Source organism: Oryza sativa, chromosome 2 (assembly GCF_034140825.1).
Source record: "Oryza sativa Japonica Group chromosome 2, ASM3414082v1".
Lineage (NCBI taxonomy): Eukaryota > Viridiplantae > Streptophyta > Magnoliopsida > Poales > Poaceae > Oryza > Oryza sativa.
The window spans coordinates 7184720-7328395 of record NC_089036.1 but is presented as its reverse complement, the minus strand read 5'-3'; the positions used below and the strand labels follow the sequence as shown (position 1 = coordinate 7328395).

At 42.2% G+C, this 143676-nt stretch overlaps 11 protein-coding genes and 1 long non-coding RNA gene across 17 annotated transcripts; 9 read left to right on the top strand and 3 right to left on the bottom strand.

The window, feature by feature from the left end:
- Positions 1-1979: 1979 nt before the first annotated feature.
- LOC4328801 (uncharacterized) lies at positions 1980-3179 on the bottom strand. Its single transcript, XM_015768757.3, has one exon. The coding sequence runs from the start codon at positions 3068-3070 to the stop codon at positions 2183-2185; it is 888 nt and encodes a 295-aa protein (XP_015624243.1). The 5' UTR covers positions 3071-3179; the 3' UTR covers positions 1980-2182.
- A 14581-nt stretch (positions 3180-17760) lies between these two features.
- On the top strand, positions 17761-25246 carry LOC4328800 (kinesin-like protein KIN-14D). 2 transcript variants are annotated; one of them, NM_001416354.1, is given in 19 exon segments: positions 17761-18007; positions 18107-18357; positions 18467-18638; positions 18746-18873; positions 18967-19050; positions 19160-19237; positions 19308-19382; positions 19721-21205; positions 21299-21380; positions 21481-21576; positions 21661-21840; positions 21996-22102; positions 22217-22395; positions 22610-22774; positions 22854-23107; positions 23183-23355; positions 23547-23950; positions 24120-24223; positions 24886-25246. In NM_001416354.1, coding segments are annotated over 19 exon segments (4146 nt in total). In that variant the 5' UTR covers positions 17761-17958; the 3' UTR covers positions 24966-25246.
- Positions 25247-25385: 139 nt separating this feature from the next.
- Positions 25386-30622, bottom strand: LOC4328798 (monosaccharide-sensing protein 2). 2 transcript variants are annotated; one of them, XM_015770476.3, is made up of 7 exons: positions 30355-30622; positions 29931-30127; positions 29727-29824; positions 28701-29267; positions 26673-27637; positions 26370-26557; positions 25481-26261 (listed from the first exon to the last, which is right to left on the bottom strand). In XM_015770476.3, exons 3-7 carry the CDS (start codon positions 29803-29805, stop codon positions 25820-25822), a joined length of 2241 nt encoding a protein of 746 aa, XP_015625962.1. In that variant the 5' UTR covers positions 29806-29824; positions 29931-30127; positions 30355-30622; the 3' UTR covers positions 25481-25819. The 2 variants fall into 2 exon arrangements, with proteins under 2 accessions (NP_001396801.1, XP_015625962.1); NM_001409872.1 differs by lacking the exon at positions 29931-30127 and having other exon boundaries at positions 25386-26261.
- A 12661-nt stretch (positions 30623-43283) lies between these two features.
- Positions 43284-44961, top strand: LOC4328797 (small ribosomal subunit protein eS24z). The gene is made up of 4 exons (XM_015767535.3): positions 43284-43497; positions 43597-43767; positions 44535-44621; positions 44724-44961. The coding sequence occupies exons 1-4, from the start codon at positions 43372-43374 to the stop codon at positions 44754-44756; spliced, it is 417 nt and encodes a 138-aa protein (XP_015623021.1). The 5' UTR covers positions 43284-43371; the 3' UTR covers positions 44757-44961.
- A 10034-nt stretch (positions 44962-54995) lies between these two features.
- LOC4328796 (auxin-responsive protein IAA7-like) lies at positions 54996-58643 on the top strand. Its single transcript, NM_001409871.1, has 6 exons — positions 54996-55616; positions 56283-56391; positions 57284-57537; positions 57789-57936; positions 58161-58221; positions 58314-58643. Exons 1-6 carry the CDS (start codon positions 55328-55330, stop codon positions 58353-58355), a joined length of 903 nt encoding a protein of 300 aa, NP_001396800.1. The 5' UTR covers positions 54996-55327; the 3' UTR covers positions 58356-58643.
- Positions 58644-65417: 6774 nt separating this feature from the next.
- On the top strand, positions 65418-66759 carry LOC9267661 (uncharacterized). The gene is made up of 2 exons (XR_001542914.3): positions 65418-65711; positions 66418-66759. It is a non-coding gene; the product is annotated as an uncharacterized lncRNA (long non-coding RNA).
- A 12211-nt stretch (positions 66760-78970) lies between these two features.
- On the top strand, positions 78971-83027 carry LOC4328793 (receptor-like protein kinase 5). Its single transcript, XM_015770642.3, has 2 exons — positions 78971-81823; positions 81937-83027. Exons 1-2 carry the CDS (start codon positions 79249-79251, stop codon positions 82419-82421), a joined length of 3060 nt encoding a protein of 1019 aa, XP_015626128.1. The 5' UTR covers positions 78971-79248; the 3' UTR covers positions 82422-83027.
- An 18145-nt stretch (positions 83028-101172) lies between these two features.
- Positions 101173-107090, top strand: LOC136355438 (uncharacterized). 2 transcript variants are annotated; one of them, XM_066308001.1, is made up of 4 exons: positions 101173-101322; positions 102181-102246; positions 104315-104380; positions 106095-107090. In XM_066308001.1, exons 1-4 carry the CDS (start codon positions 101260-101262, stop codon positions 106902-106904), a joined length of 1005 nt encoding a protein of 334 aa, XP_066164098.1. In that variant the 5' UTR covers positions 101173-101259; the 3' UTR covers positions 106905-107090. The 2 variants fall into 2 exon arrangements, 1 of the variants encoding a protein (XP_066164098.1); XR_010739690.1 differs by lacking the exons at positions 101173-101322; positions 102181-102246; positions 106095-107090 and adding an exon at positions 103187-103754 and having other exon boundaries at positions 104315-104445.
- Positions 107091-116346: 9256 nt separating this feature from the next.
- LOC107277368 (leucine-rich repeat receptor-like protein kinase TDR) lies at positions 116347-118954 on the top strand. Its single transcript, XM_066307230.1, has 5 exons — positions 116347-116475; positions 116607-117048; positions 117413-117465; positions 117543-117722; positions 118889-118954. Exons 1-5 carry the CDS (start codon positions 116347-116349, stop codon positions 118952-118954), a joined length of 870 nt encoding a protein of 289 aa, XP_066163327.1.
- Positions 118955-119145: 191 nt separating this feature from the next.
- Positions 119146-120864, top strand: LOC107278718 (receptor-like protein 52). Its single transcript, XM_026023025.2, is given in 3 exon segments — positions 119146-119356; positions 119359-119975; positions 119977-120864. Coding segments are annotated over 3 exon segments (1410 nt in total). The 5' UTR covers positions 119146-119211; the 3' UTR covers positions 120625-120864.
- A 7049-nt stretch (positions 120865-127913) lies between these two features.
- LOC4328792 (receptor-like protein kinase HSL1) lies at positions 127914-131412 on the top strand. 3 transcript variants are annotated; one of them, XM_066307105.1, is made up of 3 exons: positions 127989-128114; positions 128302-130593; positions 130932-131412. In XM_066307105.1, the coding sequence occupies exons 1-3, from the start codon at positions 128108-128110 to the stop codon at positions 131318-131320; spliced, it is 2688 nt and encodes an 895-aa protein (XP_066163202.1). In that variant the 5' UTR covers positions 127989-128107; the 3' UTR covers positions 131321-131412. The 3 variants fall into 3 exon arrangements, with proteins under 3 accessions (XP_015623345.1, XP_015623346.1, XP_066163202.1); XM_015767859.3 differs by having other exon boundaries at positions 127914-130593; XM_015767860.3 differs by having other exon boundaries at positions 127920-130593; positions 130945-131412.
- A 5917-nt stretch (positions 131413-137329) lies between these two features.
- LOC9271199 (receptor-like protein 52) lies at positions 137330-139065 on the bottom strand. Its single transcript, XM_015767861.3, has one exon. The coding sequence runs from the start codon at positions 139052-139054 to the stop codon at positions 137372-137374; it is 1683 nt and encodes a 560-aa protein (XP_015623347.1). The 5' UTR covers positions 139055-139065; the 3' UTR covers positions 137330-137371.
- Positions 139066-143676: the final 4611 nt, after the last annotated feature.

The following is a 143676-nucleotide window of genomic DNA, read 5'->3' as shown; positions in this document are numbered from 1 at the left end:
GAGCTACAAAGTATCAGCCAGCCTCTCCCTTGTTCTGGGCTCCTAATCTGGAAAGGTCCAGTCCAAGAAAAAGCTCTCTCTAAAATCTATCCCCCTCTCTCCGTGGGCAAGGTCCTCCTTTTATATCTTAAGGGGATACCACATGCACCATCCCCCCTTTTTTATGGGGACTTACCCTACCTTTTCATAAATGGACGGAGATCTGCATGGTTGCCGTTCGAGTCACCTTCTGATGGGACGGCCCGCACCTACCTCCACTTTCGCCGGGAGCAGGCGCGACGTAGAATCATGGCTGTCTGCTGGCGACATGACCGGTGTCAGAATGGTCACAAATCGGTCATTCTTGTCCACCACGCGTCAGCTTAACAATCTGCACGTTGGCCCTCCTTCACACTACATTTTGCCTGTAATGGTTAGGATGAAGCCTGGCATATATCTGATCAGGACTAACGTGCCATCTCTGGGAGGTAACACGCTAGCTCCAGCTGGGGACGAGCGCCTAGAAGCCCTCGTCCTGACGGGATGGGGCGAGGCGTGCGTCAGACCGCCTGTCGCCACCTAATCCCGCGATCTGACCGGTCTGTGACTGGTCACAGACCGGATAAATGAGTGCAATGCACTACGTTACATGCGTCGTGACACGCTCAGCCAAACCGCAATAAATGTGGTTAGGTGAGCCCCACTGTGCTCACCTACCCCATACACGCGGAGCGAAAACCCACGAGGGGTCGGGGCGCCTCGGCCCTCGGGGCCGAGGGGGGTGCAGCCCGACCCCCTCGGGGGGACTAAGATGAGGGCGAACACACCACCTTCGGGCCCGACGTCCCCCGAGGGTGCCAGGCCACGTGGGCGATTGTGTCTGCCTCAAACCTCTAGTCATGATACTCCCGATCCCATGTCACCGACACCATAGGTGTCCCCTTGTCCAAATAGAACTAGGGAAACCAATATGAATACAATCCGAGTAGTCCTTGTCGTTTCCATATAGAACTCTGGTTGTCTTTCCTTATCCGGAACTCCCTCCATATCTGAGGTCAGTTTCCATATAAGACATGGTATGTGATGGGTCCTGCCGAGATTTAGTCAATTACTATTAGGTATGTGGTATCCATAACCCGAACAATAATAATTAATACACAATTAATTCTACATTATTGACTTGTTTTGTTTTACATGCCACTAAGAAATCTAAGCCAGAATTTACTTTCAAATTTAGCCTTAATTAGCTCTACAAGATACTACCAAACAGTGAGCTAAACCATCATCCAAGACAGTACTATACTCCACTAGTACTATAGTAAAAGAGAAACTGAATTGAAGATCAAATCAGTCAAACTACAATTAATTATAAGCAAGGTTCATGTAGTAGCTATAGATATTTATTAACACACTTTAGAGGAACTGAGCTTCTGGCATGGCAACATTAAAGCTGAAACGTACCGAAATTCTTGGTTGCAACTACAGGTTGTCCTAGTGTCCTTTGTGGTCAAGAAAGGTTGCAACCATAAAATTAAGAGGATATGACCAAGTCCGCCAATACTGTTGTACCTTCCGACACACCCAACCAACATGCTAAAGGCTGCTCCTGTACCCTCATCTCCACAAGAACCAAATCATGCATATCCCAACTCTTTTCAGCCCCCCTATACTACTATCTCTCACATCACTCTCCTTTACAATACCACTAGCTATAGTTCTACGTAAGCACGTATAGATTGATGAAGAATTATTCATCGGATTATTGAAACGGATTATATATATTTACTTATATACACGCTTTGAAAATTGTGTTTTCTCAAAATTACTTTCTTCTACTTGTGTTAAGCTATTTGTTAAGTATATTTTTAATAAAAAATATGTTATTTATTATCTCTATAATCAAGTAGATAATCTGATTAATAATCCACCCAACAATCTAAATCAACTGATTTTCTAGTGATTATTATGTAAGGAGCATTAGAATAACTGAATAAGAACAATTAAACACAGCAAAAATTAATCTCTTTTGATAGATGCTACTGGTTTTTAGGGTTTAGGACATGACAAGTAATTAGTACGCAGTAGTAGCAATGGTAGCAACATGGAGTTTGGTGTACAAAGCACAGCCGTACAACGTCGTACAAAGAAAGGCTTGTCTCTCGATCGATCGATCGTGTGCGTGGCTATGGCGATCGACCGCGATCTAGGCGATGCCGGCGGCGACCGGCCGTGGCGCGCGGCGGCCGGCGTACGGGCTGGCGCCGTAGTAGTCCGGCGTGGCGGCGACGCTGCGCTGCGCGCGCAGCTGCTCGTAGAAGCGCCTGATGAACTCGTCGGCCTTCCTGTCCACCTGCTGCTGCGCGCCGCCGCCGGCCTCGTCGCCGTTGCTCGCGGCGAACGGCGAGTCGGTGGTGCGGCCGCGATGCCGGCTCGGCGCCGCCGGGGCGGGGCTGTGGGAGTGGTGGGAGCGGGCCGGCGTCCACAGCGGCGTCGTCTCGGCGGTGGCCGGCGCCACGGCCACGGCGGCGTCGTCGTCGTTGAAGAGGTGCTCGCTGTCGTTGAGCATCTCGAACACCCTGGCGACGTAGGCCGCGTCGTAGCCGTGGTCGTAGTAACCGCTTCCGCCGGCGCCGGCGTCGTTGGAGAACCCGTAGTCGTCGCGGCGGTGGTGGCGGTTTCGGCGGCGGCGTCCGAGGAGGCCGCCGCCGCCGCCGCCACCGGTGGTGGAGGAGGGCGTGTTGCTGCAGCTGAACTCGACCTCGCGGCGTCGCCCGCGCGAGGGCTCGTACACCGCGAGCGCCGGGTCGATGCCGCGGCACGACAGCGACGACGACCCCGCCGCCGCCGCCGAGGCGGAGAAGCCGTGCCCATGGTTGTGGTGGTGGTGGTGGAACGTGACGAGGTGGCCGAGCGCCTTGCCGGCGATCTTGCCGCGGCGGAGGAGGAGGTGGAGGTCCATGGCGAGCTTGCGCCCGGACGGCGCCTGCAGCCCGCGCCGCAGCATGTACAGCACGGCGCGCACCACGCGCCACAGCCGCCGCGCCACGCCAGGCTCCGCCGCCACCACCTTGCCGCCGCCGACGAGCGCCATGGGAGAGAGGAGTGTGTGTGTGTGTCAGTGGGTTGGGTTGAAGGACTTGAAGTGGCTGGTTGGGGTTGGGGGAGGGGCAGGTATATAAAGGCCCAGAAAAGGAGAGGCCAATGGGCACTTTGGGTCCAAAAGAAACGAGGAGGAGGAGGAGGAGAAGAAGGGCAGGTAGGATAGGATGGTATGGAATGGATTCATGGAATTGATGGAGACCTCTAGCTCCATTATTGGTTGGAAGTAGTGGAGGTGGAGCTTAGTTACCATGTTAGATACAATTTTATTTTTTTTAAAACAACCGGTATATATAAAAGACAGTACGACTATAACCTGATAGTCGTACGACGTTTTGTATTGATATAGCATAACAAAAATTATAAGACCATAGCCCTAGGAGATCATGGTCAAGAATAAGAAAAAACAACCATACCACACGCATATGACAGAAACCATGTTGCTGAGAAACAAATAGGAACACGGCGCTCGACGCACCCAACTCTATCCACGACTTTGTGTTGGAGAAGGACAAGGAGAGGGAGAGGGTGAGGAGAAGATTGAACCGCTCAACCACGCACCACCCTATGCCACTGCTGCCCATCCACCTCCCGGGTCAGGGACGAAATCTCCTGGCTCTCGTGCCGTGATAACTTGTCAACCGGTCTCACCATATGGCCACACTGTGCTAGGAAGGCCCAACCAAACGGAGCCATTGCCACCTCCCCGCTAAAACTCTCGCTTGCCATCGTTAGGCCGCCAGCCTCGTTGCCAATAAATCCGACACCTCTGACCCGCATCGCCACTTCCGGTAGCACCACCTCCATCCCTCCACCTCGTGGAACACCGGCCATATGGCGTCACGACGGATCTGGCCGTCTTCATATCACTAGCTAGGTCCGCGCCGTCGAGGCCTCCACTAGCACATAGCCGCCTTCCCCACCACCCTAGCTTCCTCATCGTGGTAGCTTTGTCTGCCAATCACAAGCCTTGTGCCACCTTCTTGCACGCGTTATCGGGTGCCACCATCGAGGGTTCCCCCCCCACACCGTGGCCTTCCTAGCTCATCGTGTGGCTTATCAGCGGCATCGTGGCCAGTGGTGAGGGGGGGGGGGAGGGATGGGCACCGGGTAGGGTTTCGCCACCGAGTGGCCAGTGATGGATCAATACAAAATTTTTCAAATTACGCTAGAATGGCTCTAGGCTTGAGTAAACTGTATCCCCGCTACTAGGCCTAGGTCTATCTTTAACACCAAGCGTGCGTGCCATATGCACCTAGCAGATCTAACACTGACATTCAAACAATTAAAGTGAATTTACACCCACTAGTTAAATTGTGTGTGACTGGTTTGTTCAATTTTATAATAATGTGACTAAATTACGTTCATCTTACGAGTTGTGGCACCACCATCCATATATTTCACTCAACATTATTTCTGCACCATGATAGAGAGAGAAACACAATAGGATGTTTACGATTGTGACCCTGATTGATATGAACAGTAACGTGGACCTAGTTAATTAGCAGCTAGATGCTAGCACGGATCTAAAAACCATCTGACGTCTAAAAAAACGAATGATGGAAGGCTCATAAATCTGACAAACGATAGTTAGCAATTCCGTATTATATATGGTTAGTTAGTCAGAAAGAAAGGTGCAGTTTTTCTGCGTATCCTCAATCAAGATCATTCTAGCTAGTCGTCATAAGAACCACAAGATCTGTATGTCTCTCCTCATGTTTGATTGCTACCAAAGCCGCTTTAAGTAATGTCACATAGTTTTAAATGAGCTAAGGGAACTCTTCTATATAAAAAAAAAACAGCAGGTGTCCCTATAACTCGTTAACTGTTAAATATTTGGCCCTATGAATAATCAAATTTATCCAAAAATCCACCATGGCTCTAGAAATTTAGACATATATACGCTTTGTCATTTGGTAACATATATAAAGGTTGTTTTTTTTAAGAACACGCAGGAATAGGTGTACGGTGTTAGAGAAAGACTCCGACACCCGCCCACCAAGGATACAACAGAATACTACACACCCAAAGAAAAAAAAAACACAAACTAATTAATACATTAGCAGCACAGTCCTAGTAAAGAGATCACTGAGCCTAGCAGCTCCTGCTAGGTACCAAAGAGCGCCCTCATTAGTGATGGTTCGGAGGACATTGACCAAGCATGGGGTAGCGCCATTAAACACACAATTGTTCATGTGCTTCTAAATTTCTCTAGCGATCAAGATGATTAAAGAGTTTAGCCCTTTCTTCTTATTAGTAGGTAAACTCCTTACCGTTCTTGACCACCAATTGACAAGAGCATGCTGGATTTATATATGTGATTTCTTTCGTTGAACCTTTGGATGTCTCGAGATCCAAGTTTTTAGATGGTTCGGCTCTAAACTCAGTTTTAAAAAAGGACGCCACTACACAGCTTATCACTTGAATGTGTTGGTAAAACCAAGATTATGATTGCTCGAACAAAGCAACAAAGTGTTTCACCTGTTAATTGATTGGGTGCCTTCTTCTCTGCGTTCACTTTGGGAAAGTAGTACGTGGCAAAAGCCTAGCTAGATCACACAAAAAGTTTAATCCGTCTTACAGAAACCCATTGATTGGCTGTAAGTTATCCATTTGGTTTGGATGTGATTAGCTAGCTGGGACGACACTTGTTGCCAAATCAAGAGGCACACTTGGCATTGGTCCATCTGTCCATGGCACCATGTGGCATGCCAAGTGCACATTCTTGCCTTCTGGCTTTTTTATATATATGTTATAAATTAATTATTCTATATACTTATTAAGGGGGAAATTTGGGAATTAATTTTATTGAATATATTTTCATATGTAAATATTTATATTATTTTCTCACCAAGAAAGAGAAACTGACAAAAAAGTTTATGATTGCGACTTGAGTGATATATATGGTTTGTCAAAGAGAAAGGGAGGTGCAAGTTTTTTTGTGTACCCTTCAACCATATGTTGTTCTAGTCATGAAAGCCATAAGATCTCTCTTTCTTTCCTCATGCTTGATTGCTACGAAAGCCTCTTTAAGCATTGTCATAGTTTTAACTGTCTAAGTTACTCAATACAAAAATCAGGCCATAAAGGATGGACTCTTTCTATTTTGGTTGAGTTCGTTTCTTGAGGTTCCTAACCTCCACTCCCACATTTCCCGCGCACATGCTTCTCAAACTGCTGAATGATATTTTTTTTAAAAAAAGAAAACTATAGAACATTTACATTAAAAATATATTAATCCATGTTTAAAGTTTTTTAAGTTAATATTTAATTAATCATATGTTAATCTGTCGCTTTGTTTATTGTACGTGGGGATTAATTCCCAACACACACTAAAGAGCACATTGAACTATTGGAATGTATATGCATGCCCATAACTACTAAGCACGGTTTGCTATAAAAGTTCCGTTTGCACAAAGCTTCTTATCAGTTATTGAAATATAAAGTTTATCAGGACACTACTACACTTCTTATTAACTAATTATTGAAACATACTACAAGTTTCTTAGGGCTTAAGGATGACAAATTGCACAAGTGTGAAAAATATGATGGACCTAGAGAAGACACGTACACGCTTGTGGCAAGCAGTCAAAAGCTCAAAAGGATGTGAGAAAGTCATGGACCATTGATTTAAATCGTGTGTTAGAACACTACACGCATGTATTTTTTTTATAAAAAATATGGTGTAGGAAAAGACAGTGTCACTTCTTTGGATAGGGACCTTCTTAATAAAGAGATGATATAAAGCTATGTCGTTTTATTCATGCCTGCAAATTGCATTATTGACACTTTTTCAGCCCACAAGAAGAAAACATAATCACAATCAGTCGGTTCTCAAGATGGGGAACATAGATTTCTTCACACATGTAATTTTTTTTAGGAAGGTAAAAAAAAGAGTTTGATATGTGATGTCTCATAGATCAATTGAACATTTCTGTAAATTCTTGTGCAATGAGATGTTTTTATAATGCTTTCTACTGATAATATAATCAATCTAAACTTGGACCATATCTATTCATGCTATCACATCAACTATTGACGGCAGAATACTTTTTTTTTTACTGATAGTGGAACTCAGAAATCATAAATCAACGGTTGAAATTACTTCTATCTATCTATCTATCTATCTATCTATCTATCTATCTATCTATTATATACTAAAAGTCCATTAAAATTCCTAGAAACGCTATCAAACCGCCACATAGCACCCCTACAAACGCTCTCAGGTCGCCACATTGCGCTATAGAAAATCAAAACATCTAGCCATCGGTTTTCATTAAATCTGGTGGGCCCATTATTTTTCACCATTAGATCCATATTGAAAATTTACCATTTATTTTTTCCACAATATAGAATGTACATCGCTGCACGGATGTACGTCCGTACATAGAAGCCCCTCCCAAAAATAGGTACGTACTTTTTTTTCTTTTTTTCTTTCCCAAACTAATAATCCAATTCCATATTATCTATGTTTTTATGCTTTGAGCCATAAAAATATATCTGATTAGTATTATTAAAAGTTACTCGCTCCGTACGGTAGAAAAAAAGCATGTGACATTACTAAATTATGGTTTTATTTATTTATATATTATTTGAAAATTAACGATCAAATATATTATTTTGACACCAATGTCCTATATCTCCTACTTCGACTACATTTGATCTAGCTCATTGGCTAAGCTAAAAGTCTATTAAACTTCCTATAAATACTTTCAAACCGCCATATGGTACTCCTACAAACGCTACTGAGCTGCCACCCATCGGTTTTCATTAAATCTGGTGGGCCTATTATTTTCCACCATTAGATCCATATTGAAAATTTACCATTTATTTTTTCCACAATATAGAATGTACATCGCTGCACGTATGTACGTCCGTACATAGCAGCCCCTCCCAAAAATAGGTACGTACTTTTTTTTCTTTTATTCTTTCCCAAACTAATAATCCAATTCCATATTATCTATGCTTTTATGCTTTGAGCCATAAAAATATATCTGATTAGTATTATTAAAAGTTACTCGCTCCGTACGGTAGAAAAAAGCATGTGACATTACTAAATTATGGTTTTATTTATTTATATATTATTTGAAAATTAACGATCAAATATATTATTTTGACACCAATGTCCTATATCTCCTACTTCAACTACATTTGATCTAGCTCATTGGCTAAGCTAAAAGTCTATTAAACTTTCTACAAACACTCTCAAACCACCATGTGGTACTCCTACAAATGCTTCTAAGCTGCCACGTGGCGCTCTAATAAATAAGAGAAAATCTTACAAATTATGAGAAAAAAGAAAAACATCCAACCATCGATTTTTATTTAATTCAGTGGACCCACTATTTTTAAACCATTAGATTAGATTTATTTAAAAATACATCCCACGTATATATATACATGTATGTATACGTACTTCCATGTATTGCTACTCGCGAAAAAAAGGAACAAAATACGTAATTATGATTGAAAAAAAGAAGAAGGATTAGCCATGCCACGGTCCCACCTAATTGCTACGAGAGAAACGTACATACGTGCTGCTCAACAAAAAAAAACTGAAAAAATTATCATATGTATAAACGTGCTACTATCCATGATTGAGAAAAAAATAAAATCTCCCGGGTATGTACATACTGCACACAGTTCTTCCCTACTCGAATCTTTATACATACGAGAAACATCCACCCATCCCTAATAAACTTATCTAAATTAGATGTGTACAGGGAAAATACTACGACTACATTTGATATTAACTATATTTTCATTTAAAAACTATCACATGGAAGCATTTTTAGCTCTTTGCCCATTAAACATTCTGTAAACCCGCCATGTAGTACTTCTACACACAATTCTACGCCGCCACGTGACATTTTAATAAATTAGAAAAATCATAAAAATTATGAGAATAAACAAAATATCTGGTTGTCGATTTTCACTGATATATGGTAGACCCATTGTGCGTATGTACCTCCTCACCTATATCTTTTCTCTCCTATTTTCCTCATTTAGTTAGATGAAAAAAATATTTTATGTTAACAAATTTTAAACAACTATACTATCTAAATCATATAGCTAACTTTTTATTGGTGTCACTACAACAAATATACCTTGTAGAGACATTTTCCTAACACTATAGAGACATTTTTAAAATGTCTTTACAATGTTATAGAGACATTTTGAAGAGTGTCTCATAAGTGTCTTTTGGTGAATTGTCTCTATGAACTAAGAGGCATTTTATAAGATGTCTCTATGCAAATAAAGGCACTTTGTAGAGGCATTAATATGTTGCGGCAACTAGCAAATCAATATGAAAAAAAAAAGAAAAATATTATCCCTTATCAATCTTTGAACTCATGACCTCTTGAGTTGAACATTTTTATCTTCAATGCACTAACCATCTCAACCTCATATAATTACATGCAAATATGTTATTTTTGTTACTTATATCTAGTTACTTTATATATGTTAATATTTGGAAAAATGCCTTTACATCATTTTAAATGCCTTAAGAAAATGCCATTACATATGAGGCAAATTTTAAAGTGCCGAAAAGATGTCTCTATAAGATAAATTTAACAAAGTATGCTAAAAATATTTTAGGCGATTTTAAAAGTGACTCTAAAAAGTGTCTTTAGACTATAGAGCTTCAAAACTTAGAGGCGTTTTGAAAATTGTCTCTACAAAAGAGCCTCTACATAAGGTTTTTGTTGTAGTGTGTACACCATTAGATTATTTAGTATAAAACTTAAAATTAAAGAACCAAGTTAACTATATTTTTTTAAAAAAAATCATTACTTTGGTCATACATATTCTATGCATTAGCTATTGTTCACTAATCCATACATTTTTAAGAAAAACATCAAATAGATTTTAAGACCTTTTGATTAATAATAAACACTTAAATTAGAACAATTTAAGTAGTTTAATTAAAAATACAATACCTAAAGTATTTTCTAATAATCAACTCAAAACTAGGACCCATTCTATTTATCTTGAGAACAATAATCTCCTCCCATTCTATTTATCTTGAGAACAATAATCTCCTCCCATCCTGCTTTACGTACACCTTTACCCTCCCCTATAACTCTCTCATCCTCTCTTCTCCAATTCAATTATCTCCTCTTCTATTTTTTTAACTAACATAAAATAAAAATAATCATAGCTATTGTTTTATTTATAATAAAATAAATAAATAAAAATCACATTAGCTATATTTTACTATATAAAATTTAAAATACATCATTTAAAGGTTGACCCTATCGTGGCCTGACAACTAAACAACAACGAAAAATTAATTGAACATATGTATTATATTATACTAGATCACTGTATGTAACAAAAATCAATTAAACGCCCTCCACAATTAAACGCCCTCCAGAGCACTCATAAATGACCATATATCATCTCCTAAAATTCTAAGAAAAACCAATTAAATTGATGCATCCATTATATTTGACTATTAGATCTATTTTATTAAAAGAAAATCTTAAGTTGCCATGTGTCACGTCCTATAACAGAAAGAACCTTAGAAATTCTTAAAAAATGAAATACCCCATCATCGGCTTTCACTTAATTCATATAGAAAAAATTAGAAAAAAAAATCTCCTCCACCTCCTCCTTGCCATCACATGCACACAACACTGTTCGTCACCTCCCTATTTTTTATCTATTAAACTAAAAAAGAAACAACAAATACTGTTGGATATTTTTTTTAGAAACAAAGACATCTTTTTTATCTATTAAACTTATTAAACTAAAAGAGAAACAACAAATAATGTTGGATATTTTTTTCGAGAAACAAAGTACATATGCCCCTATGAACGCATACCCTACTCCTATCAGGACCTCTGAGAGATTAGGCCGACATATTTTGAGATTGACGAAGTCACCACGAGCGCCTCACTGTTGATGGATACGTCGTCTACCACTGAAAAAAATTTCAAGTTTGGGACTTGAACCCGAGTGGGAAAGTTCCACCACAAGGAAACTAACTAGTTGAGCTACGTTCACTTCGCAATAATGTTGGATATTAAAACAACCATAATTTTTAAGCTACATCTCTGGAATATTCCTATGCCTTTTAAACCGGTGGAACCATTATTTCTAATCGTTAGATATATATATATCGTTATATGTATTCATGGTACATCACATTTCAAAAATATTATTGTACAATTATATTTCGTCGTTATCGTATTTATGTTAGGTTGTGTAGTACCTCTTACCCACTCTACATAATATGTTCATAGATAGACTGCCTCTCAAATTATGTCAATCATACTAGGCTATATACAATTTAGTGGAGCTTCATGTCCCACCCAAATCATCCTCTAATAAACCATGATAATAGGTATGCAATTAAACAAAAAAAATCTTACTTTTATTTTACACTTACTTTTACTTTCGTTGACATGTTTTCTAAAGAAAATAAGTTTACCTTCTTTTCAAAAGATGAAGAAGATTATAAATAATTGTTTATAGATATTACTTAAATATGATATAATAGAAAGCTAATAGGTTAGAAAATTGTAAAAGCAATTAATGCCGACGAAAACAATTTGGGAGAAATTATGGCAGATGTTCTCCGGTTAATACTTCGCTCTTATAAGTATCTCAAATCTATTATCATACGACCCGTCGCGCGGGCTACTTCCTAGTTGACGATAATAATAGTAGTAGAATACCAATAGAGAGCATATGGTGCTGTTGTGAAATTGCTACAAATTTAGCACACACTCTCCGAATTAGAGTGCCAACATAGCAGTATAGCACAAATTTGCATGCTTGATTGACCCCATATTCTATTTTTCTTCGATCTGCATAATGTATAGTACTAGAATATAAGAAATATATGAAGGTCTGCATATGTTCTGATAGTCGACTATACGATATTGTGCAGCTGAAAATAATAAAGCACAATGTAATAAGTTTTGGATATCCCTTTATCCCTTTGTCTAGCTCTAAGACACAGTAGTGCTTAATGAAAGTAAGAGCACTTTGATTTTAATCACTAACTAGAGTCTTTTTTTTTTCTTTTTTTTTCTCTCTACAGATAATGCTCTGCCAAATCATCTCAGATAAGTTATAGCTAGTACGGTCCATCCGTCAGTTGGCTTTTGAATTATTGTTGCAATATATTTTCATTTAAAAATCACCATTCATCATTGCAGTTCATTGGTACAATTATTATTAGGGGATGGAAATGAAGCTGCTTTTTGTCTCTTTTTCTTTTTCCCAAGTAATGCATTATTGGTGCTCTGCTTCACAAGTACATTGCAGTAATCGTCTGGTTCAAATAAGTTTTACACAATGCTGAAAATAGTGATCATTCTGAATTTCTGATCAGCATGGCAAACACATGCTGATGAGTCAACTGTCACTGAAACAAGATCTAATCAGGGCAGATAATTAAGTATAGCTAACTAACTAAAGCCATGGTAATTTCATGGCTACTCCTGCCTGAAACCTCTGCATGTCTCACATTGCAGAGCAGGAGTTAGTTAGAAGTGCCATCTCCACTGCCTAACTCCCCAGCTTTAATTCCACCTTTGCAGTATTTATAATCGCTGAAAAATTCCACTAGTTGCAGCTACTGACCAACAAATTGCTCCATCACTAGGAGTTTAGGGAGATATGCTAATTTAATCAGCTGTTGGGTCACAAGGTGGTATAGAATATGCAGACCTGCAATGCTTTCAGGCAGCCGGTTCAGCAACAAGTAGGCAGGAAACCAAAGCTAATTGATTATTTTCTTTAAAAAAAAGGCAGTACTTGATTAGTAATTAAGAAAAGACTGCTTTTGAATTCTTAATTAGGGCTATGAATTATCCATATGCTTTGGCTTCTTCAGGGACAGGAGATAAGATAAGCTTTTGCATGATCAGATGGTCTCTCAATCTCTCTCATACTTGTACTACTAGTCTACTACTACTCTTCTCTCTTGTCATCTCTTTACTTTCCCTACAGCCCTAGTGTAGGACCAAAGCTAAGGATAGAGCATCAAAGCAATGCAACCTTTGCTGCTCTTCAGTAAGCTTGCAAAGCTATTCACTGGCTGCATTATGAGATGGTCCCTGAACTGTACCTTGGAGGGCAAAAGGGCAGACGTTGTATACAGTCCAAGATCACCTGACACACACCACTGTGAGTACCGGCTTATCGACGCGGCAGCCGTTGACGCTTTCAGATATGAGATTTTTTTTTTTTTTTTGCTTCCCTTCTGTCCCGGTCGATCTTGAATCGATAGAGCAATGTAGCCTTCAGCTAGCTAGCTAGGGTTCGGAGTTCTCCAGAGTGTTTCCTCTTCAGACTTGAATTGGGTCTCTTTCTCCCTTTGGTCTCAATCTCAGTAGCCTTGGTACTAGCTATATGTCTGAGGAGTCTTCGAGGTTTACAAAACCGACAAAAACAGATTGGTTTTCGCAAAAACCTCAAGACTTCTCGGGCCGGTTTGAGACACAAATCACTCAGTTTTCTAGTCAAATTAAAAAAAAACTAGATTATACAGTTTTCACAAAATTTGGTCGGATTTTACCATGAGTCAATGGTTTTCGTGGAAACCGATTAACCGAAAACCGCCTTGGTCCAATTTTTGTGAGCGGGTTCATTTTTGTGAACCCTGGAGGAATCAGCCTGTGTTGGCATTGTTCACAAGCTAACTAGTGGCGGAGCCAGGATCTTGACACGTCTAGGGCTCAAATTGAAGGCTAACAACTATCAATGTCAATTCGTACGAGGAAGTACAGTACAAGCACGAAAAAAAATGCAAGACTGGAATACAATTTCTAAATATGCACCGAAGTACAATAAAAGTATAGAATAAGTACAAGAGTAGACTAAAATTTTGTTAGAGTACCTAACACGACATATCTTCATAATTTTCACTCTTCATCAACAGAAGGTAGAGAACCTGAAGCTGAATCTGGAAAATGATATTATATAATGTAAGTGATTATGAGAACTTAATTATTTGTAGATTACAAAGCAATGCATGACATACCTCTAGGTAATTTGTACTTGCGCGTCCTCAAAGCATGATAATGTTCTATAATCTGACGATCTTCAATGCTAGTAAAAACATCCCGCTCAATATAGCATATCATGCAGTGATTCATCCATTCATCATTCATCTTGTTCGGTGATGCGGTGTGATGTGCGATAGAGAGGAGGTGGGATTAGGGTTGGCTTCTATTGGGCTGTGATGGGCTAGTTATTGGGCTGAGAGATGTGGGGGCTGAAACAAGCCATGTGTGAGGCTAGGCCAGACGAGTAGGGCTGGGCTATAGAATTTGGGAAAATCTAAAAAAATAAGTAGGTACTAGTCCACTAAATTTTTGTCACGAGTAGGGCTTGGGCCCAAGCTGCCCTAGGCCCAGTTCCGCCCCTGGTGCTAACGATGTCTTGGGAAGATTCTTTATATTTTGGATTAATGCGAGAATAAGACTTTACATCAATGATGCACATGGCTAACATGAAACATGTGCAACATCGTAAGAACAGAGGAAGGGGACAAGACAAACCTCTCACCCCCTTTGACCGGTTATAAAATAAAATCATCTAGCTCTCGTAAATTCTACTTATAGGTGTCCACTCGTAATGGAAAGAGAAACCCTACTAACCAACTCAAAGAGTGGCTTTGCTTTAGCTATACTTATATACTAGTTGATTTCCCACGCATTGCTGCGGGCTTAGAAGAATAACCAAAATATGAGCCATAACACCAGGAATTGTCTATTTATTACTTCCTCCGTTTCACAATGTAAGTCATTCTAGCATTTCCCACATTCATATTGATGGAGTGTCTAGATTTATTAGCATCAATATGAATGTGGGAAATGCTAGAATGACTTACATTGTGAAACGGAGGAAGAAGCAACAATTTATTTAAAATACATTGCAATATGGGTAGCCTGTATATGATTCGCTTAGTGGCCGTACACATGACTGCGTTGATGAAAAATTGATACTCTTTCAACCACCTAAAATCCTACAAATAAAAGGTATACTTACAAAATTATATGTGAAACATGAAGTGGACAAAATAATTAGAGAAGCCTTCTCGGGGCTATGGCGTTTTGCTGAAACCAAACCTAGCAGTTGCTCTATTGGAGGAGAAATGTATAGTTGATAAACTATTGGCATGGATGAGCGAAAAAAGGTTGAGGCAGTAGAGACTCGAGCCTATAGCAAAGATGTATGTGTGCATACATGGTCAACCGGTGCTAATGGGTTGATATGGAGGAACAGGGTAAGTGAAGGAAAGTGCGAGCATGCATAGAAAGATGAGTGTGTTCAGCAGGAGAAACAAATTTATAAGTACATTGTGGACCGTTTGCGTTCTCGATGGGCCGGTTCCAGGTGCATCATGCATGTTGATATAACAACAATTAATTGCCATTGATGTGCATGTTTAGAGGATGAATTAGAGGTGCTAGGGTACTTTGATGAGTCTTGTCTTTTCAGATGCTCATCCTGTAATGGGGATAAACCACTCATTAAACATGGTTTAGAACGATTCACGATGGAGATGAATCGGCCATGCCAGGTCGATGGGAGATGGTGGTCATTCGCGGTGAGCAGAAGATGATCGCTGGTTAGATATTTGGAATCGGACCAATTAAGAGCAAGTCGAGGCCGAGGAGACGATGAGTCAAGGTCGTTCGCAGACACGCGCCGTGGTTCTTCGTGTAGGGATGATGGGCCGCGCGGACCGCTACTCTGGAGATGGGCTCCGCAGTCTTACTGGGCCGATTGGAGGATGTGCGGGACTGAAGATGAGTCTAGCTGGGCCGACCCAGCAATTTGGACCTTTTTTCTCGTAGATAAATGAAGATCCAATAGTGTATATCTGATGTACATATTGATCGAACGGCTGATATATTATTGATAACGTGACGAACTGAGAATGCAGCTTTGGGTCTTAATTTTATAGAAAGAAGGGATTGGTCCTCCATCGCTACATATTGAGCGTGAAGTCCAATGATAAACATTTTTACTAGGAAATTAATTGAGTAGATCAAAATAAGTGGATTTAGGCCGGTTCTTTTTCGATTATTCATGGGGGGGGGGGGGTCTCTCGGGCCGAAATGTAGCCCGTCTATCCTAACATTGAGAATTAATTGGCATGTTTATATTTATGGCTTGTTTATTTTGTTGCCCAAATCAACCACACCAAATTTTGGCACATTTTTACATTACCAAAATTTGTTAGCATTGACTTTGGGCTCGTTTGGTAGGATTCCAACTCCTAAATTTAACTTCAAGAGTTGGGTCGAGAGTGGGTTGTGAGTGCGCTTTTTTTATTTTGAAGAAAAGGCAAAAGCTTTGCCTTCTATATTGATAGAGCAGGAGAAAAGTAAACAAACGGTATACAAAGTTATTTACAGTGCCAGATTGAAGACTACTAGCCCGCAAAAGGAGGGTCCCTAAGTGATATCTCCCAAAATACCTAGCTCTTGCAGGGTTGTGTCCCTAGTGTTAACCCATGCCCTTCCCTCCTCTTTGATTTTTTGCTAGAATTGAGTGATCCTTGTGTTGCGCTCGCACTAGATTTCCCAGGAAATTAGCATCACTAGGGTCCGGATTGGCTTTCGAGGTGTATTGGGAGACCCCACAACCATAGACCGCCAGTGTTCGACCGAATGGCAGTCCATCCTCTTATCCATCTATAGATCGGTAACTATGAGTGCACTTCAGCCAGCTCCACTTGATTTTAAGTGGAGCTGAAACTGTTTGATTGGACTCCAACTCTAAGAGAGATGGAGGTGGAGCTAGAGTTGTGTCAGATGAAACATTTGTTTGGGTTTACTTACCAAAACGAAGTTATGATAGTAGAGTTTTAAGAGAGGGAGCTTCTAGAATTATCAAAAATTGGTAAGTTTGTAATGGTTGAAGTGCTTTTAGTTTGTGGCCCAATCAAAAATTGGTAATGTCAAAATTTGGTAAGACTGAAAGTGCAACAAACTAAACATGCTTTAAGTTCACTACCCTAAAATTTGATTATTATTTTCCCCCGCACTTGAGCACATTGGAGGATTTGGCTCCCTTGCTCAGCCAAAAACACAGTGTATGACGTGTTGGTTTGCTGCCCGAACTTGCCATGCAAAATAAATGGTCAGATATTCTGGACAGAGAACCAGCAAACATTAGGTCAAACACATACCAAAAATTGACAATAATCCAAACAACCGTACTGTACCAAAACATTTGGCTTGTCAAATCTTCCCATTAACAATATTGGTTTGGATTGAAACTAATGTTGGCCCATACTGACGCAACCCTAAAAGTGAAAAAAATCGAATTACAAAAGGTTAATTACCCGACTATGCAAATGAACAAGTACCTGCGGCCTCTCCATTTACTTGCTGTATAGTCTAGAAACAAGAAACCAAAGCTTGTAGCAAAAAAAAGGAACCCGTTTGATTTATATTATCTCCTTGATTATGGGAATAAAATAAAAATAAATAAATCTAACAGATATAGCTTAAAATAAGTGGTCTAAGTAATACGGTATAAAAAAGTTCTTTTATGAAAAAATATTTTTCAAAGCATAGAGCAAACAATTCTTTCCAATAATCCGATGAATGGCTCTGTTGGGCTAGGCCCAAGGTTTACCAAACGGGCCGGGCCGGGCCCGTCTCGTCTCACCTCGTCTTCTTCCTCCAGCCGCCGCGCCCGCGCGCGTCTCGCCGGCGTCGTCTCCTCCCGCGCGCCACCCAAAAATAGCGCGAGAGAGCGAGAGAGAGAGAGAGAGAGAGAGTCCACGCATCCCGCGCGCCTCCTTTCCCTCCCGACCTCACCTCTCCGCGCTCCGATACGAATGCGCCGCGGCTTAAATCCCCCACATGGCCGTCTCCATCGCTTCGTTTCACCTCGCTTTCCATGTCCAGCAGCAACAATGCCGCCGCCGCCGCCGCCTCGCCTGACCCATGTACGTCTTCTTTCTCTCTCCCTTTGGTTTCTTGATTCGATTCAACGCTTTCTTTCTTGATTTCTTGGGTTTCTTGGTTTGATTTGGTTGGCGGTGCAGCGAGGCGGCGGGAGGACGTCGTCGGGTGGTTGCTGGCGCTGTTCCCGGACCTGCCGCTGCCGCCTCCGCCGGAGGCCACCGACGAGGACCTCCGCGCCGCGCTCGCCACGGGGAGGCTGCTCTGCGCGCTGCTCCGGAGGCTCTGCCCGGGGGCCCTCCTCGACGACGCCTCCACCGACAACGTCGGCAGGTTCCGCGCCGCCGTCGAGCGGATGGGCGTCGCCAAGTTCAGCGCCTCCGACCTCGAGCGGGTTCTTGCCCTAATCGCGCTGCCCCCCCCCCCCCCCCCCCCCCCTTTTGCCGCCATGCCAAATTGACAAATTCCCCACCCATTTCTGATTGAGACACTGTTCCATCTAGGGCCAAATGACGGCTGTTGTGAACTGCATCCTTGCCCTCAAGGATCGGTTCGGATCGCGCGGCGGCGATGACCACCGGAACCCTGGTTTCCTGACCAGATGCGACAGCGAAGGGGGCCGGAAGCGCGTCGAATCCAAGCTGCAAAGGATGCTCACTAGCCCAATTATGTCAGGTATACCTGGAGTGGACAAACTGACAATTGCAACTGATTTTGTGATGGTGAATCATCCAATTGCTGGCTGAGAGAGAGACATCTTCTTGTCTTTTGCTTGTATTCAGAGCCATCCAGCCCTGTGTTAGGATCCGATCCGTATTCGCCGTTGCAGGTATTTCAGCTCAAGCAAGGAGGATATGCTGATCAGCTCGGTGGCAAATATTCAGACTTGCTGAAATCCACTAGCTTGGATGTAAGTGCATCTAATTATCCCTACTAGTAATGAGATACCATGTTTTACTTTAGAAAAGTTTTTACATTGTCACCCAATGCTGGCTTGTTGCAGAATGCACCTACGCAGTCACTTCTGGGTGTTTTCAACAGCATCCTTGATGAGAGCATTGAGAGGAAGAATGGACAAATACCTTATGTAGGCTTCTCAGAAAAGAAATGCAGTTAGTTTGTTCTTTCCAAATTTAAGTGATTTCATGTTTTTAACACCTTCCCTTGTACAAATGAATGTAAATGTTTCATTGTAGCGCATTGCTTGCTTGCTGAGGAAGGTCATACTAGAGATTGAGAGGCGCATTTCCACCCAGGCTGGGCATATACGGAACGTAAGATAAATATTTTCTATATGTGTTCTTATACCAGATTAGTCCTTTGTGATTTCTTACTTGTCTGCAGCAAAATAACCTGATTAAAGCTCGCGAAGAGAAGTATCAGTCAAGGATAAGAGTGCTAGAGGTGTTAGCTGGTGGGGTAAGTGGGCAAACACATGTAAACTCCAGCAACTTCTCTGAGCCATCTATCTTGACTTTGGGTTGTTGCAAGAATTTTGTGTACTTCAAGTGAAGTATTCACCTGGCCTAAATGAGGTTTTGAAGATCCTCCTGTCACCATTAATTAATAAATATTAAAAAGATAAAATGGCAGACAAATGGCAATGCTGATACAATTCCCTTTGTCTTATTTTTCTCTGAGATTGATATGTCAACAGAATGACTGGGATTCTTGTTCACTCTGTAAAAGATGACAGGTCTTTAAATCATTAGTTCTTGAGAAGCAATAGATAATTTTGATTTACTCTTATTATGCAGATGGAGAAAGACAAGTTTGGAGATAAAGGGCAACTAGCAGTGGAAGATATGGAAAGGTTAATGAAGTACCAGGATGATGTTGTTAGATTGATGAAAGAAAATGAGGATTTGGTGAGGTTGCTGAGAGAGAAGGAAGATATGGTTAGGTTGCTAAAGGAGAAAGAAGATATGGTTAGATTGCTGAAGGAGAAAGAAGGCATGATTAACTTGAAAACAGTCAAAGCTGAAGAAACACAACGAATAGAAGATGAAGATAAATATAGGATAATTAAGGAGAAGGATGATGCTTTAGATAGATTGGTGAAGGAAAAGGAAGAAATGATTCGGTTGTTGAAGGAGAAGGATGATGTAGTTAGACTAATGAAGGAGAAGGAAGATTTGCTTAACTTGGAAAAAGGTGAAGTTGAGGGTACAACTAAAATGACAGATGACAATAAAGACAGGTTGATTAAGGAGAAGAATGATGTTGTGCTTAGGTTGACAGAGGAGAAGGAAGAGATGGTTAGGTTACTAAAGGAGAAGGAAGATATAATTAGACTTATGAAGGAGAAGGAAGATATGGTTTACTTGGAAAAAGGGGAGGTTGAGGATAGAAAGCAAATGACAGATGACATTAAAGACAAATTGATTAAGGAGAAAGATGATATAGTGTTTAGGTTGACAAAGGAGAAGGAAGAGATAATTAAGTTGCTTGAAGAAAAGGAAGATATAATTATACTTATGAAGGAGAAGGAAGATATGGTTAACTTGGGAAAAGGTGAGGATGAGGACAGAAAGCAAATGGCAGATGACAATAAAGACAGGCTGATTAAGGAGAAAGATGATATAGTAGTTAGGTTAACAAAGGAGAAGGAAGAGATAATTAAGGAGAAAGATGATATAGTAGTTAGGTTAACAAAGGAGAAGGAAGAGATAATTAAGTTGCTTGAAGAAAAGGAAGATATAATTAGTTTGATGAAGCAGAAGGAAGACATGTTCATGTCTATCAAGGAGAAGGAAAATAAGGCTGAATTGAAGAAAATCGCGGATGAAGATGCAGCAAGGTCAATTAAGGATAAGGCTGAGATAATGAGGTTGATGAAGGAGAAAGAAGATGGTAACAATACCATTTTGAAACTTAAGAAGGAATCGGAAACATTAAGATCATCATACGAGGAGAGCTGCAGGTTGTTAGAATCTAAGAAGGAAGATGTGGCCAGGCTTCTCACAGACAAGGAAAACAATGACAGTATAATTTCAGAACTCAAGAAAGAGCTTGAAGAAACAAAGAGATTGCATGAGGCACACAGTCAGCAATTAGAGACTAAGGCTGCACAAGTAAGTAAGGAGTTGGAACAGAGGATAGAAGAAGTAAAGCTTATGTTAGACGATTCTACCAAGAGAAGAATAGAACTTGAGGAATTATCCGAAACTAGAATCCAATTCTGGAAAAAGAAAGAAGTGGTGATCGATCAATTTGTAAGTTTGCAAGTACAGAATGTTCAGGTATTAGAAAAATAACTTCCTTTTGTTCTTCCTTTTCAAATTTTACGGAGTTCTTAAATTCTGCAGTTAGTCAAAAGTGTTGTGTTTCATCAGGATTTGAAGCTATCTTCTGTTTCCGTTAGGCATGAAATCTTAAATTGTCAAAACAAGTGGTCTGAAGAACTAGCTGGCCTTGGTAAGAATTAACCTTGTGATTACTTGTGGGTTTCATATACAAATACTTCTTTTCTCATCGATGGATTGCAACTAACATTACCAGTTGCAATCTTCAACAGGAAAAAGCCTTAAGGTGGTAACAAATACTGCAGAAAAGTATCATGGAGCTCTTGCAGAAAACAGAAAATTGTTCAATGAGATCCAGGAACTAAAAGGTACATGTGAACTACAATCATCAGTCCATTTTGTCTGGTTATCTAGGTCAAAAGATATCACCTTGGCATAGTATTTCTGAGCAGGAAACATCAGAGTATATTGTCGGATAAGACCTTTTCGACCTGGGGAGGATGACAAGTCCAGTTCAGTTGAATATATTGGGGACAATGGTGAACTAGTTCTATCAAACCCTACAAAACAAGGGAAGGAAGGGGGCAAAAATTTCACATTTAACAAAGTTTTTGGCCCTATCACTACACAAGGTACATGATAAGTGGTCAGTACAACTTAATCTTCTGTTGGGTTTCCATTGAAGCTATTGCATCAAATTAGTTCAACAAATCCTTCAAAAAATTATATCCCATAATAGTGTATGTCATATACATCAATTCTCTTATCCCTCTTATTTTGTTAATAGATGCTGTCTTCAAGGACATACAGCCACTAATTAGATCAGTTCTTGATGGCTACAATGTCTGCATTTTCGCATATGGGCAAACTGGATCAGGAAAAACATACACTATGGTACGCTGAAGCTCAGGGCAAAAACATTTGGTCTGTTTATTTCAGTTTGCGTGCCAGAAGATTTCTCTACAGTCACTATGTGTTTACAACGATCTGTTTCTATCAATTTCTCAGATGGGACCTGAAAAGGCAACTGAGAAGGAATGGGGAGTCAATTATAGGGCATTAAATGACCTTTTCAATATTTCTCATGACCGTAGAGACACAATCACTTACGAACTTGGTGTTCAGATGATTGAGATCTACAATGAGCAAATCCGTGATCTCCTTGGCAGTGGTGGCGTGCAGAAGAAATATCCTTTTCCCCCAGACTTGCATTAGTGTAGCCTTTCACCAAATAGAATTTAAATCTGCAATAAAATTTGCAGTTTTTTATTGTGTACACACACGATGGCCATCCTTCATCAGATTCTAGTGCGATCATCTTGCTTGAGAAGTTCCATACATTGATTTTTGCAGACTGAATTGATGTGAAGAAATATCCTCCTTTTTCTTAACTTCCAACACACTAGGGATCCAGAACACCATCCAACCCAATGGACTTGCTGTTCCTGATGCAACAATGTGTCCTGTCACCTCAACTTCTCATGTAATCGAGCTAATGCAAACAGGGCATGACAATAGAGCCATGAGTGCAACAGCTTTGAATGAGAGGAGTAGCAGGTCTCACAGGTAATTTACTTGCCTTTTCTCTTTTCTTTTTTTGTCGTAGGACTAACCCTTCTTACTAGAGATCATATTTTTTTTGCAGCGTTGTGACCATTCATGTCCGAGGCCAAGATCTGAAGACTGGAAACACTTTGCGTGGCGCTCTACATCTTGTGGACCTTGCTGGAAGTGAGAGGGTGGACCGCTCTGCAGTTACAGGGGACAGGCTCAAAGAAGCACAGCACATCAACAAGTCTTTGGCTGCTCTTGGGGATGTTATATTTTCTTTATCACAAAAGAATGCTCATGTACCATACAGAAATAGCAAGCTCACACAAGTCCTGCAGACTTCACTGGGTATTCTGCTTCACTTGAGAACTATTTTACATGCCATACACGGAGTTGTATTGACATGCATAGTTTGATATGCAGGTGGGCATGCAAAAACCCTAATGTTTGTGCAGGTCAACCCAGATGTTTCATCTTACACAGAGACTTTAAGTACTCTGAAATTTGCGGAACGAGTGTCTGGGGTGGAACTTGGTGTTGCTAGGAGCAATAAGGAGGGGAAGGAGGGAAAAGATGTCAAAGAATTAATGGATCAGGTAACCAAATTTCTCAATAATCATCAAGTCACTTCTGACTTCTCTTGACATAATGGTCTCAGTATTGAAATGGCAAAAGGTTAAGAATATTGTTCGGGAATGTCAAAACATTATGTGATGTAAGCAATGGAATAGTAATTCACCATGAAAAATACTGTTACATCTATTGTTTTGTAATGTTCTCCTTGCAGCTTTCACTTCTGAAAGATACCATTTCAAAGAAGGATGAGGAAATCGACAGGCTTCAATTACTCAATAGTAGCACCAGATTGAAGCCAACGAGACAAGCTGATTCCGTATTGAAGCATTCGTCCTCTTCCCCGGGCATTACATCCCTAGGGAAGGGCACAAGTGTTGGCAGTGGGGCAGCTTCTGATCTTGATAACTTCTCCGACACCAGTGACAGGCAATCTGAAGCTGGGTCCATGCTCTCCGTTGATCCTGAGATTTCTGGCCTTGCGGATGTCGACTCGGATGGAAGGTTAAGCGATGCTTCGGATGGTATTTCCATGGGTGCAGAAGCTGATAGTTCAGTAAGCAATGTAGCAGATCAAGAGCAAGAGAAAACATCCAACACTGCTGCGAAAGAGCGGTTGTGAGTAATTCCAATCTTGTTCTTATACTAGCTAACTCTTTTTTTTTTCTGAATTTGACATCTTTATTGCATACTTGTTTCGTATAATGTCATTATCTAAAAAAACTTGTTTTGTATAATGTGAAATTTATTTCCACTGGTTATCTGTAACTTGCTATTTCTCATGCAGGACTAGGGCGGTGAACCGTGTCCAGAAGCTTACATTGCCGAAAGCTGGCCAGTCATCAAGCTTGCGACCTAAACCAAGAGATCCTGCCCCAGCTAGATCTTCAGGTGAAGTATGGTTTAAGGCAATGATGTATGGTAGAATGGATCTTAATCTGTCAGCAGTAGTTATACAGATAGCTTGCCTCCTGAACTGAATAAGTGGACATGAATCAAACAGGGATACCATATACTGAACTTTTCTTTTGCCGGGTCGGCCGAAAGATACAGTCAACCAATTTCATTAAGAAAGAAGAGGGGGTTCATTACATTTTGAAGCTTACAACGACAGTATGCTGTCGAGATGGATTGGGGGAAAGCCCCAAACCAGTAAGCTATTGACGCTTACAACGACAGTATGCTATCGACAGTATACTGAACTTTTCTGTCAAAGTTGGCTGTAGATGGGTAAAACCTTTTTAAAAATTTTATTTTGCTTTGACAATCAGCTAAATCCTGAGACAACATGGTAAGGCAGTTTATCAATTTATTACACCACCGATATAGTCTGACACGAATTCACTTGAATTCCTATAGTTGCATACAGTATATGTGACTCAAATTGCTCAGCGAACCAAGAACCATCAGTTTTGAATAGTGGTTACTGAACTTACAGTATTAACCCCCAAATCCCAAAGCTATTTAAACCCTAGTTTTTATATGTGCCTTTTTTTAATTCCATGTTTTATAAATGCTATTTCTATTTCTTTAATGTTATTTTTCTGCAGCAGCAACAGGTGTACGAAAAAGTTCAACTTCCCAGGCAACTCCCCTTGCAAGAAATAATAGTACTTTGAAGAGAGGACCATAGATCAAGTTCATAAACATTTAGCCAACTTATACTCAGCTTTATTTTTTGTATAGTTTTTCAATATATACTTTTTTAAGATGGACAGAAAGGCTATGCTTTAGACATGGAGACATGGATTTTGAAAGTCAAGCTGCCATCTGATTTTCTTGTGCAAATAGTAAGCTTACACTGGCTAGATGTTGTGCCCTATATTGATATCAAAGAATGAGAAAACCTTGTGGATATTTTTAGTATGAAGAATGAAATGGTTTTTCACAATGAAATGGAGTACAAGTCCAATCCTTTTTTGTAATTTGTTGATGCACTGCAAAAATATCAGTGTTTTAAAATATTTACTGTTTCTTCATAGTCCAACAGTCATTTTTACTCCTTGTAACTGTGATGACATAAAATCTGAACAAAAGAATCACCATCGGTTGTACACCAGAGAGCCTTCTGTAGTTGCTTTTAGAGCGGCACCATTAATAAATAAACTTCCCCATACAATTTACAACAAAGTGCAAAAGCTTGCAAGGTGACACAGAAAATTTACTTTATTATGAACCCCAACATAGTAGCTCAAAATCAGATTAGCAAGCTTATTTTTGAACATCCCTAGCAGCAACTACTGATGAATAACAACATTACCTAACACAGTACTAAATAAACAAGAAGTGGACATGAATAACATGAAAATTTCCTACTTTACAGCTGCCCTGTGCCAGTAATGAACTCTTTTCCCTTGCATAAGGAGCATGAATAGCAATCCTCTTCTCTCATTTACAACTCAAAAAGCTCCTCCAGCCTCATGGTGTGATCTTGCAGATTCCAATTTACAGTGTTATATAAAGATTGAAAGCAGAGTTGCTGAAGAATTAGGCCTTTGTAGCCTGCATTTGCTTTGCACCAACAGCGAAGAACTCGGTGATGACTTCGAGCGGCATGCCCTTCGTCTCGGGGACCTTGAGGAAGACGAACACGAAGGCAATCGAGCAAACAACTGCGTATATACCAAAGACACCTGCTAGGCCGATGGCATTCAGCATCACAGGGAGGCTGTAGGTGACTATGATATCACCAATCCAGAATGTCAGGGCGCAGATGGCAATGCAGATGCCGCGGACCCTAGTGGGGAAGATCTCCGCACACAGAATGTTGGGGATCGGACCGAATCCCATGACGAAGCAGCAGAAGTAGATGATGACGCTGATTGTGGAGAGTGCGGCGTGGGCCACTGTACCCAGGTCGATAACATTGGACACAACCAAGACAACTAGAGATGCTATCAAGACTGGAATTGTGCCCAGAAGCAGAAACCTAAAAAGGAAACAATGTATGATGTAATTAATACTAACTTGGGTGCATTTCTTGTTTGGTATATTTGGTAGTACTAAGATGATGCAAACCAAGGAAACAAGTTAGTACCTTCTTCCAGAGATGTCCATAAGTCTCATGGCTAAACCAATGCTAGGAAGCATCAGTAGGGTGGTCAGAGAACTGATCAAGATGGAAGCTGATGCTGAACTGAGGCCAAGATTGGAAAGGAGAACTGCCACCCCCGCTTGCTCAAGTATTTGTGGAGTGTAATAGAGAACCCCATTTATTCCAGCAAACTGCACAAGGAAAGAACATAAAAGGAATTAGTGAATTCTTAATAGTACACAAATCTTAAACACCGTCAATGTTGGACAGTACAAAAAAGAATTATGAAATTGGTATCATCTCTACCTGTTGAAGGATTTGAATTCCAACACCGACTAACAACGCACGCCTCACTCCAGGTTCAAACAAATCTTTCCAGCTTGAACCTTTGGCAGCTGCCTCTGATGGATGAATCATGGCTGGACCGGACATACGCTGTTCAATGATATCCTTGGAGTAAAGTGCTGGTTGGCTTACCAAAGCGGCAGCATGTATGAATTCGCTGCCTTCAGGAGCGTCCCCTCCACCAGGAAGTGAAATAACTGAGCCCCTTCTTGATCCTGGCACTTCCTCTTGGTGCAAGTAGATCCTTTTAAATCCTCCTTCCTTCTTACCATCCTCGCCTTCTCGCTCTGACCATTTCCATGCAAGCTGCCATCCCCCACCAATGCCAGTGCTGCTCACCGCCTCGCCACCCTCTTCCAAGAGGCTTCTTCTTCTCATACTCAGAGCACTTCCACGATGAGCATGGTGTGCAATGTCCTTCCCTTCTGCGCTCGTGGTCTGTCGGGACAGCAACGGGCTGTGGACATTGTCTTCATAGTCACCTCCAGCACCATCAGACGCGTATTCCTCATCATCCCTATGAAGGTTCTCCTCATCCCATTGATCAACCTTGGGGTGCTGATCTGTCACACTAAACATACTACCAAAGTTGGGAAACAATGTACTCCGCATGCTTCCTCCAGCATGAGGCATGTTCTCATGGACACTGCCGAAAAGCGTGACTATAGGATCCATAAGTGGCACGCTCTGGTTCACCATGCTGCCATGACGAGATGTAAGAGAAAGCACACTTCCAAGAATGCTGGGTCCCTTGGAAGGTCGAGCAATCCATGATTGGCCCTCTTCAGGCCCGTACAGTGTTATTTGGTCCTTATCGCCATCAACAACATGCTCATCAGCTGGCTCTATAGCCGGTCCGATGATGTACTCTTCAATGGAAGTGTCAGCTCCAACCTCCAAACCTTCAACAAGAAGAGCCATTTCTCCTGCGCAATTTGATAATTTGAATGATTATGCAACTTTATTTTTTCACGTAGATTACATGATTTTATTTGGACATTGGTATAAACATTGGCATAAATAAGTAGTAACTATGAATAAAGCAGCAATATAAATATGAATGGTGTGCCAGAAACAAATAACAGAAATATAAGGGCCCAGCTTTAATAGAAAGCTAGCATAGTGCAGCTGGGGACAACCAGCTTACAGCGAAGTTCGATGAACTTAAAATAACAGCAATATTATGCTCTCAGCCAACCGAATACTGTCCATTTAGTCTGTTGTAGAGGAGAAAATAGAGAAACCACTTGCTAACAGCATATGCCTATTTTGATGTTGACACATGTATTATGTAATTAGTTTGAGGAAAGCATGAACTTAAGGATAAATCATTACTAACGTTTCTGAACAATCACTGTTGTTAGGCATGGCCGCTGTGGGGCTCCTTGACCCACTCTAGGTCAACTAGATGGACTTAATTTCACTTTTAAAATCTCAAAAGCAAAATATAGTTCATTTAGTTAAACTAGAGTAGATAAGGACCCGTGGGTCGGCCCACATCCACATTATACCAGCAGGTCCCACCCCCCAAATTCTAGAGTTACCCTTACCAAAAAAAAAAAAAAGAGGGCGATGTCTATCTAGATCACCTGATTATTTTTCTCCAGATTAGGACTCAGCAAAAAGTTGGGACACCTCATTTGGGCTCTACCTGGTGAGATAACGATTGTACATTCCATGTTCTGCCTTCTATGGAAAATGAATTAGTGTAGTTATGTGTACTTAGTAATTTTTACTTGAAGATTCATAAGCTTTTTCAAAAGAGCACCGATAGAAGGCGCTTAATAGATTTTGATTTCTTTTACCCTTTTTTTTCAAAAATACACTATTTCTGCATATGTTAAGTTCGTGTCAAGAAATTAACAGTTACCAATGCCACACATGTTTTCTAGTATTAACCATGAGTTTAGAATCTGGGAGAAATTGTTTTTAAACTGGTCAGCTGGAAATATGGGTGAAATGAACATCAAAATTTTCAGCAAAACATACCTGAGACATCCTCTCTCCCACGTAATTTTTGTAATACCTTCTTTGCCTCAGCCATCCGCCCTTTGCTGACAAGCCATCTTGGTGATTCTGGCAGATAGAATATTGTCAATCCGAAGAAAAACAACGAAGGGATTGCGAGAACACCAAGCATAATTCTCCAGTCAGGTGACGGCAACAGTGACATCCCAAACACCATGCAGTAGGACAAGAACATCCCTCCTGACCCACTGAACTGTGGCAGTGTATTCAGCAAACCCCTGATCTCTGAAGGAGCTGTCTCTGAGATGTACAAAGGTACAAGTGTGACAGCCAAGCCGATGCCGAATCCATCTATAAGGCGTGCGAGCAGTAACACATAGACATTCGGGGACCATAGCATGATGAGGCTGCTGAGGAAGTAGAGAATTGAAGAGAGAATGAGCATAGGGCGCCGGCCGATCCAGTCTGATACCGGCCCTGAGAATGTTGTGATGATGGTTGCACCAATCAGTGACATGGCCACGATTAGCCCCTCCACAGTGGGCTCACTTTCTAGCTTGAATTCCTTCTTTATGTATAGTACAGCACCTGAAGAAGTTTAATAATTGTGCCTTGTTAACATTTACACTTTCTTGTTGGATAGAACAATCTTTACAGGTGTTCAGAACAAAGAATGGCAAACAGTAATGATTCAACAGACAACACAATAGCTAACAATTATGATTAGAACATCTCTTTCTTCAATAAGATTAGTACAGATCTAGAAAAATTAAGAGACTATTAATATCATGCGATCCAGTTTGCTGATAAACAATTGTGCCAATTGCTCTTAGGACTCAAACAACAACACCAGACATGTTACTAGAAGACCATAATTAGCACTCAACAAACATCTGATCTAAAGCAGTCTATTAATCTGAAAAATTTAGAAGGTACACCAACACTGATAATTAAGAAAAAATTGACAGCTGTTCATATTTCCTAGTACTCACAAACTCTCAACCAAATAACCAATCTAGCACGACACGGGAAGTAAAACCTTTTTACCTGCAATGGTGGCATTGTCCCATCCCTGCAGCAGGTTGCCGATGGAGGCCGCGATTGCGACGAGAGCAGCACCCGACATCTTCACCCCTCTCCGATCCCTGCATCCAAGAAATCAGCAGCAAGAAATGAACACACCCGAACCAGCAATCACAATAACAACAAACACAGGACTCCCAAAATTCTTGCAGAACTCCATCACCGCACCTCCCAAAGAAGACCAAAGAAACGGCCAAGAACCGAGGAAGGAAGGAAGCGGGGTGCTCCTCGGTCCCAGATCAGAATCGAAGGCGGCTCAAATGGAAAGCCAGGAGGCAGCCACTCCCTGGATGCTGGAAGTATGCAGCAGCAGCAGCAGCAGCAGCAGAGAAGAAGAAGAAGAAGAGAGAAAGGGCAAGGGCCACCTGCGAGTGAGGACAAAAGGGCTCAGTGGGGAGGAGAAGCTGCAGCTGCCGCTGCCCAGATGCCACATGGATGCGAGCCTCACACGCGCACATACGGACAGACAGACGCAGCGGCGGCAGTAAACTAAACACCCGGTGATTACTACACTAATCTTTGGTTAATTAGTGCCCACCCGCTACGCCCAGAGCCACCCACGAAGATAAAAGAAAAAAGAGTAAAATCCCACCTCTTCTTCCACCTCTTGGGCGACGAGACGAGCGAGGCGCGGCCGCGGCGAGCGAGATCCCCTGGAGGAAGGCGCCGCAAGATCCCGCCTTGTCCGGCCCAGGCGGAGGAGGAAGAGCAGGAACACGCGCGGCGCGGGCGATCGGATCTCCTCTCGTGGGCGGTGACGACAGCGCACGCGCACGGCGCACGGTGCGCGGGGCGCGGCGTCGCGCCAAGAGCCACCCACGACTGATCTGTCAGCTCAGCTCAGGCAAGCTGCTGCTGCTGCCGCGGCCTCGACGACGCGCCGCTAATTTTCTAGCTAGCGACGCCGCGGATTGGACGGTCAGGATTGGCTCTCGTGGGGCGGGCAACAGCGCATGTGAGCTGATGGAATCCACTCGAACTCGGCCAAATCTTTCCCTTTGTTTTTTTTTCTGGGTTTATTTTTGCCTTCTCATCAAGTTTCTGGTCTTGTTTTCCCCCAAAAAAAAAAAGTTTTTGGTCTTGTTGGTTGTCTCGTGGAGCCGGATGATACGGGGAAGAGAGAAGAGTGTGTGCTTCCAGATCGTTACAACTTGGCAAGATTACAATATACTGTACAACAGACCAGGGTCCTTACATTGTACAGTAATAAGGCTGTCTCGTTCTAAACTGTTAAACAATATGTTTTCTTAAAAATAAAATTACATGAAAGTTGTTTTAAAACTATATTAGTTTTTTTTAAAAAAAATAGCTAATACTTAATTAATCATTCGTTAATAAGTCATTCTGTTGTGTGTTCGTGAGAAATTAGTTCCTAACCCAGCCGTTTCTTCCACTGAGCCTAAATGTCTTCGGACCATTGTGAAATTTATGGGTTTCTTTTAGTCTTATGGGTAATTATTTTTTATGATATGCAGGTACAAATTATGCCTATAGAGATAGGCGTATTTTTTGTAGAGATGAGTGTACACGCGTTGAAAGCGCTAATAATCGCTAAAAATGGCGGTGTTGTTTTAGATCAAACCTTTTTTCCTCGTGATTACTCCTCCCGTTAAAAAAAACTCAACCTCGGTACTACGATGAGATATGTAGCCCAATCTTTACGACGGAAGGATTACGTGAAATAGGTACACACATAAACGCCAATACTCAAATACTCAGACATGCATCTGTCAGCTCAGGCAAGCTGCTGCTGCCGCTGCCGCCTCGAAGACGCCCTGCGGAGCTAATTTTCTAGCCACCAACGCCACCGGATTGGACGGTCAGGATTCGCTCTCGTGGCAACAGTGCATGTGAGCTGATGGAATCCCCTCGAATCCGGCCAAATCTTATTCCATTGTTTTTCCAGAAACATTGCTACAAATGTAACGTTCACAGCGCGCAAAACCTCATCCCTATAAACATATACGCATGTAATTTATCTATATAAGTATCTCCAAAAGAGTATATCTTGAGATTGATGAAGCAATCACGGACATCTTGCTATCGACAAATACGTTAACTAGCACTAAAAGAAAATAGTCATAAATGCAAGCACGTGTTAAATCTATAATTTGAATTTGGATGGGCTAGTTTCACCATAAGAAATCTAACCAGTTGAGTTACGTTCATTTCAACTTCTTTTATAGTTTGTGTAATTGGTAATTGGGTTGAGGTTCATTTATTGTTGAAGTTTTTTCAGGAAATACATTTTAAATAAGTTTTTAGAAAGAGTAAAAATGTCAAATTTTCGGAGATCTTGGATCGTGGAGCCGAATGACAGGGGAAGAGAAGTTGTGCTTCCAGATCGTCACAACGTGGCAAGGTTTACAAAATAGTAGTATAGAACAGACCATGGTCCTCGCTAATTAAATCTCTTGGGACCATAGTGAAATTTATGGGTTTTTAAACTCTCTTTGGTCAGAAAGAATGACGAAATCGGTGGCTATTTTAGTACGGTTTGGTTTGAAAGAAAGAATCACGATGTTATTACAACCCCAGGAGAACAAAAAATAAATGACGGTGCTGTTTTCGGTCAAACCTTTCATATGTTTTCTCATGGATTTCGACGTACACATAAACATCTGTCAGTTTGTTTCACTTTATACACGCTCAAAAATATGGGGACGGATGAAAAATATCTGGTCTCACTAAATTCTTGGTGTTTGGTGATATGGTGACCTTATTTTATAATAATTATTAAGGGTACGTATGAGTGAATTGACTATTATAAAGTTGAAAAATAAATTTAAACAATATTCTGCGCATATATAGAAAGTTTTAAAATCCATAGTAAATTTCATAAAATCACATCCATTATTTAAGTTTCACAAATCCACAGGAAATTTGGTATGCGACACGTAAGCTTAGATATTAAGGTCATAACATTTCACAAAACCACATTAATAATTATTTTAACTTTGATATACCGTACTTTACAGTTACAATCACTTCTCAAATTTCTCAAATTTATTAGCACTTTATCCATCCTATAAATGCTACATCCATTCTTTTTTCTATTTTAATATAGGAATATATCAAAATGGTTACCGTGTGGTTTTCTAAAACTTTAGAATCATAAAGCTAGGTTATATGTCAAGTGCCAAAATACCTAACATTTCGTGCAACTTGATGCATAAATAGGTGGGATTTAATGAAATTTACTCTAGTAATCACCCTTAAGAGCTCGGGAAGCGTTTCCGTTAATCTATGTGTCCATTTCTTGAAAAAAAAAGACGGGGTAAATAATAATACGAGCTGAGATGAAGATGTCAAAAATGATAAACTCCGATCAGATGACAACATCTTGTTATGATATCATGGCTTTTGCATTAGTTGTATTGACGGTAGGTAATAACTAAGATAATATTTGCATTTTTTAGGCAGAGGTATCAACAAAAAAATGACATATGGTTTCTTCAGATGGCCATACATACAACAGCTTCAAATTTCGCTCCATGAATATCTGTAAAGCGGATAGTGACGGCAACAACAAAACGCAAAAGGTTCAGCAACAGCCATTCTGCCGAATGCAAAACTAACAAGAAATCTAATAGAAGCGTAGTAGCGTGCAGTCTGACGAAAGAAATAAGCTGTGTTCCCATCACCAGAAGCAACTGACGCTTTTTAATTTGGTAACTGACATGACGACCAAACACCGGCAGAAAAACATACGTCAAAATCTGACGCCGATTACTCATACGAGCTAACTCTGTGTCAACTGATTCTCCCTTGCAATAATACTAATAAGGAAGCCATAATGAGCAAACCTCTTTGTCATCCTATATATATATATATATATATAAAGTTCATCCCCACTAAGTATAGTTAATGCTAATTCTCTTTTCTCTCATAAAATCACATCATCTCAATTGTTTTTAGCCTTTGGATGATTCATCAAGGGTGTAAATTACATCTCTTCACATCACCTCAACTGTTTTTAAGTTTTTGGATGATTCATAAAAGGTATAAATTTCATTTATTCCCTCCAAAAGACACACCATACAACCCAATCATTTATAACCTATGTATAATTGATAAAGGTAAAAAAATATAAACACATGAAAGAAAAATTATATAGTAGGTAAGAAAGAAAATTTTAGAAGTAATGGGTGTGTTCGGTAGCGCTACTAGCTGGCTGCCTTGCAGCCAGCAGCCACAGTCCCACCACAAGAAAGATACTAGGGAAGCAGCAGCGCTGCGGCTGTACAACCACAGTTCAGCACTACCGAACAGACCTAATATCTACTATATTATCACATAATTTTTCCGCAACAATACGCGAGGTACCCATCTAGTTAGTCCAAAATTAAAACCGCAGTCCGAAAATTCCCTGTCATCAGTCCTCCAAATTGAAAGGATAATCGGCCAAATTCTTTTGTCATTAGTCCAAACTGAAAACTCAAGAAAGAACGTGCGTGCTCCAATCAGGGGCTTTCTTGATCCGAGATATTTTCACAAGAGTTTCCAGAATTGTGAAAGCAAGCTGTTATACTTTTATATAACTAATAAGATACCCGTATATTACTGTTGCGGACATTAAATTACTATTGCGGTTAATTTTGTGTGTTCGCTTGTGTGCATCTTAGTTATGCAGATATCACAAAAATTGTATTACCTTAATGTAATCGATTGAGTTTAATAAAAACTTTAATTATCTAACAATAATTATTTTTATAGGCCAATGGCCTATACGATTGGAAATGGGTTGGTAGCGTGATAGAGTAAAAGCGTGGTTATTCAGTTTTTTGGGGATATGGTTGCACGCCATGTGAGATGTGAAAGGGGATGAGCGGATGACTCCGTTTTTAAGGAAGTATAAGGTTTTGGTTTTATGATTGAGATCGTGAAGGCAAGTTCAAGCATTTCAGCTAGGAGTAGAAGTGAAGAAAAAAACTGATCAGTGAGCACTGTCCTAGTGCAGTGCAACTGAAGCGCTTAGCCTAGGAAAGAAAACCTGCAGACAGAAGTTTCATTTTCTGAAATTATTGCAGGGATCCCATAAAAGAATCAATGGACCAGAGAGTGATTTGTGATTTGAAAACAACAACACAATGAGGGGGCCAGGCCATATCAAGATCTACATTGGCCACAAGATATGTCATCTTGTCGTCAGGTCTCTGCAATAAATAATTCAATGATCTGGAGTTACTGAAAAATAGTGGCAGCATTTCCCTCTGGAACTCCTTCGAGATCTTTCCAGCTCACGAACCAAATCTCCTGCTCCTATTTGAACAATAATTCAATAAAATGATGCTAAGCAGAGACTTGGGAGCACAAGATAACAAGATCTGAAATTAATCAACAGGTAATTAAGCAAGCATGCATGAGTTCAGCTTCTGCAGCTTAACATGTGCTACCTGTTCCATCACAAACAATATTTTCCTGGATCATGGACCAAATCAAATGGCACGCATCACAAGAGGAAAATCACGACCATGATCAATGATCGATAGCCATGGAGACCAAACTCAACTAGTTTACTCCCTTCGGTCCCAAATTTAAATATTTGCATGATTCAAATTTGTACATGATATAAATATTTATAGGACAATGATTATTTCAGTGCATGGAAATTCTATCATTTTCGACCAAATTATCTATGTTCCAAAATATAAGTATTTATAGGTTTAGCATAGATTGATGTTGAGAAGAAAATAGTTTAGTGCCCCTCAATAAATAATAAGATATGGATAGGGTGGGAGGGTAGACGGGGTAAGATGGAAAGAAATTTGAAGAGAAAGTGATTAATAAGACAAATGGTATTATGAATAATGCTAGAAATTTTTATAATTTGAAATAAGATTTAATTGCTAGAAGTTGTTATATTTAGAAAGAGAGAGTACTTATGACCATAATTTAAGTAATTCAAAATTTAAAATTTGACTAAAAATGTAAATAAGGAAAATCTTTCGCCCTGTTTTTAATCTTTAAAAAATTCTTATAGTAATATTTATGAATGGTTGGAGTAGCATATTCTTGAGTTATTTTGCTTTTGATGGTGAGTTCGTTCGAAGATAATTAGAAAAAAAATCCTCGTCTTTCCCACGCACGCCTCTGTTTTATAAAAAGTTTAGTGTTTAATTTATTGCTTACCTTATTTTACTTATTTTTTCAATCCTATTTGTTCTCCTGCTCTCAGTCACTGAGCTAGTTGCATAACCATCGTTTCGCGGAATAAGCGAAATGGCACATTTGTAAAAGAAAGGTAATTTGTGAATAAAACTTTTATATACGTGTTCTTAACGATCTAAAAAGAAATGCTGAAAAATAAACTTCGATAAAAAAAACCTTAAAATCAGCTCCAAATCTCTAAATTTAATGTTGAAAATTTCAAATTTTGGTTGATAAGCGCCCTTAGCCTGTGCGTGTAGTGTATGCCATGCATTGGGCTTGAAAAGATCAGCAGATCGTGTGACGTACTACGGCCGGTCTGCTGCCAAAACACCGTTCTAGGGTCACCAATAATTGGATGGAATCTGGCACTACGTTACATCAAATTATTGGCCAGATTTTTTTCCCCTTTCTTTCTCTCCTCGCTTTCACGGTCGACAACAGCCACGGCCATGGTGCTGGCTGGACCCGTCGTCTCGTCCCTGTGACAGGCCTAGGCGTCCCGGTCGCCATGGGATCCTGTTTGGATTCTCATGACAAGCTGCTCAACGCCGCATTTTTTTTTTTTGCAATACTTATGCGAATTGTCCTAAGTATTCCCTCCATCTCTAAATATTTAACGCCGCTGATTTTTCTAAACATGTTTGACCGTTCGTTTTATTTAAAAAATTTAAGTAATTATTAATTATTTTCATATAATTTGATTCATTGTTAAATATACTTGTATGTATACATATAGTTTACATATTTCATAAAAGTTTTTGAATAATACGAACGGTCAAACATATTTAAAAAAAGTCAATGGCATCAAATATTTAGTAGCGGAGGGAGTATTTGACTTCTTGTGAGAGGTTTTGTCCAACCTTTTAGGATTTTGATCTCCAATAGTTTTCTCAAATGCATAGTTTCTTTAAAGAAAAGTGTTATAATAATATTATAAATTTATTATATTTTATGATCTTAAAATTTCGAAAGATTAATTGAATTTTGTCAACATTAAATGGTTATGATCAGAGAGAGCAGATGAAATTTCTAAGCTTAAATTAGACCCTCGATGAATACCCGAATGTTAGAAGTACGATTTGACATTTTATTTGGTACAAAGGTTTATTTAGAGTTGCCTCGGTCGTCATCATATATTGTTGGAGAATTTCTGAGGAGACCAGCAGCATATTCATGGAAAGCAAGAAGAGAAATGGAATTTACATGGCCTTGCATCTTATTTATACAAGGTTGGCGAGGCATACAAGTCTCCAACTGTTATGGATAGTTGGACTCTAGCGACTTTCAGATCTCATCTTGTGGTTTAATTTTCTCCCAAAAATATCTCATCTTGCGGTTTGCTTGCTCCTAGTTTTGGTTTTGTATATATCCTCCTTCATACATTTACACAAACCTTGCAATTTGCTGCTAAAATTTCCGTGAATTTTTTTATAGTAGAGTAAGTATTCGTGTTTCTGTACCTGTAGGTATATTAAGGGTGAATAACCGATACGGTACGTAGAGTTTTGCTCTAGTATCAATTTAGTTTCCGATGTTTCAAATTGCCCAAACAAATTCTCAAAATGTGGTACACATGAATTCATTGGACGCACACACATGTGTATATTTTTCAAAAACTGGTGAACACTATATCGACTCTAGAATTAATTGGAATCTCAGTTGAACTGGATGCACGACCACACATAGCCAATTTGGCCAGGCCAGTTTCCAACTTGTAGTGTTGTTTGACGCTATTTCTTTCAATTCATTAGATGATAATTTATTTAGTGCGAGTGACTTCAAGCGCTTTATTCTTCCTTTTTTTAAAAAAATCTTTTCAATTTCCCAATGCAATTACACTGGGCCTAGGCGCGAGCAGTGGGCCTAGGCGAGCAGGTTTTTGGTCCAGAAGAGATATGGAATTTACATGGCCAGCCCAACAAATTCTAAAGTCTAACACTAACATGGACTCGTAATGCAAAGCGCGTGGAGCAAATACTTATGAGGAATAAGTACACCGAAGGTCCCTCAACTTATCATTGAGTTACAAAATTGTCCCCCAACCATAAAACCAGATATCCAGCGTCCCTTAACTAATCAAAACCGATCACAATAGGTCCTTCAGTGGTTTTGACCCTGGTTTTATCTTACGTGGCGGCTGAGTCAGTGTGGGACCCACATGGGCCCACATGTCAGGCTGCCACATCATCTCTCTCCTCCCTCTTTTCTTCCTCGGTTCCTCCTATCTCTCTCTACCTGTAGGCCGGTCGGCGGGGCGAGGCGGGAGAGGAGGGCAGCGCCGCGACGGCGGCGATAGCGGCCGCAGTGAGAAAGCACGGCGGCCTCCCGGCGGAGCTCCGCGGTGGCCAAAGATGGGCCCGGGGAGGCGATAGCGAGGCGAGAACGGTGCAGGCGTGCAGCGGCCGTGCGCGGGCGTCGACGGGGAGGTAGGGGTCATCGACAGCAGGTGTGATGCCGTCAAGGTCGCTCACCTCGTCGCCGCGCGGGATCTTCATCCTCGAGCTCGCCCGCGCCGCCGCCGCCGACGCCTCCCGGGCCACTCAGACGGTCCGACCACGAGGTCGCACGGGATGCCTTAGCCACCACCTCCTTTCTCAAGCGTCGTAGCTGCCGTCGCCTCCCTTCTCCCGTGTCGTCGCCGCCGCATCCTCCCTGTCGTCGTCGCCACGGCTGTATCCACCTATGTCTTCGTCGTCGCCGTCGTGTTCTTGGACAGCTTGTACCCAGACTTGAGGAATACGAGGGCCGCGACATCGGTGGGGGAAGCGACGGGGGGAGGGGGGCGGCGCGCCGGCCGTGAGGCAGAGAAGCGACGTGGCGGCGGCAAAGGCGGCCTTCAGGCACTTGTCGGAAGGGAGGGAAGGGAGGCATGTGGCGAGACTGAGTGTGCATGCCGCCTTGTAGGACTTGGAGGTCGCCTTGGACGTCGCGATGACTACGACGAGCGGGGACGAGGCGGCGGCTAGCACACGCAGGGTCTTGAGCGCGGCCGCCGCGGCGGACGTGGCGGTGGCCAGCGGCTTGAGCGCGCGAGCGGGAGAGAATGAGGAGCAGTCGCACCCCCACCACTACCCAGAGCAGTCCCTATCATCGTCGCCATGGGCGCATCCTCCCGTGTCGTTGGCGTCGCCGCCATGTTGTCTGCCGCCTCCTTCTCTCCCGCATCGCCCCAGTGGCCTCCTCCCCAGCTGCCGGCCGGCTTGCCCAGAGAAGAAAAGAAAAGAGTGAGAGAGAGAGGAGGGGGAGGAGGAGGAGGAGGAAGGGAGAAAGATGACGTGGCATCCTGACATGTGTGGCTCATGTGGATCCCACGCTGACTCATCCTCCATGTAGGATAAATCCGGGGTCAAAACCACCAAAGAACCTATTGTGACCGGTTTTGATTAGTTAAAAGACATCAGATATCTGGTTTTGCAGGTGGGGATGAGACCTTCGGTGTACTTTTTCCTACTTATGAAGTATAACAGCATCCAACTGCCTATTGGCTGACTTTAGGGCCTAACAATCTGAGCAAGTCACCTTCAGGCCGTGTCTTCATGGGCCTCAATCTCGGCTCGTGTGGGCTGGGATTTTGAACTTCACATAACACTACTTGTAAAAAAAAGAAAAAAAAACTTTACATAATACACAACACTTTCCAGCAGACCTGGCAAGTTTTTGTTTCCCCAGAAGCCTATTAAAACAGTGTGGATACAAATGAATAATGCTCGCTCCGTATTTGTTTTTATATTCTGGGTAATTGGATCAAGCTATTATAACTCCTTCGATTTTAAAAAAATACCGTTACGTACTATTCGTCTATTTAGAGCCATGTCATTGTAATTTGGTCAAAATTGAAAATATACAAGTACACTTCATATCCCTTCAATGCAATTATAAAACAGAATTGGACCAGATTACCCCTCCTCCTTCCTTATTCACCCCTTCTTCCTCCTTCCACTCACTAATCTCTGTCATCTCTTACACTGGTCCGATCCGGCGATTCCCATCCAGCCTACCGGACGGACGCTCCCTCTGTTCTCCACTCATCATCCATTCGTCCATGGTGCCGCAGCACAAATCGTTGCAAAAAGCTCCAATTCTTGTTAGGGTTAATTGAATCCATGACATTGTAAATATGTCGATTCAGATAAATGCCATAACAATTCGTTTATTCATAGTCGTGCCATTGAAATTTTACAAAATTGGAATCATGCCAATGCCGTCACTTTTTCCATCCATCTCCATCTTCTTCCTCATCTGCACGTGGGACCCACATGTCAGATTCATCTTCTTCCTCCATTTTCCCCCTCTTCGTTTTTTTCTCATATCTCGCCACGGAATGTTCCCAGCGGTGGCGGCTGGCGGAATAACAAGCGGTCAAGGAGCGGCGGTACGTCTGGTGGCGTGGGGAGGAGCAGATCTGGACGTGTGGCGGCCGTCTCCTCAGCGGGCAATGCAGGGACTTCGCCGGCGTCGTCGCTAGCGTTGCCGCGGCTAGGGTCACTATTGTCAATGCTAGGGCTCACCGGGGGCACCTTTGCTAGCGTCGCTGCTGCTCGGGATCACCTGCTGGGCCTGGCTATGCCGCCGCCGCGGCCACAGGGGTGCGGATCCAGGCCGCCAAGCCGTGACCACATGATGGCAGCACCGCCTAGTCCATGTCGACAACGAGGGGGCCCTGGACCTCGCCATGGCGGCCATGCCCACCTAGTCCCCTCCGTTGAGGTGGTGGAGAGAGATGAGAAAAAAAGGGAGGGAGAAGATGGAGGAAGAAGATGAATTTATCTGAATCGACGAATTACAGTGGTATTTATCTGAATCGACATATTTTCAGTGGCATATCTGTAATTTCGATCCAAATATTTTATAATTGCATTGAAGATGTACATAGTGGTATATCTGTAATTTCGGTCAAATTGTAATGACATGTCTCCAAATAGACAAATAGTAATTGCATTTTATAAAAAAAAAGTTACAGCGGCGTGGATCTAATTAACCCTTATATTTTTAATTAAAGACAAAAATGAATATGAATAACTGAAATAAATACATATTATTTCGAATACAAATAAATATTTAATATTGGACACAAGTATGGAAATAAATATTTCTTGAAACATGAAAACCTAGCTAATTTCAAATAAACCATTAGATAATAGGCTAAATGATGCCGATTGAATTCAACACATACGATCGATATAACAAGTATAAATACATGTGAAATTAACGAAGCGACATAAATACATGCCTATTAATTTAGATTGCTATTTGCAAGTTGAAATAATATTAACAGCATGCGCTAGTGTTGTAGGCTAAAGCACCATTAAAGAAGGGTAATTTTACTATTTCTTCAGAAGGTAACGGAGGTATAGATTTTCTACTGTAAAATTTATTATCTCAAGGTACCAACAATATAAATGTAAAATTTAGTTATCTTGAGATATTTTTTTCAAGAACCATACAATTTCTCTTTAAGAAAATGAGAAAGTTTGCTATAGAACTAGGCCTACAAGCGGGATGATGTACATTTTGTGTTCTGTGGATAGCAGTGTAGCAACAAAGTTTGGATATCCATATTTTTATCCGCATCCATCGGAAACTAACCAAATAGCATATCATATGATCCAGATAACTCAATCACTCAATAGATAGATGCAACCAAGGCTAAGGTCCTATTTGATTCAGTTTAAAATTATTATAATCTAAATTATTATGAGTAAGCTGAAACAAACAAGTAGATTATTATGATAGATTATTATAATTTGTAAGCCAGATTACTATAATCTAATAATCTCCTTTGGAGAAGCTTTTTTCATATTATTGGTGGTTAATGACGCACTACCCTTAGATGCCTTCAATAATCCGGAGAAACAAACAACTCGCAGCTTATTTTATATTAGCTTATTATAATTCAGCTTAAAGTAATCTAATTTAATAATATAGATTATAATAATCTTAAGCTGAAACAATCAGGACGTAAAAGCATTCAACAATTAATGAAACAAAACCTGCAGTATTGGTAGCTGCACTCGTGCACTCGCGTGACCAACGGTACGAGTGAGATGATCATCATACATAACCCAATCAAATACTATCTCCATATTTTAATATATGACGCCGTTGATTTTTTTGTCCAACATTTGACCATTCGTCTTATTCAGAAAATTTATGTAATTATCATTTATTTTATTATGACTTGATTCGTCATCAAATGTTCTTTAAGCATGACATAAATATTTTCATATTTGCATAAAAATTTCGAATAAAACAAATGGTCAAACGTTGGTCGAAAAGTCAACGGCGTCATACATTAAAATACGGAGGGAGTATATATTATTCATCCAAACAAGCTAGCCAAAAACAAGTTAGCTAGCTTACCAATTTCTCCACAAGAAATTCAAAACATCAATCAATCCGGATCCAAGGACCCAAGAGTGAGCTATTTATCACACACACACATGCATGACCCACACGATCAATTCGAAGGAAAAAGGGAACTTAATTAGCGCGAATATATCTAACATATGCATATGGAAGAATCGATCGATCTCGAATTTGTCATGGATCAAATCATCATGTATATCATCCGTCGTCGTGCGGCGGCGATCGGCGGACGAGCAGCTGGTGGAGCTCGTCGCGGATGTGGAAGTAGACGGCGGCGAGGAGGTCCCATAGCTCCGGCAGCACGGCGGTGAGGTTCCGGCACGACGGCACCAGCGCCGGGAACGGGCACAGCATCACCCCCACCGCGAACAGCGTCGCCCCCGTCACCGCCGGGCACATCGATCGCGATTTCGCTTAATTTTCTACTAACTAAAACCATATACTAAATTAAGCCACTGAAATGATCAATCGGATTTAGCTAATGTTCAAGTAGCAGCAGCAGCTATATATACCTGAGTTACGCTTCACTTCAGTTTAGAGCAAGCTAGGTAGAATGTGTTCAGTTAACGCCAAAATTAAAAGTTTGATTAGAATTGGAACGATGTGACGAAAAAGTTAAAAGTTTGTGTGCGTAAAAAAGTTTTGATGTGATGAAGAAATTGAAAGTTTGTTGAAAAAAATTTAGAACTAAACTCGGCCCTACTAGCTACTGCTACATGTGATGTGCAAGAAATTAGGTTACTTCTAAAAAAAAGGAAATTTGGTTAGGTAGCTCAGTAGCTGTATACTATGCTGTGCTCATCTGCACGTGCCAGGTTTGACTGGTAGATATGATCGGACCGGTAGCTGAGAGGCCCAATAACAAAACGGCCCATTTGTCTCTTCAGGCCCATTATAATCGGCCCAATATTCCCATTCTACCAAGCGGCCCAAGCCAGACCTAGGGTTTGTTCGGGGTGGTATATATAAGCCCCCACCACCCCAACCCGCGTCTCCCTCGCCGCCGCCACCGCTCGCCGCTCCTCTCTCGCCGCCGCCGCCGCCGCCGCCGCAGCGAGGAATCTCCGGCGAGGACACCACCGACGCAAGCATGGCCGACACGAAGACGGCGCCGGCGGTGACGCTCCGCACCCGCAAGTTCATGACGAACCGCCTCCTCTCCCGCAAGCAGTTCGTGCTCGAGGTGCTCCACCCGGGCCGCGCCAACGTCTCCAAGGTGCGTCGCGTCCTCCTCCTCCTCCGGTGACCGTCCGGGCTAGGGTTTCCCGCCGCCGGCGTGAGGCTCATGCGTGCGTGTGCGTGTGCGTGTGTGCAGGCGGATCTGAAGGAGAAGCTGGCGAAGCTGTACGAGGTGAAGGACTCCAACTGCATCTTCGTGTTCAAGTTCCGCACCCACTTCGGAGGAGGCAAGTCCACCGGATTCGGACTCATCTACGACAACCTCGACGCCGCCAAGAAGTACGAGCCCAAGTACAGGCTCATCAGGGTACGCGCCTCTCTTGTCTCGTTGATCTCGCCCTGCTCTTGATAGTTTAGTTTAATCGTGATGCTATGCTGAAATCTGAACAATCTAGTACTACTAGAGTAGTTGTCTGATGGGAAAAAGGAGTAAATTTCACTTGGGATTACCATTTTGAAAAATATAGTATTGTTGGTTCTTGTTGATCGGTGTTTTTTTTTATGTTGATCAGTAGAGCACCATTTCTTGTAAAATGTGGTTTGGAAGTAATGAATCACATTCTTATGCGTATAAATGATGTATTTTACTAGCATCGTTGCCTTTGTTAGCAAACTATGACTTTTATGTTCAGAATGTTAGCGCGATTGTATTGGGTAGTGTGTAAAACATGTACTGCTGAAGCTTGGTGTGGGTTTGACTTCCCATCTTATTCTAGGAATTACTGCAATATGTGGTGGTTTCTACTAATCTGCATGATGATTACAGAACTTATAACATGAAAAATTGGTTAAATCATGCTTGAATACTCATCTTTTGACATGCATAATATACTGTTGCATGTAGTGCTTGATTCCGAGCTGTTTCACTAGCCTTATGCATTACTGCATGCTGCCAAACTTAATGAGTTTCATTGCCTAAAGCTTCAGGTGGCAGGTGTACCTATTAATTACTTTCATGGGTTTTGGAATTCAACTTTTCCATGATGCATATCAATTTAACTCGTGAAACACTATGAAAGCCCATGTTTTATGTATTTTGTCTTTCTCATTTTCTTTTTGCTGCCATACCTACAGAATGGCCTCGCCACCAAGGTTGAGAAGTCTCGCAAGCAGATGAAGGAGAGGAAGAACAGAGCAAAGAAGATCCGTGGTGTGAAGAAGGTCTATATACTTACCTGACCGCCAAGTTCTATTATTATAAGAGTTATAAACCGCATTGCTAACTACATGTAACTAAACTGCTTGCTTGTGTCGATTTTGCAGACAAAGGCTGGAGATGCAGGCAAGAAGAAGTAAGCAATGGTGTTGAATTGACATACCACCTTAGCTGCCTTAAGTTCTCCGCCCACTATCAATTTTTGTACCCCTTAGCGCATCTCCTTGTCGCTATTCGCAGAATATGGATTGATCTGCTAGAAAAAAAAGTTTTTTGAGCATTTTGACATATGCCCCCCTGTTACATTACATTGCTGCGTTTACTGTGACTTGGCTTTGATCAACATACCATCTCAGTGTCCCTATAAATTGGCTCTTAATCAGCTTTCCTGCTCTTAGTTCGCTGGCACAAGGTTTATTGGTCTTGTTCTTCACTCGGGCCTTTTGTTGTGGTCATTGATTAAGTGAATTATTCGGCTCTTTTTGACATCGTATTTCTTGCTGTGAGCTGTAATGATATGGAGAAATCAAGGTCTGTTAACCTGGGTTGCCGAATGCTACCTTGTGTCCTGTGTTGATGGCAAATGAGTTTCTATCAGTCAAATTGCACAGTTTGCAGATGGGCTTTGTAACCATAGAACTTAAAATTGAAAGGAATAAGTTCACTTGTGGTCGTCCAATTTGTTGCCTAGATTTTCGTCCTTCCACCCAAAAACCAGATACAACTAGTCCTCCAACTTACAAAGCAAACGAGGTCTATATGTGGCTAATTTGTCCTTGTTCTCTGTGGTAGTGATGAGGCACTAAAAGCAACATATAAAAATTAAAAATTAAAAAACATGTAGGGCCTACATATCAGTTAGATAAAAGATAAAAGAAATAGGTGGACCCACGTATCAGTGGATCCCACCGTCCTCTCCTGTCACCGGCTCATCGCCTCCACGGACGGCAGTGTCGGTGCCTCCTCCCAGCCATCCTTCCTCTCTCCTCGAGCTTCCTCGTCGACCGGTGAGCACACGCGGAGAGGGAGAACGGAGGCGGGCGGCTTCACTGGCGCCGCTCAAAGGGAGACGAGGTCGCCGCCGGCTTGCTCCTCTTCCATCGTAATGGAGACCACCGCCTACGGGGCGAAGGAAGCAACTATGTAGAGGGAGGGAATGGTCATGTCGGCCTTCGAAAAGGAGAACTCAACGACTAGCAACAGCAGGAGGAGACGCGGCGGGAGGGGATCTAGCGGTGACTGGCTATCGGATCCATCATCATCGGGAGGGGACCCAAATCCGCGTGGTTGCTGACTTGCTGTGGGTTCAGTGCTTAGCCTACCCACGGTGGGAGCTTAGGAGGCACGACGGCGATGTAGGAGCGGAGGTCCCTAGACTTCCCTGCGGCGGTCGAACTCGGTGACGTCGCGGCCGTTGCTTAGCTCCTTCCCGCCGGTCGCCGCCCTTCTCCCCTATGGCCACCGCCCCTCTTCTCTTCCATCGGACGTCATGCCTCTAGGGCTACCACACTACACTCCTAGTGACCTGGCAGATCTATTGGGTGCAGGAGGAGAACGGGGTAAGAAGGAAAGCGACTGGGTTGTTGTCCGCGGCCTCTGTGGTAGTTATCAGAGCATGTGCTTGTGGTGTAGTGAAAGCTAAGGCACAGCTCACGCAGCTGGCCCAGGAGTCGCACAAGTAGTCGGCGGGGGCCCATCGCTTGCGGCGTCGTTGTCGAAGCAGGTGACCGCCTCCGTATTTCCTCCGCGTGGTGAGGATGGAGGCTATGGGAGATGAGGCAGGAGCAAGGGACAGCGCGGGCGGTCGGTCCTCCTCCGCGCATAAGCGTTGGTCGACGGCGGTGGAGCCGGAGCAGAGGGGGCGGAGATCTAGAGGAAAAGGAAAGCATCCGCTTCACTCCCGCCGACTGCTGCACACCCCTCCTCTTCCACCGCTCAGTGCGCTCGCCGTCCTCCTCTCCCTATTCCTCTTACCACCGCTGACGTTCTTGAGCCCGCAAGCCATAGGTGGCCAACGGTCACCCACTTCGACGCCGCTGTCGTGGGATGTCGTCGCTGTGGGAGCACCGAAGGATGGAGGATGGAAGCCTAGAAGAGGAAGAGAGGGGGAAAGGATGAGGTGGAGGAAGTGGGGGCCACTAACATGTGGGTTCCATTATTTTTTAATCTTATTATTTGACTGACATGTAGGTCTATATATTTTGTTTTATTTTTTAAAATTGTTAAATTTTTGCTTCATATGCCATGTCAGATGAAGACCGAGTCAAATTAGCCACTTAGGTGTCACGTCAATTAAAACCGTCATCCAAACCACCTTGAGATCTATATTACACCGGTTTTGACAATTGAGGGACCAATCGTATCTTGAAGGTGAAAATCGGATTTGTTGACAAGTTAAAGGACGTCAGATGAACTTATTCCAACGAACGATGGTGCCATCGGCCCAGGCTTACTCAAGTGGGCTGCACGGCCCAACAGGTGTAGCGTATATTTATAACCGAGAAAATTAGAATGGCATGTTTTAAGGGAGTGTCTATGTATCTTTTGAAAGATTTTTATAATCATATCACACAGATTTTTAATCCTTAGATTAAAATCCAATAGACACAGTAAAAATGCAAAAAACAACTAAGAAACACCATAATGGATACTATATTACCATATCTTCAGAAAAAAAAAGACCAAATCCAATATAAATTTCAAAACTTATATGCGAAGATTCAAAAATTACACTGTAACTTACAAAAGTTACCGTGCAAATTTCATAAATTATATTGTAACTTACAAGAAAACACACTGTAAATTTGAGTGAGAAAATCGAGTGAGAGATAAGAAAAAATCTTTCGAGTGAGATATAGCAAAATCGATGTTTTAATATCAAATCCAACATTGTCAGTAGAGAAGTAGAGGGAATAGAAATACAGGCAAAAACGCTACGATTTCATAGAAACCGTTGTCTTGTTGGTGGATTGGAGTCGTCTGCATTTTCGTTCTCGCGTTGGTGAAGTCGTCTCGTCTGCATTTTCATTTTGCACAGGCACACAGCACCAACTGAACCAGCTGCAGAGAGGAGCAACACGAGACAATGGCAATTTGCAAAGCTGCTACTGCTCCTCTCCTCTGCCAAGAAAGCCCAAATTTTGCCAGCCGGTCGCCACGTGGACAAGTTAATCTGCCTCCAATGCAATGTACTACTGCAACAGTATACACGTCGTCCTGTTTGGTCGGTCACATCACAACCTGATCTCGATTACTCGTACTACTCAGCTCACGTGTTGTTCTACCGATTTGTAGTATGCTAAAGGGGTGTCTACGTGTAAAATTTTAGTGTTACATCAATTATTATATATGGTGTCATATAGGGTGTTTAGATACTAATAAAAAACTAATTATAGTATCCACTAGTAAACTGCGAGACCAGTTTATTAATCCTAATTAATCCGTCATTACCATAGTTTACTGTAGCACTACATTATCAAATCATGGAGCAATTATGCTTAAAAGATTCGTCTCGCCAAGTAGTCCCAATCTATGCAATTAGTTCTTTCTAAGCCTATATTTAATACTTCATGTAGGTGTTTAAATGTTTGATGTGACAGGGCGTAAAATTTTAGGGTTGGATCAACATGCCCTAAGGTCTCCTTTGAATCGCAAAAAGAAAAAAAAAGAATAGAAAAAAAATACTGGATTACGATAGGAATGAAAATGTAAAACATACATAAGTGACTGTTTGATTGAATCACATAAAAAACAAAGGAATCTGATGAGAGAGATAAAATCAAAGAAAATTTTCTAAGAGTTTTGAGTTCTTGCTAAGTGTTTTTTCAAAATCTATGTGCAATGAGTCATTCCATGGAATTTCATATGATTTAAAAAGCTCTAATCCTTTGTATGAAAGGGTCAAATACCTATAAAATTTCTCCAAAAATCGTTTGATTCAAAGGGGCCATAAAAATATATTTATTTTTCATCCATCGCACACATATCAACACATAAAAAAGAACTAAAATATCCATATTTTATCAAATTTCAATGCAATTATTTCTCTTTATGTCCTCCAAATACATTTATTCTCTATTTCCACAAACTCCGATGCAACGATAGCTGATTAATATAACCACACTACTACATAAACTATATTTCTGTGTGGTCAAATTGATTTTTCCGTGCGGAGGTTTTCCCCGTATGGACCCAGGTGTCTGGAAAAATGAATATTTTCGTGTGCGGGCGGCCCAACCGCGCAGGATAATCATTTTCCCGTACGGTCGGGTTAAGTGGACCGCATGGGATAATCGATTATCCCGTGCGGTCAAATAATACCGCACGGATTTATTTTTGTCAAAAAAAAGGAACTTGTTTTGTCTTCCCCAATCAAATGTTTAGTTTAGGCCGTGTTTAGATCCATGGGTGTAAAGTTTTGGCGTGTCACATCGGATATACGGACACACATTTGAAGTATTAAACGTAGTCTAACAACAAAACAAATTACAGAATCCGCCTGTAAACCGCGAGATGAATTTATTAGAATTAAATTTGAAAATATACTGTTCATTCAATTTTTTCTCAGGAATATTCAGGATACAAAAACTTGTGCAAAAATATACCGTCAGTGTCGCACATTCGTTGCGCGAAAATGGTATCACACGGTGAAAGCGCGAGACCGCACGGTCTCGCGGAATGGAAGAGCGAGACCGAACGGTCTCGCTGAAGCAATCAACGACACTGTCCAATGGGTTCCATTTGATTAGCGATCGCTAATCAGGATAATGATGAGGACATCATCCACTATTACCCGCTGGCAAAGATGCAAAAGTTGGGCGGCGACCATGTGAGCCTCTGAATAATCCCACCTTGCTTAGCTTGAGAGGAGGAAGCCACTTTAAAAGGGGAGAGCCACCATTTCCCTATTGGACTAGTCTTTTAGGGAGATTGGACATTTCCCCGAGTGGGTGTGCCTATGAACTGTTGAGATCCGGGCAACCTTAAGTTATCGAGCCTCGGCCAACCCCACCTGGGCCGGATTGTTATCAGATAATTAATCGCTAATTAAATCGGCAAGGCACGGTATCGCAGTTTGCTTGAGCGAGACCGCGCGAGACTGTGCGATCTCGCACTTTCACTACGCGATACCGGTCGCAATGTCATTTCCACGTTATTTTCACGCAATGGTTGTGCGAGACCGATGGTATATTTGTGCAAAAGATTTTGCATACCGAATATTTCTAACAAAAAATTGAATGAACAATATATTTTCAAATTTAATTCGAATTTATTAAGCCTAAATCATGGCGCAATTAGACTTAAAAGATTCGTCTCGTAATTTACACGTAATCTGTATAATTAGTTATTTTTTTCGTCTATATTTAATACTTTATGTATATGTCCAAACATTCGATATGATAGGATGCAAAATTTGCAGGAGATCTAAACCGGGCCTTAGTTTATTGGGAAAATTGTAACAATGCCATTATAATTTTGTAAAATTGCCGATAAGCACGTTGTACGAATGGTAGGAGCTGGCTTTGAATGATATCTTATAAAATAATGATCTAAGATACAAATGTAAAACACAAATAATTTGAATCACAACGATGGTAGCATCTGGACCTGCATATTTTTTTTAGGAATGTGATTAATCATACGAAAACTTACATGTTTAGTTGCCAGCCACACTTTACCACAACTAACGTTAGATAAATTATGACAGCCACAAAAGTGTGGTGGATAAATTGCTAGCCAAAAAGTTTAAAAAAATAAATCTATGGCATATGAAATATATTATTTAAAAAGTATGACAAGTCACAACTGTGATCATAAAATGTGGTCATCACATCAGCAGAAGCAGTACAGGGGACGGCAGGAGGGCCAATTGACCGCAGATAATCTTTGTGAGCTGCTAGCTGCGCCGTCCGTCCGTCCGTCCAAAAGGTTGACGGCGCGGCGGCGGCCGGCAGCACGCGCCGCGGCGGCGCTGGCCCCTGGCCGGCCACACCTACCTACCTACCTTTTCTTTCTGCAATTTATACTCCTACATGTATTTTGGACCACCGTCCTAATGGCCTAAACTAAACAGAAAGTAGCTAGCTAAAGATGGTATCACCGACTATACCACATTTTGGTTGTTATATATTCTCTTCTCATCTAACACACACCCACGCCTGCATGTATTCATGCCATGTTTTTTTTGGATTTCTTTTTTCTCTCGGTGAAATCTACCAAGAATAATCTTGTAGAATTGGGCATTTTCAAATTTCTATTCTTTGTTATCCGTACAAACTTATCTAGAAAATCCTGCTATTAATCACATGATGATATTTCTCTACTTCTTTAAAAGCGTCCTCCTTATGTTCCCTTTCCTTCGTACTGATCCCTCCGTCCCAAAATATGAACATTTTTGGACTTTGGCACGGTCTCCGAGATATTACTTTGACCAACAATATCAATATAAAAGTAAGATGTTTTAAATAAAAAAGTTAAATATTATGATAGTTTGTTTAATGATAAATCTAGTAACATCAATTTTACATGATTGATCTTTTTTATTTTTTGTTATTAATAGTAAATGTTGAAAATATTTGACTTGCCACTATGCTAAAAATGATTATATTTTGGGACGGAGGAAGTATGTGCATAGCCACAGTAAAATTTAGTGATTTATTCTTAGTGATCCAAAGTTTTACACAAAGCCCCCCCTACGTTTACACAGAACTCCCCATATTTTGCAAGAAAAATAACCTGGTACGACCAACTTAACTTTATTTGGTATTAAAAAAACATAAATTTATTGGTGAACTAGAAAAAAGTATCCGTGCGTTACAACGGGTGAATGCTATTTTAATCTTATTGTTGCTATACGGTTTAGTTATGATGAAATTCATTGTGAGAATTCGCTTGGATAGTTCTTTAGAAAATCATGAGCTACAATTAGGAGTCCAACTTTCATCTTAAGTTAGCATGCGAGTTTTTTAAAGAGATTTCTTATACGACTCTTTTTATTTCCAAAAGCAAACGGACTTAAAATCCGACTTACATACGGATATGTGTTTCCAAAAGCGAACAAACTGACAGACTCAAATACGGATGGTGTACCAAGAGACCAATAAAAACATCTTCAGTTTTTATAATAGTAGAGATTATTAGTCCACCCATCTAGTCAATTTCTAATTATATAGGCCTATACCGTTGTATAATATGGACATATTACAGGTTATTAGGAAAACTAGAGTTAGAAATGCAACATTTGCATAGTGCTGGAGGTATACCACGAAGGGCCTTCGGCCGGACCTGCCGAAACCAAAAACTCGGGCAACAGGCTCAGACCGGAGGCAGGCGGCGAAGGTTGAGAATAAAGCCATATGGGCGTAAGCCGTGGCTTGGGTTACGCCAGCTTCGCCAAGCGGAGTCCTTGCCAGAAGGCTGCACGGGTGTAGATGATGCGGCGAAAGCCTCGGCATGAAGGCACGGTTTCGCCAAAGTACGGAACCTCGTCGTCGGGAAGCCTAGCGGGCCGCTACGTCCTCAGGAAATTTTGGCAGATAGATGGGCCGAGCCATTTAAGTCCAGTAGGAGCCCATATGTGTAAAGGACACAGTGTGCCCTCAATAATATTCCTATCATAAGGGTAACAATGAAAATTCCCCTGTAAAATCTAAACCCTAATAGGGAGAACTTGTAATGGGGCTATAAATAGCCCCCTAGGGCCATATAATAGGGGGATTCCAAAAGTTTTTTTCACTAAGTAATACAACTGTTTCACTTTTCCAACAACGGTTGAAAAAAACCACGTCTTCGACGTGACGTGGTTGTCTATTCGACAACACATAGTTACATGATTAATGGAATTAAATTTATTAGAAGCGTGGAAATTTCATCTAACTCTCTCTCTCTCGCGGTAGAAACATTGACAAACCTTACATAGGACGCTAGATCAAGGAATCCTTGATCCAACGGCCACCAAGAAGAAGAGGAGCAAAGATGTAGGGGACCAGAGAGAGGTTTATGCAAAGGTGGTGGATGGAGGTTACTACTACAATGATTCCCTCCAAAGTCCAAAATGGCACCCAAGTTGAAGTTAGTCACTCACCACCTGCACACTGTTGTTGCTTGGATGCTGCCACCAGCTCATTATTGTTGACCTCTAGGGGCACTTGCTTTCCTAGATGCAGAAAGTGCATTCTTGTGCTCTCACAATTTTTTGCATGGATGGTTTCATGCTACAAGTAATTTTGCATGAAGTTTCAAGCAAGGTTTTGCATGATATCTAAGATAACTATTTTTTCCGCAAATTGTGCAATGTGCCTTTTTTTTTCCATGGGCTCACTTCACATTCTATTTTCAGTTGCCAACAGATGTTACAAATTTACAAAACAGGAAATAAGAAAAAGCAAAAGATAACTCCATTGAGAAAGCAACATCAATGTGATCATGGGAGGGAGTCGTAGATGCATAACTCTATTCACTGGGATTCAAATATTAATGTTATCATTTATTTTTGCAGAGGCCAAAGGTAAGCATCTTTTTGGTTTGTTGCTGCCCAAACCAACCCTACCAAACTTGGTAATACCCAAGTATAAATTTTGTTATTACCAAAATTTGATAATATTGATTATGTTTGATTGGTAGGCTTTACCAAAATATGATAGAGATTTTAAGAGCGAAAACCTTCGGGACGGCCAACTTTTAGTAAGATAGAAATGACAAGAACATGTTTGATTTGTTGCATTATCAAATCTTGGTAATACCAAAATGCTAATACCAAAATTTGGTACAGGAACAGAATGGTCATGAAAGTTGCAACAATCCAAACATGCCCTATTTCTTCTATTATCTTTGAAGGGCATTTACAATATAAAATGAGTGGTTTCATGTTTCAACATTAGATCCGAGCTACCACTATCAGTTGGGAGAGTGATCCTGTTGAGGGTGCGCGCACCCTATTAAATGCCTTGAAAAGTAGACTATTGTGCTGAGAAATATTAAACTCTCTCCATTTTATAATATATGACGTCGTTGATTTTTAATGTGACGTTTGATTATATGTTCTGTTTAAAAAGTTTATATAAATGCTATTTAATTTTTTATGTTTTATTTTATCATATAAAACTCTGACCTTTACTTATATTTTTAAAAATTTACGCTAAATTTTTAATAAGACGAATAGACAAACATTATACGAACAACCAACAATGTTATATATATAAAAAGCGGAGGTAGTATTTGAAAAGAGAGGAAGTATCACACAACATAAGACCACTTTCTACATAAAATTCTCCAACAAAACAACTCTCCATTGCTTGCTCCAAGAATCAATGCATTATGCATGCCACACCTGCATCCCTGCAATTGTTTACAGGTGCAACGCAATGCAAGGCACCGAAACAAACAAACAAACGAACCCAGAGCTAGCGATGAGTACTCTGATCCCAACTCACAAGAAAGGAAGAGAAAGGCAGCTTTCTTGAGCCAACAACCCGTCGTCCGTTGGCATGCCAACAACCACCAACTCGGGAGCCGGCCTCGCCCGCGCGCAAGAAGAAGAAGAGGAGGAAATCATCAAAGCCAAAGCAATGCAAAGCAAAGCAAAGCATATTTTGGTTTGGTTGTCACCTTTGCTTGCTTGCTTGGCCACTGTAACCTTTTCAGTGCTCTGCTGCCTCTGCCTCTGCCTGGCCTGCAGTTTCTCTGCACTGCATATTTGCATTTGCATTTGCATTTGCCCCTGAATCCTGATGACCCTGACGACACACGGATAGACAGACAGGGCAACCACAACAGCAATGTGCTCGCGGCCCAACGCAGGCAGGCACAGAGGCCATGAGAGAGAGTAGAAAGGAATACTAGCCGAATAGGAATAGTAGAGTACTACAGGTCTACAGCAGCGGCCAAAAGAGCAGGATCCTGCAAATCTTCTCCGCTGCACGCCTAATTATCCCCATCACCATCTCATTCTCACCCACCTATGGCCTTGTCGCTTGCTGTTCTGCCTCCATAATCATCATCATCTTCTTGCTAATACTACTCTATTACTAGCTGATGAGCTTGTTAATGGCACTTTAATTAGTCTAAAGCAAAACCACCACATTATTAGAGCAAGTTTAATAGTATAACCCACTACTTAGTCTAATTCATCTATAGCCGATCTAATAGTCAATTCATACAATAGTTGCTTACTATACTATTAATATATGGTCCCACCTATCATACATATATTGTGTCTTGGAGTCCGTGCTGCAGCTGGCTACAGATCTGTAGCCCACTGCTTTTCTTTCTCATTTTTATCTCATTAAAATATATTTATAGCTAGCTTATGCTATTTTAACTGCTCCATCTGCCACCTTTTGAGTGAGAGGAATATAGAGAAAGAGAGAGAGAGAGAATGCAGTAGGCAGCAGAAGCAAACACGAATCTCTCTCTATCAGGGCATGATAGGAGGAGTAGCAGGATAGGATGTCATGGGCGGCATCTCAGCTCAGCTCAGGCTCAGCTAGACGCTACTCGCATCGGAGCATCACATTGCCGTGTGCCGTTGCTCGCATTGCAGCTGCAGCTACTACTACCATTCCCACACCTTTTCTAGCTCTCTGTTCCACACCTCTCCCTCTTGCATTGCAGCCAAGACAGCAACCAGCAGCAGCAGCAGCTCAGCTAGCTAGTTTCTGCTTTCTTGATTTGTTCTTGGATTTGGGCGAGCTGTACATCTAGAGAGCGGGTGATGGGGGAGGCGTCGGAGAGCATGAAGAAGATCAGCAGAGGCCGTCTCGGCGGAAGCTGGATGGGGGAGCCAAGCGATCACCATCGCCATGGCGATGAACAGGAGGAGGAGGAGAAGACGCTGGAGCTCAGCCTTGGGCTCCCCGGAGGAGGATGGCGAGCGGCGTGCAGGGACAAGGGGACGACGACGAAGCACTCCATTGCAGCAGCTGCTGCTGCTGATGATGATGATGGTGACAAGAGCTCCATGCTCTCCCTGGGCTACTCCACACTCGTCTCCCACTCGCAAGGTACAGATAAAAGAAAAAGTTCACAACTCTGTAACTGATCTCGTGTTCTTGCGATGTCAGTTGCATGTTACTGTAATAGACATCTAGTTATACGTGTGTTTTTGTTAGTGTTTTGGTGTTGTGACATACCACAAAAATGTGCCTCATTTTCTGATGAAACTTAGTTAGATATATGGGTAATGCAGCGTTTGAGACCTGAGCAGAAATGTGTGTGCCATTGCTCTCAACTCTGAAGTAGGAGTGGTTTCTAAAATTTGGCTGAGGAGAATGAGCAGAAAAGAAACCTGAAAAATTAGTTGTTAAGAAGATTGTTGTTAAGAACTTTTTGTGTTTTTATTGGGGGGAGCTGATAGGTGCACTGAACTTTTAACAGTATGGTTTCAGAGGTTTAGTTGACTTGATATATACTTGTGGTAAACACTGCTCAAGAAAATACTTGTGGTAAGTGTGTTTACATAAGAAACCTAGGTAATATCATTGTTGTTTAATGAAAAATCCATTATCTGACAAAAAAAAAGAAGTATTGCATATGAGTAGAATATTGCATCATTGGTTCTTCTTCAATCTTGATTGCATGTGCCATGCTCAAAAGTCAAGAACAGCAGGGGAAAAAGTTCTCTGAAGCATGATATCACATCTTGTTTCTTCCTCCTTGTTCTTGTGCAGGCAAGGCAAACAAAAACAAGGGGTCCCCAGAGGAAGAAGAGGCACATCCACCACCAGCTACAGGGAATAATGCACTTGCATCCAACAATAATGGCTGCTTCCAGACAAGGTTGGGAATCATAAGGGCCTCTCCTCACATGTCAAAAATTCCACAGCACCATAATCTTTTGCTTTTTATGAGTGGGCAAACTCAACTATTGGATTGGTAGCTAGCTACTAGCTCCTGATTCTTTTATTCCTCATTTCCTCCTCATCTGCATGAATTGAAGAGGGAGATGCCTCCATCTCCTGCATGCCTGCTCCTCATTTATGACAAAAACCATTTTGCTTGTTTGCTTCTGCCTGCCTGCATGCTATCCATGGAGATAGATAGATAGATCTCCTACTCCATTTATGAGGGATGCAGTTGTCTTTGTCAACATGTAGTACTGTTTGTTGTTTACTTTCTAGTTTGTCCCTTCTGTTCATGACAGTTGTTGTTAGTTCACCTGACATACCTGGTTGCAGGATTATTTACTTAAGTATAATTTCAGGAAAATTGATCATATGCCACCCTTTAGATTGCATCCATTTATAAGCCACTCTTGTGTCACCATATATAGGCAAAGCTTTGGCATTAGCTAGCAATCATTTACTGGTGTTGTACACCATCAGGCACTAAGCTTCCTGATCTGAATGTAGACTACTACAATGTGTATGTTTTAATTTGAACATCCTTTTTCCAGAGAAATAGTTTCTGATGCATAGGTGATTTAGGATTTGTACAAAAAACGGAAATTGAAAGGTAATAACTATAGCTAGTCAGATACTCTATTTTGTAGTTTGATGTAGTTATTCTTTGCAAAATAATATATGATACCATTTCTGAACTTTTCAACCTTGAAAAATAGTAACTATAGCTAGTCAGATACTCTAGTTTTAGTTTGCTGTAGTTATTATTTGCAAAATAATACAGGAGATCATTTCTGAACCTTTTTCAACCTGACAACCTCGAAATGCAGATCTCCTAGTACTCCTGTTGTTGGTTGGCCTCCGGTTCGAACATTCAGAAGAAATCTGGCTACATCCAGCAAAGCATCTCTTGAACTGCAGAATGGAAAGAAGGCTGCAAAAGCAGAAGAGATCAAGAGAGCTCCATTCATAAAGATAAACATGGATGGTGTCCCTATTGGTAGAAAGATCGATCTGAATGCTTTTGATAGCTATGAGAAGCTTTCTTTAGCGGTTGACAAGCTATTCCGAGGCCTTCTTGCAGGTATATGAACCTCAACTCTGTTGTTTTGTAACACAATTAAATCATTCAATTGCGACTGCAGTTTATGATAGAGTATCTGAAGAGTTTTCCACTGATACTGAACCATGGCACTGCATAAATTATTTCCTTATTGTTCTTTCGAAAGTTCGCAAATTATTTCTTTGTTATTTTCAGTATTTTGAAATTTGAATGGCTGAGTTATCGGATTAGTATCTGATCCAATGTGTTCAATTTCCGTCGTTGTATTTAAGCCCAAAGAGACCCCCTCACTGCTGGAGCAAAGGACTGCCAGCAGGAAGATGTGGCAATATCTGGCTTGCTAGATGGAACTGGGGAGTACACTTTGGTTTATGAGGATTATGAAGGCGACAAGGTGCTTGTTGGAGATGTGCCATGGGGGTGAGTTTTTCGTTTTACCGTTGCATTTTCAGAGAGTAGTAAACAAAGTTACTACTTTTATTGGATGCTGATTATGCAAACAGCAATGCTTGAAAATGATATGCAGTCTATTCCCTTGTTTTTTTTAAAAAATTTATTGATTATCAAACTGGGAGAAAATAATTTTACCATCAAACTGGACCATATGCCTCCTAACTGATAGTCTGATACTGCAATTCATGCAGGATGTTTGTTTCTTCAGTTAAGAGACTGAGAGTACTGAAGACATCTGACCTCTCTTCATCTGTCAGTACCTCTTTCCACCTTAGTTCTATTACATCAAACTCTGTTATCTCCGCATTATTCTGAAATTTGTTCACGCCATGTAATCCATGCAGCTAATAACCTCTGGACGGAAAAGAACAGCTGCTGAGTGTTGACCTTCTTTTTTGGAGCTGCTTTGACACATTCAGTGACCTGCTGTGAAGAAGAATATGATCTTCTGAGCTTGTATCATCGTCTCTTTCTCTCAATGTCTTGCTGTGCTGATCTTTTGGGGTTTTCCTGTTCCTACTTAACCAACTTGCTTCCTTCTGTTTAAGACACTTGTGTGAAGTGAGTGCAATTTGACATGACCATCATGTAAATGTTCAGCTAAATGCTCTACATTTATGCAGTTTATTCTCTGGCAGATGATATTTGGAATGTTGCTTTGTTGCATGAGACCCATTTAATAGTTTTGTTCTCTGTTACTGGACATGAAATTGTTGTTGCTAGGAATCAATCTATCTATCTATTATATACTAAAAGTCCATTAAACTTTCTATAAACGTTCCTAAGCCGTCACGTGGCACTCCTACAAATGTTCCTACGTCACCACATGGCACAGTCTAATCTTAGCGTCGATTTTCACTTAAATTGGTGGACCCATTATTTTACACTATTAGATCAAATCTATTATTAAAAAATAATAACTTCCGCATGTTTATAATGTACCAGCGCTACTACTGTCCGTACGTATGAGTTTGTACGTTACAAATCCTACTGCTGTTCTCTCCGTACGTATACAAACGTACATGATTGTGAAAACAAAACGATAAAGTTTCCTGATCTTCGCTGGAAGAAAACAAATACATATACGTATACATAAGAAAGACAGAAAAAAACATACATACATAATAATCAACGGTCTTTTTAAAATATGATTTTCTACTATATAAGGATAAAATATATTACTTCACAAATATCAATATGTTTAGTTAAATTAAGATCTATAATAAATATTCAATCAATGTTCTTTTAAACCATCTTCTAAACCTATCTATCAAAAAAATTATTAGATCTATTTTTTTAAATAAAATCTTAAGTTACCTTGGGGCACGTCCTATAAAAAAGGGGATAATCCTTGGAAATTCTTAGAAAAAATAAAGCACCTTGTCATCAGCTTTCACTTAAATCATTTAGAAAAATTAGAAAAATAAAATCTCTACCTCCTCACTCTCACATCTACACAACAGTGTTGTCCCATCCCTATTGTTTTATCTATTTTTCTAAATAATGTTTGATGTGTTTTTAAAAATAAAGTACAAACGCGGGTGTTCACAACGCACACACTCAGCTCTATGAACTCACGCATGCACATACCCCTATGAGTACTTCCGAGAGACTAGGCTGACATATTTTGATATTGATGAAGTCACTGTGTACTTTTCGCTGTCGACGGGTATGTCACCTACTACTGAAAGAATTTGTCCTAGTCCTTTCGAGAGACTAGGCTGACATATTTTGAGATTGATAAAGTCACTATGCACTTCTCGCTGTCAACGGGTACGTCACCTACTACTTAAAAGAATTTGTCCAAGTCTAGGACATGAACCCAAGTGGGCAAATTCCATCACAATGAACCTAACCAGTTGAGCTACGTTTACTTCGCAATAATGTTGGATATTAAAACAACCATAATTTTTAAGCTACATTTCTGGAATACTCCTATGCCTTTTAAACTGGTGGAATCACTATTTAGAATAGTTAGATCTATCTTATATAAGAAAAAACATATGTGTATACATGGTACATCACATTTCAAAAATATTATTATTCAATTATATTTCGCTTTCATGTTAGCTTGCGTAGAACTTCTGACCCACTCCACATAAAATGTTCATAAATGGATCTCAAATTACATAAATCATATTAGGCTATATAAATCATATATTTAGTGGAGCTTCATGTCCCACCCAATTAATCCTCGAATAAACCATGATAATATATATGTAATTAAAAAAAGTAAAATACCTTAGTTTTATTTTACACTTACTTTTTATTGACATGTTTTCTTAAGAAAATAAGTATACCTTCTTTTCAAATGATGAAGAAGATTATAAATAATTGCTTATAGATATTACATAAATATGATATAATATAAAGCTAATAGGTTAGAAAATTATAAAGGAAATTAATGTCGACGAAAACAATTTATGGAGAAATCGTGGTAGATATTCACCGGTTAATATTTCGCTTTTATAAGTATCTCAAACTTAGCGTACGACGCATGCCCGCGCATTCGCGCGTGCTACCTTCCTAGTTATATACTAAAAGTCCATTAAACTTCCTATAAACGCTCTTAAGCCACCACGAGGCGCTCCTACAAATGCTCCTAGGCCGTCATGTGGCATAATATAATCTCATCGTCGATTTTCACTTAAATTGGTGGACCCATTATTTTATACCATTAGATTAGATCTTTACCTGCCGTTGATTTTCACTTAAATTGGTGGACCCATTATTTTATACCAATGAATTAGATCTACCTTTCTCCCGTACGTATGTACGGTTTGTCGGAAGGATTAGTAACTATGGTTGTTAGAAGTTGAGATTAATTAGCTGTCATATTGTGTTACTACTAATCATAGCTATATTTATTACATGCACGGCAATACACACACACACACACACACACACACACATATATATATATATATATATATATATATATGTAAGCTAGGAGATTTACAAGAAGATTATACATAGCTAATTAAATCAGTTTACATGGCTTTACCGTGATATTATGTAGCTAATTCGAACCAAGCAATCCAGTTAAATCGTCCAGCTTAAATAGGTGTAATTAAGATTACCTTTTTAAGTTATTATAATGACTTTAAAATTAAAAAGTTTTTTAAAAAACAAAATACATGATAATTGGTTTTTGACCTAAATGATTTAGAAAAAAATAGAAAAACAAAGTCCCCTCCACCTCACCCTCACCATTAGATACGCACAACACTTTCTGCCCCCTCCACTTCTCTCTATATTTTTTGAGTAGCTATGATAAAGAGAAACAACCATGGTTATTTTAAGCTACACATATCATATCTAATCTAACTGTTGCTCTATACATAATTAAACCAACAATTTAAAATTCAAAATAAATTAAAATCGATAATACATATTACCGTCAGAACAAAATCAATGATCTTTAAAATATAACTTTTTACCATATAAAAATATATTACTCCACAAATATGTGCAAATATAAACTAGATCTATAATATAAATAAAAAATATGAAATCAATTATCTCTAAACGTTCATCTTTTAAATTATTTTAAATTATATAATCAATTTGTGATCCCGTTGCATTTCTTTAATTAAATAAAATATTTGTGTCTTATAAAATTTATATTGCGGTTCTAAATTTATATAATAATTAATGTTATGATAATTTTAAATAATTTCATATTATATTTTAGGATATCAAATATCACTTGATAAATGTACTACGTAATTGCGAAAAAATAAAGCAATTTAGTTGTGTTTTTTCAAGTAGATCTGATTTAATTTTAATTTGTTTGGATTAAGCCAAGTGACACTCTAAAATCTATCCATTGATTTTCTTTTAAAATTGGTGGGTCCAATATTTTTAACTATTAGTTCGAATAAAAAAAAGTATGTGCTCCCACCTTCTCCACACCCTTCCGTACTCTCCTCATCTCCTCTTTCCTTTCCTACTCTCTTAAGAAAAAAATCTTCAAATTTTCTAAACCATTAGATCTATCTCAAAATTTACCAATTAAATTTGTAAACAATAAATAAATTGCCTGCGCATCTGCGCGGGCTACCTTCCTAGTTCAGAGAAATGTGGCCAAATTTGTTGCAAACGTTGATCAGGGGGCCTAAACTGAGGCTCCAACGTGTGTTGCAACTTGCAAATGGCTCATCCGATCAGTGGCCAAAGCTCAGATGTTTCATGATGCTTTTATATGCTTTAATTGGGTTAGTAATTTAATATAGCACATTCAATTGTTATAAAACAAATCAGAGAAGTGAGTTAAATTAGTTTCAATGGTTAATTGGACTCATGCCATTGTAATTTCTTCAATTTTGAAAAATACCATTACTATTCATCTATTTAAAGACATGCTGCTATAATTTGACCAAAATTAGAGATATGCCACTATGTACCCCTCCAATGCAATAAGAATTTACACCAAATTATCCCTTCTCCTTCCTTCACTTCCTTCTTCCTTCTCCCTCTCACTAATCTATGTCATCTCTTCCACCGGTCCAATCCGGTGATCCCAATCGAGTCCGCTGGCTGCCGCCCTCTCCACCTAGGCCCACTTCTCACCGTCCATCCCCATACCATAGAGCCGCGACCTCTCCATCACTAGCCATCCCATTGAGCTCGTGGTAGATAATCGCGGATCTCGTCGTCCTCTTGGATGACAGTGGTGGCGGCGGGGCTGCCCCGATGAAAACCTTGGTAACTGGGATGACCATGTCGAGGAGCGGTTTGTGGTAGCCCCTTCAAGCTCGAATCTTGCTGTCACCCTTTTTGGAGCTCCCCTGGCGGTGGTAGGGGAGAAAGCAAAGTAGAGGAGGACACGAGGGGGTGGTTCACCTTCAACATTAGTGTGTGGGTGGCGGAGGTTCTAGTGTAAGGAAGAAGGGGGTGAATGAAGGAGGGGTAATTTGGTTCAAAATTTTTTATAAGTGCATTGAAGGGGTACGTAGTGGTATATCTCTAATTTTAGTCAAATTGTAATGGCATTTTTAATAAGTGAATAGTAATGTCATTTTTTTTTATAACCGAAGAAGTTACAATGGCATGGATCCAATAGTTTCAATGCTTAAACATCGACATTATGTGAGAGAAAAAGATTCACGTTTCCAAATAACTGAACACTCTGTATTTGGTTAAATAATTCATGCATCTGAAAGATTATAAACTTATATTACATTCAGCTAGGAAAGACAATTTGCTAGAAAAAATTTACTAGAGATAAGTATAGGCATGAAGTATATTAACACCAAATAATAATAAGTTGAAACTCAACCTCATTTGAGAGTACTACTCACCAAAAAATTATCTTTTTTCTACTACCAAATAAAGTTGAGTTGGCCCTACTAGGTTATTTTTCTTACAAAATATGGGGGAGTTCTATACTTCTACTAGCACAGTGCTCGTGTGTTGTAACGGATGAAGTCAATTTTGATTTTACATACATACTCTGCACATGCAAGTTAGTGGATAAGGAGTCGAAAGCGATGACACATCAACCGAAAGCAACTCCACTAAATCGAACCTTGTATTGTGGTGCAACGAATTGACACTCACTACACTCATACCTATTTGTTTGTTGTTTTAAATCCAGTCGATTTATGATTATAAGAAAGATATTGATACCACCTTGAAATAAAATTGTTTTTTATTGACTCCTATATTTATGGCTACAATAAGTTATTTATTTTTTGTATGTCATGTAATATTGTCCATATCACGGATGCCCGCCGTCCTCCTCGTCATCGTCGTCGTTGTCACCGTCGTCGCTGCTGTCCTCATCCTCGTCCCCGTCCTTGTCGTGGGGCGTAGGGGGCTAGGGTTGGCTGGGTCTGCCCACTCCCTTCACCGTCGACGCGCGGGAGGGGGAGCTGAATCCGCTGCCCCCGTGCCTCTTCACCATCGGATCCGCTGCCACCGCTCATTCCCACCACCGGATCCGCCGTTGTCGGATCCGTGCGGGCGATGGCCGCCGCGCCTCCCCACCGTCGGATCCGCCACCACACGCCTCACCATCGTCGGATCCGTCACCGCTGTCGCATCCCTCCTCCGCCCTCTCCCACTGCCTGAGCCCTCCACCGCATCGGGAGGGAGGAGAGGGGAGAGGAGGAGTGGGGGAGAAGAGGAGGAAGCCGTCGTCGTCGCCCTTGCCCGCCGCCGGTAGGGTGGAGAGGAGTGGGGGTGGTGGGAGAGAGAGAGAGGACTAGAGAATAAACAAAAGTGAGAATCTTCAGGGGTATTTTTGCATGCGGGTAAGTTAAACACCACATTTTCACGTGTGGATATTTTAAATGGTCCATTTGGAAAAATTGATTCTTGCATACGGGTTTCTTAAGAAACCGTACGGGAAAATCGGGATCAATTTTTGCAGGCACGAACACTTATGGCCTGTCTACAATCTATTCGGGTGCTCATCTAGAAAAATCATTTAAAAGTAGTGAATGGAAAGATGACGTGATAAATCCAACCACATTTTTTTGCTCTTGGTTACACTTAATGCTATGTATTTGTTGGTGAATTAATGTTGTATATAAATAAATTAGTAAGTTGTAAATGTATAATAAAATTTCCTAAATATAAAGCATGGCTGGATTTAATTTTATTAAATTCTCCATGGTTAATTCTGCTCTTTGGAATTTTCTAGGATTTTTCAGAGCTCAACTACTAATTTTAATAATACAAAGAACATTTCAGTAATTATTTAAATAATAAATTAATCATTAAATGATCTTGTTTTAATGTTGTTAAATACTTAGAGTGTCCAAGTATGTTCAAGATTTTTCTTGAAATTATTTGAGCATTGGAAATATTTTTAACAATTCAAAGATTATTTCATTGGTTAATTTATTTGGAGAAGTAATTAAAAATCCTCTCTCTTTCTTGGGCCTAATCCACGAAGTTTACAGCGCCGAAAGTCCGTTTCATGTCCCTACTTCTTCTCCTCTCGGGCCAGCCTTTTTCCCCAAAGTCCACACCACGTCCCAGTCGCTACAGTGCTGTCTTCAACCTCTGGCCGGAGACTGAGCCCGACCCGGCGCCGCTTTCTCCTCCAAATCCTGGCTCCCCTTTCGATCTTTTCCAAAATTGGTTAAGGGGAAATATTTCTCTTATCCTCCTCTTCCGTTTTCCTCAAGAATCGGATCTTATCTTGAAGAAATCAACGCGGAATTGAGCTCGATTCGAGCTTATCTGTCCAAACCGAATCCTAGTTTTTGTGGACAAAGCGGAAGGGGACGGTGACGGACGAAAAAACGCGGGTCAAAGGATGCGACGAGAGGAATAATATGAATCTTTTAATTAGTTAAGATTAAAATTGAGTTTAAGATGTAAACGTAGTGGGGGCTTTGTGTAAAACTTCGGATCGCTACCAAATGTATCGACTCGAATCAAGGGGGCTTTGTGAAAATCGTATCAGAAGAGAAATCGTGGCCGTCGGATCATATGCGTTGCGAAGATCCCCCCTCTTCCGCGTCCGCGCCGGCGCCGCCTCCGCGCCGCGCACCCCTGAAACCTCCCCGCGGGACGCCGGCGCCTCTCCTCCTTCCCCCCACCCCTAGCCACGGATTCCATCGCCGCGGAGGACGAGGCGCGCTCATCGATCCGCCGCTCCCCGTCGACGACGAAGCGACAGCATCAAGGGTTCTAACCACCTCTTCCCCCGCCGTCGCCGTGAGCGCCTTTTTCTCTTCCTCCTTCTCCGGAAGAATTGGGCGGGGGATTTCGCTCTCATCACGAAGGTATCGAAATTTAGTTTACTACCGCCTGCTGTCTTTGCTTATTAATTGCCTTGATAATTCTGAATATTCTGATATATATATTCCCTGGATTCCCAATATACAGTAGTAAGCTTTAGCTGAAGTTTTCCTGTCTCCAATGCACAACATTTTCACCAAATTTTTTTAGCTAAATGTATATGTTATGCATGGTTGTATCTGGTTTAATGAACATGTGTTGGCAGCAGCAGAACAAGCACAGATATGGTAGTTTAAGGAGTCCTCTAAAAATAAAGGAAAAAACAACATCCTAGGAAGTAACTATCATTATACACAGTATGGTAGTTTAGAGGTGTAAAGTTTCTGGTTTTATTGTTTGAAAATGAAATCTAAATACTATCGATACCACTGGAACTGGAACATCATATGTTAACTATTTGGAACATCGATTATGAACACCTGGAGGTTCAACCATGGTCTAGAAGTGATAATAGTGGAAGTTTAGCTAACTGAAATAAACAATCTAAATACAAGGGCATGCATTTTTTTTCCTAGGCGCTCAAAACCGTACATGCATTTTTTTACAAAGCAAATAGATTTGAAGTTGCAGTCAAGTAGTATTTACTAGTTAGGTTATTAAGAATGTCCTGCACTCATCTTTAAGCTTGATTGTTGATCACAACACTTCCCTTCATTTTGAATGAAATATCTTGCTTTTATGCAACATTAGAAGAGAGCATCGTGCCATTTCCTTGCAAGCAGGATAATAAGTATCTACCGAAGCTTCGGTGAAAGCTCAACAAGATTGATGAGGACAAGGATTGAGCCATAGGAAAAGCCAAGGCGGCTAGGGCTGAGCAAATATGCCCTTAACTACCCATTATATATTTTCAGAATTTCTATTGTATTTTTATAGGGCCTGAATTGGATTGCAGAGTTTGGCCTAGAATTTAAGCACTACCAGCCCTAGGCATGTCTTGGCCCCTGGACGAGGATAAATCATATCATATCTACGGTGGATTTTCACCCACCACTTTACTCTCCATTATATATAATGATGATTCTTGCCGCATCATTGCCTCCTAGATTCTCCATTTCTTACCTCCTAATAAAGGCCAAAGCTCCTCACCTTTCGCCACTTGATTAATTGAAATGGCTACATCGATCCTACGTATATTAGCTAACTAATTGAGCACTATTCAACGTTCAAAGGCAGGTCGTGTTCTTGGACTCGTCCACTGATGGACAAAAGCAGATAAAAAAGCTGTAATCCATTGTAAGTTACATCACTGCCTTATCTTTGTGGATAAACAAATTGATTGCCACCATCCTGAGATATATAGCATAGATTTGATCACTCAGTTCGGTTGGTACCAAAAGGGACAACCTGTATATACACTCATCCATCTGTTTGGTAGCCATTTGCCTGAATAGTCCCCAGCTTCTGCGCACGCGTGCAGCCGGTTTATGAAAACGAATGGAGGCATATGCATACGTACTAAGATATGCCACTTTCCAGTGCCGGCCTGGCCGGTCGTTCGTAGAGTTCTCATTTGGAATTTCTAGCTTGTCAGGATGCATGATTCGCACAATTTCTAGCTTACAGAAGGATGCACAATTTGCGGCTATATTTACTCTGTTTTGTTGATTAAAAATAAGACATACAGTATTAGCTTTTGACGCAGTCTAACTACTTACACATTAAACATTAAACGGTTTCTTTTTTTAAAAAAAAAATACATTGACGGGGCTCTGTTATACTGTTAATCTATATACTCTGTTGACTGAGTTCTTTCCTGCTGAAATGGCTCATCAAGTTCAGCCCAAATCTTGGATTTCTCTTTTTAGTTTATGGCAGATTATATGCATATTTTTTAAAGTTCACCCAAGACTTTGTTTTGATCTTTTGATTCTTCTTGATGTGGCATGCACTTGGTCCTCCTTTGTTTGGTATTGCTTATGATAAAAAAGACTTTGTCGGACTTACACTTATATTCAAGCATACAATACTTGTTATATTCATAATGATCCACTCATGTTAGGTGCATTAGGCGCATGAAGTACTCCCTCCACCGGCAGCATCAAGTAATTTTTGACCGGAGTAACTAACTAAAGTAAATGGGGCTATGAAGAGTAGCCAATTAAGTTTGGAGAATAATTATTCTATGCATAGTCTAAGAGAAAATTTCCTTGCACATTACACCAATAAAGAAAAGGCCCAAATCCATTATCTGCCATGGGGTAAATCGTTTTATTTCCTCATGCAATCGGCATTACAAATCCGCAAGCAATTCTCCATTAAGCTTAGGAAAAGATTTTGATCTAGAGGACTGAAATAGGGTTGTTGCTCCCAGCACTGACAAATAAAGGCCTCACTTCCATGTGCATATCTGTCAAAATTTGTGTTATCCAAAAACTATTTCATGTGAGAATAATAATGCATGATAACCTAGCTAGGAACAAACATTTCTTTCCATTCTATCTAAAGTTGTTGGGTGCTAGTGGATTTGTGGTGGCAACATATAAAGGAAGAAAACTCAGTTGGGTGGACTCATTTATCCAAGCTTCATCGCATATAATGATTTTTGTGGATGGCATACAATGGATTCCGCTTATAGTTTAACTAGACCACCCTATATATGATACCTTTTTTTTCTGAAAAGAAAAAACAGCGGAGGATCGAATAGCCATGGTCAAATTATGCTTGCAGTTGCAGTCCACTGAGGCACATATTCTCCTTTGAAATTCCAAAATCTTTTGGGGACAAAATTCCATTGTGTACCATCCATGCAATTAGAAATGCAAGCCTGACCATGCTTGAAGCCACAGCTGAAACCATGCTGTTGCCTCCATTGGTGCGAACAAATCTTACAACCCCAGTTAACCTGTCGACAGGGCTACAAATAAACTAGCTTAATTATGTAGGATATATTCTTCTCTAAACAGGACCTAGTACGGAACTAGCTGTATTGGATCACTGCAGCTATAGGCGTCGATGTGTTTAGGATGGCGAAGTAGTACGGGCCGTTGGATTCTTCAACAGGCCTGATCTATGCCATGCACAAATCTTGAAGCACTTGAAGGGATAATATGTCTAGTGAGCCAGGAATCAGACACTGGCTGAGTTTATTTAGAGCATGTACAATAGCAGGCTATAAGCCAGATATAAATATATTTTAAAGAGATAAGAGAATAGAGAGAAGACTAGCGGGCTACAGATTTATAGCCAGCTGTAACACGGACACCAAGACGTAATGTGTGGATGACAGGTAGGACCAGGTATTAATAGTATAGTAAGCAATTATTGCATGAATTGGCTATGATATTGGCTATAGATGATTTGGAGATAGTAGTGGGCTATACTATTAAACTTGCTCTTAAGCAACTTTAATTTCCTAGTTTTCCGTGAGTATAGTGGTGCGTTTTGTGAAAACATTTTCTACATATAAGTTTCTTTAAATCAAATAAATCTTTTTTTAATTTTTAATGGTTAATTCATCCGGAGTTCCGCAGTAACCAAACATCACTGCCGAACTTGTTCTAAAAGTTTGTGGATTGCTGATTCATGCAAGTGTAGGCCCTGTGGGCGCACTGTTTACAGGGTTAGGCACAGTAATATCTTCTACTCGCAGATAAGAACTCGCAAAGCTACAGTAGTGGGTCACTTGTGAAATTAAAGAAGATGTGCAACTAACTCATGGTTGATGTACACTTTGCTGGATGTGTTTGAGAGGAGAAGAAAAGAGAAGATTGAGAATATACGTAAACAAGACGAGATGATGATCCATTAACTACATGGTAAATTGAGTATTGATTATTTTAAACCTGAAAAATAGAGTAATATGACATTTTAAAGTAACTTTTATATAGTGATGTGTGTGTAGGAGCTGAGCTAGCCTAGGATCGATCAGGCATTCAGGCCACTTGTTCGTGGATGTCATATTCGCTCGTTTCGGCGTGCTATGTGGGTTGTTCATAATCCAGATCGATGATTATATGCCTCGATGCCAAGCCACGCCTTCTCGATGCATAAAAATGAATTAGGTCGTATTAGAGATAGATTATTGATTGGATTATTATCGTAAATCTGCTTTATTATAGAATAATTCGAATATTTTAAAACATAGGAGTAATCATCAAGGGATACACCCGATTATACTGGCCAATTTTTCCATGCTTAATTATTTGTCTCGATCTATATTTCATCAATTTGAGCTACTTATTAAACTCCGTTTGCACAAGAGGCACCCTCACAATGTGTGTACGAGTTGTTGAAATGGATGGATGTATATCATATCCTACTTGAAAAGAACAATAAAAACACACCCTACGAATTGGAGCACGGTATAATTGTGGGGTTGCTTGACTTCATTTATCATTATTTAAATCATCATATTTTCAGCAGAAATTTGTGTGGCATACAAATTTGTCCTTCATATTTATTAACCTGCTGTCACTGGCAGAGAAACCATCTTTGGTCGGTCGACCCAAATTCACAATAGTCCTGGTTCCATTAAAAACTGGGACTAAAAATAATTTTTAGTCCCAGTTTATAAGAGGAAGATCTTTAGTCCCGGTTGATGTTATCGACATGTTGTGTGCATATATTTTTAATATATAATATTGTACTATACTAAAAATAAGGTGGTGGTTGCCCCCATCCCACCTACTACTTCCATTGCATATTTTACAAATTACTGAGCATTTTTTCAAAAATAAAAAGTAAAATTTGTTCAAGGCTTGGTTTGAAATAGATTATTAAGCGGATTATTGCTATGGATTATCTAGTGGATTATGGAGATAAATATTTTTTTAGTAAATAAATTTAACAAACAACTTAAAACAAGTGGTCCAAACAATTTAATAGAAGAAAGCTTTCTGAGAAAATGTATTTCTTTTAGCAAATAATTCATTTAATAGTAAATAATCTGAAAAAAACTAGCTAGTTTTTGTCAACAACTAAACTCTAATGGTTATTGATGAAATTGCGCGTGCGTGGTATTGAGTGCTAGCATTTGCAACCCAGTAATTTCTATGTACTCCCTTTATCTTAAAATATAATAATTTTGTGCTCTATGTATTTGGACACATTTGAATATGTTCTGATATATAGTTAGAAGTTGATAACTTGATATATCACTGTATGTCAAATACTTAGCCAACAGTTATTATATTTTTGACCGGAGACAGTAGATTTTTATGAGTGGGCCCTAATATTTACTTCTTGTCCGTGAACCACTAATCCTCTTATGTCCAGTCAAAATAATCGTCACTAGGCAATAATTTCATGATAAAATTGGTGCTGTGCGCATCATGATGTGTATATATTGGAAAGCTACCAACATGCATCCATAGTGTCAAAACACAAATATGTGCCGGTTGAGAAACCCCCTTAGCTACTGGTTTTCCCAACCAGCACTATGGAGACGGCACTGATATGAAAAGAAATAGGTGCTGCCTTTGAGGTTCCACGACCACGAGCATATCATCTAATCCATCACATATCCAATCCACAGATGGATTCATCCACATATCAATCCATTTATCCACAATACAAATTTTGAAACTCAAATTCATCCTAGATCTTGGTAATAAAAAATCCATAGATGGATTCATCCACAACACAAATTTTGACACTCAAATTCATCCCAGATCTTGGCAATAATAATAAAAAAGAATCCACACCTCTTCCACACCTCTCTGTCGTTGTCCCGCCATCGTCATCGTCGCACGGTCGTGTAGCCGCTGCCATAGTCGTCGTCTTCGAGCCGTTGCGTGTGCGCCACCTCCTGTCGTGTCGCCTCCCCTTGGTGAGCCCGTCGCCTGTTGCCGCCTACCCCTGGCGAGACCGCCGCCATCTCCATCCGCGAGCCCCGCCGCCCCTGCCGCCGTCTTCCCTCCCTCCGGATCTGGTGGAGGGGAGGGCTCCTCCACCTGCCGCCGCTGCCTTCCCTCGGCGAGACCACCGCCGCCTCCATCTGTGAGCTCCGTCGTGTCCGTTGCCGCCTCCCCTCCCGCCGGATCTGGTGGAGGGGAGGGCTCCTCCACCTGCCGTCGCCGCCTCCTCCCCGCGGCTAGACCGCCGCCTCACCTCAGCAAGCGCACCGCCGTGTCCCCTCCGCGAGCCCGCCGCAGAGTCGGTGGGAGGAGAAGAAGAGATAAGGGAGATAGACAGTGGGAGAGAGCCGGTGGGAGGAGGAGAAGAGATAAGGTGGGGACACAGTATCGAGAGAGATAAAAAGATGCCCACTCGGCTGGCTTGTCTCCACCCGGCTTGGCTCGGTTATAAACCGACACCTTTAATAAATTAAAGGTTTTGGGTTTTATCAAAAACCGGCATCTATAGTATAGGTGTCGGTTTTTCTTTAGAATCGATACATATAGTTATATAAAGATGCCCGTTTTTTTTTGTATTTTCAGCCCGTAGAGGCCGAAAAAGGCCTATAGGTGCCGGTTTTAGCACTTCCGGCACCTGTAGTGCCAGCATCTATTTGATGTTCTGTAGTAGTGTGTATTCATCCTCTTTCATTTTTTAGGTGCCATCAACGATTTTTTTGAAAAGTTTTCTTTGTATTCCTGTGCTTAATAGATACTACTACAGCTTGGATTTATCAACTTGTGACTTCTCCCAACATAAAGTATGATCCTCATACTACTGTAATATATAAAAGAGTAAAAACTACACAACCGTTCCTTAAATATGGACTAAGTGTCATCTAGATATGTGAGCTTGTAGAAATACACATTTGGGTTTTTAATCTTCGTTTAATGTATCACCTGAGGTTTAAAGTGCAGATGACGCAACTCATGCGTTGATGTGGCCATCCACGGTGATGGGAAATTTGCATTCAAACTTCTGTGTTACATTATGCTTTCAAATTTTGGAACTTCTGGAAGTGCAGTAGATAGAAGCTTCCCCAAATAGGACGTACTTTAAATTGACCCCCCACCATACGATCATGGAAGTGGAGATGCAGAGATGGTGATTAGGGTGTCATTGATTGTCAGTAATAGGAGGTCCTCGGAGTCGAGATAGATGATGTGATAGGAAGAGAGTAATCCGACGAACTCAGTGTGGCACGATTGTCGTTGTGAAGACAAGCGATGGGCCTTGCACCGTCTACCTTGGATTGCAGCCACCCTAATAACCACCTCTTGACCTCCTCTCCCACACACACACACACAGTGGGAAGTAGGTTTGGGAGCATGGGGAGTTAATATATTTTGGGGAATATTGTAATGGTGGGAGTTTAAATACAAAATTCTCATTACTATGGATGACCACGTTAACACTCAAGTTAAGTCTTTTGCACTTTGGACCTAAGGTGATACATTAAACCAAGATTATAGACTAAAATATAAATCGGCCATGTATTGTACTCCATATTAAAAAACCTTTTTCTTTCAAATGGTTTTTGCTCACTTCACAAATACATGGCAAAAATATCAACCGCCTGGGATCTACCATTGGAAGCGTGTGTCGTTTTCTTTTAAATACAAGAAGTTAAACTCACCCATACGCTCACGCACACACCACATGGGTGCATCAGATTACACATTTCAATGAGATTGGTACATACATATGCTATCCCCTAAGCTTGAGTACGTGTTTCACAACCCAATACACACTGCGTGTGGATTTGCTAATTGGTGGGCAGTTGCGCGTGTCCCTCCCCACGTGACTAGACATATGGCGCGCACGAAGAAAGGGTGGCGGACAGCGCGCTGCTCATGGGAGAGAGCAAGCGAGTTTTTTTTTTGTGTTTTTCAGTTTCTTTCTTGTTTGTTTTTCGGTTTTTTAATACGTATAAGTATAGAACTTTGTATACATATATTTTTATACTTTTTATCCGTACGTATATAAACTTTCTATATATACATAAATATTTGTTTATATTATATATATATATATATACATATATATATATTTTTATACATTAAAAATTATACATATATATATATACATACATACATATATATATATATATATATATATATATATATATACATACATATACATACATACATATATATACATATATATATATATATATATATATATATATATATATATACATACATATACATACATATACATACATATAATATATATGAGTATATAGCATATACATACATATATACATAAACTATACAGGAGAGAGGACTAGAGGAGGGCAGCTGTTCACGTGGCGCGCGTGCATACATACAGATACATGAATTATCCTCTAAATTAAATTCTTGTAAAATACAGGTATCAATTTTAAGTATAAGATCGACTTGAACGCGCGTCAAGTTCCTCCTCTATGCAATAATATTTAATACTATATCTGTCTCTACAAGAAGAAGTTCACTTTTTTCTTTTACAAAATATACGTGATTGAGATTGTTTTATTATGAAATAACGGTATCATAGATTTGATTGATGCTTTGTCGACAACCTTGATGTTCGAGTCGTTTGGGGACGATGGATAGTTCTTCTGCACCCACATTCTTTACACTTGTGGTACTTCGTTTTTCGCCGGGCCACTAGTACTTCGTAATAATCTATATGGACCGTTATGTACCATTGGGCAATACTTTTTGCAGCATCACCTTTTTTCTAGTTATTTTAGTGCTTTATTAATATAAAAATAGGTCAATGGTGACCAATGCCAGTTGCCCATGCTGTACATAGAAGTAGAAGTAATGCTGTATGTATTCCAAGTAGACCCTACAATAATCAATACTCTCTCTGTTTTAAAATGAACAAACAATAATTAATACTCCCTCTCTTTAAAATGAACAAACATAGGCTCTGTTCAGATTTTAACTTTTTTTTCTTCAAACTTCTAATTTTTCCGTTAAATCGAACTTTTCTACACACATAAACTTTCAACTTTTCTGTCACATCATTCTAATTTTTTTAAACTTTTAATTTTAGCGTGGAACTAAACACAGATGTAATACAGATGTACTGTAACACATATTAGCCTATCCAAACTTACAGTAGCATGATGTGTTACTTTTCGTGTTTAATTTGTTTATTTACGATAAAAGTATTAAGCACTAAAATAAATCCTTCTAGAAGTGGAATAGTCTAGGTGGGCCACTGCAACTACAGTTACAGTGACAATGACAATTACATTATTGGTGGAGAAGACTTTGACTTGATGACTTCTGACAAACCAATCACTTGCACTGCAGGCAGCTACACACAACTTTTCCGTAAAATCAAGGACTGGTTTGGTCTAAGGCCTAAATTTGGCTTACCAATATTTGACAATTTTAATAGTATTTAGTGTCTATTTGATTTGAAGCTAAATTTTGGCATGCCTAAGAAAATAGGCTATTTCAATAGTTAACTTAGGCTATTTTGGCTTCAATCCAAACACAACTTTGCCTTCTCAAAATTTTTCGTATCAAAACTTGCCAAAATTTGGCATTGCCAAAAATTGGTAAGGCCAATTTAGGTCACAAACCAAAGTAGCCCCGAATGTTTGAACACATGTATTAAGTATTAAATGTAGACAAAAAAATCAATTGAACAGTTTAACTGTAAATTACGAGACGAATCGTTTGAGCCTAATTACGCCATAATTTAATAATGTGATGTTACAATAAACATTTGCTAATGATAAATTAATTAAACTTAATAAATTCATCTCGCAGTTTACAGGCGGAATCTGTAATTTATTTTATTATTAGTCTATATTTATTACTTGTATTCGTATATTTAAAAAAAGTTTGGCACACGAACAGCCTCACAAGCGAAACAGCCACCACGCATGCCAGCCGGTGACAGTGAATCAGTGATGCACATGCCCTCAGGAAGATTGCTGCTGAATGCACCATGGTTCTGACATAAAGAGAGATGTTCTCTCTTTTTCGGGGCTGCTTAGGGCCTCGTTTAGTCCCAACTTTTTTTTTTAAACTTTTCAACTTTTCTATTATATTAAAATTTTACTACGCACAAACTTCCAACTTCTCCGTCACATTGTTCTAATTCAATCAAACTTTTAATTTTGGCGTAAACTAAGGCCCTGTTTAGTTCACACCAAACTTCCCCCAACTCTCAATTTTTCATCACATCACATCACATCCAAAACTTTTCTACACACATAAACTCTCAACTTTCCCCAAACTTTTCTCCAATTTCAGGAACTAAACACAGCCTAAACACACCTTAGATCCCATCCCAAAAATTTTCACCCCATCGCATCGAACGTTTTTTACCCTGTCACATTGAATGTTTGAATACCTGCATGAAGTATTAAATACTACCTCCGTCCCATATTATTTGCTGCTTTGAGTTTTTGTTTGTAGTGTTTGATCATTCGTCTTATTCAAAAAAATTTTGGAATTATTATTTATTTTGTTTGTGACTTGTTTTATTATCAAAAGTACTTTAAGTTTGACTTATTATTTTTGTACTTGCACTAATTTTTCAAATAAAATGAATGGTCAAATGTTGTAAGAAAAAAGTCAAAGCAACAAGTAATATGGGATAGAGGTAGTATAGGCTAAAAAATAATTAATTGCACAGATTGCGACTAATTTGCGAGACGAATCTTTTAAGCCTAATTGCTCTAGATTTGACAATGTAGTGCTACAATAAACATTTACTAATAATAGATTAATTAGCCTTAATAAATTCGTCTCGTGGTTTACTGGCGGATTCTGTAATTACTCCCTCCATATTATATGTATGACGCCGTTGACTTTTTGACAAACGTTTGATCTTTCGTCTTATTAAAAAAATTTATGTAATTATAATTTATTTTATTGTGACTTGATTTATCATTAAATGTTCTTTAAGCATGACATAAGTATTTTTATATTTGCATAAAAATTATGAATAAGACGAGTGGTCAAATCTTGGTTATAAAGTCAACGGTGTCATACATTAAAATACGGAGGGAGTAGTTTTTTTATTAGTGCCCAAACATCTCATGCGACATCCTACATAATACCTGATGTGACAATGCCAAAACTTTACACACCCGTCCCTTCGTTTGTACAAATGGCCAGATCGACAGTGGGTTATAAGAGCAGAAAGCTTCAAGTTTCCGCACTGATTATGACTGGATCGTCGGCGTTAGAGAATTCTTCTGCGAGTTCAGCCGATGTCGTTCACTCATCAGTCATCAAGCTCTATCATCAATACTTCAATAGGACAAGCGGACGACGGGGAGTCACGGAGTCACCTCTTTGTCCACAACCAGCTGAAGCAGACGTGCGAATATCTCGAACTTCCGGTTCTCTGCCCTACTAAAATTTGATAATGCTAAATGGCTAATATTCGTCGCAAAGATAGCTTGCGTATAGAAAGGATAGAGATTGCAAAACTATTTTAAACTCTTGACAGGATTTTCTCTCGGTGTTTGCATGTTACCCAATTAGTTATGATTTTTTTTAAAAAAATTCAACAAGATAGATTAATATATGATAAACCACTTCATAAACATGGTCAAATTTAACTTCTGCAATAAAAAAATTAATTACGAATATACGTTAACTAGTCATAGTTTAATTTGTTTTTTCTGTTGGAACTTGTAGAAGTTAAATTTTAACTTGTATATTTGTAGAGTGATTTATCATAATAATCAGTCTTGTTAATTTTTTTTAAAAAAATTTTCATAACTATTTAGTTGACTTCTAAACAACGAGAGAATGTCATCTTGAGAGTTTAGGAGATATTGTCGTGTGATTTGTTCCGTAATTTTTGAAACACATAAGAGGGTTGTGTTTGTTTTTCTTTAGAGAAGACAAAGGTTTGTTACTGTTTTGTGTTGGAATTTTTCGAAATGATAGATTGTCGTATAGGTGTTATCTACAAATCTGGTAAAAGTTTTTGCATTGGGGGTTATGCTTGCCACTTCTTAAAAAATGATTTTTCTAGACGAACACCCCAATAGGTTATAGATGGACCATTAGTGTCCGTGTCTGCAAAAATCGACCCTCATTTTCTCATACGGCTCTTTAAGAGATCTATACGCAAAATTCAAATTTTTCAGACGGACCACTTAAAATATCCGCACACAAAAATAAGGTATGTTTACATGCAGGGCTCTTAACTCACCCGCACGCAAAAATAGCTCACTCTATTTTATTTATTCTCCACTCCTCTCTCTCTCCCATCACCCACACTCTCTATGCCCGGCTATCTCCTCTGACCTCTCCTACTCCTCCTCTCCCCTCTCCTCTCTCTAGGCGGCGGGCTCCGGCGGCGATATCAATTTTTACAGACCATTTGGTACGTGATGATCGCTTTGCCGCCTGCAAAAACTAGGATTGGTGTCGAAACATGAATTCGGCAATAATAAAAGGGGTAGCGCACGAGACCTAAAAGTGGATGGATGCGGAGACAAGGATTTAGAGAGGTAATACCCTAATCATGTTTGGGGATTTGAATCCGCCGGGTGTAGTATAGATCTGACCATCATATGTGCTCATGCCCCCTAGAGGGCCTCCTGCCCACCTTATATAGGATGGGGGGCAGGATTACAAGATAGAAACCTTAACCAATACGGTATCGGTTTCCTAAATCTACTTTATAATTTTATCAAACCAGGACTTTAGGCTATTCCATAATAAACAGGGAAACGTAATACCCAAGTCATGATCCGTTACATATTCCATAGATATAAGTTATCCCCTATAATCAGTCGGAAAACCATATCGTGTGGGTATGGGATACTCATAATCTCCACAATTGGACATTTGGAAAAACCGGATTTATAGTAGTATGCTACTGTGGCAAATTATTGATGTTAGAACATAAAATCCATCATGAGCGTGAGATACCTTCCCTTCTCCATACGTAATATCAATAAAAATCGATGACACCACTCCATTGGAGAGAGCTTAGTTTTTGTCCCGATTAATAACATCTTGTGAGAATTCCATGATTTACACACGTACGTGGCAAAAGAAACAGTGCACAACGAAACGAAACTGAATTCAGAAACAGAGTGCGGCGAATATACCTGAAGTCCTGAACTCTCTGAACCTGCACCAATTATTCAGAGTTTCAGATATGGGCGATCGAGAATCACACGAGTTTCTTCAGCTACAAGAGACGGTAGTAGATACAATCTCGCCCCCCCCCCCCCCCATTTCTGCCGAAAAGACAGAACAACATATGTATGTAAAGCATAAAAAAACTTTCGACAGAACAGAATAAGAACATTTCGACTAGGAAACGGCAATTCCATTCTCACTGCATGTCCTTGCTTTCGAGTGCCGTATCATAGTGATATATAATCGCATATATATCAAACGGAACATATTCCAAGTAATTGTCTTGTACTACACCAGAAGGTGATCATCCTTTTCATGCTTCTAATCTTAAATACATTCAAGTTGGATGAAAGAGGATAGCATAGTGCTCAACTGACAACTCACATGTCTCTATCAGAGCATCTTTCAATCACTAGAGGATTGGTGCTAAGGAAGCTATACCGAAGACTTGACCTGAGGTAGTGACGCACTTCGATGGTGGTTCTCTCTCTGCCTTAATTTCTACTTAAGATCACTCCGACGCCATGTCTGAACATCCAAGAACACACCACACTCGCAAAAAATGGCTGTCTACAACATCCTCATCCTCTTTCTACTACTATTGCTCTTCTCTCTATCGACTGCGCAGCCCAGCGCCGACGAGCAAAAACTACTCCTAGCAATCAAGCAAGATTGGGACAACCCAGCTCCACTCAGTTCATGGAGCAGCACCGGCAACTGGACTGGTGTTATCAGTAGCAGCACAGGTCAGGTCACTGGCCTCTCCTTGCCAAGTCTCCATATAGCCAGACCAATCCCAGCCTCCGTTTGTAGCCTCAAGAATCTGACCTACATAGACCTCTCTTGCAACAATCTCACCGGTGATTTCCCCACGGTGCTCTACGGTTGCTCAGCTTTGGAGTTCCTTGACCTATCCAACAATCAATTATCCGGCAGACTTCCGGACCGCATTGACAGGCTATCGTTGGGGATGCAACACCTCAACCTGTCCAGCAATGCTTTCACCGGCGATGTGCCGTCGGCTATTGCAAGGTTCTCGAAGCTCAAGTCATTGGTCCTTGACACTAATAGATTCAATGGGAATTACCCGGGTGCCGCCATTGGAGGCCTTGTGGAGCTTGAGACGCTGACGTTGGCATCCAACCCATTCGAGCCGGGTCCAGTCCCAAAGGAGTTTGGCAAGCTGACAAAGCTGAAAATGCTGTGGCTGTCATGGATGAACCTTACTGGGACCATCCCTGATGATCTGTCGTCATTGATGGAGCTCACATTGTTGGACTTGTCACAAAATAAGATGCAGGGACAAATCCCCGAGTGGGTATTGAAGCACCAGAAGCTCGAGAATCTATATCTCTATGCAAGCAATTTGAGTGGCGAGATTGGTCCTAACATCACAGCTCTCAACCTGCAGGAGCTTGACCTGTCCATGAACAAGTTCTCTGGATCAATACCAGAGGACATTGCAAACTTGAAGAAGTTGAGATTACTATATTTGTACTACAACAATCTCACTGGACCCATCCCGGCTGGTGTTGGTATGATGCCGGACCTCACCGACATCCGTCTCTTCAATAACAAGCTCTCTGGGCCCCTACCCGCGGAGCTTGGAAAACATTCAGAATTGGGGAATTTTGAGGTGTCCAACAACAACCTCTCTGGTGAGCTACCGGATACACTTTGCTTCAATAAGAAGCTCTTTGACATTGTGGTGTTCAACAATAGCTTCTCCGGCGTGTTCCCGACGAACCTTGGGGATTGCAAAACCATCAACAACATCATGGCATACAACAACCACTTTGTTGGGGACTTTCCCAAGAAGATATGGTCATTCGAGTTGCTCACCAATGTCATGATTTACAACAACAACTTCACCGGCACTCTACCCAGTGAGATATCATTTAACATCTCGAGGATTGAGATGGAGAACAATCGCTTCTCCGGTGCCCTCCCGTCGACCGCCGTCGGTCTGAAGAGTTTCACGGCGGAGAACAACCAGTTCTCCGGTGAACTGCCAGCTGACATGTCTAGGCTTGCCAACCTCACCGAGTTGAACCTCGCCGGCAACCAGTTATCCGGCTCGATTCCGCCGTCTATCAAATCATTGACAAGTCTGACCTCCCTCAACCTTAGCAGAAACCAGATTTCCGGTGAGATCCCTGCCGCAGTCGGGTGGATGGGCCTCTACATTCTTGACCTCTCCGACAACGGGCTCACCGGCGACATACCTCAAGATTTCAGCAATCTCCATCTCAACTTTCTCAACCTTTCTTCTAACCAGCTCTCCGGCGAGGTCCCGGAGACGCTGCAAAACGGCGCCTACGATCGTAGCTTCCTCGGCAACCATGGCCTCTGTGCCACGGTGAACACGAACATGAACCTTCCGGCTTGCCCCCACCAAAGCCACAACAAATCGTCGACGAACCTGATCATCGTCTTCTCGGTGCTCACCGGCGTCGTGTTCATCGGCGCCGTCGCCATCTGGTTGCTGATCATCCGACACCAGAAGCGTCAGCAAGACCTCGCCGGGTGGAAGATGACGCCGTTCCGTACCCTGCACTTCTCCGAATGCGACGTGCTCGGCAATCTCCACGAGGAGAACGTGATCGGTAGCGGCGGCTCCGGCAAGGTGTACCGCATCAACATCGGCGGCAAGGGCAGCGACGGCATGGTGGTGGCGGTGAAGCGGCTATGGCGGACGGCGGCCAAGTCGGACGCGAAGAGCGACAAGGAGTTCGACGCCGAGGTGAGGATCCTCGGGGAGGTAAGCCACATCAACATCATCGACCTCCTCTGCTGCATCTCCGGCGACGACACCAAGCTGCTCGTCTACGAGTACATGGAGAACGGCAGCCTCGACCGGTGGCTGCACCGCCGCGACGACGGCGGCGCGCCGACGGCGCCGCTCCAGTGGCCGACGCGGCTCTGCATCGCCATCGACGCGGCGAGGGGGCTCAGCTACATGCACCACGAGTGCGCGCAGCCGATCATGCACCGCGACGTCAAGTCCAGCAACATCCTGCTCGACCCGGCCTTCCGCGCCAAGATCGCCGACTTCGGCCTCGCCAGGATCCTCGCCAAGTCCGGCGAGCCGAATTCCATCTCCGCCATCGGTGGCACCTTCGGCTACATGGCTCCAGGTGAGGTTCATCACAAGATTGTTGTTCGTTAATTTGATTTGATTTGCTCGCCATCGATCGAGCTAGCTCATGAGAGTCAAGTGTTCGACGATATGTCTGTCTCGCGGTCGCAGAGTACGGGTGCAGAGCGAAGGTGAACGAGAAGGTGGACGTGTACGCGTTCGGCGTCGTGCTGCTGGAGCTGACGACGGGGCGGGTGGCGAACGACGGCGGCGCGGACTGGTGCCTGGCGGAGTGGGCGTGGCGGCGGTACAAGGCCGGCGGCGAGCTGCACGACGTCGTCGACGAGGCCATCCAGGACAGGGCGGCGTTCCTGGAGGACGCCGTGGCGGTGTTCCTGCTCGGCATGATCTGCACCGGCGACGACCCGGCGTCGCGGCCGACGATGAAGGAGGTGCTCGAGCAGCTGGTCCAGTACGACCGTACGTCCAGCGTGGCGGCCGCCTGCCGCGATGACTCCGGCGGCGCACCGTCGTTATCGAAGGGGAAGAAAGACGGGAAGGGGAAGAGCTCGTCGGCGGGAACGACGGCCGGGAAAATGTGGGGCGCCGGCACCGGCGACGAGGAAAGCGGCAGTTTCGTGGCGCATCCAGTTTAAGCTGACGTGGCAACTACACGAGTCGCTGTAAATTATGTAGTTGGATGTAACGTTTTCTACTTCTACTGTACAGCGTAGTGAAAAAGGGGGTTATGGGAGGAGGTTGAGGGGAAGGGGAAAAAGGAAGATCAATGAGTTTGGAGTCATGGCCATGATTAGAGCTTATGATTAGGACACCGTGATCGGTTGTGGACCTGGTGGTGGAGAGCCGCTGGAGATGGAATAGACGGCAAGACGGGGGTACTTGCCGCCGCTGCTTTAGGCTTTGTTCGGATAATCTCCATAAGGGAGGAATTAGAGGGGATTTATTTCACACCTATTGTGGTGTGAAATTATTCTCCCTCAATCTCTTTCAATCCTCTTTAATTCCCTCCAAACCAAATAAGGCCTTAGGGAAGAGAAGGGGTAGGGCAAGGGGAACCAACACAAGTCGCTGCTGCCATAGCGCATCCGGTTTAAAACCGATGTGACACCTCGCTGTAAATTATGTACTTCTACTGTAGAGTGTGCAGGGAACAAACGGGTTGTGTAAGGGTAAAAGTGTGTCCACCATATTTGTGTCCAATTGCCGAAGGCATAGAAGTAAAAATAAATTTTGTTTCAGAACGTGATTGTTTTAAGTTATGTTTACTTGTAGAGATGAGTGCTTGAAAATTTCGAATAAATTAACATGTTCAAAAATATAGATTTTAGAACCCATTTGAAACAAAGGAAAAATCATATGATTGATGTTTCTCACAATTTTTCTGCAACATTGTACTTTTGTAAAATCTTAGTAATTGTAGTCTATTTCCTTGCGTTTCTTGGAACATGAGGGCCCGGACACAATTGTTTGCTTCGGGGAAATCAGAGTTCAGACCCTTACATATATACCTTTGTGTTGTAGTTCTTCCAAAATGAAAATGAGTTCAGGGTGATCCCTTGGCAAGTTTTTTCATCCTATCACATCGAATATTTGGACACATACATAAAGTATTAAATATAGATAAAAAAATTCTAATTGCACAGATTGCGTGTAAATTACGAGATAAATCTTTTAAGCCTAATTAGGCTTAATAAATTTGTCTCGCAGTTTACGGGTGGATTCTGTAATTTGTTTTGTTATTAGACTACGTTTAATACTTTAAATATGTCTGTATATCCGATGTGACACAGCAAAAATTTTTATCCCTGGACCTCTAAACACAGCCTCAGTATATTCAGGAGTAACATCAGACCATTTTCCATATATAAACTGTCCAGCCTGAGTATTCTTTGGCATCGACCTGAGGATCCACTAGCAGAAGAGTCCATTTATTTTTAAGAACCAAAAGACATGTGGGCCTAAATAGTCCCAAATTTCATTTGAAATAAGAGGCCCAAGAAGATTCGCCTTAGTTGTCGAAGACCTTGACCTATTGCAGTCTTGAGTCCTTGGCTCTTTCCTACTCCCTCGGTCCCTCCGTTCCATCTAAAATGTTTTGGCTTTTCCAGTTCTCGTCTAGATCTATTGATATTTATATAACTTTTAAACACATGTATTAAGTCTATACATAAATTCTATGCACTAATCTATTCAAAAACCTAAAACGTCTTATAATCTAAAACAAAATAAAGTACTACACATGATAAGGCCAGTATCACAAATTTAGTGTCGTGCTGCTGGAGCTGACGACGGGAGGGTGGCGAACGACGGCGGCGCAGACTGGTGCCTGGCGGAGTGGGCGTGGCGGAGGTAAAAGGTCGGCGGCGAGCTGCACGATGTTGTCGACGAGAGCATCCAGGACAGGGCGGCGTTCCTGGAGGACGCCGTGGCGGTGTTCCTGCTCGGCATGATCTGCACCGGCGAAGACCCGGCGTCGCGGCCGACGATGAAGGAGGTGCTCGAGCAGTTGGTCCAGTACGACCGCACGTTCAGCGTGGCCGCCGCCTGCCGCGACGACTCCGGCGGCGCGCCGTCGTTCTCGAAGGGGAAGAAAGACGGGAAGTGGAAGAGCTCGTCGGCGGGAATGATGGCCGGGAAAATGTGGGGCGCCGGCGCCAGCGACGAGGAAAGCGGCAGCTTCGTGGCGCATCCGGTTTAAAACTGACGTGGCACCTACACGAGTCGCTGTAAATTACGTGTGGTTCGATGCGACGTTTTCTACTTTCACGGTAGATTGTACTGGAAAAATGATTTGTGCGAGAGTAAGTGTGACGTGTTCACTAGTGATGTCCAATTGCCGAAGGTATAGAAAGGACATATAAGCCCTGTTTAGATTCAACTTTTTACTTTCAACTTTCAACTTTTCCGTCACATCGAACTTTTTTACACTCATAAATTTTTAACTTTTCTGTCATATCATTTTAATTTCTTCAAACTTTTAATTTTAACGTGGAACCAAACACAACCTAAATTTGGTCTCAAACCAGAGCTTATGCAGAAGTCCTCCTCTGCAGCCCCATCCTAGATGGCCGATCGAGCTATACTGTGGTGGGGCGGAGGCGGTGCAGGAGTGCGCGGTCGCGTACGCGAGCACGTGAAAGCAACGGCGGTAGGCGGGATGAGGAAGAGAAGGGAGAAAAAAAAACGGTTTGAGCATGTGGCATGAATCTCAAAGCGATCCAACTGCATAATTTTGGAAGCTTTTTTCTGTCGAAAAAGATTTAGATAGTCCCTTGATTAAACTGTGGAATAGCAATGAAACTATGATGTTTTCTCCCACACAATATATATTAGTTAATCTAGATCAACTGTGCCAGGGCAGGTCCCACTACTGTATAAGCAAACAATTTATCATACCGTTTTCATAAATTTTCTGCAATTTTGTACTTTGTAAAAATCCTAATAATTGTTGTCTTTTTCGTCGTTGCATTTCTTGGAACATGACCAGGCACAATTGTTTGCTTAAGGGAAATCAGAGTTCAGACCCATCCATTACCTATACTTCATGAAACGAATTTTTTTGAGAATTAATATTATTTTTATGGAAAATTGCAAAAGTAGTGGCCAATCGGGGAAAATCGCGAATTTAGGTCCATGTCGAACGGCTGTAGTTCGATAGGGTAGATATCGAACGTTGGGGATTCGACTGGGACCTGTCGAACCGCTGGCGTTCGACAAGCCGACCTGTCGAACGGAGGGAGTTCGACAGGGCCCACCACCCAGCGCCGCGCGGCCTGTCGAACAGCGGGCGATCGATAGGCCCCGCAACCGACCCTGTTGAACAATGGACGTTTGACAGGCCGGTTTAAAACCCTGTGCGCCCAGCCCGCGATGCTGCTTCGATTTTTCTGAGGACCACATCGCCAGCCGCCGCCGAGTCGCCACTTCATCGCCGTGGGCGCCGGAGGGAGTGAGGGGAGGAGCTAGCAGGCCGGAGTGGAGGCCGAGGAGGCGCCGGCTGGGAGGAGAGGGTTGGCAACCCCTCCACCAGTGAAGTTAAGGTATACATTAGTAATCCCTAAGTATGAGGCATAAGAAAGTTTAATAAAAAATTGGTTTGTGATTTGTTAATTGTTTCGCATTGTTCAATGCTAGTATTTATTGTTTGCACGTATTTGTCATTGTTAAATGTTAGTAGAGGTATGTAAGTATTTGTATGGTTAAATTAGTTCTTAGTTAGTACATGTTATTAATATGTTCTGTGTTAAAAAATGTACAAAGATATTATATTTTATTTCGATTATTAAACTAGTCATTTGTTACTAATAGTTGTAAGTTAGTACACGGCAATGTAGTATAAGTTGTAATAGGGTAATTATCGAAGGATTAAATGATTAACGTCAGACAATTTGTCATGTTTTATCAGGATGTCAGGTGATATGCCCATTCGTCTGTATTATGGCGATGCTCCTATACAAATATGCGATAGTGGGGTGGATTTGACTGTATATGCCTTCCATGATACTAGTCTGAATGCACCGGAGTATATGGGTTTGAACGACGTGTTAGGGTGGTTGTATAATATGTTTGGGGTAGATCCAGTGCATGATAAATTTGTCATAAATGCCGTGTGGCCAGTGAGGGGTCAACATGGATGGCAGTGGAGAGTAGTGGAGGTTGCGTCAACCGGGAGTTGGAGGAAGTTTGTTAGTAAAGTAAGGGAGAAAGGCTATAGCCTGGCAATAGTGGTGTAGAAGAAAACATGTGTTGATCGATCGGGGGAGTCAAGTCATACCGTGGTGGAAGAAACTCCGTTGGAAGGTGGACAAGTTGAAAATGTTTGGCGGACTGAGCAAGGTCGAGGGGAAGAAGTAATAGAGGGTAATACACAAGGAGAGGTCATTGTTCGTGGTACTAATCGTGAGGCCAATGACTCAGACGATGAAGAACCGGATTCGCCTATGCGTGTTGATTCAGCGGAGGAGAATGAGGCGGTAGTGGATTAGATGGAAGTGGAAAACGAGGAATACATTGCGCTTGTAGTGGAAGGAGAAGATACAACACTGTGGGACAACGAAACTAACATACCCGATGATTGGACGACCATATCAATGAGTCATATGAAGGTAAACGATGATTTAGATGCCCACTGGTGTTATGATAGTAAGCAGGTGAAAGTTGGACAGATGTTTCATGACAAAGGTCACTTACAAGATGCGGTGAAGAGGTGGGCATTTGACCAGAAGCGTGAATTCAAGGTGAAGGTTTCAAATAGGACGACGTATGACGTGAAGTGCACACAGGGTGGATGTCCTTGGAGAGTGCATGGTTACAAGCCACAACATGACACTTTATGGGTAGCTTCGAGGGTTGAGCAACATACATGTTTGTTGGAGAATACCCGTCTGGTGCACAGGAACATGACAGCGGCATTTGTGGCACAAATGGTATATTCAAAGGTGGTTAGAAAAACATCTTTGTCCCCTTTCACAATAATGCATGACGTAAATAAAGAGTACGGATATGAGATATCGTACGACAAGGCTTGGAGGGCAAAACAAAAATTTTCAGTCTTACCGTAGTTTGTGCGACTTCGTTGAGTGGGTTGATACGACTAATCCACAACGTGACAGGGCACGCCTATATCCATGCAGCGAACCATTATCGGACTACCTAAGGAGGAAGGATGAATACGAACGACGAAAAACTGCCGAATCCTTACCATGGCAAGTGAATCCACTGGGACTCCCCAATTGGCGGGAGCATCCAGAGTGTAGGTGTGGAGACCGTTGCCAGGTCATAAGGTCCGTTCGACAACGAACTCTAGGACAGAGATGCTTCGTGTGTCCTAACATTGTCGACGATGATTTCATCGTAAGTTGCACTAATTTTTACTCACTATGATTACTTCTGTCATATACCTACATACATCCATGTACGGTCATTAATTTCTGGGCACAGGAAGAAGACCGCAAATGTAGTTACGTAAACTGGATCGATACGGTGCGAAGAACTTCCATCGGATCGATGATAACTCAACCTGAGACGACCACACAATTCATTCAAGCATGGATGGAGTACGAGCGCCATGTTCAGTCCGCTAGCTTAAACTGGAGATCAAATCCATTAGGTATACCTAAATGGTCTGATCGTCCCAAATGCGGTTGTAGAGAACGCTGCCAGGTTGCAACGTCCTTCTCACAAGATACATATGGCAGGTGGTACTTCGTCTGTCCCAACATAGATGACAACTTCGTTGTATGTCACATGCTTAATTACTAATTTACATTTTGCTTCGCGCTCCCACAACAATTATTTCCCATTATCTAATTTGATTGATTGTTCAGGGGAATCCAAGGATGTGTGCTTTTACTTCATGGATCGACATGGTCAACCCGACGTATGAAAGCGGAAGAGTAACTGAAGCTGAAACGCAAACAGAGTATAAGAGATTGAAGGATCATGAAGTTGCATTACGTACACAATGACGTAGAAGGGGTCAACAGAGAAGCTTAACCCTGAATCGCTCTATTTCGGCATTTTGTTATGTTATGTTGTTGTATGGGTCATGAATGGATTAGGTTTATCTATTTGTTAGCTAATGTTTCATTCTCTTTTCCATCTATTAAGCTCATTTCTGCATCCGCTGCAATGTATTCAATCCCCTCCTCTTCTTTATCCGTCCTTACTTACTAAATTGCGACAAAGCCATTAAACCAAAAAATTATACAATCAATGAAACTAAGTAATCCAAGTATTTTAACCAACAAATAAATAGTACAATTCCCCACCAAACATTATCAAAACCCTAAACCATATACATAAAACATTACAAAAATATTATCCTTTCTTACATATTATTAAATAAATAACTTATTATTAAAAATAATTTGCGAAATTACATATTATTAAAATAAATAACTTATTATTATTTTAATAATATGTCGAACTGCGGGAGTTCGACACCCCAGCCTATCGAACAGGGGCTATTCGACAGGCCCTGTCGAACTGCAGCCGTTCGATCTCCTTTCCAGTCGCGCTCCGGCTCTTCGATATCTACCCTATCGAACTACAGCCGTTCGACATGGTCCCAAATTCGCGATTTTCCCCGGTTGGCCACTACTTTTGCGATTTTCCATAAAAATAATATTAATTCTCAAAAAAATTCACATGAAACCCCATGCCTTGCTGTTAGAGTTTTATATAATATTAGGAGTAAAGTCCATCATCGGTCCCTAAACTTGTACCACTGTGTCATCCCGGTCCCTAAACTCACAAATCGACCGTCCAGGTCCTCAAACTTGTTCGACTGTGTCATCCCGGTCCCTAAACTTGCTGATCACTCGTTTAGGTCCTCCAACTTGTTCAGTTGTGTCACCTCGGTCCCTAAACTTGGATTTGAATATCATCTGGGTCAAATAGGACAGTGTAAAGACTTTATATTTAAAAATAATTCATAACTTTTTTGTGTGAACTCTAATGAAGACAAACTTTATATCAAATTTGTAGCCCTCGACGCGATCTATAACTTTGTAGTTGATTTTTTTTATTTTAAGTCATTTTTGTCCCAAAATGTAATTTTAAAATTAAAATTTCAAAATCTATAAACATGCAACAATATTTTGGGACCCTAAACAGTTTTAATTCAAAAGCTTTTCAACTACAAAGTTGTAGTTGCGTCGAGGGCTACAATTTTGATATAAAGTTTGTCTTCATTAGAGTTGATATGAAAAAGTTATTAATTATTTTTTGATATAAAGTTTTTAGACCGTCCTGTTTAGGGACCGGGGTTACACAACCGAACAAGTTGGAGGACCTAAACGAGTGATCTGCAAGTTTAGGGACCGGGATGACACAGTCGAACCAGTTTGAGGACCTGAACGGTCGATTTGTGAGTTTAGGGACCGGGATGATACAGCGGTACAAGTTTAGGGACCGGTGATGGACTTTATCTAATTTTCATCTCTGGTCGACTATTGAAAAAAAAGGCTAATTATAAACCATTTGATGATGTGGTTTATAACAATTTAAATAGCGTGAATAGCCAAAGTGTCATCGGAGGCTCAAATTAGTCCTTGATGTTTCAATATATACATATTAGTCCTTCAAGTTTTTATTTTAGTTCAAATTTATCCTTGAACCCACTTAGAAGCCACATGGCCAAACATAACTAACAACTCTCTTGATAAATGACACTTTAACCCCCTCATTCACATATATAAGAGAAAAAAAATCGAATGCAATGAATTTTTTTATAGATAATGCATCGTAATTTATGTAGAACGAAAATAATTATGTACTTGCAAGTGTATACGATAGACATTGCTTAAGTTTGATGTGCACATGTTAAAATAATGGGAAGTATTTCTGCAATGTTATTTATTCATCTTGGTTTTCTCTTTTCTAGTGTATAGTTATATACAAATTATTGGCAAAAAGGATATTTTCTAACAGAAATATTGACTAGAAATAGCCATATGGCATATTAAGTGGGCCTAAGAATGATTTTAAGCCAAAACAAATACTTATAGGACCTACGTGGACAAAATGAAACCTGAAGGACCTAATTGACCTTCGGTGAAACTTGAGGGATTAAATTAGCTATTCACCCATTTAAATATATATGGATTAATTGTTTAGAAGAAAAGACTAAGATGATGAGACTCAATGAGAGAAAGAGAAAAAGGTATATAAATCAATTATCCAAAAACAAAACTAAGTTGATATGATTTTATAAGATAAAAAAAGGAAATGATATAATTTGGACGATATATCAAACATCCAAGAGTTAGAAATAATTGAGATGATATGGCTTAATGAGAGAATAGAGAAATAATATTACCTATACTTAATAAGATGAATTTTATAGATATATAAGAGGCCTGTGTGTCTAATTGTCTATTTCTTCCAATCTGAAAATAAGTTCAATATAGGCTGTGTTTACTTCAGCGCAAAGTTTGAATTTTAGTTAAAATTAAAGGTGACGTGACTGAAAAGTTGCGTGTATATGATAGATTGATGTGATGAAAAAGAACTGAAGTTTGGATGTAAACTTTGATCTAAACACAGCCATATTCACGAGTAATATCAAAGCGCATCAACGATCACTTTTTACGAGATAAATTACAACAGCTCGATGTGTGGTGCTCTGCTATGACATGACGTTGACGTACTCGTTAGCGCTGTACTCCCTTTGTATAAAAAAAACTTAATTCTTAAGTGTGTGTACAATGTTTGACCGTCTGTTCTATATGAAATTTTTTTATGATTAGTATTTTTATTATTGTTAGATAGTAAAATATGAATAATACTTTATACATAACTTATCTTTTTAAATTTTTTTAAATAAGACGGACGGTCAAACAATAAAAACAGAAACCCAGAAATTAAGTGTTTTTGAGACGGAGGGAGTAGAGGTGTAGGTTGTCCGGGCAACGCTTGATTGGTGCTCGGCGATGGCGGCTGGCTGGATTGGTTATGTCCCTTCCTTCCCCTTCTAGCAGAACAGAGGAGCTTATGTGGTGGCTGCAAGGAGTGAGAAGGCGTGGCACTGTGGCAGTGGTTAGGAGCGCTTAGCTCCGTTTTATCTTAAGTTTTGAAGCAAGCAAGAAAAGCTTTAATCCCAGCCTTTTAAGTATTTCCTTTTCGCTTGTTTGTTATTTATGTCAGTTATGAGATTAGGAAAGTATGTACTCGTGTAATCTTTGGTTATGTATATCCACTTGTGAATGTTGTATATGCTAAATTCCTATCTATTATTTAAAAATACAGTAATATCAGAGCATTTTCCACATAAAAACAGTCCAGCCGTTGTACTCTTTGGAACTGAGGATCCACCGGAAAAAAGATTCCATTTGATTTCTTAAGAACCAAAAGACATGTGGCCCTAGTCTCAATTAAAGATTAGCTTTCGTTGTCGAAGACCTTGACCACTTACTTTGCAGTCTCGAGTGTTTGGCTCTTTCCTACAAAGATGTGCACATGTTAAGACCATTAGCCCAAGTCTTCGGTCATCTATGAGCTCTGAGGGCATATCCAATCTCTTCTTTCTATAAAGCTAATACCTATTAAACACATAAAACTTAACATACAAGTATAATATTTATTAGCACTCCTAAAACTTACATGCAAGCATGTCACATCAACCCATTAATTAATCACACAAAACCCAATATGTAAGTATATATTAGTTATATTTACATTTTAGTCTGCTTCAGTCACTTCCTCTCAACCAATCGGAAACTCTTCCTCCTCTCGCGTCACCTTTCCCCGGGTGACTTGGGAGGCGACGCCGCCGCCGCCTTCCTCCTTCTCCCTCCTCCTCCCCCGCCTCGCCACCGCCTGAGCGGGCACTGGCAAAGCCGTGCGGCCGCAAGGACAGCGGCGGCGGGGCCTTCTCTCACCCTCCACGCGCTCGGCGGCCAGGGGCGCTCCTCGGAGCGGCGGCGGCGGCGGTGTCCATATCCGGGCCGGGCGCGGTCGGATCTTGCGGAGGGGTCTCTGGCGGCGGGGAGTGAACGTGGCGACGGCGGCACCTGGTAGTGGACGTGGCGGTGCGGGGTTTGGCGGCGACGGCGGCGGAGGCCCCCAGATCCGCCCCAACTCGGCCTGATCTGGATGGCGATTGCCGAATGGCGGTCAGCAGCAGCTGGCGGCGGCGGTGTTGACTGCTGTGGTGGCGGATGGCGACGAAGCAGTGGCTGTGATGGCGGCGGCAGCGGCTAGCGACGGCGGCTAGTGACGGCGGTAGTGGCAGACAACGGTCAACTTGTGGCGTCCGCGGCTATGGAGGCCGGGGGTAGCGGAGGCCGGCACGGCGCGAGGTGGCGCGACCAGTGGCGGTGGAGGTCGGCTTAGCACGGTGAGGCGTGGCCGGCGGTGCCGTAGGCCTGTTACGACACGGCGAGGTGCTGCTGGTGGTGGAGGAGGCGGGCACGGTGCGACAAGGAGGAGCTGCCGGTGGGTGCGGTGCGGTCTACGACGCACGAAGGCTGGCCGGCAGGGGGCGCTGATGCAGTGGTTCCACGTGCCAGCAGAAGTTTGATGGTGGTGGAGCATCGGAGCGCCAGCTGTGGACTCGCAGGTGGTGATTGGCGGGTGAAAACCCAGCCCAGTCTCGACCAGGCCGGCAACGATGACGTTCGACGCGTCATTCCCCTCCTGAGGACGTTATCGTGACGTCTCATCCCTCAAGTGTGGATGCCGAGCGAAAGCCCTGTCTCGGTTCTCTTTGAGACCTTGACGGATGGGGGCGGCGGTGTTTTCCATCGCTTCTCTTCTTGAAAACGTCGTTTAGACATCCCCTAGCGGAAACCCCCAAGCAATTGATGCAAGCTCGCTCTAGATTTCATCCTCTTATGGCGGCGTCCTAGACACTATAAGTTGGTCACATCAGAGGGCCTAAGGGGAGAAGTGTTTCATTCTTCTCTCTCACCCTCTCTCTCTAACTTCTGAAGACTTGGATAGAGCGGGGTTTGTGTTGATTGTAAGGGTTGGGTTTTGGGCGATCTCGGCTGTGTTTTGTTGTTGGCCTAGCGGCGGTCGGTCATGCTTAGCGGCGGCCGGTTCGGTGCTAGCCTTCTCCTGGACCTGTGTGTTGGCGTTGCCGGTGTGTGGGTGGTGGTATACTTTTTTTCTTTTCCTGGTTACGACTTTCCAGGGTTGTAATCTTGTAATTTTTTTTCTGCTCTATCAATAAACTTTGCACCGTCTTTTGCGAGTTGTTCAAAAAAAATTTACATTTTATGTCATTCTAAAACTAAACATACATATGCTAAATTATCAATCTCAAATCATTTTCATAATATTTCAATCCAAATCATTTCATCATTTTTGCAATATCTAACATATATTCTGCAGCAAAGCGTAGAGCATCATCTAGTTTATCTATATCTACATATCCTATATAGTTGTATCCAATAGCTCAATATGTATTGAGCCGCATCATTTAGAAAGAAAAGTCATTTGATCATTTTCATACTTAATCACAAATTCACAATCATTCATTTAGTAGTTACTATTCCTCGTTAATTAGTATATAAGTCAACATTAGTGATTCAATTAGTGTAGAATATTATCGCTATAAAGAAGTTAGGCCATCACCATATTTAACACCATTGCATACACTGGTGGAGAAACCCTTTGTAGTCCCGGTTCGTAACCCCCCTTTAGTCCCGGTTTCCAAACCGGGAGTACCAATCCGGGACTAAAGATCGCTATCTTTAGTCCCGGGTGAAATAACCGGGAGTAAAGATCGATCTTTAGTCCCGGTTGGTAACACCAACCGGGACTAAAGATGGCTCAGCCACGTGGCCGGCTGAGCCATCTTTAGTCCCGGTTAGTGACCAACCGGGACTAAAGATGGCTCAGCCGGCCACGTGGCTGAGCCATCTTTAGTCCCGGTTGGTGTTACCAACCGGGACTAAAGATAGAGCTGACCTTTTTTTTTTTTGCATGCCCCTGTTGCTGCATGGTTTATATATATATATATATATATATATATATATATATATATATATATATATATATATATATATATATATATATATATATATATATATATATATATATATATATATATATATATATATATATATATAAACCATGCATATATATGTTATGCAAATGCATTTGTATATAGATATATATATGAACAAAATATATTTACATTATAGAAAATGTGTACACATGCATATAGAAACATATGTAGTCATGTATTAATTACAATCCATTATATGTCCTAGCTAGCTACGATTTCGACGTAGTAGTACTCGCTGCTAGCTCAGAAGCTAAGGACCGGTGAATTGTGTTTCCGTCGTAGTAGAATTCACCCTTGGGATCAAGGATTTCTTCGTTGATGAATCCCATGAGTTGTTCTTGAACCGCCGCGATAAATTCCTTGTGTGTGGTCAGGTTATCCCTCATGCGAATAAACTATATGAATGTATGAAATTGATTAGTAATTAAACAAGAAATCGCTACGTAATGAAATTTTGAATTTATTTGTACGTACATCGAGCTCTCTTGTGGTGATGATTTGGTCTGTAAGGCAGTGGCAATACTCGCACACGTAATAGCCGCACAAGTTAGTTCCCTGCTTTTGCTTTGCGCACTACAAATAAATGACAAACAACGAGAGATCTAATTAATATACACTTGTATGTATTTGAATCGGAGAAATATAAATGTAGAGCATGTGTACTCACAGGAAATTTGAACTTCCGCCTAAGTCTTTCTCTCCATTTGCCGCGGACCAAATGACGGAACCGATACCAAGCCCTACATGGAGTTTAAAGCTATGATTCGTAGTAGCAATTAACATAACAAGATTTTCTTAATTAACAAAGGAACTTATGACGGTACCTGTCTACAAGTTCGAAAACCTTGTCAAACGTAGACTCTTTTTTATCCATTGAGTCATATACGTTGACGGTGCAGGCCTCCAGGTCGATGAGTAAAAGCACCCAGTGGAATCTGCAATGTGCGTGGGATGCATTACATATGAAACACTTAGCAAGTTCGTACGGGAATGAAATTTGGTATGTAGGAAGACAGTAAAATTAAACTAACTCTGTGTTGTATGGCAACAGTATGAACGTCTTGTAATGCTGCGCCTTCAGGAGATGGACGAGATTGTCCTCTGTTTCTTGTGGATATTGGTCGAGCATTGCGACGTTTACTTTCCGAGGGTCGATGAATCCAGTATCGACATTGTCTGGAAGGATACCCCTTATTACAACTGGTAGCAGTTGTGTCATCAACACGTGACAGTCATGAGACTTTAGGTTTATGAACTTCTTCTCCTTCGTGCTTATTATTCGCTTGATATTCGTGGAGTATCCAGACGGTACCTTTATGCTCTCCAAGCATTCAAACATACTTTCCTTCTCTGCCTTGCTAAGAGTGTAGCTGGCTGGACTCAAGTAATGGCTTCCTTTCTCCTTTGGTTCCGGGTGAAGGTCGCCGCGTTGTTCCATATGCTTCAGATCATTACGTGCTTCCAGTGTATCTTTCGACTTTCCGTATACACCTAGGAAGCCAAGAAGGTTTACGCAAAGGTTCTTAGTGAGGTGCATCACGTCGATTGCGTGGCGTACGTCCAAGAATTCCCAATATGGTAACTCCCAAAATATAGAGTTCTTTTTCCACATCGCCGCGTGACCATCTTCGCTCTCTATATGCTGGCTTCCAGGCCCCTTTCCGAACACTACTTTAAGATCTTTAACCATAGCAAACACTGTTTTCCCGCTGCGATGTTTAGGATTCGTACGGTGGTCGGCCTTATGTTCGAAGTGCTTGCCTTTCTTCCGTACCGGGTGGTTTGCTGCAAGGAATCGACGATGACCCATGTATACAACCTTCCTACAATGCTTAAGATACGTACTTTCTGTTTCATCCATACAGTGAGTGCAAGCCTTGTACCCCTTGTTGGACTGTCCGGATAGGTTGCTAAGTGCAGGCCAATCGTTGATGGTTACGAACAGCAGCGCTCGTAGGTTAAACTCCTCCTGTTTGTCCTCGTCCCACACGGGGACACCTTCCTTCTTCCACAACTGTTTAAGATCTTCGACCAGTGGTCTTAGGTACACGTCGATGTCGTTACAAGGTTGCTTGGGGCCTTGAATAATAATCGGCATCATTATGTACTTCCTCTTCATGCATAGCCAGGGGGGGAGGTTGTAGATACACATCATAACGGGCCAAGTGCTATGGCCGCTGCTCATCTCTCCAAAAGGATTCATGCCATCCGTACTCAAACCAAACCGTATGTTTCGTGCGTCCTTTCCAAATTCTTTAAATTTTCTGTCGATGTTTCGCCACTGCGAACCATCGGCGGGGTGTCTCAGCATCCCGTCCTGTTGACGCTCTTCAGCGTGCCATCGCAACATTCTAGCATTCCCCTTGTTCCTGAACAAACGCCTTAGCCGTGGTATTATAGGAAAATACCACATCACCTTAGCAGGAATTCTCTTCTTTGTTAGCTGCCCGTCAACTTCTCCTGGATCGTCCCGTCTAATCTTGTATCGTAGTGCTTTGCAAACAGGGCATGCTTCTAGGTTCTCATACTCCTCACCGCGATATAGGATACAATCGTTCGGACATGCGTGAATCTTATGAACTTCCAGTCCTAACGGGCAGACTATCTTCTTAGCCTCGTACGTTGTCTCGGGCAATTTGTTTCCCCCCGGAAGAATGTTCTTGACGAGTTTCAATAAATCGCCAAATGCCTTGTCACTAACCCCATTTTTTGCCTTCCATTGCAACAACTCCAGAGTGGTATCCAACTTTTTGTGCCCCTGCTCGCAACCTGGGTACAACGAAGTTCTGTGGTCCTCCAACATCTTGTCCAATTTATGGGCCTCCTTTTCACTTTCGCAGTCTTCCCTGGCATCCTGCAACATCTGACCAAGATCATCCGCAACGTCGTTACCATCAGCAGCTATTTCCTCCTCGCCCGTTTGATTTCCTTCAAATCCAACATACTGAGCAAAGTCCGGAATATTGTCGTCTTCCACTTCATCTTCTTCCATTTCAACACCTTGCTCTCCGTGGGATGTCCAACAATTATAGCTTGGCATGAACCCCGACTCAAACAAGTGGAAATGAATAGTCCTGGATGCAGAATACTCCTTCTGATTCTTACACTTATTGCATGGACAACAAATAAAACCCCTTTGCCTGTTAGCTTCGGCCACTCTCAAAAAATAGTGCACGCCGTCAATAAACTCTTTGGACCGCCGATCAGCGTACATCCATTGCCGATCCATCTACATGAGTCAAAAAAACCGCACACAAATAATTATTCTTACAATAATGACAGTCATACAATAATTATAAGATATCTTTATTCATACAAAAATCATAAAATATTACACCAAATAATTCTTAAAAACTATTTGTAAAGTTTTAAACTAATTTTAATGTGTTTTACTTCTTTTAATTTTTATTTTAGTTTGTTTTCTATTATTTAATATTAACTTTCACTAGAGTTTTCCTTCTCAACTATTTTATAAAACCTTGTTTAGCAAATGAACTAAATTTCTATATATTCTTTCTTCCCCACACACATTTTCTCTCTCATCAACTTACAACTAAATTTTGGAGACAAAAAAAGTGTGCAAAACATAGGTGCAAATGTAGTATGACAAAAAAAAACATTGGAGGATGAAGTTGCAAACCTTTTAGGCACCTCCGATTTGTATGTAATCACCAAAATAAATTCAATAGAAATTTTGGCATGACCTCCCCTCTTTTTTGAAGAAATTTTGAAGCTTGCTCGGGCAGCTGGAGGAGGAAGAAGACATATATATAGGGGTGGGACTTTAGTCCCGGTTGGTAGCACCAACCGGGGCTAAAGATCACCGGGATCATTAGTCCCGGTTGGTATTACCAACCGGGACTAAAGTTAAGATCTTTAGTCTCGGTTGGTAGCACCAACCGGGGCTAAAGATCACCGGGATCTTTAGTCCCGGTTGGTATTACCAACCGGGACACCGGGATCTTTAGTCCCGGTTGGTAGTTAAGATCTTTAGTCCCGGTTGGTGCTACCAACCGGGACTAAAGATCCCGGGGGGGCCTGACAGGTCCTGACAGCATTCGAACCGGGACTAAAGATGATCTTTAGTCCCGGTTGGTAACACAAACCGGGACTAAAGATCAAATATGCCCGTTACCCTTTTGAACCGGGACTAAAGATCATCTTTAGCCCCGGTTTTTATTGCATCCGGGACTATTGTGGAAATCGGCCGACCGACGAAAGATGGTTTCTACTTAAACAAATTATAGCTAGCCATTAAATCCTTCACATATTTAGCACATATATATAACACCTTATGTATTATGTATAATCGCAATTCCACATCACCTACTGTCAAACTTAAAATTTGCCACTCACAATTTATGACACGTGAGTTTTCATCTATATATAACATGTGAGTCCAGTGATGAATTCTTAATTGTCACTTGTAAGAGTAGCAAATAGTTAAATATCTCCTGTAAAAAGCATTGCAAGTTTACTGCCTACCAAAATTTGGTAACACCAAAAATTAATAGTGCTACAAGTGGTAGTAAAGTGAACAAAGCCCTGAGTCTTATTAGCACATTCTGAGCTCATTCGAGCTCGTCTCGTTGACAGCCCTACCGTTAGCCCACATCTTTGTTTTTTTTTTCATTTTAATAATAAAGGTTATAAAGACATAGCTTTAAATTGAAGGGTCAATTTGATCTATGCTACTGTAAATTTGGCTATTCAGAAAAATACTATTATAATTCGCCTATTCATAACCATGCCACTGGAATTTTACAAAATTAAAACCGTGCCACTGCCGTCACATTTTCCATCCATTCTCTTCCTTTTCCGTCTTCTTCCTTCCTTCTCCCATCATCTTCCCGGAGTCAAGCCGGAGAGGGAGCTTGCTGGCAAGGTGAACGAACCCAACCTAGAGCGTGGCGCGGATCCTGGCGTTGGTCTCCTGCAGGGTGCGGTCAAGCAGCTCGACACGCTCCCGCAGCTCTTCATGGGACTCCCTCAGCCGAGCCACCTCCCATAGCTCGCTCTATCAGGCGCGACTGGCAAATCCAGCGGTGGGCACGACCGACGAATCCGGTGGTGGCGGTGTCGGACGATAGTGGCGTCGGGCGGAACCGGCGGAAGCCTAGGCTGCGCGTCGAGAGTGACCGGCGGCGTGACCCTCTTCTTCCCCATCGCTGCTCGACCTCGGCTCCCGCTTTGGCCTCCAGGTCGGTGAGCACCTCACGCCGGCCGCTGTCCCTCACGGCGGTGTTCTCCCTGCTCTCCTCGTCCGCAGGCCTCTCCAAATGCCTCCTCGCCGCCTGCCGCGAGCGCCGCAAGCGGCAGGACACCTCTCCACCGTCTTTAAGTCTTCGTCGCCACCGTCAGGCCTGCTCGCGCCATGCCGTGCCAGATCCACCGACGCTTGCTCCACCACCGAAGCTGTCGAAGCTCGCGGCGGCCATGGATGGATGGACGACCGCCGGTGGCATCGCCGCTACCGCTCCCGCGCGAGATCTCGCGTGCTTGGGTCTCGCTGCTGACTACTCTGAGCTTGCCAGCTTGGCTCTCGGAAGAAATGCGAGAAAGAAGGAGCCGCCACTGCCGTGACGCGGTTCTATTTTTGTAAAATTCCAGTGGCACAGTTACGAATAGACGAATTGTAATGATATTTTTCTGAATAGCCAAATTTGCAATGGCATGGATCAAAGTAACCCTAAATTGAAAGCCATCCAGATTTTGCATTTTGCTGCGTTTACCAGCTGAACATGATAGCACCATATATTTAGGGGATGATAATCTAGCTACACGGTTACACCCTAGCTAGGTAGGTAAAATTCAACTAACATGTCCGATATATGAAAGCTAAATTGGCTATGCACATGAGCACATCCACTCTGTGGATGTAGAGGATGGGCTATTATAGTTTCATGAATAGTGATGCTATTGTCATTTGAAGATCAGTAATGCTATTGTCGTAGGGATGAGCATCCGTAATTAGTGCCCTAAAGATATAGGCTAACTCTCTTATAAAATATTATGCCTTAATATCGTATCAAGTTTGGATATTCTATGGCATTCTTTCGTGTTTAGCTACCACTATATTGATTTTGTAACCCGTTTTATTTTTTTAGATAATGGATTAAATAAAACCTGGCCTCTATATCCTGAAGGATGTACACAACCATAGTATTACATCATCAAGCACTTAGGCTTACAAACAGGTTCAAAAGCAAACGATGCCGTAGGAGGCGAATGGACGACAAAGACATCCAGAACAAGTCTCACAACAAAAGATTTTATCTAACACAATTCAATCTTCCTCTTCAATTCCACCTAGATTTTGAGTAGAATTCCATAATGATAACTTTCAATTTTAGGCACCCAATCTTTAAAGCTTTCTCATCACCTTCTTTAAGAAGCAAAGACCACTGGCGAGCCCGATGCGTTACCCTGAAAATAACCTGCAAGAGAGAGTTAATACTTGAGCCATTTAAGACTACATCATTACTAGCAAGCCAAAGTGACCAATAGATATTGAATATCGGTTTACCGCCCTATTGTTTTTTTATACTTTCTGTGCGCCAGGACCACACAAAAAGATAGTAATACTCACAGCATCTATACTACGTTCTTTATATATGCAGCACACCTTGAACCACTTAATTCCTACTCCGGTATATACGGAGTACATATAAATAATTGGTGTCAATGTGTCATGCACCAGCGCCTGAAATCACGGAGAATAGACATCGATGCTTCCTGACAAAACTTCACTCCATTTGTTCACTGAACCATACACATATAGACACCTAGTTGTATAAAAATATATCTCACGCGTTACTAATTTATGTGTATAAATACAAGGCATATATACAGCCCTGACGATCGAAGCACGTACACTACTCGATCCAGCACATCATCATCATATCGATGAATTTTCTGCCAATTGATCAAAGCGGAGCCGATAATCAGGGGCGGAAATGGCACCCCCTTATTGCCGTCGTCCTCGTCGTCTTGGCCTCCGCGGCCGCTTCACTACCTCTGTAAGCACCTCTGAGACACTTGGCAGATATATCTTGAGATTGTCAAAGTCGTCAGGGACGTCTTGTTGTCACCCGTATATACTGTCTATAACCGAAAGAATAATTAGCCATGAGAAAAATTAAAATCCAATCCCATCATACTAGGAATTAATAGCATATGCACGCGAGGATGAGAGCAAGTATAATAGTGATCTATAAGCTTACTATAAGCTTATGTGGAGGAAAGAGATAAACAAAAGAGAATGGTGTTGGCTCTCATGCAAGAGCTAACTTAACACAAGCTCCAAGACAAATAGATTAAATGTATGAGTGAGAGATAGAGATAGAAGAAGAAAATTATAGGTAACCTTATAGCTAATCTATTATATGTGTTGACTTTAGTATAGGTTAGGGGCGCGGGCGCCGCCTCCCGCCGGCTGCGCCGGCTTGGCTGCCCTCGGGCGTGCCGAGTGGCTGCTGCGTGGGGCCCGGCCGTCAGCCGCCCACGCCCTTAGGTGCGGCTGACGCGTGGGACCCACGGCGCTGGCCGGTGCGAGCCCGGGTGCGCCCGGTCCACCGTGGACCGTGAGGCTGCCGCGTGGGCCCCACTCCCGTGGACCCGGTCCGCGCGCCCCCTCCCCTCGGCTCACGCAATAAACCCTTTTTAAATTAAAATTTAAATGAAGAAATTCGCAAATATTCATTTAAAGAGCATATAAACTTCAAATAGCCATAACTTGGCCATTTGAACTCGGAATTGGACCGTTCAAGTCTCTAATTTTTCCTTAAGAAGTCAAGAACCCATTTTTGTGCTTTGTTTCTGCTTGTTATATGGAGTTTATTAGAGTAAAAGCCTTTTCTTTTCCGTTGGTCGTGTAGACGCTGCAGCTTCGGAAGATCCGCTCTTCGTGGAAGTTGAAGCCGACGTTTGGGAAAGCGAGCAAGGCAAGTCACATCATCCTTGAACATATTGAATCCCAGTTTATAAAATTATTTTGATTTAAATTATTGCATTACCGCTTTGTTTAAATTCCCGCGTTATCACTGTTTTATTTAGCCATGCCTATTTACCTTTGTTATGACCTTATTATTATTGTTATTGTTATTATTACCTTGTTCACCCTAGAATAAACAAAACACCAACTAGTGGACACTCTACTCATGGTACCACTAGTATGATTTTAGGTAGATGCTTCGCTGGTTAATTATGCAACATTAGGTGGTTTTACAACTCTAGACTTTGGGAATATTCATATCACCTGGACACTATGGAATGGTTGGATTATTGTGGAATTGGATTCACACCTCCCCCTCTATTCAAAACCCTCAAAATGGTTTTAGGCTGGGCTCGGGGTGCATGGTTTTGACAGTAGCACCTCGGCCATATAAGGACCGGTCATCGGGCCTCTGTTGCAAAGCACTACCGTACTTCCACATGTCTAGTGGGTAAGGCTTAGTTTGTGTGTCGCGTCCCAAAACGACTCTAAAATACATCCTCAAAATTATGCATAGAATAAGTAAAATCCATGTGAAAGCCTCCAACAATTAAAATGTGCAAAGTTAAAAGTCAAATAAGGTTTGGAGGATTTTTGTATATTTCCTAAAAGCCTAAAATGCGTAAATAAATTTTAGTGGAATTTTCAGAGCACAAATAATAATTATTAAGAAATAAACAAAGTTAAAAAGGTTTTATAAAAAGAAAAACCCTAAAAAGTCCTTTTTCCCCCCTTCCCCTCTTGGGCCGGCTCGGCCCACCTCCCTCCCTCTCTCTCCTCTTCCCCCCGCGGCCCAATCGGCCTCCTCCCCGCGCGCGTGCCGCTGACGGGCGGGCCCGCCCGCCACCCTCGCTGACGGGTGGGGCCCACCCGTCATCCCCTACCTCCCGCCGCTCCCGCCGCCTCGCCCGTGCCCTAGCGCCGCCGCCGCCGCGGATTCCGCCGCATCCCGCCGCCCCCGCGTGCAATAAAGTGAGGGGAATCATTCCCCGTGATTCCCTCTCCCTTTCCCCCCATTTTTCCCTCTCTCTCTCGCGTTCAAACGGGCGGATTTGCCCCCGCAAATCTCGCCGGCGCCATTGATGGAGCCCGAGAGCGCCGCGCCGGTTTCCTTCTCCCCCGGCCGCCCTCTCTCACTCCCAACACTATATAAACGCTCCCCGTGCCTCCCTCCACCGTTTCCGCCACTCGCCGCTCTCTCTGTCCGCCGGAATCGAGCTCGCGCCGTCGCTCTCTCTCTCCGCCGTCACCGCCGAGCTCCGGTCCGCCGCCGTCGTCGCCTCGGACCTTCTCCCGCCTCGGCGTCGCCTCCTTCGGCTCCGCCGCGTCCTCGCCGACCTCGTCCACCCCTCCGTTTCGCCCGCCGACCGCCGGAACGCCGCCGTCCCCGTCGACCCGTGCCGCGCCGCCGCCTTCTTCCGCTCCGGTCGCCGTTCCCGTCGTCGTCGTCGACCCGGGGTGAGCCGTGGACCGCCCATTTCGTTTCCCCCTTCCCTCCCCTCTCTCGGCCGCCGCTCCGCCGTGCCTATGGCCGCCGCCGGCGACCATAGGGGCGCGGGCGCGTCGCCTCCCGTCGGCTGTGCCGGCGAGGCCGCCTTCGGGCGCGCCCCGCGGCTGCCATGTGGGGCCCGGCCGTCAGCCGCCCGCGCCCTCGGGTGCGGCTGACGCGTGGGACCCACGGCGCCGGCCGGCGTAAGCCGCGTGCACCCGGTCCACCGTGGACCGAGAGGCTGCCGCGTGGGCCCCACTCCCGTGGAACCGGTCCGCGCGCTCCTCTCTCCCGGCTGACGCAATAAATATGTTTTTAAATTAAAATTTAAATGAAGAAATTCGTAAATATCCATTTAAAGAGCATATAAACTTCAAATGGCCATAACTTGGCCATTTGAACTCGGAATTGGACCGATCAAGTCTCTAATTTTTCCTTAAGAAGCCAAGAACCCATTTTTGTGCTTTGTTTCTGCTTGTTATATGGAGTTTAGTAGAGTAAAAGCCGTTTCTTTTCCGTTGTCGTGTAGACGCTGCAGCTTCGGAAGATCCGCTCTTCGTGGAGGTTGAAGCCGACGTTTGGGAAAGCGAGCAAGGCAAGTCACATCATCTTTGAACATATTGAATCCCAGTTTGTAAAATTATGTTGATTTAACTTATTGCATTATCGCTTTATTTAAATTCCCGCGTCATCACTGTTTTACTTAGCCATGCCTATTTACCTTTGTTATGACCTTATTATTATTGTTATTGTTATTATTTCCTTGTTCACCCTAGAATAAACAAAACCCCAACTAGTGGACACTCTACTCATGGTATCACTAGTATGATTTTAGGTAGATGCTTCGCTTTTAATTAGGTAACATTAGGCGGTTTTACAACTCTAGACTTTGGGAATATTCATATCACCTGGACACCATGGAATGGTTTGGTTATTGTGGAATTGGCTTCACACCGCTCCTTCTATTCAAAATCCCCAAAAATGGTTTTAGGCTGGGCTCGGGGTGCATGGTTTTGACAGTAGCACCTCGGCCATATAAGGACCGGTCTTCGGGCCTCTGTTGCAAAGCACTACCGTACTTCCACATGTCTAGTGGGTAAGGCTTAGTTTGTGGCTCAGTCTAGTCATAAACAAAAGTACACGGATGGAGATGGAAGAAGTCGGGGGTCGATGGACATCTCTAGGACAAATGAAGGCTACACGAGCTGCGGCCCGGTAGTTGAGATGTCATGGCACAGGGCCGGTGTCCTGCTGCTAGGGGCTCAGTCCTGCCTGCCTGTCCCGGGGGTTCCGGCCGTAGGTGGGATTGGGTCGGTACTCTTGTCTATGGCTAGGATGGGTTGGAAACTATGTCACGTCTTTCGTCTGTATACCGTGCTGGTATGTGGCACGTGGTTACACGTGAGGAAGATGTGTCTTGTGGGTAAAGATGTACACCTCTGATCAGAGTATAATCTATTCGAATAGCCGCGCCCTCGGTTATGGGCAAGCCGAGCAATGTACCCAAGTTAGTGTTTTAATTCTTAAAACCTGCTTAACAACTAAAATGTGGAATGGTTGGCCTGGGTTGGCTTGGGACGAGCTGGGACCCAGGGTCGGGTTGCCAGTTCGGTCTGAATCATCGTAGGCGTTGGGTTAAGGCAGGTTCGTGTGGGTTCACGGCCTTGATAAAAAAATATTGTATAGTACTAGAATCGTGTTTGCAAAATAGCCCTAAGCAACTAATGTCTTTAAATGCTGTCTACTGCAACCCTAACCCTTTATAGTATAACTCCTTTGTACTCCCTTGCATTTATTCTGCACTTGTGGGTGTGTCTTGTTGAGTACGGTGGTTGTACTCAGTCTTGCTCAATTTTTCCCAAACCCAGAAGAGGAGTTCCTGGAGGATGAAGGCTTTGGTGTCTAGCTCGTGCCTGCCGTCAAGTGCCTGTGGTCGTCGCCCTAGTCTTCCGCTGTTTCTCGTATGTCTTTGTGTGTGCTGGGCCTTCGCTGCCCATGTAATAAATTAACTATTTACGCTTCCGCTTGTTAAACTCTGAATTGTATCAACTTTTGGTGTACCTTGCCTCCTGGGACAAGGATTAATGCACGCACGTAAGGAACGCCCGTTGGGTTATTTCCGGTCGTGACAAGTTGGTATCAGAACCCCCTTGACCCTAGGACGAGCCGTAGATCCCAAGCCTTAGCAGTATTTTCGAAATAAAAATCCTCTGTTATTTGTGAAAACCCTCTAGTCTTTCTCTGTCTTGCTGCTTCATTTATCGCCAAAATCTGCCCTTTTTAAATGTTGCTTTTCTTTTTGTTTGTAGATGGCCGGCAACGTCACCCGTCGTGGTTTGGACATGACTGGTTTCGTCTTGGAGCTGCGAGGCATGTGCGTTGTCCTGGGGTATCCACATGGAGTGGACTACCAGGGCAGGCCGCTTCCGGAGCAGGAGGGTGACGATGCAGAGCCCCACGCTGCTTGGGAGGTCACTGCAGTGATCCTCGCTGGCTCTCCCGAGCGGACTTCGCTGGCCGTCACCGCGGGTGGAGATTCTTTCCCCGCCGCTTGCCAGAGCGCCGCTCTCCTCGCCATCGGCACTCTTCACCAGCACTACCCGGACGAGTTGCAGCACTCGCCCTACCGCTACCACCCTCGCCGCGGAGGAGCCCGCGACTACGCCACCTTCCGGGATGCTAGCTCGGAGGATGACGCGACCATCCTGCACCTGGCGCGCATGGTGGAGGCGTACGACGCGGCTCGTATCGACTTCCATCAGATGGTGCGCCGTGGGATGGCCGAGAACAACATGAAGATCCTGGAGCTGCGTCAAGAGAACCTGCAGCTCAAGAAGGACCTAGACGCGGTGGAGGCGCAGCTGCATCAGCTCAAGATCGCTCAGGGAGAGGTCTGCCGCCCCAAGCGTCGCCGCGTCTGCCGCAGCCAGAAGATCACCGCCCGCAAGAGCACCTCCAGGCCCGAGCTTGTTCGTCAGTCCCTGGCGTGGACTTGCTTCGTCGAGACCCCTCGTGCCAAGCCTGCGCCCGTGGTTCCCCAGGAGGGGGAAGCCTCCGGCGTTGGTAGCACGGAGGATGCGCTGTTGCTCACCTTCCGTCCTGGCCCGTCGCAGCGGTAGATGAGCAGTTAGTAGGCTTGCGCGTGTGTTCTTTCTCGTTTGTCTTCTTGTTGGAGTTGTGTGGGGCATGGTTATGCCGGTGTGTGGTATAACTGTGTCGGAGCCTGTCTTTATTTTATTTGCCTAAGCAACTTGAACTTTAATGAACCAATTTAATAGCAGTAATAAATTCAAGAATTATGGTAGTCGTGGATGGTTAGCTTTAATTGTCAGCTCTCTCTGTTTGCTGGTTCTGTGTGGGGTTTCCAGATGGTGACGACCAGGAGAAGTGCTGCCACCGGTGATGGCAACCAACCTGAAGGCAGCAACCACCACCACCAGGGCAGCCCACCTCCACCTCCTCCTCCGCCTCCACCACCACCACCAGACACCAACGCCATTCTCACCCAAATCCTCGCCCAGCAGGCCAACATGATGACTGCTTTCCTCCACCACCTCCAAAATCCGCCACAACATAATGCTCCACCACCACCTCCCCAACACTCTAAACTCGCCGAGTTCCTCCGCATCCGCCCACCTACCTTCTCTAGCTCCAACAACCCCGTGGATGCGTTGGATTGGTTGCATGCCGTGGGGAAAAAGCTAGACACTGTGCAGTGCAGCGATGAGGAGAAAGTTATCTTCGCCGCCCACCAGCTGCAGGGGCCCGCATCTCTATGGTGGGACCATTTCCAGGCTACGCAGCCAGAGGGGCAACCTATTACTTGGGCCCGTTTCACCGCCGCTTTCCGGAGAACCCATGTGCCCGCCGGAGTCGTGGCCCTTAAGAAAAGAGAATTCCGAGAGTTGAAGCAAGGCAACCGCTCCGTGACGGAGTATTTGCATGAGTTCAACAACCTGGCCCGTTACGCCCCGGAGGATGTGCGGGAAGATGAGGAGAAGCAAGAGAAGTTCTTGGCAGGAATGGACCCTGAGCTGTCCGTCCGTCTAGTCTCTGGGGACTATCCGGATTTCCAACGTCTGGTGGACAAGAGCATCCGCTTGGAAGCCAAGCACAAGGAACTGGAGTCGCACAAGCGCCGCTTGGCGAATTTCCGCAATCAACAGGGTGCTAACCAAAGGGTCCGCTACACCAATCCCTATCAGGGGGATCCTCCTCGCAGCAGCAACAACAGCAGCAGCAACCTCGCTCCGCGCCTCGACCTCAATTCGTGGTGCGCGTCCCACAGCCGCAGCAGCAGCAGAATCAACAAGGGACTCGTGCGCCCCGTCCTCCTACACCAACTGTGCAGCCTGGTCAAGGCCGCAAGGACGCTCAAGGTCCGCAGCGTCTGTGCTTCAACTGCTTCGAGCCCGGGCACTTTGCGGATAAATGCCCAAAGCCGAGGCGTCAGCAAGGCCAAGCGCCTCCCCGCTCCAACAACGGTGGGAAGGATGTCATTCGGGGTCGGGTGAACCACGTGACGGCCGAGGACGTGCTGACAACTCCAGACGTCATCGTTGGTACGTTCCTCATTCATTCCATCCCTGCCACCATTCTGTTCGACTCTGGAGCTTCCCACTCGTTTATATCTGTGCCATTCGTGGGGAGAAATCAGTTGGGGGTAGAAAGGCTTAGGAACCCTCTGCTCATCACCACCCCTGGAGGGGTTATGACAGCAAAGTATTATAGCCCTGCCGTCCCCATAGAAATTCAGGGGATTCCTTTTCCCTCGGATCTGATTCTGCTAGACACCAAGAACTTGGATGTGATCCTTGGGATGAATTGGTTGGCTCAATTCCAAGGAGTAGTGGATTGTGCGAGACGCACTGTCACTCTGTACCGAGGGCCGGAACAACCGGTTGTTTTCTTTGCACCCCCAACCTCTGTCAGTAGTTCAGAACTCCATCAGATAGGACTGTTAGAAATCCCCATCGTCAGAGAGTTCGGAGACGTGTTTCCGAAAGAACTACCCGGCATGCCGCCCAAACGAGAGATTGAGTTCCGGATAGATCTTGCTCCAGGAACCACTCCTCTGTACAAGCGACCCTACCGTATGGCAGCAAATGAACTGGCCGAAGTCAAGAAACAGTTGGAAGAGTTGAAAGAAAAGGGGTATATACGTCCGAGTACTTCCCCCTGGGGTGCTCCTGTGATTTTTGTGGAGAAGAAAGACAAGACGAAGAGGATGTGCGTTGACTACAGAGCTCTCAATGAAGTCACCATCAAAAACAAGTACCCTCTTCCCCGGATCGATGATCTGTTCGATCAGCTTAAAGGTGCCACTGTATTCTCCAAGATCGATCTTCGTTCCGGATATCACCAATTACGTATTCGTGATGAAGATATTCCGAAGACCGCATTCACCACGCGATACGGACTGTATGAATTCACGGTGATGTCATTCGGTTTAACCAATGCTCCTGCCTTCTTCATGAACTTAATGAACAAAGTGTTCATGGAATACTTGGATAAGTTTGTTGTGGTTTTCATTGATGACATTCTGATATACTCACAATCCGAGGAAGACCATCAGCACCATCTCCGTCTGGTATTGGGAAAGTTGCGGGAACATCAATTGTATGCCAAACTTAGCAAGTGTGAGTTCTGGTTGTCCGAAGTCAAATTCTTAGGGCACGTGATATCTGCTAAAGGAGTTGCTGTGGACCCCGAAACAGTGACCGCCGTCACTGATTGGAAGCAACCCAAGACAGTCACTCAAGTCCGCAGTTTCTTAGGTTTGGCAGGATACTGCCGGAGGTTCATCGAGAACTTCTCCAAAATCGCTCGACCCATGACACAGTTGTTGAAGAAAGAAGAGAAATTTGTGTGGAGCCCGCAATGCGAGAAGGCGTTCAAAACTCTCAAAGAAAAGCTGGTTGTCTCGCCAGTGTTAATCTTGCCGGATACTCGCAAGGATTTCATGGTGTATTGTGACGCTTCGCGCCAAGGATTGGGGTGCGTGCTCATGCAGGATGGTCATGTGGTGGCCTATGCCTCACGCCAGCTACGGCCTCATGAAGGCAACTACCCTACCCATGATTTGGAGTTAGCTGCGGTGGTTCATGCTCTAAAAATCTGGCGGCACTATCTCATTGGGAATCGCTGTGAAATATATACTGATCATAAGAGTTTGAAATACATCTTCACTCAGTCGGACCTGAATCTTCGGCAAAGGAGATGGTTAGAACTCATCAAGGATTATGATGTGGGAATTCACTGTCATCCTGGTAAGGCCAACGTGGTCGCCGACGCTCTAAGTCGAAAAAGCCATTGCAACACTCTTAACGTCCGTGGCATTCCACCCGAACTTAGTCAACAGATGGAAGCCCTGAACCTAAGCATAGTTGGTCGCGGATTCTTGGCTGCATTGGAAGCCAAGCCTACCTTACTCGATCAAATCCGCGAGGCTCAGAAGAACGATCCGGACATACATGGACTCCTCAAGAATATGAAACAGGGTAAAACCGCTGGTTTCACAGAGGATGAACACGGAACCCTATGGAACGGAAATCGAGTATGCGTTCCAGATAACAGAGAACTTAAACAGCTGATACTTCAGGAAGCCCACGAAAGTCCTTATTCCATCCACCCTGGCAGTACGAAGATGTACTTAGACTTGAAGGAGAAATACTGGTGGGTTAGTATGAAGCGGGAAATTGCAGAGTTCGTGGCCCTTTGTGATGTGTGCCAGCGTGTCAAGGCAGAGCACCAACGACCGGTCGGACTTCTCCAACCTCTCCAAGTACATGAATGGAAATGGGATGAAATTGGGATGGATTTCATCACCGGACTTCCAAAGACCCAAGGTGGATATGATTCTATATGGGTAGTGGTGGATCGATTAACCAAGGTAGCTCGATTCATTCCTGTGAAGACCACCTATGGAGGGAACAAACTAGCCGAGCTCTACTTCGCTAGGATCGTGAGTCTCCATGGCGTTCCCAAGAAAATCGTATCTGATAGGGGAAGCCAATTCACCTCTCACTTTTGGAAGAAGCTCCAAGAGGAGCTGGGTACCCGACTAAACTTCAGCACTGCATACCACCCGCAGACAGATGGGCAGACCGAGCGTCTAAATCAGATCCTAGAAGATATGCTTCGCGCATGTGTCCTGGATTTCGGGAAGACCTGGGATAAGAGTCTCCCCTATGCCGAGTTCTCCTACAATAACAGCTATCAAGCCAGCCTCAAATGGCACCTTATGAAGCGTTGTATGGGCGCAAATGCCGGACACCGCTTTTGTGGGATCAAGTTGGGGAAAGCCAAGTGTTCGGGACTGATATCTTGAGAGAAGCTGAAGCTAAAGTCAGAACCATTCGGGATAATCTAAAGGTGGCACAGTCCCGGCAGAAAAGTTATGCAGATAACCGTCGCCGTAACCTGGAATTCGCAGTGGACGATTTTGTGTATCTTCGGGTCACGCCATTGCGGGGTGTACACAGGTTTCAGACAAAAGGGAAGCTCGCACCTCGGTATGTGGGTCCTTTCCGTATCGTTGCCCGACGCGAAGAAGTCGCTTACCAATTGGAGTTGCCCGCCTCCTTGGGCAACGTGCATGATGTGTTCCATGTGTCGCAACTCAAGAAATGCCTTCGAGTGCCATCCGAGCAGGCCGACTCAGAGCAAATTGAAGTTCGCGAAGACTTGACCTACGTGGAGAGGCCAGTGAAAATCCTGGACACCATGGAGCGCAGGACCAGGAACCGGGTAATCCGTTTTAGCAAGGTCCAGTGGAGCAACCACGCCGAAGAAGAAGCTACCTGGGAGCGTGAAGACGAGCTGAAGGCAGCCCATCCTCATCTCTTCGCCAGTTCTTCCGAATCTCGGGGTCGAGATTCCGTTTAAGGGGGGTAGGTTTGTCGCGTCCCAAAACGACTCTAAAATACATCCTCAAAATTATGCATAGAATAAGTAAAATCCATGTGAAAGCCTCCAACAATTAAAATGTGCAAAGTTAAAAGTCAAATAAGGCTTGGAGGATTTTTGTATATTTCCTAAAAGCCTAAAATGCGTAAATAAATTTTAGTGGAATTTTCAGAGCACAAATAATAATTATTAAGAAATAAACAAAGTTAAAAAGGTTTTATAAAAAGAAAAACCCTAAAAAGTCCTTCTTCCCCCCCTTCCCCTCTTGGGCCGGCTCGGCCCACCTCCCTCCCTCTCTCTCCTCTTCCCCCCGCGGCCCAATCGGCCTCCTCCCCGCGCGCGGGCCGCTGACGGGCGGGCCCGCCCGCCACCCTCGCTGACGGGTAGGGCCCACCCGTCATCCCCTACCTCCCGCCGCTCCCGCCGCCTCGCCCGTGCCCTAGCGCCGCCGCCGCCGCGGATTCCGCCGCATCCCGCCGCCCCCGCGTGCAATAAAGTGAGGGGAATCATTCCCCGTGATTCCCTCTCCCTTTCCCCCCATTTTTCCCTCTCTCTCTCGCATTCAAACGGGCGGATTTGCCCCCGCAAATCTCGCCGGCGCCATTGATGGAGCCCGAGAGCGCCGCGCCGGTTTCCTTCTCCCCCGGCCGCCCTCTCTCACTCCCAACACTATATAAACGCTCCCCGTGCCTCCCTCCACCGTTTCCGCCACTCGCCGCTCTCTCTCTCCGCCGGAATCAAGCTCGCGCCGTCGCTCTCTCTCTCCGCCGTCACCGCCGAGCTCCGGTCCGCCGCCGTCGTCGCCTCGGACCTTCTCCCGCCTCGGCGTCGCCTCCTTCGGCTCCGCCGCGTCCTCGCCGACCTCGTCCACCCCTCCGTTTCGCCCGCCGACCGCCGGAACGCCGCCGTCCCCGTCGACCCGTGCCGCGCCGCCGCCTTCTTCCGCTCCGGTCGCCGTTCCCGTCGTCGTCGTCGACCCGGGGTGAGCCGTGGACCGCCCATTTCGTTTCCCCCTTCCCTCCCCTCTCTCGGCCGCCGCTCCGCCGTGCCTATGGCCGCCGCCGGCGACCATAGGGGCGCGGGCGCGTCGCCTCCCGTCGGCTGTGCCGGCGAGGCCGCCTTCGGGCGCGCCCCGCGGCTGCCATGTGGGGCCCGGCCGTCAGCCGCCCGCGCCCTCGGGTGCGGCTGACGCGTGGGACCCACGGCGCCGGCCGGCGTAAGCCGCGTGCACCCGGTCCACCGTGGACCGAGAGGCTGCCGCGTGGGCCCCACTCCCGTGGAACCGGTCCGCGCGCTCCTCTCTCCCGGCTGACGCAATAAATATGTTTTTAAATTAAAATTTAAATGAAGAAATTCGTAAATATCCATTTAAAGAGCATATAAACTTCAAATGGCCATAACTTGGCCATTTGAACTCGGAATTGGACCGTTCAAGTCTCTAATTTTTCCTTAAGAAGCCAAGAACCCATTTTTGTGCTTTGTTTCTGCTTGTTATATGGAGTTTAGTAGAGTAAAAGCCGTTTCTTTTCCGTTGTCGTGTAGACGCTGCAGCTTCGGAAGATCCGCTCTTCGTGGAGGTTGAAGCCGACGTTTGGGAAAGCGAGCAAGGCAAGTCACATCATCTTTGAACATATTGAATCCCAGTTTGTAAAATTATGTTGATTTAACTTATTGCATTATCGCTTTATTTAAATTCCCGCGTCATCACTGTTTTACTTAGCCATGCCTATTTACCTTTGTTATGACCTTATTATTATTGTTATTGTTATTATTTCCTTGTTCACCCTAGAATAAACAAAACCCCAACTAGTGGACACTCTACTCATGGTATCACTAGTATGATTTTAGGTAGATGCTTCGCTTTTAATTAGGTAACATTAGGCGGTTTTACAACTCTAGACTTTGGGAATATTCATATCACCTGGACACCATGGAATGGTTTGGTTATTGTGGAATTGGCTTCACACCGCTCCTTCTATTCAAAATCCCCAAAAATGGTTTTAGGCTGGGCTCGGGGTGCATGGTTTTGACAGTAGCACCTCGGCCATATAAGGACCGGTCTTCGGGCCTCTGTTGCAAAGCACTACCGTACTTCCACATGTCTAGTGGGTAAGGCTTAGTTTGTGGCTCAGTCTAGTCATAAACAAAAGTACACGGATGGAGATGGAAGAAGTCGGGGGTCGATGGACATCTCTAGGACAAATGAAGGCTACACGAGCTGCGGCCCGGTAGTCGAGATGTCATGGCACAGGGCCGGTGTCCTGCTGCTAGGGGCTCAGTCCTGCCTGCCTGTCCCGGGGGTTCCGGCCGTAGGTGGGATTGGGTCGGTACTCTTGTCTATGGCTAGGATGGGTTGGAAACTATGTCACGTCTTTCGTCTGTATACCGTGGTGGTATGTGGCACGTGGTTACACGTGAGGAAGATGTGTCTTGTGGGTAAAGATGTACACCTCTGATCAGAGTATAATCTATTCGAATAGCCGCGCCCTCGGTTATGGGCAAGCCGAGCAATGTACCCAAGTTAGTCTTTTAATTCTTAAAACCTGCTTAACAACTAAAATGTGGAATGGTTGGCCTGGGTTGGCTTGGGACGAGCTGGGACCCAGGGTCGGGTTGCCAGTTCGGTCTGAATCATCGTAGGCCTTGGGTTAAGGCAGGTTCGTGTGGGTTCACGGCCTTGATAAAAAAATATTGTATAGTACTAGAATCGTGTTTGCAAAATAGCCCTGAGCAACTAATGTCTTTAAATGCTGTCTACTGCAACCCTAACCCTTTATAGTATAACTCCTTTGTACTCCCTTGCATTTATTCTGCACTTGTGGGTGTGTCTTGTTGAGTACGGTGGTTGTACTCAGTCTTGCTCAATTTTTCCCAAACCCAGAAGAGGAGTTCCTGGAGGATGAAGGCTTTGGTGTCTAGCTCGTGCCTGCCGTCAAGTGCCTGTGGTCGTCGCCCTAGTCTTCCGCTGTTTCTCGTTTGTCTTTGTGTGTGCTGGGCCTTCGCTGCCCATGTAATAAATTAACTATTTACGCTTCCGCTTGTTAAACTCTGAATTGTATCAACTTTTGGTGTACCTTGCCTCCTGGGACAAGGATTAATGCACGCACGTAAGGTACGCCCGTTGGGTTATTTCCGGTCGTGACATTGTGGCTCAGTCTGGTTATAAACAAAAGTACACGGATGGAGATGGACGAAGTCGGGGGTCGATGGACATCTCTAGGACAAATGAAGGCTACACGAGCTGCGGCCCGGTAGTCGAGATGTCATGGCACAGGGCTGGTGTCCTGCTGCTAGGGGCTCAGTCCTGCCTACCTGTCCCGGAGGTCCCGGCCGTAGGTGGGGTTGGGTCGGTACTCTTGTCTGTGGCTAGGATGGGTTGGAAACTATGTCACGTCTTCCGTCCGTATACCGTGGTGGTATGTGGCACGTGGTTACACGTGAGGAAGATGTGTCTTGTGGGTAAAGATGTACACCTCTGATCAGAGTATAATCTATTCGAATAGCCGCGCCCTCGGTTATGGGCAAGCCGAGCAATGTACCCAAGTTAGTGTTTTAATTCTTAAAACCTGCATAACAACTAAAATGTGGAATGGTTGGCCTGGGTTGGCTTGGGACGAGCTGGGACCCAGGGTCGGGTTTCCAGTTCGGTCTGAATCATCGTAGGCCTTGGGTTAAGGCAGGTTCGTGTGGGTTCACGGCCTTATTTAATAATATTGTATAGCTCTAGGAGCGTATTTACAAAATAGCTTTCAGCAACTACGTGTCTTTTAATGCTGTTTACTGCAAACCCTAACCCTTTATATTATGACTCCCTTGTACTCCCTTGCATTTATTCTGCACTTGTGGGTGTGTCTTGTTGAGTATGGTGGTTGTACTCAGTCTTGCTCAATTTTTCCCAAACCCAGAAGAGGAGCCCCTGTATGATGAAGGCTTTGGTGTCTAGCTCGTGCCTGCCGTCAAGCGCCTGTGGTCGTCGCCCTAGTCTTCCGCTGTTTTCCGTTCGTCTTTGTGTGTGCTGGGCCTTCGCCGCCCATATAATAAATTATCTATTTACTCTTCCGCTTGTTAAACTCTGAACTGTATCAACTTTTGGTGTACCTTGCCTTCTGGGACAAGGAATAATGCACGCACGTAAGGAACGCCCGTTGGGTTATTTCCGGTCGTGACATTAGGGCACCCACAATGGTTATCTATAGGCTCTCTACAAGAGATCCATGTCAGCATATTTTCCTACTTGGAAGAGATTAAATGAAGAGAAAGAGAGCAAAGCTATCTACTAACCTGGAAATAGTCTATAGAGAAAAACGAGGTAATGGATTAGAGAGCTATAGATACCCATGTAGACATACCATTGAAGTGGTTTACTATTAATCTAGTCTATTGCTGAGATGTACATGTTTTATAGATAGCATCTTACTTTACCATTGCGGGTGCTCTAATAGTAGGAAGTGGGCTATATTATTATCCTTGCTCTGAGAATGTTTTTCAATCAACGTTTGACCATTCATTTTATTCAAAATTTTCCGTTAGCTGCGCCAGCATCCAGCGCAGACCGGAGAAGCCGACGGCGAGTATGAGCCTTGCTGGCGGCGAGGTATCCGGCGCCGTCCTCCTCACACAATTGTGTAGCGCAGCTGCCATCTGCGTGGCGGGATGGTTGGTGCCATTGCCGGCAGCCGGCCAGGTGGCGAGGTCGGGAACATGGAAGCAATGCTGCTCCATCGATTTATTCCTCAGATCAGCAGCATCGTCGCAGCAAATGCGTCGACAGATGAGCTGCAGGTTGATCAGTGATCAGCAAAAGCAGCAGGAGGAGGAGGACGTGGTGGTCGTCGATCGACGACAATCTTTGTTGTCGCTGCGGCCGCGAAGACGTGATATCGGCTGAACTGCTGATGATCAAGAACCTGCAGTGCCGGTTGGAGGAGACCATGCTCGGCATCATCCGTCACGACAACATCGTCGTCCTCCGGGGTTCCATCCAGAGTGACGACGACGACGGCACGGTCCAGCTCGTGTACGAGGACATGGAGAACGGCTGCTGCCTCCACGAATGGCTGCACGGCAACCGCCGATCCCAGCTGGAGGCCGGCGAGAGGCAGCGGCGGCGGCGGCTGAGATGGCGGGCGCGGCGGTCCATCGCCGTCGACGTGGCCAGAGCAATCTGCTACCTGCACCACGATTGCAAAAGCCCCATCATCCACCGCGACATCAAGCCGACCAACATTTTGCTCGACGGCAACCTCAAAGCCAAGATAGCTGGTTTCGGTCTTGCACGGATCAATGTTGCTGGGCTCAACCAACCGTTACTCAACGTAGAAATTCCTAGCGAGGCCTTTGGGTATACTGCTCCAGGTGAGGTGATCTTTAATGCACGATCAATTCCGATATTTTTTAAAAAAAAACAGAAATAGATTCTACTTTATCATAAACATAATTAAAGGCACCATGATTAAATCATTATTTAGGTCTGGTACAACTCAAAATCCAAGGTTTCTTATAGCTAAATATTCATAGCTACATAAATTTGTTGATTTAGTCCATGCATGATTACGTTGATAACATTAGATAAATCGTTTTATTTTTATTTTAGATAAAATTTGTAATTTTAAACCACTATAATTTACTATGGATTTGGGATTTGAAGTTGTGCTAAACATGACTTTACCATTTATTTGTAATTCACTACATATATATTGACATGTTTTTTTCCCTACAGAGTATGCAACCGCGCAGGTAAATGAGAAGGTGGACGTGTACAGCTTTGGTGTGGTGCTTCTGAGCTCGTCACGGGAAGATTGGGTAACGAGCCAGGCGTAAATAATGGGCACTTGGCTATGTGGGCGCAGAGAGGGTACGGTCGACATCTCAGCAAGGACGTCGTTGATAAGGAGATCGTCCCTGATATGGCACGATACTTGAAGGAGATGAAGGCCATGTTCAAGCTCGGTGTGGAGTGCACCGCTATGGACCCACGGGAGAGGCCGTCCATGCTGACGGTTCTTCGTCGCCTCACCAAGCTTGGTTCCGTATATGTCAGTTGTTTCAATTCATGTGATAATTAACTATAGTGGGGATGGCTTGTATGTAGTGCTTCCTTCAGTCATTAATATATAACATTTTTTTTCTATTTGTAAGTACTACTCACTTTGCCCAAAATATAAGAACCTATTATGATGAGATATTTTCTAGTAGATTTATAGTATTAGAAAATGTCTTATATTTATTCTATTTTTTTATATTATAGGATAGAGCGAGTATATGACTCCGCACTTCGTCTAGGTTAATTAAATAGCGCGACTCATAGCCCTACCCCGTTTGCCACTGTGCTAGCGTAATTATTTCACCATCAAGTACACAATGAAGAACGATCTCAAAATGGCCGGCGTATTAAGTTTTCAAGTCTATCTGTAATCTGTCGATGAACTTTCTCAATGCACGAGTCATGGAATGAGTACGGAGCGCCAGTCGGTCAATGACCGAATTGTTATACATTCTGTCATTATGATATTATTATATTTGTAAGAGCTCCAACGGTTAGCCTAATAAGTCAAAGCAAAAGTTAAAATTTAAAATTTTAAACTTGATTTTGAAGTTGGTTTTAAAATATTTTCAACGTAATTTCTTTTTAGCGTTAGGTTTTTAGTCGCTACGAACAAATATACAAAAGTTTTATCTATAAATTAATTTGTATTCTCTAATAAGTCGTTTTAGCTTATAAGGGAGTATGTGCCACCGGTGAGGCTCTAATATTGTAGTCTTAGTCTTTAGACCTATCTTCTATCTTTGTCGGCTCTAGCTAGTTTCTGCTTGTTCTTTACATTTACGTTTCTTTGGGAAGTTTCATTCATGGATACACCAATATATGCTTGGGTATTATCGATCTACCTAACGAACAAATCAAGGTTTGCAATCTCGAAGTTTGGTTTTTTTCGCGTGGGGGTGGGGGGGGGAAGAAATTTCTTAGCCGAAATTATTTGAAAATTTGACGAATGTTGAATGATTTTGAAGGAACTTTAACCAAATTCGAAAAAAAAATGGATAACAACCGAAAATTTTAGACGAGATTTGTGCTTGCCGTTGATCGGTGGAGGGCGAAATTTCGTTTCGAAATTGCAAATCACTGGAACAAACACTTGGTTCTTGTTCGTCGGAGTATAACCCTCTGGACGTGCTTTCTAGTCTGTTGTGTCAGTATCAGATTGCAAATCGTAAAATGATATCATTGAAGAGCATCAGCCAGAAGATCAATACAAACTGATCAATTATTTAAGTGGAAATATCTGTCAAGCTGTACTGTCCTTGCGTAGTTGTGTATTATCGAAGACCTTGACCAATATAGCCCCTAAACACACGGTAAAGACTAGACACCAAGCTTCAAGTCTGCAGTAGCGTACTGCATACGTACACTGATTAATTAGTGATCATCAACTGAGAGATTCTCACTCACTCTCCAAGTCACAGCCTCACTGAGTACTCATTAAACAAGCAATCACCACTCGTAAAGGCTAACGAAAAATGTCCAATAATAATACTAGTAATATTTTATTACTACTGCTCCTCTTCTTCTTGGGGTCCGGTGCTGAGCTCGATGACGGCGGCGAGCTCCAAACACTTCTAACCATCAAGAGAGATTGGGGTAGCCCTGCTGCACTCAGCTCATGGAAGTGAGAAACTCCAGTTCTTTCAGTCACTGTAATTGGGCAGGAATTGGTTGTAGAAATGGCCAGGTTACATCCCTCTCCTTCCACAACTTCCAAATAGCCAATCTAATCCCAGCTTCTATTTGTAGCCTCAAGAACCTGAAGTACTTAGACCTCTCTTTCAACAATCTCACCGGTGAGTTCCCTACGGCGCTCTACAGTTGCTCAGCTTTGCAGTTCCTTGACCTGTCCAACAATGAGTTCACTGGCAAACTTCCGGAACATGTTGACAAGCTGTCCTTGGGGATGCAGCACCTCAACCTGTCAAGAAATTCTTTCATCGGCGACCTGCCATCGGCTATTGGTCGGTTTTCCAAGCTCAAGTCGCTGGTGCTTGACAGTAACAATTTCAATGGGACCTATCAGGGTGCTGCCATTGGAGGTCTCGTGGAGCTTGAGATGCTAACATTGGCATATAATCCGTTCAAGGCTAGTCTAATTCCAAACGAGTTTGGCAAGCTGACTAAGCTGACATATCTGTGGCTATCATGGATGAACCTGATTGGTAACATCCCTAATGTTCTGTCAGCATTGACAGAGCTCGAGCTATTGGACATATCAATAAATAAGTTGGAAGGAAAAAATCCCAAAGTGGATATGGAAGCTTCAGAAGCTCGAGATGTTGTTCCTCTCCGGAAACAATTTCATTGGTGAGATTGGTTCTGACATCTCAGCTCTCAAATTGCAGGAGCTTGATTTGTCCATCAACAAGCTCACCGGATCAATACCAGAAGATATTGTGAACTTGAAGAACTTGAAAATTCTATACTTGTACTACAACAACCTCGTTGGACAAATCCCAAGTGGTGTTGGAATGCTGCCGAATCTTACCGACCTTCGGCTATTCACGTGCCATGGAGTGTTTCCGGTGAGCCTCGGGGACTGCGACACCATCCACATTATCAAGGCATCCAACAACCACTTTGTTGGGGACTTCCCAGAGAAAATATGGTCGTGTGCGATGCTTACCATAGTTATGATTGGAGGAAACAACTTCACCGGTACTCTGCCAAGTTAGATATCATCCAACATCTCGTAGATTTAGATAGGAAACAATAGGTTCTCTGGTGCAATTCCAACATCTTCTGCAACTGGACTCCATAGATTTTTAGCGAAAAATAATTTGTTCTCTGGCATGCTACCTCCAGACATGTCCAAGCTCGCCAACCTTGTCAGGCTGGATCTTTCTAGGAACCAACTATCTGGATTGATTCCAACATATTGTTAAACACAAAACCACCTGAGTATTTTATATGTTACTCTGTATTTTGCATGTTAGTTCAAGGCCAGAGAGGCAGAGATGCACACACACATTCATATCAAGCTCCATCTACTTTATTCGTCGTAGCCTTGTAGGAGCTATGGTGTGTGGGCAATGGTATTGAGTGGCTAATGTGCATCGTGGCCTACGTCTATGTTTTTTTTCTTTTAAGAATAAAGGTAATAAAGACCTAGCTTTTTATTGAAAGCCATCTAGATTTTGCTGGGGTTACCTGCTTAACATGATCACATGTTTAGGGGATGATAATCTGACTACTCGCTTACACCCTAAACAGGTATGCAAAACTCAAATAACATGTTCCATATATGAAAGCAAAATTGGCTGTGTACAACTGTACAACCGCTCTATGGATGTAGAGTCTGGTTTCAATCCATCTCATCATAAAAAAAAATGAAAGCTAATTAAGAGGTAGAAACAACAGAGCTAGCTATAAGCAGGAGTGCAGGAGCCTCCCCTGTGAGGTATGTACTGGAGTACCTAGCAAAAAGAACACCTACCAGAACTACTTTGATAAATGCAAACAGTGATGCTATTGTCGTTTGAACATGACTGATAAGTGTCTCTAGGACAGGGTTTTCAATTTTGATTTCGGCTAAAATTTCGGCCATTTTTATAGAACCGAAATTTAGGTTTTATTGGCTGAAATTTTCTAAAATTTTGATTAAATTCACAAAAAAATTGAGAAAACCCGAAAATATCGACCGAGATATTGACTTGCCGAGAGGGTTTTCGAAAGAGAGAATCCATTATATGCCACTGACTTTATCACAGGTCTATGATATACCATTGATTTTGTTACGTTTTACAATATATCATCGACTTTTGCTTAACTTCTACGATTTACCATCGCCATCGACTTTTGCTTAACTTTTATGTTCACTGAGTTAGTCTCCGTTAGTACTGTACAAATTTATCGAAATGACCAAAATACCCCTGGGACAGAAACTTTCAAAAATTTTGAAATATCGGATTTTAAGTTTTTGCCAAATTTTGGATATTTACAATCTTATGTTTATAATATGATATTTTAGAATTTTTATTCAAATTTCGGAAGTTTTTTTCTAGGAGTATTTTGGTCATTTGGGCAAAATTGTACGGTGCTAATGGAGGATAACCGGACGGCGATGGTAAATCGTAGAATTTAAGCAAAAATCGGTGGCATATTGTAGAATGTGATAAAGTCAGTGGCAACTCATAGATCTGTAATAAACTCAGTGGCATATAATAGATTCTCTCTTTCCGAAATTACCAGAATTTCGGAAATTTTGAAACTAAAATTACAATCCCTGCTCCAGGGCTGCATTGTTCATAAGGATGTAGTACGTCGTAGCATCTTCCACTGCAAGAGTAAAGACATGATTCGAAAGACAACAATTAGCGACGTGTCCATTTTGCAGCTTTATCGGTCTATAAAATTATTAAGGGTGAGTAATGCTGTGAAAATCAAAATTTTATAGTATAAATGTATGGACGGATTAACTGGTATGAACACGTCCTCGGCCCCAAGGCCCAACAGCCCAAGGCTAACATTCTGTCTTGGCCCATTACGCCTACTTTCCATTGCTGTCAAGATATTCTTATGGAACTTGTCGAGAAAACAGAAAGAAATCAGTCCAGCAAACGCAACAGGCAGCATTATATATCAGCCTTGCTAATAATAAACGGCATCAATTGTCTCTAATTACAGAAATACCGGCTCGGGTTACAATTATCTATTTATAGCCAGCATCAATTACGATAATTAACATTATCTAAAAAAATTGCGATAATTAACACTATTCACGAGGCCTCTATATAAATAGATCATCTACTCGTCCAGTACGAGAGCCTGCAGATTATATTCTTCTCTAAAAGATCATCGAGCCCTGCAAAAATCAGACCACAAATAATGGAGATGAAGAACGTCGATTCTCGGTTGCTGTTTCTGCTGCTGCTGATCATCGGATGCGCTGCTGTTCCTGCAGTGCAATGTAAGGGCAATCCTAATTAGAAATTATCGACTCTGGGCTACGGCGGGAGCCAAACGCCTAGTGCAGATATTGCCTTAGTGTCTATTCGATCTTTGTAAATATTACCTTTTCTCCTTACATGTAAATATTGCTCCCTGCTTTATTCAATGAATGGCAAGCATTGCCGTCGTTCAAAAAAAAAACTATATACTCAGCGGGTGTGGTTGGTTCAACATAAACTCTCATCCAATCACCTCTCTTATCTCTCCTTTTTTTTTATCTATTGTTTTCATTCTTGATTTATGTGTAGAGGTAGTTTCTTACTAATGATTTCTTCATCTTTTTTCATCTCTCCTCATTAACTTTTTAGATACCTCGGTTTTTGTTTTACATGAAAATGCATTTAACACTATAAAAATTAGATGAGATGGAACGTTGAGTGCCCTTAGTTTATCTCCACATATATTGTTAATTGACTTTGTTTCTTTTGGTGGAGGTGAACTTAATGATTCGAAAAGGATCTCTTAGCATGAACACCTAATAAATCTTATGCAAAATAGGGTAGAACAAAGGGTGGATTATTGACCAGAATTGTTGATGCCATTAATTGTTCGTGGTTCAAAAGCCTCTGTTGATGTAGGTGTTAGTGTAGTGCAGATTCACCTGCAGCAGAAAACTCAACGCCAAAATGGATTAGCACTGGTGCATGTGGACCTTAATTAAGATCGATGGCGTATGTATATGGTTTTGGGGGTGGCTTAAATCAAAGTCCAAACATCTTTTTAATTAGTCTCGAGAATACTGATCAATATATATACAGAAAATTCCTTAGGTTCCTCGGAGTTTTCAATTAAATTTTTCCCCTAAATTTTGTTTCGTTCCTTACGTGTCTGAGTTCTTGATTATTTTGGATTCCAATTTCCAATCCGTGCATTCTAAACCCTTGAAGCCCAGACACCTTAAAGCACCATATGACCGTCCTATATACATCTAGCTAGTCGACTGCGAGTTAACCGTTAGACTCTTTTAGAAATAATAATTAGCATACTTCCTCTGTTTTATATTATAAGACTTTCTAGCATTGTCTACATTCATATAGATGTTTGCTATAAAAGTCTTATAACCTGATGAAACGGAGGGAGTAGCTTCAAGGTGAAAAAGATTCGTTTATGAAAAGAAAAAAACAAATGGAGCAGACCAAAAATTTAATATTTGTAAATATTTTTAAATGTTTCCACTGAAATTTAAACCCAACTGAAAAAAACTTTGCCTTTTCAGTTTCTTGGTGAATCTTTTGTATGTGTTTCATCAAATTCGTAAAAAAAAACTATTTTCTATATTTGGGGTCATAATTATGTCCAGTTTGATTTTATCACAATTCTTTTTAGATTATGTTTACAAAGTAGAAAGCATAAGTACGTATGACATATAAGTCATTTTGAAAAAATCTAACAGTCAACTAATAGAATAGATATAAAGGAGATAAAAAAAACGCAAGGACATGTAAAGATAAGATAAAATTCATGAATATAGAAGGGATTCTTTGAGCAATTTGTTTCTATATTCTTTGTGCAAGTTCCATTTAACCATCATTTTCACCATAGCATACATATGTGTCTGTGCTAATGATTTAATTATTGTTTTGACGTTGTAATTAATTAATTAATATTTAATAGGCCGGAGCAATGGTGACATGTTGGGAGAGAAGATCAACATACCACCTGGGCCGCTATGTGCAAAGCGACCAGACCTCTGCAAGAACTGCTGGTGTTGTGAGGTCAGCGACGGGCAATGCTACCAGAGTCTCGAGGCCTGCCAGGTCAACTGCCCATTACCATCGCCACCGGCCATTTGATCAGATCTCGATCGATGCATCATATCGTTTGTGTGATAATAAGCTGATCAATCAACCAATAAAGAAGGCATTAATTAAGTATCGTACTCTGTTCGTTTTGGAAATAAAATGCTGATGCCATCAATGGATGCATCATGCATGCATGAATTAATGTTCTGGAAAATATGTGATAATCACATGTCGTGAAAACTTGAAAACAACCTTGGATAAAATAAAAGGACACCTGATATTTATCCACGTTATTTAGAGTAAAAATTTTACTTGCGGATTTAATCATGAGTAAAAATTTTACTATTGATGACGTGGATAAATCTCATACGTTCATTTTTAAATCCAACGGTAGCTTTCAGGTTTGTACGTGATATATTTTCCTTCTTAATAACGTTTATAGTGCCAGATATGGGACAATTGATCTTTTGTCCATATTTTAAAGTCTAACTATAACTATACACATTTGACCCTACATTTTTAACTTTGCTTATTTGATCTTATTTTTTTTAAATCGAAGTTGTTATTTGGCCCTATTGTATAGGAATAGATTTAGAAGAAAATAAAAAATGAATTTAGAGAGGGAAGAAGACTTAACTGCCCCCTGTGATTTACCAAAGCACATACGCGCGGCTAGAGTTACATGGGCGCGGAGGAGACCAATCTCATGAGCACAGAGCCAATCTCGGTCAGCAACCAAATTGTTACACATTCTGATATGCAATACTTATATTATTATAGTCTTTAGACTTATCTTTGTCGGCTTTAGTTTCTGCTTGTTCCTTGGATTTACATTCTTCGGAAGTTTCAATAACGGATCCACCAATATCTGATTTAGACAGATTATTGTGTGCTTTGGTGAAGAATTAGTACTTAACTGGCCCCCGCGTCATCCTCCCTTACGGGCGATACGGGAGGCAGAAACCACCGCCATCGTCCGCTCCCCCTCTTTCCTCCTCCGCCTCGCCGCCGCCCGAGCGGCCGCAAGGACGGCGGCGGCAGGGCTTCGTTTCTCTCACTCGCCAACGGTGGGGGACCGTGCGGGATGGTGAAGGCCGCCCAGATCCGGGCCGTCGCAGTCGGATCTTGCAGGGACACAGCCGGCGGCAGGGTAGTGTGATGAGGCGGCGGCGGTTGGCAGTGGTGGCGGTGGAGTATGAAGGTGGTGGCGATGAAGGAGAAGAGAGGGGATCCGTCGGCGGCGGGGATGAAGATGGCGGCGAGGATGGCGACAGCGGGCAGGACTCGGTCACGCCGAAAGCGGATCCGGCCCCCTGAGGACGGATCTGGTGCAGGGCGAGGTTGCAGCGGTAGCGGCGCGGCGGAGCTGCGGCGACGGTGTCGGTCGCAACGGCGCAGACTTCGTGGTGACGGTGACGGTGGCAACGGCGTGGAGCTTGTGGCGATGGTGGCGGCAGCGGTTGGACGGCGGCGACAGCACGGTGGCTGGTCGACGGAAACGGCGGCTGCCGGCGGCTGTGGCAACGGGGTGCACTCACGGTGGTGATAGCGGCGCGGAGCTCGTGGCGACGGTCGCGGCTGGACGGCGGCGAGGGGGCTACGGCTAGTCGGCGGCGAGGTGTCCGTTGGCAGCAGCGGCTGCGGTGGTGGTGACCGTATCTACGGTTGGAGGAGGCATGGCAGTCTCGGACAGCTAACCGGGGGTGTGGCAGACGGCCGCACCTGGCCGGCGTGGTAGCGATTGGAGGGGTCGGAGGCCAGCTTGGTGCAGAGAGGCGCAGCCGATGGCAGTGGAGGCCAGTAAGGCGCAAGAGGCGTGGCCGGCGGCGAGGAGGCCCGCTTGGAGCGAGAGGCGTTACCGATGGCGGGAGGCCGAACTGGCGCGAGAGGCGCGTCCGGTGGTGGAGGCCGGCGCAGCACGATGAGGTGCGGCCGGCAGTAAAGGAGGCAACCACGGTGCGATATGGAGCTGCCGGGGGTGTGGCGCGGTCTTGGGTACACGAAGGCTGGCTGGAGGGGGCACCGGTGCAGTGGTCCCACATGTCAGCAGAGGTTGAGTGGTGGTAAAGCATTGGTGCGACAACCATGGACTTGCAGGTGATGAGCGGCGGGTGAAAACCCAGCCCGGCCTTTGCCGGACCGACAACAATGGTTCATTCCCCCTCCTAAGGGCGTTGTCGTGCCGTCTCATCCCTTAAGGGTGTTTGCCGGGCGAAAGCCCAGTCTTGACTCTTTTGAGTCCTTGACGGACGGCGGCAGTGGTTTTCCATCGCTTCTCTCCTTGGAGACATCGTTTAGGCATCTCCTTGTCGAAACCACTCGAACGATTGGTGCAAGCACACTCTAGATAGAGTTAGGCTTTGTGTTGGTTGTAAGGGCGTTTTTGGGCATTTTCGTCTGTGTTCCTTTGTTGGCCTAGCGGCGGTCGGTCACGCTTAGCGGCAACCGGTTCGGTGCTAGTCTTCTCTCGGACCTGTGTGTTGGTGGTGGTATATTTTTTCTCTTTTTCCTGGTTACGACCTTCTAGGAATGTAATCTTGTAATTTTTTTTTCTGCTTTATCAATAGAACTTCGCATCGTCTCGTGCGAGTCGCTCAAAAAAATATCTACTTTAGAGAATCAGGTTCTTAGGCCCTGTTTAGTTTGCGAGACGAAAAGTTTTGGTGTGTCACATCGGATATACGGGAACACATTTGAAGTAATAAACGTAGACTAATTACAAAACATATTACAGATTCCGCTTGTAAACTGCATGACGAAATTATTAAGCCTAATTAATTCACCATTAGCAAATGTTTATTGTAGCATCACATTGTCAAATCATGGAGCAATGAGGCTTAAAAGATTCGTCTCGCAATTTATACGCAATCTATGTAATTAGTTTTTTATCTATATTTAATAATCCATGTATGCGTCCAAACATTCAATGTGATAGAGTGAAAAGTTTTTGTTTGGGAACTAAACAGGGCCTTATTCATCTGAAAGCCTGAAACTTATGTCATTATCAGATTGCAAATCATAAAATGGTACTCACACCGTCCCAAAATATAAGCATTTTTGACCTTAAAACAATCTTTGAGACGCTACTCTGACCAATAATATCTATAAAATTAAGTCGTTTTAAATAAAAAGATATATATATTATGATATTTTGTTTAATGATAAATCTAGTAGCATCAATTTAAAATGATCTTTTTTATTTTTTTCACTATTAATGGTCAAAATTAAAATTGTTTGACTTAGCATTATTTTAAAAATGCTTATATTTTAGGATGAAGGGAGTAGTATTCTTGAATACCATTATCAAATATCAATTATTTATGTGGAAAAATATGTCGAGCTCAAACTGTCCTTTTGCATTATCGATGACCTTGACCAACATAGCCCCAGCACACACGGTAAAGACTAGAGACGGCCAGCTGCAAGTCTGCACTAGCGTACTGCATACGTACTGAAATTGGTAGCTTCTCACTCTCCAAGTCAGTCTCACAAGTCCACATTAAACAAGCATCACCACTCGTAACTAGTAACAAAAAATGACCAATAGTACCGATAATCTTTTGTTACTACTGCTCCTCTTCTTCTCCGGCTCCAGTGCGGAGCTTGATGACGGCGGCGAGCTCCAAACGCTTCTGACCATCAAGCGGCATTGGGGTAGACCTGCTGCATTCAGCTCATGGGAGGTGAGAAGTTCTAATTCTTTTGGTTACTGTGATTGGGTAGGAGTTGCTTGTACAGATGGCCAGGTTACGTCCCTCTCCTTCCAGAGCTTCCAAATAGCCAATCCAATCCCAGCTTCTATTTGTAGCCTTAAGAACCTGAAGTACTTAGACCTCTCTTACAACAACCTCACCGGTGATTTCCCCACAGTGCTCTACAATTGCTCAGCTTTGCAATTCCTTGACCTGTCAAACAATGAATTGACCGGAAGCCTTCCTAGCAACATCGACAAGTTGTCCTTGGGGATGCAGCACCTCAACTTGTCAAGCAATTATTTTATTGGTGATGTTCCCTCGGCTATTGCCAGGTTCTTGAAGCTCAAGTCACTGGTCCTTGACACTAACAGCTTTAATGGGAGCTATCCAGGTGCTTCCATTGGAGGCCTTGTGGAGCTTGAGATACTGACGTTGGCATCCAACCCGTTCATGCCGGGTCCAATTCCGAATGAGTTTAGCAAGCTTACAAAGCTGACATATCTGTGGTTATCCTGGATGAATCTGACTGGTGACATCCCTGATGCTCTGTCAGCATTGAAGGAGCTCATACTATTGGATTTGTCAAAGAATAAGATGCAAGGAAAGATCCCGAAGTGGATATGGAAGCTTCAGAAGCTCGAGATGTTGTACCTCTTTGCAAGCAATTTCAGTGGCGAGATTGGTCCTTACATCTCAACACTCAATATGCAGGAGCTTGATCTATCCATGAACAAGCTCACCGGATCAATACCAGAGGACATTGCAAACTTGAAGAACTTGAGACTGCTATACTTGTACTACAACAACCTCACTGGATCCATTCCAAAAGGTGTCAGTATGCTTCCAAACCTTACCGACATTCGGCTCTTCAATAATAAGCTCTCCGGGCCCTTACCCCCTGAGCTTGGGAAATATTCAGAATTGGGAAATTTTGAGGTGTCCAACAACAACCTGTCTGGTGAGTTGCCTGATACGCTCTGCTTCAACAAAAAGCTCTACGACCTTGTGGTGTTCAACAATAGCTTCTCCGGCGTGTTCCCAATGAACCTTGGGGACTGCGACACCATCAACAACATCATGGCATACAACAACCACTTTGTCGGGGACTTCCCTGAGAATATATGGTCATTCGCAAAGCTCATCAACATCATGATTTACAACAACAACTTCACCGGCAATCTACCGAGTGAGATATCATTCAACATCACTAGAATTGAGATAGGGAACAATATGTTCTCCGGTGCCCTCCCATCCGCCGCCATCGCCCTGAAGAACTTCATGGCGGAGAACAACCAGTTCTCTGGAGCACTACCAGATGACATGTCAAGGTTCGCTAATCTCACCGAGCTGGACCTTGCTGGGAATAGGTTGTCCGGCTTGATTCCACCATCTATGCAATCTTTGACAAAGCTGACCTCCCTCAACCTTAGCAGCAACCAGATTTCCGGAGAGATCCCTGCAGTACTTGGGTTAATGGATCTAAACATTCTTGACCTTTCGAACAACAAGCTCACTGGTCACATACCTCAGGAATTCAATGATCTACATGTCAACTTTCTCAACCTCTCATCCAACCAGCTCTCCGGTGAGGTCCCAGCAGCATTGCAAACGCTAGCATACGAGGACAGCTTCTTGGATAACCCTAGTCTCTGTTGTCAATCAGAATCCGGCATGCACATCAGGACATGTCCCTGGAGTCAAAGCATGAGCCATGATCACCTTGCACTGAGCATAAGAGCCATATTGGTCATTCTTCCTTGCATTACTCTTGCTAGTGTCGCCATCACCGGATGGCTTCTCCTCCTCAGGCGCAAGAAAGGTCCACAAGATGTCACGTCGTGGAAGATGACACAATTCAGAACGATAGATTTCACCGAGCATGACATCGTCAGCAATATCAGCGAGTGCAATGTGATTGGTAGGGGTGGCTCAGGGAAAGTGTACCGTATCCACCTTGGCGGCGACATCAAGGCGGGACGACATGGCGGTGGCTGTACCCCAAGGACGGTGGCCGTGAAGAGGATCGGCAACACCAGCAAGCTGGACACGAACCTCGACAAGGAGTTTGAGTCGGAGGTGAGGACGTTGGGTGACCTCCGGCATAGCAACATCGTCGACCTGCTCTGCTGCATCTCTAGCCAGGAGACGAAGCTGCTCGTCTACGAGCACATGGAGAACGGGAGCCTGGATCAATGGCTGCAACGCTACAAGCGAGCCGGCAAAAGCGGGCCGTTGGACTGGCCGACAAGGGTGGCCATCGCCATTGATGTTGCTAGAGGCCTCAGCTACATGCATGAGGATTTTGTGCAGCCGGTCATCCACCGCGATGTCAAGTGTAGCAACATTCTTCTCGACCGCGAGTTCAGGGCCAAGATCGCTGATTTTGGGCTTGCTCGTATCCTTGCCAAGTCTGGTGAGTCGGAATCGGCCTCCGCCGTCTGTGGCACCTTTGGCTACATTGCTCCAGGTATCTACTATATTTATATAACTTTTATCATGCTCTCTACTGTAGTAGAAATGATTTCAACTTATATGTATTTTAAGCGAAGTCTTCATATCTTTATCACCTTAATTAATTATTGGAAGTAGAAGCGATAGGGTATAGTTGACCAATTTCGGCTAAAAAATTCCTACTACTATTTCTATTTGTATTAGAACACTTCCAGCAAAGGGTTTATTAAAGTACTCATTTATTTTTGTCGCAATCTACACTAGAGGGCACATAGACAATATCATAATGTTCCATTATAATCTGTCTGAATTTGAGGTGTGCATACATTTGGTGTATTAATTTGCTTATTGCAGAGTACGCATACAGGTCAAAGGTAAGCGTTAAGGTGGACGTATACAGCTTCGGTGTGGTGCTGCTAGAGCTGGCCACCGGCCGAGGGCCGCAAGATGGTGGCACGGAGTCTGGCAGCTGCTTGGCCAAATGGGCATCGAAGCGGTACAACAATGGTGGCCCGGTCGCCGACTTGGTCGACGGCGAGATTCAGGATCCTTCCTACCTGGATGACATGGTGGCCGTGTTCGAGCTCGGCGTGGTTTGCACCAGTGAGGAGCCGGCGTCGAGGCCTCCGATGAGTGATGTTCTCCACCGGCTCATGCAGTTTGATCATAGCGGAACACATAGCGATGGCGTAGTAGCTAAAGGCGTGTTTGACATCGATGATTCTTCGGATTGTATTGTTTAATTTGGATATTGAGATGATCAACCATGGGTCAAACAGTCCCAGTACGAGTGAATTGTCCGTTCTTCTCAACAAACCAAAGATTTTAAGATGAACTGACTACTCTGTGTGCAATTCAACAAGATGCATGGTTGTGCAAACAGTTGGATTAGCTTGAGTCATCGTTAGATTCATACTATGACCAGTAGAGGACACCGTCAAAGTGTTTTCGTATAGGATATTAATCCTGCCTAGGTCTGGCCTTCCACTTTCACTCAACTCCGAATCCTCTACAAATAGAGCTGCAAATAGAGGAAGAATTAATGATCAGGTGTTGTGGAAGCTCATAGACTAAAGTTGCTTTCTCTGTGTCTACAGCAAGGTGAGAGATCAAGCCTGCGCAAGCTAGCTAATATGGAAGATAAGCGCACTGTCAAATGTCAAATTCTTCATCTGGTTGGGGAAAAAATGCCTCATAGCCGATAATCTCCTCAAAAGAAATTGGCCACATCAACGGAGTTGCCATCTATGTGCTTCAGCTCACAAAGATTGAAGCATTTGTTCGTCTCTTGCGTTTTTATATATATATATATATATATATATATATATATATACCAACAGAATTTGGAGTGTTGAAAGCCTGGGTGGGTATATCCCTTTTCAACTTACACGACATGGGTGAGTGGTGGTGGCGGTGCTTTTCGGATGAACTACAGGAAATCCTTCAACACGTTCTTCATGTTGGTCTGCTGGTCGATTTAGAAAGGAGAGAAATGCCAGCGTGTTTGAGGGGTACCGTCTTGCACGCTTGGGCAGTCATTTGGTGAAACGGTTTTGCTATGTCCCTTTGTGTTAGATTTTTGGGCTCCTGTCTTAGATGAAAAAAAAAATCCTTAGCAGTTACACTTATACACTTAGTTATAGCGCACTTACACTCTGTTACAATGTACTTACATTTTTTAGCTACAGTGCATCTAAATTAGATTTTTTTTTTCAACAGTGTTTTTTCTCTAAATTTATGATTTTTTGGCATATTTGTCTTTTTTGTTATTTTATTTAAAATGGGTTGTATAGATTGGTTGAAATTTCTGTAAGATTTGAAGCTCCAAATCTATCAAAAAATCAATAGGTTTTCAAATCCTTGGTGAAATCAAAGATGAAGTATTACTTTCAAAGAGAGCAAGAGTTTTCAAATCCTTTTCTAAGTAGCTCCGGTAATGTAAGTGTTAAGTTTCTCTAGTGATTCATCACTAGCCTCAACAGTGTTATGTCGATGTCAAGTACTTCGTCGTAAGAAAACCCTTCCTAACCTTAATCAAAATGGTTGCCCTTCTTCAGCCAACCCATCTAAAAACATATGACTAGGGCTGCTGCTCTTTCCAATTCATTTTTTATGTTTTGGACAACGACACGTCCTCCAAAACACATCTTTAATTATATTTTTTATTGTGATAAGAAATTTGCCACAGAAATTATATAGGGATAAACAAACTAAAAAAATGTGTCTTTACAAACACTTTTCTTTGTTAAATTTTCTATAGGAGATTGGGAAAATCCTCAAGTACTCCATCCGTATGAGCTTTTGGAAATTCAATAGGCCCAACCTCTCGAGCTACTCTATTTATCCTCCACCTTATCTCTTGGCGCTAATAGGTGTTTAGTAGCCTCTCTAGTCATATTCAAACCAAGCCTCTCTAGTCATATTCAAACCACCTGTCGTCGATTTGATAGTGCATTGGATTTACTACTAGTTGATTATTAAGGGTGGACTTCTTTTTCTCACAAGTATAAAATTAAGTTTAAGGCGATTTCAATTTCGAATTATCATAGTCGTTTCATAACTGGTTAGGAAGGATATGACACAAAATAGTTATACTTTAATAACGTAATATTTAACTGAAACAAATAAATTCACAAGGTAAATATAGCATAAATATAGGCACATATAAGATTATATATTCTATCCTCTCCTGTCATTAATATGCGTTATTTTTAATAATAACGTCATATGTTAAAAGACCGGAGAGAGTATATATATACAAAATTGAAGTATTACTAGTACCTGTTTTATCTACCTTATCCCCAGTACCCCACTCCTCCCCTCTCTCTCTATATATATATATACAACCGCATATGCTATGCAAAAGCATCCAGCAATCAGATTATCATTTACATATTAAATATCCAAAGAGTACGTAAGGGTAGTAGTAAAATCTAGCATGGTGAAGTGCGGTAATGGACATGTCTATGCAGTACTAATGCTGCTGCTTCTTGGGTGCTTTGCTATCCATGCACAATGTAAGTGTTTCAATTTGTTTGTTTTTCAACAAAATTTGAAATCCTATTTTGCCTATACTGATTTTACCCTTTCATATACTAATCCTTTTTTTAAAAAAAATTCTTTTGACAAATAGGCTGTGCCATGGATGACATGTTCGGGGAGAAAATTAATTTGCCACCGTCGCTGCCGTGCACACAAGGATCGAACACAGAGAAATGCAGAGACTGCTGGTGTTGTATGCTCGTTGAAAACGATATCTGCTATCCGTCTTTGGACCTTTGCAAAGCAAGCTGCGGAAAGATAATAAATTGATAAGTGCTAATGTACTGTGATGAGACAATTTAGCAACAACTAATTCGGAATAATATGGAGATGTATGTTGTGTTGGAATTCTTGCATGCTGGTAATAGTTGCTAATTAGTTTTTGTGGTTGAAATGCTGCTAAACTAGCTAATCGTGTAGTATAGGGCTGTTCATTTTGATGCTATTTTCAACCTTATTAAATTTTGGTAAAGTTATAAAAAAAAGTGGCTACATTTAGTTTGCTGTCAAATTTTGATACCTATATAAGAAATCCTGCCAAATTTTGGCAACTATGCCAAAATTTTGGCCTTTTTTTGGCATCAAATGATTTGATGTGAAAAAAAATAAGATAAAGGAACATGTGAAGCATGGAAGTTTAGCCGCCTTGTTGGGCCCACCGATTATGGGCTGAACTGCATGACATGGGGCCGAATATAGGCCTACGTTATCGTGGCCTTTGGGACCCATGAGATGAGTCGATCATAATAGTTTTGATAATTGTTTTGGAACGAATGAATTGTTAATTGGAATGCACATGTAAAATAATAAGGGATTAAAAATCATAAGAAAATACAGAAATAGTCGTTCGATTAGGCCGTGAACAAAATGCAGGAATCAAATAAAAGAGATATACTCAAAGTAAATATTCCAAGAGGTTGAAATTCTTGCTAACTTTTCGCTAGAATTTCTATAGTACTGTCCATTCTGTAAGAAATTTAAAACAAAGGATGTAATTGAATATTTTATTTTAAAGACCTTTACATGATTTCTTTTATATGATTAAAATTATCCAAATTCATCTTTTCCTAAAGGGGGCCTAAATATTGTTGCCGTCATCTGAATAGGATCACTACGATAGAAAAAGGGATCGGTGCCGGATTTCCTAATCGGCACCTAGCATGCAGCACCTTTGAGGATGACTCTAAGATATTGGTTTAGGAACCGACACCTTTGAGATTCTAGGAATAAAAAAAGCAAAAAAAGAAGGCAAAATTGGTTATATAGCATCGAAAGTTCACGTTTTTGGTTTTATAACACCGAAAATTACTAGTTCACTTTAATAGCATCTAAAGTTCACCCTGTTCCCATTTTTAGCACTTCCGTCAATTTTCCGTCCGTCTTGATCGTTATTGATCCAGCCACACACATGATATGACATTTCTACCCCTCATTGACATGCATTATACTTGTACTTGTGAGGGGTAGAAACGTCATATCGTATGTGTGGCTGGATCAAGACGGACAGAAAACGATCGAGAATTGACGAAAGTGTTAAAAATGGGAACATGGTGAACTTTGAGTGCTATTAAAGTGAACCGGTAACTTTTGGTGCTATAAAACCAAAAACGTGAACTTTCGATGCTATATAACCAATTTTGCCAAAAAAGAAAGTTGGCTCGATGCATCAGCTTGAATTGAGCCAATGAATCGAGGAGCTCTCTATCATCAATGAGATCAATATCATCCCCATCAACCAAACACAATTAAAATCATCACTGAAATCAACATCATCCCATCAACCAAACTCAATCACAAAATCAACAAAATTGCAAACACAAGCACACGCCGCCGCCACTGCCGTCGATACGGCCTTCCCCCATTGTCGATTCTGCCACCCTCGTCATCGCATTGTCGATCGATCTGCCCCCCCGCCCTCACGCGCGGCAGCAGATCCGGTACCTATGAGCTGTCACCTATTAAGGTTTTTGTAGTAGTGGATGACTATATTTTAGCAATGCAAATTTAACCAGCGATAGCAGTACATGTAGCAATAAAAGTGATGCATCTATAATAAGGGAACATATTTTGTGCACACAACCTTCTCGTGCACAGTCCGTACACACCAACTAATATATGTCACCAAAAAATCTAAAAAAAATTGTGCATATTACTTTCAATAATATTACACCTATGTGTAAAATAATCTTAACCTCAAATTCATTATATTTTAGAAAAAAAAATATCTGACAGTTGTAAGACTATAAATTATAATTTTGTCTTTTGCTCTCTATATATGATGAATTTAAAGATGAAATTTTATATGTAGTTATAAAATATTGAAAATACATGTATAAAAATGTTTCTAGAATTTTTTTGACATTTGTTAGTTGGTGTCAGCTGAAACTAATGCCATTTGTTCTAGTACATGTACATGTGTGAATTTTACAGCAAGTAACACTAGTACGCTAGACCTTGTGACACCAGTGGATTGCTTTGGGCGTTGGCCAGTAAAAAAGTTAATTAGTGACAACAGGAGCGCAGCAGCAGGTCCTGCTTCAAGCTCTCCTTCCGCAAGACGGCCAACTGGAGTTGTAGCGTTGAGCAGCATTTGTAAGATTTTGTTTGTTGTTATACCTGCCAAAAATGGCCAATTATTGATCTGATTTCAATTTAATTAGTTCCGTTCTAACCTACTCACCAAGCTGACAAGCCAATTAGGCCCTGTTTCTTTCAGCTTTGGATTATTATAATCTAGTTTATTGAGTCAGATTACTATAAGCTAGATTGTTATAATCTGTAGTAGAATAAGCGGTTAGTTGTTTCTTTCCTAGATTATTAGAGCCTAGATTATTGGGTTTGCCAGTCTAAAGAGGGAGTGGGGTGGCATGGTGGGTAATTTTTCACCCAATAATCTGGAAAAAGCTAAACTAAATGAGCTTATCAGATTATAATAAGCTACTTCAATAAATTGTCTGTTTCTTTCAGCTTACTTCCAATAATCCGGATTATAATAATCCCAAGCTAAAAGAAACAGGCCTGAGTAGTTGGATTGAAGTTAATCAAGGTTAGTTAAGAGCAGGTAATCAGGGTTAGTTAAGCAAATGGGGCTATGTTAATTAAGCAAATGAGGAGGTTATATAGGGGTGGGTAGGGCACTGGCCAGGCCTCCCTGGCTTCGCCCCTAGTTTCAAGTTATTTTTTTATGGATATAACAGGTTGCATTAGATAAAATATAAATACAGTGACATCCAAAATCCTTGTAATGTTTTAACAGCTGCAGATGCTCATTTTCTAGACAAGTTTATTTTTTTACCATTTTTATATATCACAGTTTTAAGTTATATTTTGATGGCTATAACAGGTTGGATTAAACAAAATATAAATGTAGTGACATTCAAAACCACAAGCATAGTGTCTAATTTTTAAATAAAAATAAAACATGCAAATGTTGTGTTTGGTTTACCGATTGAAATACCAAGTCTGATAACTGTTTCACAAGATTCGCCACCACCTCTCTTTTCTCCGGCCAGCATCGCACTCACCCTTATTTTCCTCCGTCCTTTATGGAGAAATCGCCGAGCGTTACGTAAGACATGTGGCAGGGAGCTAAAAGGTCGGATTAGGTAATCCGCGTTGTGACGCTTTCTTGAATGAATTAGGAATCTCATCAGTGTCTTTCAATCTCACGCAAGTTGTTTAAATTCTTAGCTGGCGCAGCTAATTGGTGATGCTTTTAAGGTGGATACTGTTATTTTTTTTTAAGTTTGTTTTTAGCATGGCCAATTTCGTTGCAATCGGCCGTTATCGCAATGGGCAAAACCCATTTTCCCTTGTGACTGTAAACCAATCTCTTTTACATTTGACTTACTAACAATCTTATTACTTGGTAGAGTGCTGGCGAAGTTGTTAATATAAATCTTGACAGTGGTGAGCAACTGGTTGCCGGCGAGGTTCAACATGGTGAGGTTGGCGAGCCTAGACATGTCAGTTGGCAGTTCACCGGAGAACTGGTTGTTCTCCGCCGTGAAACTCTTCAGACCGACGGCGGCCGACGGGAGGGCACCGGAGAAGCGATTGTTCCCCATCTCAATCCTTAAGATGTTAAATGATATCTCACTAGGTAGAGTGCCGGTGAAGTTGTTGTAAATCATGACATTGGTGAGCAACTCGAATGACCATATCTTCTTGGGAAAGTCCCCAACAAAGTGGTTGTTGTATGCCATGATGTTGTTGATGGTTTTGCAATCCCCAAGGTTCGTCGGGAACACGCCGGAGAAGCTATTGTTGAACACCACAATGTCAAAGAGCTTCTTATTGAAGCAAAGTGTATCCGGCAGCTCACCAGAGAGGTTGTTGTTGGACACCTCAAAATTCCCCAATTCCGAATGCTTTCCAAGCTCCGCGGGTAGGGGCCCAGAGAGCTTGTTATTGAAGAGACGGATGTCAGTGAGGTTCGGCATCATACCAACACCAGCCGGGATGGGTCCAGTGAGATTGTTGTAGTACAAAAATAGTAATCTCAACTTCTTCAGGTTTGCAATGTCCTCTGGTATTGATCCAGAGAACTTGTTCATGGACAGATCAAGCTCCTGCAGGTTGAGAGCTGTGATGTTAGGACCAATCTCGCCACTCAAATTGCTTGCATAGAGATATAGATTCTCGAGTTTCTGGTGCTTCAATACCCACTCGGGAATTTGTCCCTGCATCTTATTTTGTGACAAGTCCAGCAGTGTGAGCTCTGTCAGTGACGATAGATCATCAGGGATGGTCCCAGTCATGTTCATACATGATAACCACAACAACTTCAGCTTTGTGAGATTGCCAAACTCTTTTGGGACTGGACCCGGCTCAAACGGGTTTTTCGCCAGCGTCAGCGTCTCAAGCTCCAAAAGGCCTCCAATGGCGGCACCCGGGTAGTTCCCATTGAAGCTGTTAGTGTCAAGTACCAATGACTTGAGCTTCGAGAACCTTCCAATAGCCAACGGCACATCGCCGGTGAAAGCATTGCTGGACAGGTTGAGGTGTTGCATCCCCAACGATAGCCTGTCAATGCGGTCCGGAAGTTTGCCGGATAATTGATTGTTGGATAGGTCAAGGAACTCCAAAGCTGAGCAACCGTAGAGCACCGTGGGGAAATCACCGGTGAGATTGTTGAAAGAGAGGTCTATGTAGGTTAGGTTCTTGAGTCTACAAACGGAGGGTGGGTTTGGTCTGGCTATATGGAAACTTGGCAAGGAGAGGCCAGTGACCTGACCTGTGATATTGTTGTAGATAACACCAGTCCAGTTGCCGGTGCTGCTCCATGAACTGAGTGGAGCTGGGTTGTCCCAATCTTGCTTGATTGCTAGGAGTAGTGTTTGCTCGTCGGCGCTGGGCTGCGCCGCCGATTGGGAGTTGGAGATGGAGAAGATCAATAGTAGTAGAAAGAGGATGAGGATGCTGTAGACAACCATTTTTGCGAGTGTGGTGTGTTCTTGGATGTTACATGGCGTCCACTTAAATAAGGTTGGCGGAGAGAACGACAAAAAAGTGGTCACTACCTCACTGGTCAAGTCTTCGGCGTGGTAGCTTCAATCCTCCAGTGAGCGAAAGTCGAAAGATAACCTGGTAGAAACATGTGAGTTGTCGGTTGAGCACTATGCTATCCTCTTTGGTCCAACTTGAATGTATTTAAGATTAGAAGAATGAAAAAGATGATCACCTTCTGGTGTGGTACAAGACAATTACTTGGAAGGAGGGACATGAATTGCCTTTTCCTAGTCGAAATGTTCTTATTCTGTTCTATCGAAAGTCTTTTTATGCTTTACATAATATGTGTTCTGTCACGAGAACGGGGCTTGCGCACGTCTGTGTCAGCAGGTTGTGGACAAAGAGGTGACTTCGCCCGCTTATCCTATTGACAGGGCTTGATGACTGATGAGTGAACGGTACGGTATGGGCCCTTCAGCGATTAGTTTGCCCCCTCTCCCCCCTATACTCCTCCCTCTTCTCCCCCTTCCCCCTCCCCTTCTTGTCTTTCTACTACAGTACACCACACAATTTTTTTTAAAAAAAACAAAAGTTAGAAAAATTTATGTATAGAAATACTATATATAGAAAATTTGAATTCAAATTCAAATTTGAATCGGGTATGTAAACTTTTGACTTCTAAACTTTGGGTCTATAAACTTTAGATGTATAGAAATACTATATATAGAAAATATTTGAATTCAAATTCAAATTTAAATCGGGTATGTAAACTTTTGACTTATAAACTTTAGGTCTATAAACTTTAGGTGTATAAACTTTAGATATATAGAAATACTATATATAGAAAATATTTGAATTCAAATTCAAATTTGAATCAGATATAATTCAAATTCAAATTTGAAACGGGTATATAAACTTTAGGTCTATAAACTTTAGATGTATAGAAATACTATATAAAAAAATATTTGAATTCAAATTCAAATTTGAATTGGATATATAAACTTTTGACTTATAAAGTTTTGGTCTCTAAACTATAGATGTGTAAACTTGAGGTGTATAAACTTTAGGTGCATAAATTTACTAAAATATGAAAATAATGTGGTGCCAAAAAAGGAAACAGGTGGAGGGAGGGAGGGGGAGGTGGGGAGCGAATCTGATCGCTACCCCATCCCTAGGGCGATCGATCGCCGAACAGCATTTTCGGAACGGCATCGGTTGAACTCGCAGAAGAATTCTCTAACGCCGACGATCCAGTCATAGTAACAGTGGAAACTTGAAGCATTCTGCTATTATAAATTGGGCCGGAGGGAGTATTTCAGAGGGTATTACTGCAAGTAAAGTGAAACCATTTATTGGATTTCACAAATTCCATACACCTAAAATCCAATAATTAATACCCTCTTGAGAATTATTACATCATGCCATGCCTGTAACCAAATTATTGCGATTTTTTTATTGTTATTGTAATTCTAAAAATCGAACATAACTATCGTTGGAATTCATTTTTCATTTTCTAGAAGTCCCGTCAACCGTCGGCGGCTTTGCAACTATACTCTTATACACCCCGCCTGCTGCTTCTCCTTTTTATTGTTGGAATTCATTTTTTATTTTCTAGAAGTCCCGTCAACCGTTGACGGCTCTATAACTATACTCTTATACACCCGCCCGCTGCTTCTCCTTTTTATCGTCATTGAGATTTTAAAAATTGAATATGATTATCAATGGGGTTTGTTTTTTTTTTTCACTTTCTAGAAGTCCCTGCAACCGCCTTACATGTTTGCTTCACGGCCTGCCTGACGTTCCTCCTTTTAATCATCATTAGAATTATATTTGGTGTTTTATTAATAATTTTTATATCTCGTACTCCTTTATAGGCATGTTACTTAATTTATCTCGTCATGGGTTTTAAATGGACTTTCAATAATCTTTATTTTTATCACAAATTTTAGTTATTTATAAATTGTATTCCTAATTGAAATCTTATTTTTCTTTTTCTAATTTCAGAATTTTTTTAAAAAAATTATTTAATATCGTATTGTGTTATTTTAATGTTTTTATTTTTTATTTTCAATTTCATTTGTTTCAAAATTTTATTCCTACTTGAACTCTCTTTTAGTTTTTCTAATTTTAGATATTATTTTATTTTTATTCTAAATTTTAATTAATCTCGTATTGGGTTCTTATATGGATTCTTCTTTCAATATTGCTTATTTTTAATTCCGAATTTTAGCTGATTTTAAATTGTATTCCTACTTAAACTCTTATTTTATTTTCTTTTGCTAATTTTGAATTTATTTATTTTTATTCCGAATTTTAATTAATCTCGTATTGGGTTCTTATATGTACTCTTCTTTTAATATTTCTTATTTTTAATTTCGAATTTCAGTTATTTTTAAATTGTATTCCTACTTGGACTCTCATTTCCTTTTCTAATTTTGGATTTTATTTTATTTTTATTTCATTTTTGATTAATCTCGTATTGGGTACTTATATGAAAACTTATTTCAATATTCTTTATTTTTATTTCCGAATTTCAGCTATTTTTAAATTGTATTTCTACTTGTACTCTCCTTTTCTTTTTAAATTTTGGATTTTATTTTATTTTTATTTCGAATTTTAATTAATCTTGTATTGGGATCTTATATGGACTCTTCTTTTAATATTTCTTATTTTTAATTTCGAATTTCAATTATTTTTAAATTGTATTCCTACTTGGACTCTCATTTCCTTTTCTAATTTTAGATTTTATTTTATTTTTATTTCATTTTTGATTAATCTCGTATTGGGTACTTATATGGAAACTTATTTCAATATTCTTTATTTTTAATTCCGAATTTTAGCTATTTTTAAATTGTATTTCTACTTGGACTCTCCTTTTCTTTTTTAATTTTGGATTTTATTTTATTTTTATTTCGAATTTTAATTAATCTTGTATTGGGTTCTTATATGGAAACTTCTCTCAATATTGCTTATTTTTAATTCCGAATTTCAGCTATTTTTAAATTATACTTGTACTTTGACTCTCCTTTTTCTTTTTTTTTTCTTTTTCTCCGATTAATATGGGAATTATTTGTATTCCAAATTTTAATTAATCTCGTATTGGGTTCTTATATGGAGTCTTCTTTTAATATTCCTTATTTTTAATTTCGAATTTTATCTATTTTTAAATTGTATTTCTATTTTGACTCTCCTTTCCTTTTCTAATTTTGGATTTTATTTTATTTTTATTTCGAATTTTGATTAATCTCGTATTGGGTTCTTATATGGAAACTTCTTTCAATATTGCTTATTTTTAATTCAGAATTTCAGCTATTTTTAAATTGTACTTCTACTTGGACTCTCCTTTTTCTTTTTCTTTTTTTCTTTTTCTCCGATTAATGTCGGAATTTCTAGCCCCCACAGCGAACGTAATGTCTCCTTTCAAAAAGTTATTTTAATAATATAATAGATAGATACTTCCACCGTTTCACAATGTAAGTCATTCTAGCATTTCACACATTCATTTTGATGTTAATAAATATAGATAGATATATAAATGTCTATATTCATTAACATCATTATGAATGTGGGAAATGCTAGAATGACTTACATTGTGAAACGGAGGGAGTAGATAGATATTAATGTAGTGACATCCAAAACCACAAGCATAGTGTCTAATTGTTAAATAAAAATAAAACATGCAAATGTTGTGTTTAGTTTACCGATTGAAATCACAAGACTACTACCAAGTGTCCAAGTCTGATCACTGTTTCACGAGATATGCAAAGCAACGTTTATTTAGCTGCTTAGCTTCGACTTGGGCTTTTGGAAGGTCAAACGAGTGACGGAGGATCACACGTCGCATACGCCGTGATCGTATGACAGTCGAACGTAGTAGTCGTTTGTCTAGCATTTTCAAAAGCAACCCGCGGCGCCGGCTCCTCCAGAGATTCAGAATATTCGCCAGGTCACTTCGCTACCACCGTTCTTTTTCTCCGTACAGAAGCTTCTTTTCCTCCGTCCTTTTGGAGAAATCGCCGAGTAAAAGGCAGCGGGTGCGGTAGTTAATCCGCGTTGTCACGCCATAGTGAATTAGGAATCTCAGTAGAATCAGTGTCTTCCAATCTCACGCTAGATATTTAAATTCCTAACTAGCGCAACTAATTGGTGATGCTTATGGCCTGACTCTTTTAAGGTGGACACTTTTACTTTTTTTTAGTTTGTTTTTAGCATGGCCAATTTCCTTTGCAATCGCTTATCGCTATATGTGCAAAACCCATTTGCCCCTGTGACTGTAAACCAATCTCTTTTACATTTGAGTTACTAACAATCTTTAATTTGTTGTACCAAACACCACGTACATTATTTAGGGTATACACTACACGGCCTACATGCCATTGCCACGCGTGCGCAGAAATCGACGCACACGATCGTAAGCAAGCACTAAATTTTTCTCTTCAGATGATTCCAAAAAAATAAAAGAAATCCCCTCTAGATGAGGGATGGAATAATCTACTCCCTTTGTTTAAAATATATTTTCATTATTTAATAATTATAAAGCTAATCATATGTTTGGAAAAGAAATATAAGTACTTAAAATTTAACAATTCAAATGATTATAAAGGAA

Coding starts and splice junctions, on each gene's coding strand:
- LOC9271199 (XM_015767861.3), bottom strand. CDS start 139,054: ATGGTTGTCTACAGCATCCTCATCCTCTTTCTACTACTATTGATCTTC.
- LOC4328798 (NM_001409872.1), bottom strand. CDS start 29,805: ATGTCGGGTGCTGCTCTCGTCGCAATCGCGGCCTCCATCGGCAACCTG. Junction 26,558..26,672: donor GAATTCAAATCCTTCAACAG/GTAGAGATGATA, acceptor TTCCTTGTGCAG/TTTGCTGGAATAAATGGGGT. Junction 26,262..26,369: donor ATGGACATCTCTGGAAGAAG/GTACTAACTTGT, acceptor TTTCCTTTTTAG/GTTTCTGCTTCTGGGCACAA.
- LOC107277368 (XM_066307230.1), top strand. CDS start 116,347: ATGGTTGGTGCCATTGCCGGCAGCCGGCCAGGTGGCGAGGTCGGGAAC. Junction 116,476..116,606: donor CGTCGACAGATGAGCTGCAG/GTTGATCAGTGA, acceptor AAGAACCTGCAG/TGCCGGTTGGAGGAGACCAT. Junction 117,723..118,888: donor GCCTCACCAAGCTTGGTTCC/GTATATGTCAGT, acceptor CTGTTGTGTCAG/TATCAGATTGCAAATCGTAA.
- LOC4328792 (XM_015767859.3), top strand. CDS start 127,968: ATGACCAATAGTACCGATAATCTTTTGTTACTACTGCTCCTCTTCTTC. Junction 130,594..130,931: donor CTTTGGCTACATTGCTCCAG/GTATCTACTATA, acceptor TGCTTATTGCAG/AGTACGCATACAGGTCAAAG.
- LOC4328793 (XM_015770642.3), top strand. CDS start 79,249: ATGGCTGTCTACAACATCCTCATCCTCTTTCTACTACTATTGCTCTTC. Junction 81,824..81,936: donor CTTCGGCTACATGGCTCCAG/GTGAGGTTCATC, acceptor TCGCGGTCGCAG/AGTACGGGTGCAGAGCGAAG.
- LOC4328796 (NM_001409871.1), top strand. CDS start 55,328: ATGGGGGAGGCGTCGGAGAGCATGAAGAAGATCAGCAGAGGCCGTCTC. Junction 56,392..57,283: donor AATGGCTGCTTCCAGACAAG/GTTGGGAATCAT, acceptor CTCGAAATGCAG/ATCTCCTAGTACTCCTGTTG. Junction 57,538..57,788: donor ATTCCGAGGCCTTCTTGCAG/GTATATGAACCT, acceptor GTTGTATTTAAG/CCCAAAGAGACCCCCTCACT.
- LOC136355438 (XM_066308001.1), top strand. CDS start 101,260: ATGGCACCCCCTTATTGCCGTCGTCCTCGTCGTCTTGGCCTCCGCGGC. Junction 101,323..102,180: donor GCGGCCGCTTCACTACCTCT/GTAAGCACCTCT, acceptor TTGGTCGTGTAG/ACGCTGCAGCTTCGGAAGAT. Junction 102,247..104,314: donor CGTTTGGGAAAGCGAGCAAG/GCAAGTCACATC, acceptor GTTGTCGTGTAG/ACGCTGCAGCTTCGGAAGAT.
- LOC4328801 (XM_015768757.3), bottom strand. CDS start 3,070: ATGGCGCTCGTCGGCGGCGGCAAGGTGGTGGCGGCGGAGCCTGGCGTG.
- LOC4328797 (XM_015767535.3), top strand. CDS start 43,372: ATGGCCGACACGAAGACGGCGCCGGCGGTGACGCTCCGCACCCGCAAG. Junction 43,498..43,596: donor GCCGCGCCAACGTCTCCAAG/GTGCGTCGCGTC, acceptor GCGTGTGTGCAG/GCGGATCTGAAGGAGAAGCT. Junction 44,622..44,723: donor AGATCCGTGGTGTGAAGAAG/GTCTATATACTT, acceptor TCGATTTTGCAG/ACAAAGGCTGGAGATGCAGG.